A 101,336-nucleotide genomic window follows, 5' to 3' on the forward strand; every position below is an offset into this window, starting at 1 on the left:
ATCATATATTTCAGAATCATCTAAACGTGCATAGGCTATTACATTCTAGATAACAGAATATACCATTATTCTTGGTTATTCATCAAAAAGGCAAAATGTGGCTTCAGGCCAATAACAATACATATAATGTATGTACTATACAATCACAGTTGACACCTGTCTAGAATCAAAAGAAGAAAGTTGTCACTGGACTTAGATCTCATTCTTGTAAGGCAACCTGGCATAGTTATGCAACAGGATAGGCTTATATAGTCTATCACACACCCATTTGTTTGCACCTTTAGTCATGTGATAATAGATTCCTAACTCCTTTGTGTCCGTGACAATACATGGAACATTTTGTATTTCATAAGGTGTGAAATTATACACTGAGTGTACAAAACATTAGGAAAACCTGGTCTTTCCATGACATAGACTGACCAGGTGAATACAGGTCAAATCTAGGATCCCTTATTGATATCACTTGTTAAATCCACTTCAATCAGTGTAGATGAAGGGGAAGGATGTTTAAGCTTTGAGACAATTCAGACATGGATTGTGTATGTGTGCCATTCAGAGGGTGAATGGGCAAGACAAAAGATGTAAGTGCCTTTGAACTGGGTATGGTAGTAGGTGCCAGGCACACCGGTTTGAGTGTGTCAAGAACTGCAATGCTGCTGGGTTTTTCATGCCCAACAGTTTCCTGTGTGTATCGTGTGTATCAAGAATGGTCCACCACCCAAAGGACAACCAGCCAACTGTGAGAATCATTGGAGTCAACATGGACCAGCATCCATCTGGAACACTTTTGACACCTTGTAGTCCATGCCCCAACTAATTGAGGCTGTTCTGAGGGCAAAAGGGGTTGCAACTCAATATTAGGAAGGTGTTCCTAATATTTTGTACACTGCAACCTGAGGAGAAGACTACAAACAATATATAGTATCAGGTTAAATCAAAAGAGGGTTAGATTGATTTGATGGAGTTCATAGCATAATTATTTCCTGAACAATATTGAAACAAATCTGTCAGATGTTTTGTTTATTTCTAATAATCATCAGAGCTAACAGAGATCTTTGGCTTTCATACATATATTGTCAAAACAACTGAGTGACTTATCAACTGACAAGAAAACATGTCATCGTGCTGCGTGTCTCAAAGTCAGGTGCTCACAGTTCATCGCCTTTCTGGAAGTCCCATACAAAGGGCTTTGAAAATATTAAAACAGCAGGTACACTACAGTGTGTTTTCATATTGGACATTCCACCCTGGGGCCAGGGAGAGTCACCTATGCATATGTGTGTGTGTGTGTGTGTGTGTCTGTCTGTGTGTGTCTGTCTGTGTGTGTCTGTATGGGTGTGCACTGCCCTCTGAGGTCCTTTGTTCAGGAGATTGGTGTCAATCAAAGGCTGTTAATCAAATGGACTTCCACTTTGTCCATTCAATGACTCACCCTGCAAAACCAAACAAAAATAGGCTACATTGTGAAGCATATTGTTTTGGACATATTTGTCATTACATTGGGGTATGGTTTTCATTGGGTATAGCACACCACTTTTCATTGGTTCAGGCACAGTAAGCTATGGCAGAGGCATAATTCTGAAATCTCAATGTTCTTCACTCACCTGTTGAGCAATACTTTTGACAGAGGTGCTTTTTCCTCTGATCGTGGTCTGTCCTTCCACGGCAGCTTCACCTACATCACTTGGCCTGGACCTGCAGAACACTCCCAGTTTCACATGCATTATTTCAGACACAAACACGGTGAAAAATATGCATCTGTTCTTCAGAGTAGACCAACCATTTAGGATAATAGCAGGGATCATATTTTCCTCTATTTCCTTATTGTGCCAAGTTATGGTCACATTCAAAACAGCAGGGGAGGTTTCTATAATTTTGTCCCATTTTTTCTCATAGTTCCTACGAGTAATGCCATTTTAAAATTCTTTCAGATTGGGTAATTTTTCATTTTGGGCATTTGGCATATTCAAGGAGCACGGGACCCCTGGCGCACAAATTCTTGGCTCCGAAATCTTTGCTTGACAAGTATAATTTACCGACTCATAATCTCTCGTCTTGGTGTTCGACTCATGTTTATATTCCAAGAACACTCAATTTCCAAACTCAAGTCGTTCTTGAAAAAAATACTTCCATATTGAGGGAGTTCGTTTTGGCCGCACGGGGTCGCATACAGCTCCGCAAGCCAATCCGAGGTTGTATCCCGAGGTGGCAGGCCGCTTCTTGTTTGCTTGATTCCTGGCTAGGATCTTCCCTCGACACCGTAGAACATTGGACAAAGCAGAAGCAGAAGGGGTAGAAGCCATCGTTGCCGATATTCTAGTGGTGAATGTCCGCAATGTTAATTCTATTCAGTCACACATCTACCAATAATTTATGCAAGCACTGTAATTCAAGAGGAAAACATATCCATGTTTGACGACATAGTTATTCAACGGGGAACACTCACACGGTTAGGCCAATATCCAGTTTGCGTCAAGGGTCTTTCTGGACCGGGGTCTGGTTCACCTAAGCAGAAGCTCCGGCCGGGCCGGGGTCGTGAGTATACTTTGTCAACGAGGGTGGGTCAATGTCCATAGGCTACAAACTTTTTTGAGAGGAATGGTGAACGAGGTTTGGTCCCTGCACAAAGTTGAAATAGATTGCATAAAACGGGTTTAAATTGATTAGAATAGAATGGCCTATGGGCAATTTATATAAAGTCACAATTTACAACACCTATAGCATTCTCTCTGGCTGACATAATGTCAAAGATTTGAAAATACATTAAAAGGATTGTTGTGTTATCTTTATGGGAAGATGTAAACAAGGCTAATCTGAAATAGTTGGCCCTATTGTATGTCCCTCCTATAAACACACACACACACACACAGAGAGAGAGAGAGAGAGAGAGAGAGAGACATCAATGCTATGTAATTACAATGTACCTGCCTACAGTATGTGTATAGAATTACTTGCTTTAGCATCACTAAATAGAACTATAAAGTGGGAACCTTATAATGAATATGTTTACCGTAATAATTACTTACCATGATGAATTTACCATAAGAACATTAAATTAAATATAGGTTGGACTGGTGAACAGTGGTTGAAATAGACTTATGTCAATGCCAACACCTGCTTGTAAAATAGGCAAAGACATACTAGGTGCACGGTAGGAAGGTTCACGGTAGGAGGTTTGTCTGTCACACTGACAACCATAGAAATGAAAACATAGCTACTACAACTAGAACTAGTCATGAGTGACACTGTTTCACTGATACATACACTGAGTATACCAAACATTAGGAACACCTTCCTAATATCCCCTTTTGCCCTCAAAACAGCCTAAATTCGTCAGGGCATGGACTCTACAAGGTGTTGAAAGTGTTCCACAGGGATGCTGGCCCATGTTGACACCAATGCTTCCCAAAGTTGTGTCAAGTTGGCTGGATGTCCTTTGGGTGGTGGACCATTCTTGATACACACAGGAAACTGTTGAGTGTGAAAAACCCAGCAGCATTGGAGTTCTTGACACAAACTGGTGCACCTGGCACCTACTACCATACCCAGTTCAAAGGCACTTACATCTTTTGTCTTGCCCATTCACCCTCTGAATGGCACACATACAAAATACATGTCTCAATTGTCTCAAGGCTTAAAAATCCTTCTTTAACCTGTCTCCACTTATCGAAACTGATTTAAGTGGATTTAACAAGTGGCATCAATAAGGAATCATATATTTCACCTGTATTCACCTGGTCAGTCTGTCATTGAAAGAGCAGGTGTTTTTAATGTTTTGTATACTCATAGCTTTCAGTAAAATGTTAAAACAGTACACACACACACACACGGAACCTGTCAGGAAATAGTATATTCAAGAAAAAGAAAACTAAAAGAAAATGATTCTCTAATGGGACTAAAAGAGGAAGGTGCGACCAAGGTGCACATGTCATGGAACGTTACGCCAGACAAAGATCTTATCAGAAATCAAATCAGCACATTTGGTTTTACTGTAAGGCAACGGCATGTAACATGGCACTGGGCCTATTGGAAATGTAATTGTTTTTTTCAGGGTGGTAGGATACCTCTGCTATGGCAAGAGAGACCTAATTCCATTGTTATTTTTATCTCTTTTTTTTTTACAAATGTATTATTTTTATTTGAACTCCATATGTATATTCATATTTTGTACTTAAACACACATTAGTTAGACATCAATGAATGTAAAACAAAATCATTAGAGGAACATTTTTACTTTGCGATGTAAAGAATAAGATAATGCTCAGTGTAATCAAATCCTCTCTAATTTGTAATAATTCTCCATGGAAGACTTCAGTGCAATTACATAATACACCACTTTTTAATTAATTACATTTCCCCAGACAACATCCATTGTCCACTCTCACTTCACTGCAATAGCTGTCCCGTTCACATTTGGGTAAATGTTCCTTGTTCATGATGTGCATACTGCAGGAAGGAAGACAAAATGGTGGATAAATAATAAGTCTTGATACACTTTTCCCATTTGTAGTTCTTGTGCATCAGTCCTTCATAAACAACATGGTCCTTGTTATGTGTTGACCCCAGTTGAGTGTGCTCTAGTGCTTTCAGGGTCACCTTTCTTTTCAGTTCATTCACATTTTCCTCACAACTGAGTATTAGTAAAGAAAATGAAATGGCAGATACTAGGATCCCTGACAATCTTTTTCTTCTCAAAACATCAGAGTGATTATCTCCTCTGGTCTTACTTCCATTCATCCCACCACCATCCCCTCTTTTCCTCAGAGTATTTGACCCCCTAGTTAACCCGCCTGTGGTTGGCTAGAATTCCCCTGCTGCGGTTTGCTGCCGTTGTGGAGGACCACATTGGGCATGACCATGAAGGCCAGGATCCCCATCAGCATCAGCGCCACGGCGATGGTGATGATGGACGCCATCACGGTGTAGTAGCACTGGTCCGAGCGGAACATCCTGCGCAGGCGACCTCTGACCCTGCTAGGGGGGCGACCCACATCCACGACAGTGGCGAGGCCCTGGTCCATGGTGCCCAGCTGGAGGTCGCTGGAGGCCTGTCGGTCCTGCTTCTTGAGAGTGGGCAGGGTGAGGCTGGACTTGGCCAGGCTAGTAGTACCAGGAGGGGGCTTCTTGAGGACCAGCTTGCCCTTGCTGCGCTTGAAGCGCACGGACAGCGCCCTCTGCATCTCAGGAGGGAGTTTGCGGAAGATGTCCTGGTTGTTGCCCAGCTGGGGCAGGTTGCGGCCATGGGGCAGCTTGGTGAGCTCTCGACACACAGGGCAGGAAAGAGACTTGAGCTCTAAGGAGGTCACGTTGATCCGGGCCAGGCATTCCAGACAGAACGTGTGCCCGCAGGAGAGCAGCTTGGGGGTTTTAAAGACGTTGTTGTATTCGCAGAAGCAAACCACGCACTCAGTGTCCTCCAAGTCATTTTCCTGGGGGTCAGACTCCTTCCGGTTGCTGTCATCTCCATCCCTGTCTTGCCTCCTGTTCTCCTCGCTTCTTCCACGCTCTCTCCTCGAACCTTTGTCTCTCTTTCGCTCCCTCCTTCTCCCAGATCCCCCTCCTCTCTCTGAGTCAGTGCTCATGGACCTACGCACCTTGGTGGATTTCTCCTTTTTCTCCTTCTTGATGCTGTCTTTGCTGTCAGGTTTGGGTTTGACGTTGGGCGGCTGTTTGGCCCCGCAGCCTCCATCGGCACCCTGTCCTTCCCTGTCGTCACTCATGGTGGACAGAGATATGCAGAGGTGCTGTGGTAGACGTAGCTGTGATGGCTTGAGTCAGATGGAGAGTGACAGGAAGTTCTGGTTTTTCACGTCTCTCCAGAGGAGCTGTGTGGGAATGTGAGATAAGGCAATTGGTTTGTCACAGAGCTAATTTAGTTCAGGCAACATAAAGAGCATAGGGAGTGCATTTCTAGCAAGGACGCAACAAAAAGTACCTCTTGTCTAGCTCAAATAGGTAAAGACAGGGAAATATAGTTTAGTCTGTGAATATACTGTAACTCATTACTTGCCATACAATCTATTGACTAGAATTCAATTTACACAAGCCAATGCTATTTTTGAGTTGTCATGCCCTCTGCTCGTTTGTGGATATGGATGAGCCATTGACAAACAAGACATAGCCAATGGTCTGTACAACTGTGTCAAATGTAAATTACATTTGAACTTATTTTTTTACCTTTATTTAACCAGGCAAGTCAGTTAAGAACAAATTCTTATTTTCAATGACAGCCTGGGAACAGTGGGTTAACTGCCTGTTCAAGGGCAGAACGACAGATTTGTACCTTGTCAGCTCAGGGGTTTGAACTCGCAACCTTCCTGTTACTAGTCCAACGCTCTAACCACTAGGCTACCCTGACCAGGAACATGCTGAGCTACTGAAATGCTAAATTCACATACTTTAACACATTATCTAGTAGAGGAAGTCACTATGGGATTTTGTATCAGTTACTCAACAAAAGTTGCATTAGTTGTAACAGTCATCAACAACATTGCAAACTATTAGCAAATAGTGATAAGCAAGAGTATGGGAGAGTATGGTACATTGAGTTCTCACAATGACAAGTTCATCATGATCAAGAACACTTACCTGTGGCGGTAGCATGTACCAGTCCGTCAGAGATGGTCCTTCATAGAGTACTTTCCCAGTGGAGAAAATCCCATTCAGTGAGTCCCTTGCATCTCCATTGAGACAATAACATTCCAAGTGGACCTTACTCCTCCAGTTTTCCCACTCTTCTCTTCGCTGTCTCTCCTTTCCCTTCTCTCTCGATCTGTAAATCTGTGTACGGTATCTCCTCTTTATATCCCTCCCTTTTCCATCTGCGACCTCTCACTCCCTCTCGTCTGACCAGTCGTACCAGTTTATTTGGCATTTAAACCACTGCCTCAAGTTTGTGTGCATCTCTGGAATGTGAGGGTAAAATCAATACTGTTATCGCATGATGTTTTTGTATCTCATTGTGTGTATTTGTACATAGTTTCTGGAACCTGTAGAACTGTAATGTGGGTAGTCTGGGTACCGCTGCAAGACATGTTTTCCATGTCTGTGTGTGTAAACATTTGAAGTTTTCACGACACGTCAATCTTTGCATAAACTGTCTTAACATGCCCTTAATGCTAAATTTATCTCCAATGGCCACTACAAGTTGTTTATCGTCTTACTTTAAATCCCCCATTCCAAATGAGCGTTTTGACATTCTACAGACTACAATGTGGAATGTGTTCGTTTCCTTGTCTGCTGTGGGGTCAGGGAAGTGTTCGGCTGCATGGAAAACTCCACTCGACTCTTGAAGCAGTGCACCTAACTGCCCACTGCACTGCAGCTCATGTCATGATGCTTACTTGTCATACCTAAAGTGTTTGTGGCATCAGACTAAAGCTTCACATGCAGGTTTACAATAATGACAAGACAAACAGGATCCACCCAAAAGCACTCAAGGCGATCTGCAATGGTTCAGCGACACCATTATGCGGTTTTATATGACAACATTGAGGTCCAATGAACCTCACCCAGAACTAAAAATGTGCAAATAATTTCATTCACAAAGCCCTTTTAGGTAAACTAATGTTGAAAGGGTTGAAAAATCAGCCATATAAGTGCATGTAATCTGGATTTCTCATTTCATTTAGCAAACTTAACAGAAAATAGAAACAACCCACTAACAGCAGCAGAGGAATTTTCTGTGGTTTCTATGACAGTAGGTTTAAAAGTCCAATGAACATCAGCCAGATTATTAGTGTGGAATTACTTGCTAATTTAATTCAGTTGAAAACATTCTTGAAGCCACTATAGTCAAACTAATGATGTGCACATCATCCTGAGATCCCATCACGTTTCAGTTGTTTGAAATGTGTTGTATCCATTGGCTGATCCCAGAAAATCCTAACAACCCATAAAACACACACTGCAACTAACAAACCCTGATCCCAGGATTTACATGATACTGGTAAAAAAAAAACATTACCCTGTGCCATTCAAACAGGCAAAGCAGCAACCTAAATATAGCCCTGATACTCTGAACTTCCTCATACAGGGAAATCAAAGACTAGAAGTAGCTAATTCTATGTATGGGCTATCATACGGTTAATGAATAATGGGGAGAGGCAACTATGTAAACTGTCAGTCACTCCCATGTTAACAAAAACAAACACTTAGCGCCTAAGCAGGACAAAGCAAGTGCCTGTAAAAAAGTTTATTCCAATAGAAAATGAAAGAGATAGTGGAACCATACTGGAGTCAAATACACACAGCATTGTTGGCTGTCCATCTGTTAGGTGTAATTGGGACAAGAAAATACATTTACAACCCCAACAACATCCAGACATTGGGCAAACAAAGTGAACTATTTAGGGAAAGTAAATATGCTAACTCTCTGCTGGTCATTGGCCATTACATACAAAGCAGTAGCCATTTGTTTTCATCTGTCTTGCTGCTTGTTTCTGCATCATGGAGCAGGGTGAAGTTACACCTAGACGCTGATAATTGGGTCAGTTTTGCATCTCCCCCCTAATGGTTAGGACATGGGGAGGGGAAGCTGATTCTAGATCTGTACTTTGGGGAAACTTCACCCTGGACCCTGCATCATACCAGACACAGGAAACTGACAGTCCAAGTGCATAACATTTCATTACATTTACATTTAAGTCATTTAGCAGACGCTCTTATCCAGAGCGACTTACAAATTTCCTTATCATCAAGCTCGTCTAGCTCCGATAGGTGGTTTATGATGAATGAGCCCACAACCATGCAAGTTTTCATCCAGTACCTTTTTTTTGGCTCTAGGGCCTCAAAGTTGTTTTTTTTTTAAATCTCCGTTCCTTATGGAAGCCCTGCTTGGCTGTCTTATCTCTGAGGGGAGAAAGTCTTTTCTAGTTCCTGTCCTTAGCCCAGCTCTTCCTTGGCCTTGCCCTGTTTGCGAGGCATCTTCTTACTGCTGCTGTCCTCCAGCTCCTTGTTCTTGTAGTAGTGGGGAGCCACCTCCAGCAGCTGTCTATCTCAATCACCTTGAGAGGCAGAGAAAGAAGTTAAAATAAAGGGGGAAAATATATTAACATTCATTCAAAGTAATGTAAGAATAACAGCACAGCCCCTTCAATCGTATTCCGTCTGCCATTCTGTCCCAGTGCCTTCAGAAAGTATTCAGAACCATTGACTTTTTACACATTGTTTTACTTTACAGCCTTAATCTAAAATGTATTCAAATGTTGTATTTTTTTTAACCTTTAATCTACACACAACACACCACAATGATAAAACAAAACCAAGTTTAGAACTTTATGCTCATTTACAGTACCAGTCAAAGGTTTGGACACACCTACTCATTCCAGGGTTTTTCCTTTTTTCCCCTTCTTTTAAAAAAAACTAGTTTCTACATTGTAGAATAATATTGAATACATAAAAACTATGAAATAACATATGGAATCATGTAGTAAACAAAATAAGTGTTAAACAAATCAAAATATATTTAATATTTGGCAATCTTCAAAGTAGCCACCCTTTGACTTGATTACAGCTTTGCACACAGCTTGGCATTCTCTCAACCAGCTTCATGAGGTAGTCACCTGGAATGCATTTCAATTAACAGGTGTGCCTTGTTAAAAGTTTGTGGGAGTTCTTTCCATCTGAATGCGTTTGAGCCAATAAGTTGTGTTGTGACAACGTAGGGGTGGTATACAGACGATGGCCCTATTTGGTAAAAGACCAAGTTCATGTTATAAAAAGAACAGCTCAAATAAGCAAAGAAAAACGACAGTCCATCATGACGGTCAGTCAATATGGAAAATGTAAAGAACTTTTAACGTTTCTTCAAGTGCAGTCGCAAAAACCATCAAGCGCTATGACGAAGCTGGCTCTCATGAGGACCACCACAAGAAAGGAAGACCCAGAGTTACCTCTGCTGCAGAGGATAAGGTCTTTAGAGTTAACAGCCTCAGAATTTGCAGCCCAAATAAATGCTTCACAGAATTCAAGTAACAGACACATCTCAACATCAACTGTTCAGAGGTGTGATTCAGGACTTCATGGTCAAATTGCTGCAAAGAAACCACTAATAAAGGACACCAATAAGAAAAAGAGACTTGCTTGGGCCAAAAAACACGAGCAATGGACATTAGACCGGTGGAAATCTGTCCTCAGGTTTGATGAGTCCAAATTTGAGGTTTTTGGTTCCAACCGCCATGTGAGATGCAGAGAAGGTGAACGGATGATCTCTGCATGTGTGGTTCCCACCATGAAGTATGGAGGTGGTGGTATGATGGTGCTTTGCTGGTGATTTATTGAAAATTCAAGGCACAATTAACCAGCATGGCTACCACAGCATTCTGCAGCGATACTCCATCACATCTGGTTTGTGCTTAGTGGGACTATCATTGGTTTTTCAACAAGACAATGACCCAACACACCTCCAGGCTGTGTAAGGGCTATTTTACCAAGAAAAAGAGTGATGGAGTACTGCATCAGATGACCTGGCCTCCACAATCACCTAACCTCAACCCAACTGAGAAGGTTTGAGATGAGTTGGACAACAGAATGAAGGAAAAGCAGATAAAAAGTGCTGAGCATGTGTGGGAACTACATGATTCCATATGTGTTATTTCATAGTTTTGATGTCTTCATTATTATTCTATAGTGTAAAAAATAGTACAAATAAAGAAAAACCCTTGAATGAGCAGGTGTCCAAACTTTTGATTGGTATTGAATAAATATTGTGTACTACCCCCTTCACAGAACAGAGCAAACTGGCGCTAACCAGAATAGAAAGAGGAGTGGGAGGCCCGGGTGCACAACTGAGCAAGAGAACAAGTACATTAGAGTGTCTAGTTTGAGAAACAGATGCCTCACAAGTCCTCAACTGGCAGCTTCATTAAATAGCACCCACAAAACACCACAAAACACCAGTCTCAACTTCAACAGTGAAGAGGCGACTCCAGAATGCCGGCCTCCTAGGCAGAGTTGCAAAGAAAAGGCCATATCTCAGACTCGCCAATAAAATAAAAGATTACATGGGTTAAAGAACACAGACACTGGACAGAGGAACTCTGCCTTGAAACCCAGCATCCCGGAGTCTCCTCTTCACTGTTGACATTGAGACTGGTGTTTTGCAGGTACTATTTTATGAAGCTGCCAGTTGAAGACTTGTGAGGCGAACTTTGGCGGCGATTACAGCATTGAGTCTTCTTGGGTATGATGCTACAAGCTTGGCACACCTGTATTTGGAGAGTTTCTTTCATTCATCTCTGCAGATCCTCCGGGTTGGATGGGGAGCGTTGCTGCACAGTTATTTTCAAGTCCTTCCAGAGATGTTCGATCAGGTTCAAGTCCGGGCACTGGTTGGGCCACTCAAGGACATTCAGAGACTTGTCCCGAAGCCACTCCTGTGTTGTCTTGGCTGTGTGCTTAGGGTCATTGTCCTGTTGGAAGATGAACCTTCACCCGAGTCTGAGGTCCTAAGCGCTCTGGAGTAGGTCTTCGTCAAGGATCTCTCTGTACTTTGCTCCTTTCATCTTTGTCTCGATCCCGACAAGTCTCTAGGAAGAGTCTTGGTGGTTCTAAACTTCTTCCATTTAAGAATGATGGAGGCCACTGTGTTCTTGGGGACCTTCAATGCTGCAGACCTTTTTTGGTACCCTTCTCCAGATCTGTGCCTCGACACAATCCTGTCTCGGAGCTCTAAGGACAATTCCTTCGACCTCATGGCTTGGTTTTTGCTCTGACATGCACTGTCAGTACTGTGCAGCCGTCTTCATCGACCTTGCCAAGGCTTTCGACTGTCAATCACCATATTCTTATCGGCAGACTCAGTAGCCTCGGTTTTTCTGATGACTGTCTTGCCTGGTTCACCAACTACTTTGCAGACAAAGTTCAGTGTGTCAAATCGGAGGGCATGCTGTCCGGTCCTCTGGCGGTCTCTATGGGGGTGCCACAGGGTTCAATTCTCAGGCCGACTCTTTTCTCTGTATATATCAATGATGTTGCTCTTGCTGCGGGCGATTCCCTGATCCACCATTCTATATACTTCCGGCCCATCCTTGGACACTGAGCTATCTAACCTCCAAACGGGCTTCAATGCCATACAACACTCCTTCCGTGGCCTCCAACTGCTCTTAAAAGCTAGTAAAACCAAATGCATGCTTTTCAACCGTTTGCTGCCTGCACCCGCATGCCTGACTAGTATCACCACCCTGGATGGTTCCGACCTTTAATATGTGGACATCTATAAGTACCTAGGTGTCTGGCTAGACTGTAAACTCTCCTTCCAGACTCATATCAAACATCTCCAATCGAAAATCAAATCTAGAGTCGGCTTTCTATTCCGCAACAAAGCCTCCTTCACTCACGCCGCCAAACTTACCCTAGTAAAACTGATTATCCTACCGATCCTCGACTTCGGCAACGTCATCTACAAAATAGCTTACAACACTCTACTCAGCAAACTGGATGCAGTTTATCACAATGCCATCCGTTTTGTCACTAAAGCACCTTATACCACCCACCACTGCGACCTGTATGATCTAGTCGGCTGGCCCTCGCTACATATTCGTCGCCAGACCCACTGGTTCCATGTCATCTACAAGTCCATGCTAGGTAAAGCTCCACCTTATCTCAATTCACTGGTCACGATGGCAACACCCACCCGTAGCACGCGCTCCAGCAGGTGTATCTCACTGATCATCCCTAAAGCCAACACCTCATTTGGCCGCCTTTGTTCCAGTTCTCTGTTGCCTGTGACTGGAACGAATTGCAAAAATCGCTGAAGTTGGAGACTTTTATCTCCCTCACCAACTTCAAACATCTGCTATCTGAGCAGCTAACCGATCGCTGCAGCTGTACATAGTCTTATCGGTAAATAGCCCACCCAATTTTACCTACCTCATCCCCATACTGTTTTTATTTATTTACCTTTCTGCTCTTTTGCACAGCAATATCTCTACCTGTACATGACCATCTGATCATTTATCACTCGTGTTAATCTGCAAAATTGTAATTATTTGCCTACCTCCTCATGCCTTTTGCACACAATGTATATAGACTCTCTTTTTTTCTACTGTGTTATTGACTTGTCCATGTGTAACTGTGTTGTCTGTTCACACTGCTATGCTTTATCTTGGCCAGGTCGCAGTTGCAAATGAGAACTTGTTCTCAACTAGCCTACCTGGTTAAATAAAGGTGGAAAAAAAACTGTGGGACCTTATATAGACAGGTGTGTGCCTTTCCAAATCATGTCCAATCAATTGAATTTACCACAGGTGGACTCCAATCAAGTTGTTGAAACATCTCAAGGATGATCAATGGAAACAGGATGCACCCAAGCTCAATTTCGGGTCTCATAGCAAAGGGTCCGAATACTTATGTAAGTAAGGTATTTCTGTTGGTTATTTTTTACATTTGCTATAATTTCTCAAAACTTGTTCTCGCTTTATCATTATGGGGTATTGTGTGTAGATTTCTGAGAATTTGTATTTATTTAATCAATTTTAGAATGAGGCTGTAACGTTAACAAAATGTGGAAAAAGTCAAGGGGTCTGAATACTTTTTGAAGGCATTGTATATAATACTGTATACAAAGACAATGCTACCTGGAGTCACTTGATAAAATAATAACAACAACAGTGGCAAGACAGCAACAACTCTCCCCTAAAGTTTTACTTCGTCCTTCACGGTGGTGGATTGATTCCATCTGACTCCAGATCTGTCTCACACGGAGAAGCATACACACAAACATGACCACAAGTCTACTAGTACTGATGAAAGACCTGTCTCGTGAACTCCTTGGTGGTGAAGACCAGCTCGTGGTAGATGAGCCAACGGGGCTGCTCCTCGAACAGGGAGCTGTTGGGGTGGACGTAGACTGTCTGCTGGTGCTTCACTGTCTTGTAGCTCCCCTTGCTAAGCCGCGCCGTGTGGTAGAAGTACCCCGCCGTCACTGCCTGAGAGAGATCATTTCTATTTATTTCTCCTTTATTTTACATGGTTGTCCATTTCAGGTCAAAATACATATTTTTAAATGAAGTATCAGTGAGAGGGACAAAGAGGATGTATGAGTGAATGTATGTGTGCATGCTGTGAGAGAGTGAGTGGTGATGGTGTTACTGAAATGGGGAAAGGGGTTAGCACAGGTGTCACACCCTGACCATAGTTTGCTTTGTATGTTTATATGTTTTGTTTGGTCAGGGTGTGATCTTAGTGGGCATTCTATGTTGTGTGTCTAGTTTGTCTGTTTCTGTGTTTGGCCTGATATGGTTCTCAATCAGAGGCAGGTGTTAGTCATTGTCTCTGATTGGGAACCATATTTAGGTAGCCTGTTTGGTGTTGGGTTTTGTGGGTGATTGTCCTTATGTCCTTTTTCTGTCGTGTGTTACTTAGCACCAGTGTTAGGCTGTTTCGGTTTTCGTATTACGTTTATTGTTTTTGATTCGTGTTCACTTTGTTTTCATTAAACATGGATCGCAATAGCCATGCCGCATTTTGGTCTGACTCTCCTTTGCCTACAGAAAACCGTGACAACAGGGGTCCCCAATTACATTCAGCCGTGGGCCAATTTTTCTTTGAGTGGATGGTGTGGTGGTGGTGGGGGAAACATAGTTATAAATAAATAAATCATGTTATTAAATAAATAATTTGTACACTGACAATTGACGGCAAAAATCCCAAACAGATTTAGTATTTGACAAAAACAGAGTCCTTTCAAACCTTGATTTCATACAATCTATTTATGCGTGGGAATACTTGGGAACAGATTTCCAGAATTAAAATCACTTTGAAATGATTTCCTGGTAATTTAATAGTCTTTTCAAAATTATTAAAACAATACATATATTTTTTTAAATTACTTGGGTTTCCAATTAAAATAACCCACGGACTGCCTTTTGGGGAGTCCTTGTGTAGCAGTTTCACTGGAGGATGGACTATGATGATGAAGTTGAGAATTGGGAAAGCAGAGTGTCCATTCAGATGCATATTAAGTGAACTCAACCTGCCTCTCCAACCGGCATGATTTAACAACCGGCATGATTTAACAACTGTTTTCATGAGCAGACAAAAACTAATCCCATCACCTATAAAAGGGTCCATTCAATCCCTCAGATCTGCTGCTAAATTTGCACAGTCACTGGTTTAAAGGGGCATGCACACAGATGTCGTGTGAAGCATATTCACACATTGGCTACACATGTAACAAAGAGCTTGGTGTCAGGTAACACAGCAAATTAGAAGTGGAACAAAGTGGTCTAGGCCAGTGTTTCCCAGCTCCGGTCCTCCAGTACCCCCAACAGCACACTTTTAGTTGTAGCACTAGACAAAAGCACCTGATTCAACATGGAGGGCTTGATGTTTAGTTGACAAGTTGAATCAGGTGTGCTGTTTGGGGGGGGAGAGGGTACCCAAGGACTGGGGTTGGGAAACACTGGTCTACGCTCTAGGAGGGTGTTTTTTAAAAATGAATGGTTTACAAGATAAAGCGATTTTATAGTGTGTTCATTGTCATGAGGTTAAGGTGCATTCAGTCACACCGACCTTGCGGATGGGCACAATGTCGCCGCCTGAGCTGCACACCTCCACCTCGATCCTGTCCATCAGGCCCTCCAGCTGCTCCCTGACATCCCGCGCCCGCTTCATGGAGCGGAACTGGATGAAGTTCTCATAGCGCCACTGGGTGGAGTAGCCACTCTCCAGCCACTGAGGGACAAATGAGGCAGTCAATATAGACTGACTGAAAACAAAACATAGAACAGCGTTTCCCAAACACGTTTAGTTTTTTTGCCCTAACCCTACACAGCTCATTCAAATGATCAAAGCTTGATGATTAGACATAGAACTTTGAGTTTTGCTCCAAAATCAGGACAAAACATTCAACTATTTAATGTTTTTTTAGGATTTTAGTTTTTGGTCAAAAAATACTAAAATCACCAGGGATTCAGAAAAAAATAGTTAAATATAGAAAATCTGTTCCCGAGTATTCCCAAAAAATAATTTTAAAAAGGAGTCATGTGATCGTGCCTCAATGTAATCAAGGTATGTAATTATTATTTTCAAATACATTCTCTTTTTGGGCTTACTTGTTTTCAATTTGCACTGTACAAATAATTATGTTCCGGCCCCCCGACCCACTGCTCCGACAGAAATAAGCCTGCTGCTGAACTTAGATGCCTTCTCCTGCATTAGGGCATTACCATGGTAAAATGGTTTCCAACAGAAAAACGAAAATGCAGTTCTTATTGGACACGTTCAGGTAGTCCCTCCATGTTTCAGTCCGTTTTTATTTGTTTTTTTTACAGTTGGTGCCAAATGAACATGACCCAGAACTGCTACCCTGAAACCTTATATGAAACAAGTGAAAACAACAAAGTGGGATAGTATCACATCTTTATCCTAACCCAATCCTCTTGACCTGTGTGTAGACGTTGAGCAGCACCATACGGTCTCCTCCGGGGACCACAAAGTTCTGCCTGGCGTTGTCAGCGTGAACCACCTTGTCTTTGGGCCGGTAGAAGATGGAGTTGTTCACAGACAGCATAGCAGCAATGGTCAACACCTCCTCAGAACACTTATACCTAGAGAGACAGAGGAAGATGGAAATGTTCAGTGAAAAACAAAAGGTATTTCATGTCCTGTTGAATAATTGGCACTCAATAGTATTGAGCGAGGGGGAAAGATAGAGAAAGGGGAAAGATGAGCAAGGTAACAGAACAATAAGAATAATGAATTCCAAGATGATCATTTGTTCCAGGCAAGTACCAGGATTGCCATAGAGACTCACTGTTCTGAGGCAGGATTGCCATAGAGACTCACTGTTCTGAGGCCAGGATCATCTTGCTCAGCATAGGGTCCACCGGCAGCTCAGCCATCCTGCGGCCCAACTGGAACACAACACACATTACATGACCTTTCACATCAAATAGTCACCTTTCTAAGGTATTAGAAGCCAATATGTTCATTCACCTGTCTAATGGTGATGGAATCTATTTGCCCTATTATATAGCCTTCCTTTATTCCCAGAGGTCATTTTCACTTTTTAGGTTATATTTATTCGCACCAAAGAATAAATGGAAAGACAAAACAGTACAGATAAAAACCACATCACAAAAACCAATACACAAATATAAGTACAAATAAAAATGTGTTCAATCAGTTAAAGTATACTAACTATAACTGTACATGATATACTCAGCATACAAGAAAAAACATGTTTGATTGTATGTGTACAGTGGGGCAAAAGGCACTTTAACTCAGTGCAAGAGGCCCTGGTTCAAATCCAGGCATTGTAAATAAGAATTTGTTCTTAACTGACTTGCCTAGTTAAATAAAAGGTTCAATTACAATTTTAAAACGATTGAAGGGTTTAGGTAAGTTGTCTGGGAGGTATGTATATTTGTAGACGACAGTGCACCATTTGAGTATATTAATGCTGAAGTAAATGATAATTGAAGTAAATGAGATACAGGTAAATGAAGCTATAGTATAGTGTTAGGAAGCAAGCTTGATGACCCAAATCACTTATCTTTCTGATGACACCAAAGGACTTCACCACTTTGCTGCACACAAAGTGAATATGATTTTTCCAGGACAACTTGTCATCAACTAGAACACCTAGGAATTTAGTCAATTAAACCTGGTCCATTTCATTCCCACCAATTGTGATTCTGGCTATTTTAAAAATATTTCTTATTCTTACCAGTAAATACAATGAAGCCCATTTTTTTATATATCATTTAAAGATAAACAAATTATCTGGAAATTCAGAAAATTTGCCCATGCCTGAGTTGGCTTCGTTGATTATTGAATCAAAATTCTTGTCTGATAAGTTGGTATCCTCAGCAAAAAGAATGGGAAGTACGGTAGATGCACAATCATTTGCATGTACAACTTGTTCTCTATCATATACGGAATTATATAGCCACATGTATAATCATGAAAACTATTTAGCAAGTGATATGTCATGATCAAATGTGTCAAATGCTTTGGATAAATCTACAAAGATGCTAAGAGCGTATTCATTGTTCTTCAGGGCTGTAGATATTTTATCCTCAAGTTATAAAAGAGCCAAATCAAGTATTTTTTTAATTATTTTTTTACAAAAAACATATTGGTGCTTATATATAATACAGTGTTGGTTTAACATTATTTTATACACCAGTTTCTCTAGGATTTTAGAAAATCATGGTAGTACAGATATTGTGCAATAATTTGCAAAAGATCTTGGATCTTATAGAGGGGGACAACTTTGGCAATTTTCAAATCTTTAGGAACAATACCAGTTTGCATTGATTTGGTGAAGTAAGATATACGTTAGAGGCTCAATAACGGAGGAAGACACTGATTTCACCAAAAAGGCACCTCATCATTAATTGCTGCTGATTTCTTTAAGTTACCAATCACCTCCATTACACCAGGTGGATCAAACTAACGCAGAGAAGGGAAATGTTCCTTAACTTATGTTTTTGATTTTCATTGACAGAGAGGAACCCACTTTCACAAAAAAGTTATTACATTCACATGAGATAACATCAGGATCACTATCGGTCTTATTTCCAACATGAAATTGAGATGGGATAGCCGTAGAAGCCTGTTTCTTATTCAACTGATTTAACAAGGAAAGGAGGAGGGAACGGTGACAATGCGATAGAAAAGTATTGGAATGGTGCCGTGGTTTTGATAGACAGTCCGGCGTTAGTTACCTTGGTGAGCTCTCTGAGGTGGTTGAGTGCACCCAGTGCGTACAGCTGCTCCAGAGCTAGCACCAGGGTCTCGTGAGGGGGCGGGTCCATGAAGTCAAAGTGGATAAGGTCATTAATTCCTGTCAGGTAAAAATATATGCCACTCTAATGTAAAAAAAAAAAATCGACACCTGGGTTTAAGACATTCATAATGAGGCCCAGGACATTCGCTCCACTAGGAGCTCAAAATAATAAGTCAAGTAAGTCAAACTCATAATAGTGAACTACAGACTACACTTAAGTGGATTACTTCAAGAGGACTTCTGTGCTTTTTAAAACATGTTGTTTTCTGACTTATCACTGTAACATGATTTTGTTCCATAAAGCGTTTGTTCCATACCCAAGCTCTTGAGCAGCAGCACCACGTTGCCCAGGTTGGTTCGCTGGATCTCGGGCACGGTGGACTCCTCCATCTCGTGTTTAAACGCCCACGCAGTGTAGAGACGGAAACATTTCCCAGCAGCCACTCTGCCTGCACGACCTGCTCGCTGATTGGCTGAGGCCTGTGGTGAATCAAAACACAGATGGAGTCAGCAAAATGGTCAGAATGTTGTCCAGAAAACTAAAAACAAAATCTACAAAAAGACAGTCAAAGAAATGGGTGTTTGAAATACTGGCAAGAGGCACCTTCCACAACCACGGTACAATAACCCTGAAAAGAGCCACATGAATGATACTTTCTAGGACAATTACCATGTAATGGCTCGTTTAAAAACCAAAGCTAGTGTTACCCGTGAGCAAGGCGTGACAGAGACTCCATCCCAGTGCGGGCGTTATAGCTCTTCTGCTTGCAGAAGCCTGGATCTATGACGTATATGATCCCATCGATGGTTAGAGAGGTCTCTGCAATGTTAGTGGCCACCACCACCTAAGGAAACAGAGAGGACACTTTGTACATCAGATAATGTGTTTATACAGAACATCCACAAGAGAATGAGAAACACGGAGGCAGGAATCTGAAGAATGATGTCTTAAGTGATCAAATCAAATTATATTTGTCACATGCACCGAATACAACAGGTGTACACCTTAAAGTGAAATGCTTACTTACAGGCCCTTAACCAACGATGCTTTAAGTTAAGAAATCTTTTTTTAATAAAAAAAATGTGTTAAGTAGAAAACAGAAATAAAATGAACAAATAATTAAACAGCATCAGTAAAATAAAAAGTGAGGCTATATACAGGGGGTACCGGTACAGAGTCAATGTGCGGGGGCACCGGTTAGTCGAGGTAATTGTGGTAATATGCACATGTAGGTAGAGTTAAAGTGACTATGCATAGATTACAAAAAGAGTATCAGCAGCGTAAAAGAGTGGTCTGGGTTGCCCTTGGATTAGATGTTCAGGAGCCTTATGGCTTGGGGGTAGAAGCTGTTAAGAAGCTATTTGGACCTCGACTTGGCACTCCGGTACCGCTTGCCGAGAACAGTCTATGACTAGGGTGGCTGGAGTCTTTGACAATTTTTAGGGCCTTCCTGTGACACTGCCTGGCATAAAGGTCCTGGATGGCAGGAAGCTTGGCCCCAGTGATGTACTAGGCCATATGTACTACCCTCTGTAGTGCCTTGCGGTCGGAGGCCGAGCAGTTGCCATACCAGGCAGTGATGCAACCAGTCAGGATGCTCTCGATGGTGCAGCTGTAGAACCTTTTGAGGATCTGAGAACCCATGCCAAAACTTTTCAGTCTCCTGAGGGGAATCGGCTTTGTCGTGCCCTCTTCACGACTGTCTTAGTGTGTATGGACCATGATAGTTTGTTAGTGATGTGGACACCAAGGAACTTGAAGCTCTCCACCTGCTCCACTACAGCACCGTCGATGAGAATGGGGGTGTGCTCGGTCCTCCTTTTCCCGTAGTTTACAATCATATCCTTTGTCTTAATCACGTTGAGGTTGTTATCCTGGTACCACACGGCCAGGTCTCTGACCTCCCTATAGGCTGTCTCATCGTTGTCGGTGATCAAGCCTTCCACTATTGTGTCATCAAAGTTGATGATGGTGTTGGAGTCGTGCCTGGCCATGCACAGGGAGTACAGGAGGCAACTGAGCACGCACCCCTGAGGGGCCCCCGTCTTAAGGATCAGCGTGGCAGATGTGATGTTCCCTACCCTTACCACCTGGGGGCAGCCCATCAGGAAGTCCAGGATCCAGTTGCAGAGGGAGGTGTTTAGTCCCAGTGTACTTAGCTTAGTAATGAGCTTTGAGGGCACTATGGTGTTGAACGCTGAGCTGTAATCAATGAATAGCATACTCACACAGGTGTTCCTTTTGTCCAGGTGGGAAAGGGCAGTGTTGAGTACAATAGAGTTTGCATCATCTGTGGATCTGTTGGGGCGGTACGCAAATGGTGTTGATGTGAGCCATGACCAGCCTTTCAAAGCACTTCATGGATACTGACATGAATGCTATGGGTCGGTAGTCATTTAGGCAGGTTACCTTAGTGGTCTTGGGCACAGGGACTATGGTGGTCTGCTTGAAACATTTTGGTATTACAGATTCGGACAGGGAGTGGTTGAAAATGTCAGTAAAGACACTTTCCAGTTGGTCAGCGCATGATCGGAGTACACATTGTGGTAATCCATCTGGCCCTGCGGCCTTGTGAATGTTGACCTGTTTAAAGGTCTTACTCACATCGGCTACGGAGAGCGTGATCACACAGTCGTCTGGAACAGCTGGTGCTCTCACGCATGCTATCAGTGTTACTTGCCTCAAAGCGAGCATAGAAGTAATTTGGCTCGTCTGGTAGGTTTGTGTCAATGGTCAACTCTCGGCTGTGCTTCCCTTTGTAGTCTGTAATAGTTTGCAAGCCCTGCCACATCCGACGAGTGTCGGAGCCGGTGTCGTACGATTCAATCAGTCCTGTATTGACGAGTTGCCTGTTTGATGGTTCATTGGAGAGCATAGTGGGATTTCTTATAAGCTTCCGGGTTAGCGTCCCGCTCCTTGAAAGCGGCAGCTCTAGCCTTTGATGGTTCTATAATCCATGGGATTGGGGAGCACGGTCACTGTGGGGATGACATCATCGATGATTTTGACTGATGTGGTGTACTCCTCAATGCCATCGGAAGAATTCCAGAACGTATTCCAGTCTGTGCTAGCAAAACAGTCCTGTAGCTTAGCTTCTGCTTCATCTGACCACTTTCTTATTGACCGAGTCACTGGTGCTTCCTGCTTTAGTTTTTGCTTGTAAGCAGGAATCAAGAGGATAGAATTGTGGTCAGATTTGCCAAATGGAGGACGAGGGGGAGCTTTGTACGCGTCTGTATGTGTGGAGTAAAGGTGGTCTAGAGTTTTTTCCCCTCTGGTTGCACATTTAACATGCTAATAGAAATGAGGTAAAACTGATTTGAGTTTCCCTGCATTAAAGTCCACGGCCACTAGGAGCGCCGCCTCTGGATGTGCGTTCTCCTGTTTGCTTCTGGCCGTACACAGCTCATTGAGTGCAGTCTTAGTGTCAGTATCTGTCTGCGGTGGTATATAGACAGCAAAAAAAAAATATAGATGTAAACTCTCTTGGTAAATAGTGAGGTCTACAGCTTATCATGAGATACTCTACCTCAGGCGAGCAAAAACTTGAGACTTCCTTTGATTTCATGCACCAGCTGTTTACAAATATAGATAGACCGTTGTCCCTTGTCTTACCAGAGGCTGCTGTTCTATCCTGCCGAAAAAAAGTTTAAACCCTCCAGCTGTATGTTAATCATGTCGTCGTTCAGCCACGACTCGGTGAAACATAAGATATTACAGTTTTTAATGTACCTTTGGTAGGATATACGTGCTCGTAGTTTGTCTATTTTATTATCGATTGATTGTTCGTTCGTTGGCTAATAGGACCGATTGTAAAGGTCGATTACCATCTCGGCAACGGATCCTTACAAGGCACCCGCACCGTAGTCCACGATATCTCTGTTTTTCCTCCTGCGAATGACGGGGATGAGGGCTTTGTCGGGTGTCTGGAGTAAATCCTTCCCGTCTGACTTGAAGAAGAATTCCTCCAGTATGGGGTGAGTAATCGCTGCCCTGATATCTAGAAGCTCTTTTCGGTCATAAGACATGGTGGTAGAAACATTATGTACAAATTAAGTTACAAATAAAACACGTAAAAACACACATAATAAAAAAATACATTATGTACAAATTAAGTTACAAATAAAACACATAAAAACACACATAATAAAAAAATACATTATGTACAAATTAAGTTACAAATAAAAAGCGTAAAAACACACATAATAAAAAAAATTACATAATGTACAAATTAAGTCACAAATAAAATGCGGGAAAAAAACACACAATTGGTTACGGGATCAGTTGGGTTGGATTTCCATTTGGGTAAGGAAAATTATGCATACATATTTTCTAACATTATTTGATCACAGAGGATAAAACATATTTCCAAAGTGGTTCTTGAGCACCCCCTAGTGGCACAAGTTTAAATGGACAGAAGAGGTCCTCTCACCTTGCGTGAGCCAGGTGGTGTGGGGCTGAAGATCTTGGCCTGCATGTCGGAAGATAGGTTGGCGTAGATGGGAAGCACCAAAAGCTCAGATATCTTAGAGCCCAGACGCCTGCATCTCTCCTGCAGCAGCTCACAGCAAGTCTCAATCTCCTCCTGTGGAAATAGAGACGGGAGAGTGGTAAGGACAGACACCTTGGCAGAAATGTATGTGTCATGTATTTATTTTACCTGGTAAGTTGACTGAAAACACATTCTAATTTACAGCAATGACCTGGGGAAAAGTTACAGGGGAGGAGAGATTAATGAGCCAATTGGAAGCTGGGGATTATTAAGGTGGCCATGACGGTATGAGGGCTAGATCGGGAATTTAGCCAGGACACCAGGGTTACCACCCCTACTCTTACGATAAGTGCCAGGGGATCTTTTAGTGACCACAGAGAGTCAGGACACCCGTTTAACGTCCCATCTGAAAGACGGCACCCTACACATTAAAGAGTCACATACAGAATGAATAGACTTAAGATGGTTGCTGATGTAGTGTGATTTAGCAGATGTAGTGTGATTTAGTAGATGTAGTGTGATTTGTAGTAGGCCTAGCTAATGTGTAGTGACTGATGTAGGATCTGACGTTGAGTGAGAGCAGATGAAACGTGACGTAGTAGCTAATGTGTAGTGACCGATGTAGGATCTGACGTTGAGCGAGAGCAGATGCGACGTAATAGCTGACGTAATGTGAACAGCGTTGTATTTACATTATTCCATTTCTTGCCTCGTGCACTTATTCACTTCCTGTCACAGATTTAAAGGTCAAGGCGCGAGTGTGTCAGACCTGTCCAGTGAGGAAGACCAGGCAGTCTCCGGGGGGCTGTGTGACGTGGACCTGTAGCACCGACACAACACAGGCCTCCAGGTAGTCTGCCTCAGGAGCCTGAGAGAGAAACAAACAACAGAAGAACAGATAATTGGCCTACATCTTTCACATACATTAGCATCATCCAGCACTTTTCACAAGTGAAATTATTCACATTCTAAAGGTATTTACATTATTCCATTTCTTCCGCCTTGCCTCAAAGAGTGCACTTATTCACTTCCTGTCACAGATTTAAAGGCTCTAGATCGGTTTAAACATTGACCGGAGGGAGTTTCCATGTTAAATCCCCGGTGGGAAGTGCGCACTTTGGGAGAAGGTTGGAGAATGGGGATGCAATCTTTTGTCCTGAGGCTATTCCACTAAACAGATTGTCAGCAGCGGCACCTTAGTGTAAAAGATGTCCACAGGGAACCTCCTGCCGGGGATTCTGAAGACAGGGGCGTCATCGAAGAAGCAGGAGAAGCGCTCTGTGTCCAGGGTGGCGCTGGCCACCAGCACCTTCAGGTCCGGACGGAACCGGGCGATGTCCTTGATCAGGCCAAACAGGATGTCTGTGTGCAGCGTCCGCTCGTGAGCCTCATCAATGTTGACCACACGGAGAGAGAGGAAGGGATCGTTGGTCGTGTATTGTTATCCTGTCATACTGACTATAAACAATATGGCAGGGGATTATTTCATTTCTTAATACACCACTTTTAAACATACACCTCCACATATGGAAAACATGTCTAAAGAGAAGGACAGACGGGGCGGGGCATATAGTGGTACCTGTAGCTGGCCAGATCAGGCTCTGTGAGGAACTCTCTGAGCAACATTCCATCAGTCATGTATTTGAGTACTGTCCTCTCCGACGTACAGTCCTTAAAACGGATACTGTAGCCTACCTGGGGAAGAAAGGGTTGGTTGGACAAATAAGGTGAGTTTGTGTTTTCTACCATATACAGTAAGAATTACGCATGCTTCATCAGAGTGAGAGAGCGCGAGAGAGTGGTTGTGCCATATTCACCTCGTTGCCCAGCTTGACGCCCACTACTTGTGCCACCCTGGCTGCTACGGACATGGCTGCCACTCTACGGGGCTGGGTACACCCAATCTTCATGCCTCCATCATTGTAGCCCTAGGAGATGTAAAGCCAGACCACAGGTCAACAAAGCTAACATACACAGAAAAGCATAATGCCACAAATTGATCAGGGTGGAAGACTACAAAAAATTATTTTAAGTAAAAACAGTGACAAAACATTGAAGAGTCAAGATGACTTTGTCAAACATACACAAAATGTCCAATGGAAAATGTGTCTTCTGCTTTTCTCTGACCTCTTGGATATGTGCCCATAATAACGTTTATGGACATGGCCCCTTGAATCATGTGTACCCACCGACTCCATGAGGAACTGTGGGATCTGGGTGGTCTTGCCGGAGCCCGTCTCTCCCTCGATGACCAGGATCTGGTGCTGCTGGATGGCCAGGAGCAGGTCCTCTCTGTAGGGGAACACGGGCAGGCTGCGTCTCACCTCCTGGATGGACTGCTTCTGGACCTCTGCCTGGGACAGGGCTGCCTGCTCCTGCTCCTGGAGACACACAGCATACAGAGATAAAGGCAACATTACAATTGTACTTTATTGTTCATGGTGACACAGAAATGTGTCATTTGCACAGTTTGAAATGCTACAGAAGCTCAGGTGTGTATTGGTTGATTGCGACTGGTTATGCTTGGAATGTAAAATATTTTCTGAATTTGAATTATTGCATCATTTTGTTCAACTAGCCTTCAGACAAAATATCCATAATTATAGCTCCACTCCTTGCAATCTATCAGAGATAAACCCTTTAACGATAAAACTTAGTGTCAACCCACCTTCTCATCCTGGGTTCCCTTCATGATGACGGCACTGCTGACAAAGTTGATCATCTCGTCCTCCTCCAGGATCAACTGGTACTTCTCTCTGTCTGCCTTCAACCCTTTCTCCCTCTCCTTCTTGGCCCCGAAGCTGAGCGAGGCGGTCTTCAACCTCTCCTCCTCCCAGCGACCCTGCTCTCCTCCACCCTCCATGGGCATCTCCAACTCCAGCTCCATGTCCCTCTGAGGAATATCCTGGAGAGATGGAAAGAGAGAGAGAGGGTCGGAGATAGAGGGAGGGACAGAGGAAGAGGGAAATAGAGAGTGAGCGAGATATATATATAATCAAGCCCCGGATCCTAGTGTTTTACATATCTCCATTTCAACAAGAGTACTGGCTATCCATGGCAGGACCATTAGCAGCCAACTATCTCCTCCTTACTTTACTCCTCTTCTCCTCCGGCATGTAGTATCTGTTCTTCCTCTCCTCCTTCTCCTTGGCGCCGGCTTTCTTGTAGTCCTTGGCCAGGTCTCTGAGGTTGCGCTTGTACTCCAGCTCCTTCCGCTCCCTCTCCGTCAGCGCGTCCGTGGAGAACAGGTACTCCTCGTCGGCTATCTCCGCCTCCAGGTCCTCCAGCTTCTCAGTCTCTCTCTTGGACAGGTAGTTCCTGCGAGACTCCTTCCTCAACTCTGGAAGCTATAGAAAAGAGGAAAAGATAGGTGGTGACCATAGACATATAATGAGTCTCAGGGGCTTTCCCTGTTCTATGAATTATATTTCTACTGTGTTTTTTTTATATCCCTTTTTTATACCTAGACGATTATATGATAATAGTTACTGGGCATTTTAATAATGTGCTCACGATTTTCTTGTGATCCTCCTCTGCCATCTTTAGTCTTTTCTGAGCCTCCTCGTAGCCCTGGTGAAAAAGTCATGGAAAAATATTTAGCCAACAAACAAAACACACCTACAACTGCAAGTACACTAGTAAGTCAAATAGACTGGGTTGGATTGCGTCATTGATAGTCAATCCCACCTTCTTGTCCGTTCTCTCCATGATGTTCCTCGTCTTTGTCCTTCAGTTTCATTCGTTTGGCAAAGGCATCCCTCTCTTCCAGATCCAGTACGCGTTCTCTCTCTTCCTTCTCCCATTCCTTCTCCTCCTCCTCTTCATCCTTCTTACTGGACTTCTGGTTGCCATGGCCCAGCTTACTACTGAGAAAGATGAATGGCCTTTTAGAAACTCCAACCACACAATCTAAGTGGAGGCTTGTTAAAGCAGACATTGAAGCCACAGAGGAGTAGCAGCTGAAAATTAGAGACTACACAGCATGAAAACAATCAAAATATTCTAGGGTAACTGGCTTCATTGTTGTAATGTATTTATGGTTGCAATTCAGTTCATGAGACCATAGACTCCAGAAGCTGCATCTTGTCTCCCTGAAGTCCATACAAGTCAAATACAGCTGTCAACATTTAGGTAAAAAGCAACAAGAGAGAGGAAAGCTGGTAGAACGTGTCACAAGCAAGCAACATGAAACCCCTTTCAAGGTTGATTACCTTTTACGGGTCTCCTCTTCACTAGATGATTGACTCCTCCCTTTTCCTGAGGCGCTTCCTCTTATCGCCCCGGTCTTTACATTTCTTCTTCTCTTTCTCCCTTCTCCGTCACTCTCGCTGTCCGACAGTAGGGTGTAATTTCGATTCTTCCTCTCAATCTCCGTGACACGTCGCTCTATCGCTCTGGCTGGCTTTTCAACGACTTGTTTACGAGGAATCTGAAACACATAGACGGAAAGTCATTACTAGATGGTCATAATAACCACGGTCAAAATAAGAAACAAGCATGCAGTTCAATACCAAGAAAGCAAATCATTTGACCTTTTCATATAGTTCCTGTGCAAAGGCGATCACTCTTTGATTAATGTCGATGGTGCCCGTCGACTTGAGGTGGGCCACAAAGTCTTGAGCGCTCAAGGATTTACGCGCAGAGCCGATCATGAACTGGGCGACATATCTGTCACTGAGGCCGAGGATGTCGTGCAGACTGTCGCTCACCCATTGCTCTAGGTTTGCCATTTTTACTAATAGGGAGACAAAATCAGTTAGCTACGGTATAGATGTACACAGAGAGTTGCATAGTACTAGGTATCACAGGAGACTGCTAAGGGGAAAATGGCTCATAATAATTGCTTATCCCACTCCAGTCATTACCACAAGCCCATTCTACCAAATTAAGGTGCCACCAACCTCCTGTGCTAGGTATATAAAATGTCATATAAATGGGGACCTTCTATAGCAATGGTGATGATGTAGCAGGTAATGGCTGCCACAGCAAGATTCCTATGCTACACAAGGGTATATTTAAGCAATTATGAAGGAGGGGGTGTGGTATATGGCAAATATATCATGGCTAAGGGCTGTTCTTATGGAACGAAGCAATGCAATGTGGCTGGATACAGCCCTTACCCATGGTATATTGGCCATACTCCACAAACCCCCAAGGTGCCTTAAAGGTATTATAAACTGGTTACCAATGTAATTAGAGCAGTAAAATACTTTTATTAGACCATATACCACAGGTATGACAAAACATTTATTTTTAATACTCTAATTACGTTGGTAACCAGTTTATAGCAATAAGGCATCTCGGGGGTTTTGTGGTATATGGTCAATATACCACGGCAAAGGGCTGTAAAGGCACTCCGCGTTGCGTCGTGGTGGTGAACAGCCCTTAACGGTGGGATATTGGCCAATACCACACCCCCTCGTGCGGTACTGCTTAATTGTAAAACGGAAAAGATCCGCTGGATGAGTATTAGTAGGAACTTTCCAAGTGAAAGCCCTGTAGCTTTTCTTTCCCCTTGACGATCTGATGAGGAAACTATTCATAACATCGATAGGTAGCCAGCGAGCCACATTACCTTGTTTTTAAACCGCCATGAACATGGGGTGATATATGAAACAGCACAACTCGCAACAGCTAGCAAGTTTAGCAAAAACTTTGTCAGTTTAGGTTAATTTGCTTCACGCCTGACTAATATGTGGACGTTTAACTAACGACTGAAGTTCAAATTAGCCCTCTCATTACTAACAACAATCCTGTTGGTTACAATGACACCTATTAAGCAAAACATATCCACAACTTCTTGCTAGCTAATTTCTCCATCCATGGTGCAACAACTGGAAGCGGAATTACGGAGTTTCAATAAGTATCTGGTAGGATTCTGCATTTTGCCCCCTGGTGGCTGGTGTACTGAAAAACCCAATCAGAACAGTGTGCAATTTGTTTGTCCATATGATGGCACATCTGCATCTGAATGAAGAGCCTGCATTATAAACATATTCTTCCCGCTATGTTCATCGTTAATACCATTAGTTGATGAGGCATTTTGCATTGCACTCAATGGTTAAAGACCTGTCTAATCTACATCCATTTACATTATTTCCCGTCAAATCCTTTTGTGAGTGGAATTTAGGCACAGACTGGAAAGTGTAAACATCCTTCCAAGTGCGTGTCGTGACCATTGAATTACAGTGAACTAAATTGATGGCACCAAACACTCAAAGTCAAGTGAGGCTAGCATGCGCCTGACAATTAAATAATATGATAGAGGAAAAAGGGGTGTGTTGTTCCGTGAACCCCACCACACAGATGTGTAATAATGAAAGTGGGTAAACATAGTAGACTGGAACTTACATTTCTCGGGTAATGCAATTCTGCTAGGGTTATGTGACCAATTATTATCTCCTGCACGCTGAAGGAATCAAACTTTATTTTTCGGTGGTTTAATTGAAAATGAGAGCATCGTTGGACATCAATGGACTTCTGCTGCTCTTATGTGGAGTTAACCTGGCCGACACGCTTGGGTACAAACCGGTCATCATTGTTCACGGCCTCTTTGACGGCCCTAAACAATTCCTTATACTTTATACAGTCTATGAGTGATAAAATATGTTTTTTGGGCCATCAAAACTCCAATAATAAATATAAATATTACAACATGTTTCCACAAATAAAAGCACTAAAAAGGCAAAAAAGTATTAAGAAACAGTTTCACATGAAGAGCGAATTTTATAAGATCCTGCTTTAGTGCACATGTGATACAAATGTAACATGAAAATAAAAGAGAGCCGCACACTCTTGGAGCTCAGATGCAAAAATTTAATACCAACGTTTCACAGCCAAGCTGTCTTCATCAGGGTATAAATAAATACAAATGTAACATAACACATTCCTCTAAAAACATGTGGCTATTGTGCTGTTAAACATCCTCCAGAGAGAAAAAAGTAATCCATCCATAATTTCCACCATGCCAGCAGCAAACACGTTTTCATCCTATAATATTGGCCCATCATATCATTATACTTTAGCAATAAGGCCCGAGAGGGTGTGGTATATGGTCAATATACCATGGCTAAGGGCTGTTCTCATGAACAACGCAGTGTGGAGTGCCTGGATACAGCAATGTGGAGTGCCTGGATACAGCCCTTACCTGTGGTATATTGGTAATATACCACAAACCCCTGAGGTGCCTTATTGCTATTATAAACTGGTTACCAATGTAATTAGAGCAGTAAAAATACATGTTTAATTCATAGCCGTGGTATAAGGTCTGATATACCATGGCTTATAGCCAATCAGCATTCAGGGCTCGAACCACCCAGTTTATAATGTATGTTATTATATGATAATATGTTTCAAGTACATCATTTTTTCTTGTATCTTATTTTGACAGGCCCATCCAGGTACCAATGTGTCAGTGATAAATCTGTATGATAACATGGCCAGCCCGACACCACTGTGGGTGCAGGTGCAGGGCTTCAAAAATACATTCTATCCAATCATGCAGGAGGCATAGCATGGCGTCTTATCTGCTTCTCACAAGATCTCTCTATCTCAGTTATTTAGCATTTTTGGAACAAGACATAGAGATATAGCTCTGTCTGTTTAATGTTGTCTCCCCCTGCTTCTCCTAGGTGGTTTGATATGTCGAGGACTTCTTTCTACACTTCCTGACCATGTCCAGTCCTTCATCTCCCTCTCATCACCACAGGCTGGCCAGTATGGAGGTCAGTGATGGTCACTTTCTTCTCATAAGTCATTTTCTATCAAGCAAGGCCTATGTATAGGTCTTTTATTTATTTATTATTTCCTCCAACAAATTCTAACACATTGAAGTTTTGCTTTTTGTCATACAACAAAGTAAAACTAAAATCTATTAATGTCTCACATTTCAAATAAAAAGTGAAACTTTGCCAGCCGAATGTAAACTTCAAACACATTATATGTTCCACACACCACACACATTTAACTAGCCTTTTCGTTGTGCTTCTCCCACAGACACAAAAATTCTGACATTGTTTTTTCCTCACTATCTAAAGGCCCGTGTTTTTCTTCTGTGCTAGTCTTCAGTGGGACAGAAATGGTCCATCTGAAATTTCTGGAATGGTAAGACAGAATTGGGTAGTTAAAGGGGAACTTCGGTGTCGAACAAATAGAGGACCAGAACTTTTGTTTGTAGATGTGTATCTGAGCACAGTAAATAGGCTCACAACTGTTCTTTTTTTTTTTTGCACCAAAATGTTTTGTCCTACCTGACAAACACCAAAGAGAACGCTTCCTGAAGAGCAGCAATTATCTGGCCCTGCTGAATGGAGAGAGACCACACAGGGAAATGACAGGTACTGAAATTCATTCCTACTGCAGATATCTCAATATCCAAAATTGAAAACCTAGATTCGATTAGTCATCATTGACTGATAAGGGAGAGACAAAATCTCCAGCAAAGTTCCTTACTTCTCCTTTCACACTGCCTTGTCTGCATAATGAACAGAACTACACATTTTCTAGCAACAAATTTAGTTTGGCTTAACATACTTTCCCAGAATATATATATTTGATAAAACTTCAGATTCAGTCTGGCCCTACTGACACTGTTGGCCTAAGTAGTTTTAAATTCAACAAAATGTGGAGAGACCTAGTTAGTCTCACTCTCAAAACAAATACATGTATCTCTCTCTCTAATCATCAAAGTGGAGGAAGAACTTCCTGCGTATCAACAAGCTGGTGTTGATTGGAGGACCAGATGATGGCGTGATTACACCATGGGAGTCCAGGTATCCAAGGTCACCATCACCACCATTATTTTACACTAAATTAATTGCCCCGTTGTATATCCTGCATTCTTACACACACATTGGTTGCATCTCTGAGACGTGGGCTAGTCACTAGTAACACTCTATACCTATTGGACTAACCATTTCTGTTCTCTTCAATCAGTCAGTTTGGATTTTATGACTTTAACGAGACCATTGTTGAGATGAGGAACCAGGAAGTAAGTTAGTTTAATGGTATCATCTACCATCATTGATAAAGTTCATGTCATAATGTGATGGGTAACTATGTGCTTCTTTGTCTCTCTCGTTTGAATAGTGGTACGTTAGGGATTCGTTTGGGCTGAAGACACTGCATGCTTGTGGAGACCTGGCTGTATATGTGCTCTCAGGAGTGAAGCACAGCTATTGGCATTCTAATGAGACGGTGTTCAGAGGCTGCATAGAGGAGTGGCTGACATGAACATGCACACATACACACTGAATATAATGTTCACAGAAACAGACATAAAAGGTTATACACATTGTCTTTGATTGACATATCATAGTTGTATGTAGTGCCTTTTTTTTAAATATACAGTATTGTTCGTCTGTGATTATGAAACAGCGAGATCAAGTGTTTTTTGTACAATAATAGGAAATACACTGAATTTAACTCAATTTCACATGGTGTGTGCTTGCACAATGCTTTCACTCTTCTCCTGGTGAATCAGACTTGTTTCTCTCTTTGAATAAATCTTTGTGATTGATGATAGTGTATAATCTTTATATTTGACTGAATCTTAAAAAGAATTACCAAACATTGGACTACCATGTTGGCACACAATCGCCCAAGCATGCAAATATCATAGTTCCATAGATTTCCATAGATTACATTATCTAAATGTTAAATGTCTAAAGGCTAAATGTTTTTTCCAGAGGGCTATATTATGGGAATGATTGCCACCAGAATGAAATGTAATGTATAATGTTGCATAAACTTGAATTACATTCCATAGTAGCTATTAGTTGAGGGAGGAGCTCTGGCGCGGTATATTACCAATGACAAGTGTGCCTATGAAAATAATCCAATCGACTGCTGATTTACGGCCATTCACTTCTCAAAACAGTGGTGTAATCATTAGTCCAAACAGATGTTCTATTGGACAAATTCAGGTGGGTCCCTCCCCGTTTCGTTCTGTTTACGAAACGTTTCGCAACAGAATTGGCGTAATGAATACACCCCAGGTATGACTAATGACGTCAGCAAGGTAGTGCACACTCACAGCTCCTTTCCGGTGTAGGCAACTGCTGTGCGCTCGAGTTCCTGGTTGACATTGTAAGACACTTTTTAAAAATTGTTATTGTATTTCTTTTTTTTTTTTACTATGTGGTCATTGGTAAAGTCATTCAAATGTAGATGGGACCCGGTTAACTTCACCGAGGAAGCCACCGGGATTAATGTTTGCGTTCAAGACTTCCCAACTTTATCGTGTTCAGAGCGCGAAACCAGATTTAATTGATCGAGAAAGATAAACCATACTTATCCAAACGTTTTATGCATGCAGATGGTCTAAACGTGGAGGCACAGAAAACAAATATGTGGTTTTGGCAATCTTTAAAGGAAGGATAATTAATTTGGTGAAGTCATACTGCTTAACTTGATATCAGACCGTGAACACAGCCTAGAACTTTCGTGGTTACGGACTCCGCGTTGTCGGAATGAAATGTATTTACACACCTCCGCCTCTTAAAATAGGACTGCATAGACAGGTCATTAGTTTTGGTTATAGGTTGTGTACCGCGGGCAACAGAAAGAGACGACAGCTGCTGGTGTAAGATATTCGATATTGTATAGGAATAGAATAGGCTGCTGTTGTCTGAAGTTCATTAACATAGGTACAAGCGAGCAGTGAAACGAATGGCGGGGAGATCGTGAAAGTTTGCGAGGCTTGTTTTTGTTGTTGCTTTGACAGTTTGCGAAATGTACTGACAGCGTGGTTCAAGGTCGACGTGTAGGCGGCTGTGGGTTGCAACTGTAAACACTCACAGCTCTGTGCTAAAAGAGCAAACATGTTGAGCAAAACGTCCACTATAATATTAAAGCGCACGGAGGCAAAGCAAAAATCGAGGCTCTACGCTGCAAGCTAGTGAGAGCAGATAACTGACTAAGGCTAAACAGCCTAGTATAATAATTGTTAATATATAAGTGGGCCAAAAGTGAAGCTAGCTTTTGAAAACCCAATTCTGACTTGGAAAAACCTATTTGAATGTCACTGCCAGCAAGTGCAATTATACAGAATGTAATTCTAAGATTAGATATCAAACCGTTATCTACACCATGATCAAAAAGTTTAGAATACATTTAGTTAAGGCTGCAGCGAAGAATCTTTTCTGCTTTATTCCAACAGAATATTGAAGATCATTCTGTGGACATCAGGGGATTTTCTAGCCCCTCCATCTACTATGTCCTCCAGAGGCAAAGGTGAGGCGTGTCTGGTGTGTGGGGGTGACCTGCACGGTAACCAACGGCGATGGCTCTTTGGGCGTCAGAACAAGAAAGATGGTCAGCCTCAGACCCCATCAGACTCGCTGGGCAGGGGAAGTCTCTCCAGGTCTTCTCAAAGCAGCCCCTGGGGTGAGGTGTGTGTGTGTGTGTGTGCACTTCTCTGCGTATATGTGCGTGTGTCTGTTCTAATGTTTTCTTTCCCCACTTTGCAGGTAGCACCATGTCTCTTGGCTCCACGGTCTCTCTCTCGTCCCTTTCCTCACCTTCTAAAGCAATGGACCTTCTCTCTGTGCTGACACACATACTAGGCCAGGCCGTACCACGGGGCAGTGGGCGGGGGGAGTTCTTGTGTGGCAAATGTGTTTCAGTTCTAGAGCGGGTTTTCAAGTTTGACTCTGTCATTTCCAGGGTGAGGGTCTTATCCTCTGAGAGGCTTCAGAAGTTGACCCAGGAGAGGGACAAGGTCAGGCAGTGGGTACGCAGCGCTTACCGCCAGCGATGCCCTCAGGATTTCCGGATGAGGAGCAGCACTAGTGAGGAGGATGGGGAGGGAATGGGAAACCGAGAGGGTTACATTGAAATGTTGAAGGAGAACATGGCCCTGTCAGAGTATGAGTGCTGGTCTGAGAAATGGGACGCATGTCCATACTTCAGGAGAACGGGGAAACGATGCACGATGGGGAAAAATTGTGAGGGATGTGATTCTCTGAGGGTGTCCGACTCCGCCTATGAGTCAGTTTGTGGGGTTCCCCGCCGCCTACCCTTCCAACCCTTTTCCCCCTTGGCTCTATCGCGGGATAAGTCGCAGAGCATGCCTCTTCACTGGTCGAGAGTGCCGTCGCTAAGCTCTAGCCCAGCGTCATTGACTGGATCCGCTCTCTCCTTACGAGCGTCCTCTCGCACTGAGTCCATCCAATCGCTGGACTCGCTGGGTTGCCGTGATCCATTTGATTTTCCGGATGATTTGTCACTCCTGGTCCTCAGAGAGTTGAAAGGTATTGAAGGAAAGCCTGTCAGTTCACCTTCAGGGAGTAAGATTCCCGTTTTGGGTAAGAGGGAAGGGCGATATTCAGGAGTGGTAGGTGAGACATCCTCCCCTGAGGTAACAAGGGTGCTGAATTTTGGAGAGCGGGAGAATGGAGGAGAGGAAGTGGATGGAGAGACAAATGACGTTCTGACTGAATTGAGGGACGAGTTTATTCCACTACACAGAGAAGTGAGTTTTTTTCTTATATTCTATCAAAATCCAGCATGCCAAATAATGATAGGAAGTGATTATAAGTAGGGCTAGGATTGTTTTCTGATGACAACACTTTGGATTCCCATAGCCTATAAATGGGCCCTTTCCCTGGTCAGGAAAATATCTCTGCCCTAAATGAGGATTTTCCGACTGGTTGCCTTGCCTGTGGTCTGTGGATCACACCGTCTATCACTGAGTGTAAATATTTACTTAGTGGTCTGTAATATGCCATCTAGTATCTAATGTCTGGAGCCAGTGCAAAAGTCCAACTAAATATTCTCTTACTTATAAATACAGGAGTTGGACTTCAACAGAATTAAGTGACAACTTATGTCTTTCACGAAATGCCGTTTTATTATTTCATTTCAGAGTAATACAGGTCGAGTGCACCTTGCAGTCAGACAGTTGAGAGGACAGCTTGATCAAGCCATGACACGCATCAAGACCCTAGAAACTGAGCTTAAACACGGGACCAAAACCAAACCAGAAGCTAATGTCAGTGGACCAGAGGATTGGCTTAAGGTAAGCACTGAGTAGTTTATTGATTTGACATTGATTCCCCCCGAGTTTAGACATTTTCAGCTGGATTCCTAGACACAAATGAAGCCTACTCATAGACTAAAAAACATTCTCAATGGAGATTCTCCAATGGAAGCATTTATATATTTTTTATACCAGGACTAGGCTGTGTCTGGGAAACCGGTCCATAGTATTTATAGTAACTCAATTGAGAAAGAAAACAGTATAAATTGGTGAGCGGGAATTGAAGGGTCATGATAATTTGGTTGCGCGCACACACACACAAGTACAACTGAGGTTGACACTCCCTATCATGGTAATTGACTGCTGACATTTTATACAAGATAAACAGGTATATGCCTCGTCAGCAGGTGCACAGCAATATAATGGCCTGAACATAGTGTCCCTAACATGCTTCCTCTTCATGTACTTGCGTGCGCACGCACATCTGCAGAATCACTTGGATAGCAATGTCTTTAAGCCACGTTTGTGTTGACTAAGCACAAATAAAGCATTATGCATGGAATGATGGGTGTGTTAGAGTTTGGTTTCTGGACTGGGGGGGTGGCGTCTCTTTAATGCAGGTGCACTCATATAACCACACACACACACATCTCCCTGGAATCTTCCCCAACTAGTGGAGTTTGCCCTGCAGCTCAGGATGGCTTTTAATAAAGAGATCATTAACATGCTACTCAGCTGCTGAGTGGCATCGCTTGTCCTTACCTCCTTACAGTAGACTCAAGTTATCCAACCATGCATCTACCTATGGTTCTAGCATGTCTAGGCCTCACCCCCAGCTGTTAAGGCATCTTACCTAAACTGATTCTCATTTCATGAGATTCGCGTCTGAGATTCCGGTCTAGCTTGAGTTCCAGTTTTTGGGATATTTTTAGCAAGCCCTATTAGCAAGTCCAGTCTGGGAATGGGAGCTGTAAATCCACGAAGAGCTTTGACGATTAAGAGCACCACAGAAAGCTATTTTTTTGCCTGGAATCTGGCAAACTCCACCCGATCCTAGAAAAATTCAAATAAGTCAATCATTGGGATTATTTGTGTGCTCTGTGTGAGGTTTCACAGTATATCAAGCTTTTGTGGTGGGGAACCTTCACACTTGGCACTTGCGGGGCAAATTTATAGGCTTATAATATATGTTCTAAATGTATTACAATAATGCAAACTGATTGCCTGCATTCTATGAAAGCATCAACTGTATTATAGTGGCATATATCACCCACAAGACACTGGCTTCAAAATGGACAGGTCTGCTGCTCTAGCCTGGTCCCAAATATGTTTGTGCGGTCTTGGCAATGCCTGTGGTCATTGTCATCAGTTTGGAAAAAAACACACACTGATCTAGTACCAGGCTAGTCTGCTCTTCTATCGCTGCAACAATGCCAACCCCGTGTTGACTTAACATCCTTCATCTAAGTCCTGTGTATGTTGTGATTTATGGCTTTTTCAGTTTCCGCAGAAGGACGAGGGAAACTTGCTACTGCAGAGTTTGGGGCATTCGTTGCTCAGCAGAGACAGAGTTATCCGGGTGAGTGATTCATACTGATTCTATGAGGGGAGACAATGCAGTCATGCCTAAAACACAGGGATCCACTTCACTCACGAATGAGACAGTGGCTGAGCTAGTGGAATGTTACCATCACAACATGGACACCCCAAGCTCTTAAACTCCCAGACCTAACTTAAGATGTGGTGGTTTTAGCAGATAGGAATCCATTTTCATCACAAAACCCAAACAAAGCGTCTAACTCTATTAAAGTTTGTATGGGTGAGCAAACTTCCTCAGCTTAACATATACTGACTGTTAGACAAATGGATACATCAAATCGGTTTAATATAGAGTACCAGTCAAACGTTTGAACACACCTACTCATTCCAGGGTTTTTAGTTAGTTTTACTATTTTCTACATTGTTGAATAGTAGTGAAGACATCAAAACTATGAAGTAACACATGGAATCATGTAGTAACCAAAAAAGTGTAGCCATCCTTTGCCTTGATGACGGCTTCATGGTGTCAGTACACTTCAGTACACTCTTGGAATCCTTCAACCAGCTTCATGGTGTAGTCACCTGGAATGCATTTAAATTAATAGGTGTGCCTTGTTAAATTTCAAGAACTTTAAGTTTCTTCAAGTGCAGTCACAAAACCCATCAAGCGTTATGATGAAACTGGCTCTCATGAGGACCGTCACAGGAAAGGAAGACCCAGAGTTACCTCTGCTGCAGAGGATAAGTTCATTAGAATTTCCACCCTCAGAAATAGGAAATTAGCTGCACCTCAGATTGCAGCCCAAATAAATGCTTCAGAGTTCGAGTAAGACACATCTCAACATCAACTGTTCAGAGGAGACTGTGTAAATCAGGCCTTCATGGTCGAATTGCTGCAAAGAAACCAATACTAATGGACATTAATAATACGAAGACTTGCCTGGGCCAAGAAACACGGGCAATTGATATTTGACTGGTGCAAATCTGTCCTTTGGACTGATCAGTCCATATTTTAGATTTTTGGTTCCAACCGCTGTATCTTTGTGAGATGCAATTGTCATACTTGAGTAAAAGTATAGATACCTTAATAGAAAGTTACTCAAGTGAATGTTACCCAGTAAAATTGTACTTGAGTTAAAGCCTAAAAGTATTTGGTTTTAAATATACAGTTTAAGTCGAATTTTACATACACCTCAGCCAAATACATTTAAACTCTGTTTTTCACAATTCCTGACATTCAATCCTAGACAAAAATCCTTGTCTTAAGCCATTTTGCAACAACTTTGGAGGTATGCTTTGGGTCATTGTCCATTTGGAAGGCCCATTTGCGACCAAGCGTTAACTTTCTGACTGATGTTTTGAGATGTTGCTTCAATATATCCACATAAATTTCCTCATGATGCAATCTATTTTGTGAAGTGCACCAGTCCCTCCTGCAGTAAAGCACCCCCACAACATGATGCTGCACCCCCATGCTTCACGGTTGGGATGGTATTCTACAGCTTGCAAGCCTCCCCCTTTTTCCTCCAAACAGAACGATGGTCATTATGGCCAAACGGTTCTATTTTTGTTTCATCAGACCAGAGAACCAGAGGGTTCTCCAAAAAGTACGATCTTTGTCCCCATGTGCAGTTGCAAACCGTAGTCTGGCTTTTTTTTATGCCGGTTTTGGAGCAGTGGCTTCTTCCTTACTGAGCGGCCTTTCAGGTTATATCGATATAGAACTCGTTTTACTATGGATATAGATACTGTTTCCTCCAGCATCTTCACAAGGTCATTTGCTGTTGTTCTGGGATTGATTTGCACTTTTCGCACCAAAGTACGTTCATCTCTAGGAGACTGAACGTGTCTCCTTCCTGAGCGGTATGACGGCTGCGTGGTTCCATGGTGTTTATACTTGCTTACTATTGTTTGTACAGATGAACGTGGTACCTTCAGGCATTTGGAAATTGCTCCCAAGGATGAACCAGACTTGTGGAGGTGTAAAAAAAATATTCTGAGGTCTTGGCTGATTTTTGATTTTCCCATGATGTCAAGCAAAGAAGCACTGAGTTTGAAGGTAGGCCTTGAAATACATCCACCGGTACACCTCGAATTGACTCAAATGATGGCAATTAGGCTATCAGAAGCTTCTAAAGCCATGACATAATTTTCTGGAATTTTCCAAGCTGTTTAAAGGCACAGTCAACTTCGTGTATGTAAACTTCTGACCCACTGGAATTGGGATACAGTGAAATAATCTCTCTGTAAACAATTGTTGGAAAAATGACTTGTCATGCGTGAAGTAGATGTCCTAACCGACTTGCCAAAACTATAGTTTGTTAGCGAGAAATGTGTGGAGTTGTTGAAAAACGAGTTTTAATGACTCCAACATAAGTGTATTTAAACTTCTGACTTCAACTGTACTTAGGTCTCAAAGTATGTTATTGCTAAAATATACTTAAGAATCTAAAGTAAAAGTATAAATCATTTAAAATTCCTTATAGTAAGCAAATTTACAGATAGCCAGGGGCACACTCCCAACACTCAGACTTTTACAAAAGATGCATTTGTGTTTAGTGAGTCCACTTGACCATAGGCAGTAAGGACGGCCACATTCTATCTTGATAAGTGCATGAATTCACAATTTGAAATTGAAATTTAACGAGCACTTTGGGTTGTCAGGGAAAATATATGGCGTAAAAAGTAACATTTTCTTTAGGAATGTAGTGAAGTAAAATTGTCAAGAATATAAATAAAGTACAGATACCCCAATTTCAAGTAGTACTTGAAATAATTGTTTACTTAAGTTCTTTACAACACTGTGTGTGGTTCCCACCGTGAAGCATGGAGGAGGTGGTGTGGGGTGCTTGCTGGTGACACTGTCTGTGATTTATTTAGAATTCAAGGGACTCTTAACCAGCATGGCTACCACAGCATTCTGCAGCAATACTCCATCCCATCTGGTTTGCGCTTAGTGGGACAATCATTTGTTTTTCAACAGGACAATGAGCCAAAACACCTCCAGGCTGTGTAAGAGGTATTTGACCAAGAAGGAGAGTGATGGAGTGCTGCATCCACAATCACCTGACTTCAACCCAATTCAGGTGGTTAGGGATGAGTTGGCCCACAGAGTGAAAGAAAAGCAACCAACAAGTTCTCAGCATATGTACTAAACTTCAAGACCTTTGGAAAATAATTCCAGGTGGCTACCTCATGAAGCTGGTTGAGTGTAAAGTTGTCATCAAGGCAAACGGTGGCTACTTTGAAGAACCTCAAATATAAAATATTTTGATTTAACACTTTTTTGGTTACTACATGACTCCATATGTTATTTCATAGTTTTGATGTCTTCACTATTACTCTACAATGTAGAACATGGTCAAAATAAACAACTGTTGAATGAGTAGGTGTGTTCAAACGTTTTGACTGGTTCTATGTGTATTTTTGTCACATTTATTGGTCGTGTACACAGTTTAGCAGATGTTATAGCGGGTGCAATGAAATGCTTCTATTACTAGCTCCTAACAATGCAGTAAAATGTCAAGCAGGTACACACATAATCCATCAAAAATAAAATAATAACAATAATCAAGAAATCCAATTATCAACCCAAATTGTCCCAACCGTGAGTGGTTGGGGCAAACCCTGTTTTCTTAACTATCATTGTTGCAATATTTATCATTGAGACATTTGTTTAAATGCAGTTTTTGTATTCTGGTGTAATTGATGTCATTTAAATGTGGGTTTTTTTCTTACCACATCAAGTCCTTTTCTGATGCCATCTCTGGGACAAGCCATGTGTTATTCCATGATCAGACATGAATTTCCTGTCTTCCTGTCTGTCTCAGGAGTGCATGTGTCTGATCAGGAAGATGTGCGTTGAGGTGGGGACAGGGACAGACGTGGCTGACAGACTAACACAGGCACTCACTGACAATCTGAAACAAACTCTCTCCGACAATAAGGTGAGGGTTAAGATTGATCCCATTTGATTATGATTTGAATAAGCTATTGGTTTACAATAAAATCACACAAACTTGTGTATACTGTCAAAGCATGGACAATAAAATGTGTGAATATTTCCTTTTTAAATTACATTACTTAAGTGATAATGCCAGAGAAGCCGGTGTTTGGAGGATATATTGGCATGGGTGTTGTTGGGCCCGAGACTACGTTTGTTCTGTATCCAGTCTTTCGTTCTAAATGTTCCATTACCATACTGGCTGGCAACGTTCTTATCCCTTGCTTGCTAACTAGCCAACTACGGCTAACTTAGTTGCGTTAAAAAGTGCAGCCAGAATAACAGCAAAGTATTTGCATTTGTTTCCTCTGTTTTCTAGTGACATTTATTTTGATACATCCCAAACAATGAGCTAATGAGGTGTGATTTCTCTTAGCATAGAAAATGTGCACACTTGTCAGGAGCTAGCCAACAACACAGCAAAATGTTAGTCTAAAAGAAATCTGAGAATGTCTAGATACTTTTAATAATGGAAATCAGGTTCATAAATTGCTTGACTGGGCTGATGACAGTGGATTGTGCAGTCAGATGGAACAGAGTAAATAGGCATTTTAACGTCATAGATTTAGCCGGTGGCAACTTGTGGAATAGACACAGGCTGGAATGTGGTTTTATCCAATCAGCTTTCGGATTAGACCCACCTGTTGTATGGGATATAGAACATTTCTGTACAAGGTTATTTTGCTGATGTCTTGCGTTCTACCACTTCATTAGCTAGCCCTGGAGGCTCTGCTCTCTGAGGTGAGTGAGAGGGAGAAGAGGATGGAGAGCGAGCTGGAGGCACTGAAGAAGGCTGGGAGAGACCGGGAGAAAGACCTCTCCACACTCAACGCTGTGCTCCAATGTAACCAGGACATCATCAATGTGAGTCTAATGTTGAAAGCCCACACGTGTGATTGCTGTGCTACCAGTGTACGGCAGCTGCTGTAGGACACACACCCTCACGCGATGTATTAACTCAAATTCATTAACAAAATTAACATATTGTGCTGGTTACACTATAGTCATTCAGTCAAAGGTGTTACTGGTCATTTCTCCCATAAGGGCCCTGTTTTTCTTCTAACCCCCAGGAACTGAGAGTGGAGCTGGTTGAGAAGGAGCGAGTGCAGCGGGAGGTGCAGAAGGAGAGGGAAGTGTGGAGACAGCGGGACCAGGCCCTCACAGCAGTCCTACAGGAGAAAGAGTCACTTCTCCTCTGCCTGAAGGAGGCACTAAAGAGCTCTCAGAAAGACATGCAGGTGAGGGGGATCACCTCAACCTACAGTGTCTCCATAGGTTGAATTAAATTAGGTGTGCTGTGGGACTCCTACTCTGAGAGGCTTTGTGAATACAGACCCAGATGTCTTGAAAGATGGTGTTTTGATTGATTTGATTATCTATTTGTTTGACCATTCCTGATCTAAATAGAATTGATTCCAGATATCTCTTTTTAGTGTGCCCACAATTGTTTGTGTCAGGTTCAGTAACCAGTGCTGCATGCACTGACCTCTGTTATTCAAGTTAAAGGTGCTACATGTCCATTCTCACCCATGTGGAAGCAAGGTGAATTACGACAACTCTTTATTTTATTTTTTAAAACAACACTTTTCCACTCCCACGCATCCCATTTCCCTGCAATACGGTGGAGAGGTTAGTGCTATCTGTCATCCAAGGATCCCGGGTAGCATGGACCATGATGGAGGCTATTTTGCGTTCAGTTTCATCGACCAACTTCAAGCAGTCGGAGATATTTCACTGCGATTTAGATGGTACAATGATTCCTTACACTATTCAGTGCATGTTTTCTCACATAAACTGAAATAGTTTTAAGGGTGTAGATTTTATGCAACTAGGAAATGACAGGGCGATTTCTACTTTGGCTGCTTGCCACAGTTTGCCGTTGTTCCTTGTGCTTGAGTAGGAGATGACCACGCCTTTTATTGATACCGACGTTAGAGAGGAGGGGTGCAGTTTCTAGAGATGGGCAATATGGATAAAAATCCATAACACGATAAATGTTTTATCAAATGTGATAAATCGGCAATAAATATTTTGGGGGAGTAGGTACTAGAGCTGGGCAATATGGACAAAGTCACATTGAGATTAATAACTATTTTGCTTGATAACAACAAATAGATTACAATGCAATGTTCCCTCTAAGCTGCGAGTGTGTGCAGCCACACAGAGACACAAGAAATTGAACTTCACCGAGTTCTCCCCTTTAGTTTGCACTATATAGATCAACGCTTTTTTTCTGTGATTGAATCAACATTATATCAGCCCCTTTTCAATGCAACAAATGAAAACAAATCGGACTTTGCAAAATTGAGTCTGATTTTGTTGTAGACGGAGTGCAACAGAGTAAAATTCTATTGGAGGGTGTAGCCCATCGGTGGTCTTGAGCTTTTCAGTTCAGATCAGACTGCAGAGCCCTGCATCTGCACATTTGTTGATATTCTTTGCTCATTAGCAAGTTATTAGCCCAGTTATAGATAAGTACAGGTCAGCAATGGGGAGTTAGTGCTTCCTACAAGAACACAAAACAAGTAGGCTACATTTCAAGCTGTCTTGGTAAAAAAGCTTATCTAAAGGGGTGTTGTTTTTTGAGACGGGCTTGAATATGCAAATAAGCCAATAGAGGGGTAGCCTACATGGTCTAATTCTCTGCGTGGTAATAATACATTTTATTTTCTAAAGTGGTTTCTTGCATCATACAACACAATAAAATGTCACTTATTTGGCCCATGTTACAGACCCGGTAAAAAAAATCATGAATTAATGTCAAGCCCTTCATAAAGTTTTAAAAGTCTTATGCAATGTAGGCCTGCATTGAACACCACATATAGGCTGCTGTAGGCTATATCATTGAAATCATAAGCTATTTCCATGTGAAAATGTTATGGGATTCACACTGTTTTGTTGGTAGGCCAACATTATGCTGAAATAGCCACAATAGCCTATTGGCTACTATCTAACACTGTAAGGGTACAGCCTCAGTGTTCACTGTAGACACACACCAGAAGTTGCACGAAGTTCAAGTTACCGTGCCCCAACATTAGAGTGAATGTTGCTTCAACAATAAAACGGTTTTAATGGACAGTTACTTTGCATTAGTGTCAGGACTCTTGCCACATTTTTACAGTGCCATGAAAGTCAACTGAGTAGAATGGTAGACTAATATTTCAAAAGTAAGCTATTTATCTAACATATCCAGGGAATGCATGATTGATAATTTGATGTGAAATCCGTCAAAATAGGATCCAGAATTATCAGATTTATTTTTGGCTCTTTGTGCATCTACAGTACCAGTCAAAAGTTTGGACACACTTACTCATTCCAGGATTATTTATTTTTTACTATTTTCTACATTGCAGAATAATAGTGAAGACATCAAAACTATGAAATAACACATATGGAATCATGTAGTACCCAAATAAGTGTTAAACAAATCACAATATATTGTAAATTCTGCAAGGTAGCCACCCTTTTCCTTGACTGCTTTGCACACTCTTGGTATTCTCTCAACCAGCTTTACCTGGAATGCTTATCCAACAGTCTTGAAGGAGTTCCCACTGCTTTTCCTTCACTCTGCAGTCCAACTTATCCCTAACCATCTCAATTGCGTTGAGGTCCGGTGATTGTGGAGGCCAGATCATCTGATGCAACACTCCATCACTCTCCTTGGTCAAATAGCCCTGTCACAGCTCGAAGGTGTGTTTGGTCATTGTCCTGTTGAAAAACAAATGATAGTCCCACTAAGCGTGAACCAGATGTGATGGCGTATCACTGCAGAATGCTGTGGTGGCCATGCTGGTAAAAATCTTCCTTGAATTCCAAATAAATCACTGTCAGTGTCACCAGCAAAGCACCATTACACCACCATGCTTCATGGTGGGAACCACACACATGTGGAGATCATCCGTTCACCTTCTCTGCATCTCACAAAGACACTGTGGTTGGAACCAAAAAATCTCCCATTTGGACTCATCAGACCAAAGGACATATTTCCACCAGTCTAATGTCCATTGCTCGTTTCTTGGAGCAAGCAAGTTATTGGTGTCCTTTAGTAGTGGTTTCTTTGCAGCAATTCGACCATGAAGGCCTGATTCACACAGTCTCCACTGAACATTTGATGTTGAGATGTCTGTTATTTGAACTCTGACGCATTCATTTAGGCTGCATTTATGAGGCTGGTAACTCTAATGAACGTATCCTCTGCAGCAGAGGTATGTCTGGGTCTTCATAAGAGCCAGTTTCATCATACCACTTGATGGTTTTGCGACTGTTACTTGAAGAAACTTTAAAAGTTCTTGAAATGTTCCACAATGACTGATCTTCATGTCTTAAAGTAATGATGGACTGTAGATTCTCTTTGCTTATTTGAGTTGTTCTTACCATAATATGGACTTGTTTTTTTGCCAAATAGGGCTATCTTCTGTATACCATCCCTATGTTGTCACAACACACCTGATTGGCTCAAAGGCATTAAGAAGGAAAGAAATTCCACAAATGATATTTTAACAGGGCACACCTGTTAATTGAAAGGCATTTCAGGTGACTACCTCATGGAGCTGTTTGAGAGAATGCCAAGCGTGTGCAAACCTGTCATCAAGGCAAAGGGTGGCTACTTTGAAGAATCTTGATTTGTTTCACTTTTTTGGTTACAACATAATTATTCAACAATGTAGAAATAGTAAAAATAAAGAAAAACCATTGTAGGTATGTCAACTTTTGACTGGTAATGTATATCTATATCTCACGGTCAACTGCATTTATTTTCAGCAAACTTAACATGTGTAAATATTTGTATAAACATATAAGATTTAACAACTGAGACATAAACTGAACAAGTTCCACAGACATGTGACTGACAGAATTGGAATGATGTGTCCCTGAACAGGGGGGGGGGGGGGTCAAAATCAAAAGTAACAGTTGATATCTGGGGTGGCCACCAGCTGCATTAAGCACTGCAGTGCATCTCCTCATAGACTGCACCATATTTGCCAGTTCTTGCTGTCAGATGTTACCCCACTCTTCCACCAAGGCACCTGCGAGTTCCCAGACATTTCTGGGGGGAATGGCCCTTGCCCTCACCCTCCGATCCAACAGGTCCCAGATGTGCTCAATGGGATTGAGATCTGTGCTCTTCGCTGGCCATGGCAGAGCACTGACATTTCTGTCTTGCAGGAAATTATGCACAGAACGAGCAGCATGGCTGGTGGCATTGTCACGCTGGAGGGTCATGTCAGGATGAGCCTGAAGGAAGGGTACCACATGAGGGAGAAGGATGTCTTCCCTGCAATGCACAGCATTGAGATTGCCTGCAATGACAACAAGCTCAGTCCGATGATGCTGTGACACACCGCCCCAGACCATGACGGACCCTCCACCTCCAAATCAATCCCGCTCCAGAGTACAGGCCTTGTTGTAACACTCATTCCTTCGACGATAAACGCAAATCCGAACATCACCCCTGGTGAGACAACCGTGACTCGTCAGTGAAGAACACTTTTTGCCATTCCTGTCTGGTCCAGCGACGGTGGCTTTGTGCCCATACGCAAAGTTGTTGATGCCTGGTGAGGACCTGCCTTACAACAGGCCTACAAGCCCTCAGTCCAGCCTCTCCCAGCCTATTGCAGACAGTCTGAGCACTGATGGATGGGTTGTGCATTCCTGGTGTAACTCTGGCAGTTATTGTTGCCATCCTGTACCTGTCCCGCAAGTGTGATGTTTGGATGTACCAATCCTGTGCAGGTGTTGTTACACGTGGTCTGCCACTGTGAGGACGATCAGCTGTCCGTCCTGTCTCCATGTAGCGCTGTCTTAGGAGTCTCACAGTACGGACATTGCAATTTATTGCCCTGGCCACATCTGCAGTCCTCTTGCCTCCCTTGCAGCATGCCTAAGGCACGTTCACGCAGATGAGCAGGGACCCTGGGCATCTTTCTTTTGGTGTTTTTCAGAGTCAGTAGAAAGGCCTCTGGTGTTCTAAGTTTTCATAACTGTGACCTTAATTGCCTACCGTCTGTAAGCTGTTAGTGTCTTAACGACCGTTCCACAGGTGCATGTTCACTAATTGTTTATGCTTCTTTGAACAAGCATGGGAAAAAGTGTTTAAACCGTTTACAATGATCTGTGAAGTTATTTGGATTTTTACAAATTATTAAGACCGGGTCCTGAAAAGGGGACGTTTTTATTTTTTTGCCAGCATATTGGCCTATAGGCTATATTATTCACTACCTGTGAAGTCGGAACTCAAAACACTTAGCTAGACTGCTAACTCTAAATATGATATTGTTGCTATATAGCCATGTGGGCTAATTGATGGGCCTCTGCTATTTTATGTATACTCAACAAAAATATAAATGCAGCAATGTCAAAGATTAATAAATTCATTAGGCTTAATCTATGGATTTCACATGACTAGGAATACAGATGCCTTTTAAAAAAGGTAGGGGCGTGGATCAGACAAAGTCCGTATCTAGTGTGACCACCATTAACCTCATGCAGAGTGACACATCTCCTATGCATAGAGCTGATCAGGCTGTTTATTGTGGCCTGTGGAATGTTGTCCCACTCCTCTTCAATGGCTGTGCGACGTTGCTGGCGGGAACTGGAACACGCTGTTGTACATGTTACTCCAGAGCATCCCAAACATGCTCAATGGATGACATGTCTGAGTACACAGGCCATTGAAGAACTGAGACATTTGCTGCTTCCAGGAATTGTGTAAAGATCCTTGTCACCTGAGCCCGGGCGGTATCATGTTGAAATATGTGGTGATGGCGGCAGATAAATGGCACGACAATGGCCCTCAGGATCTCATCACGATATCTCTGTGCATTCAATTTGCCATTGATAAAATGCAGTTGTGTTTATTGTCCATAGCTTATTCCTGCCCATACCATAACCCCACCGCCACCATGGGGCACTGTGTTCACAATGTTGACATTAGCAAACCGCTCGCCAACACGTCGCCTAACAGGTGGTGTGCGGTTGTGAGGCCAGTTGAACGTACTGCAAAATTCCCTAAAACGACAGAGGCGGCTTATGGTAGAGTGATTAAATATTAAATTCTCTGGCAACAGTTCTGGTGCAGTCAGCATGCCAATTGCACACTCCCTCAACTTGAGACATCTGTGGCATTGTGTTGTGACAACTGCACATTTTAGTGTGGCCTTTAATTGTCTCCAATTAAAGGCCACATTTTTGTTCATTGTACAACAAGATCTCAGTTTTACCAATTTTGACATCAGATTCTGACGTTTATCCACGTTTCTCCAAATGTCAAAGGTGCTCCAAATGTGAAATTTCTGTATTATTCCATTTGTCCTTGCACAATGTGGGGAGAGGGAGTGAGCGGCTCACTCACACAGACTGCGAAACAGGGACAGGCAGATACTTTTAAAGTGGGAATCAACATAATATATAGGCTATTACTGTTAACCAAATAATAGTTTTAGAACAATCTACAGGAATGTTGTATAGCAAAACCATAGAGAATTAGCGACGTACGCTTTTGTTGTCAAATAGGTCTGCATTTTAGAATGCGATTTTTGTATTGGCCCAAAATATTTTTGGGGTGAAAAAATATTGTGAAACACTATCATTCCACTACTACTGCAGCTATTATATGGACTTTTTTTGAAATTACAATGCAAAAATTCTACATGTAGCTCTTTTGACTGGCTTCAGGGAGACTTTCCTCCTCATAACTTGTTTTCTTTCCCCCCAGGCACTGTCTGACTCTGTGATTAGCCAAGGGGTGTCAGGAGGCGGGGCTGAGGGGGCTCTGGCCTCTCAGCTGAAGGAGAAGGAGAGCCTAGTGATAGTCTGGTTACAGGACAGGGAGGAGCACAGCGCCACCATGTGCCGGGAGTTCTCCAAGCTCACCACCGCCCTGCAGGACTATCAGGGTATAGTGCAGGTGAGTACAAACGAGGGATGGGAGAGTGGATGCTTTCACCAATCCCTGTCTTTCATATCAGTGAATGGGAAGCCATGTAAGACTAGTAAGAGGCTCCCTCTATATACTGAGATGTGCTGTGTCTTCCATTGTTTCTTACACAATTCAGGTCATCTTCAGTGAGGTATCTAAAATACCAAGCCTGTAATATAGTTTGGTCATTAGAACCCATACCTTACCTCTCTTCCCATCTTTTCCCCTGCCTTCTCAAGGAGCAAGAGCAGAATCATAGTCAGACGGTGTCTTCGCTGTCAAAGCAACTCAACGACACACTCAACGACCTGAGGGAGAGCGGGAAGGAGAACAAGGAGGCACAGCGAGCCTGGCGGAGCGAAATGGATGACAAAGAGAGGGAGGAGAGGAAATTGAGGGAGAGCCTGGAGAAGAGAGACAAACTCATTGAGGTATGTCCATACATGAGCGAGGTATGCCCATACATGACTTTAGAACAGCACTAAAGGTCGGACCAAATTAACTGACTATTTTGATTTGTAAACTTGTTTTATTTAGCAAGTTCTCCTGGATTCCGAAGAACGGGATCATCTACTCAAAGAACTTCAACAGAACCTGCTGAACAAATTTGAACCCATGATTGCTGTCAAACACACATTATGAAAGAGACGAACAAGATAGTGAAAGAGCAAAAAACATAGAACCACGAAGGTACAATGCCCATTTTATATAGATGAGTTGCGTGAACCAACATTTGCTCCACAGGTAGTTTACTACTAATTACAATTGTATGTAGGCCCATTGAAAAGGTTGTGTTTTGCACATAGTGATGTTATTTCTCCGTTTTGGCATCATTCATATTTGTATATTCATATTGATGAAGTATGCTAGTAGTTAATGTCTGACATGGACCAAAGTATATTTTTGAAATAATTTCATTTCCCGAGAGTTCTATTTATGCTTATTCAAAATACATTTTGGTCCATGTCAGACATTGATTAACGAGTAGAATGGGACATGGGGAAATGTATGATGAGATTTGTTAATGTGTCCTTCAGGGCATAGTGTAGTGCAGCCTTCTTGATACGCGCTATCAGAAGGGGGATTATTATTGTGTTGAATCTGGACAGTTTGATGTTGCAGTTTCCCAAGAGCTTTCTTTATTGGTGTCATACAGTAAGTTCTGTGATTTTATTTTTTTTCTGTGCCTTTTTGTCGGACTGGGCTATTTCTGTTCACACTGCCAATTTCTTTACAAATTAGCTACATCATTCTGCTTGGTATTGTGATAGTCATAAAGGGGTTTACATTTTTTACCCCAAAATATTTTGTTACTTTTTGGCAGGTTTAATTTTACTACACAATGGTTTGATACATTTATTTTGGGAAAAGGTTTAATTTGATGTCTGCCATGTTTTAATTTTTTTAAGTCGTTGTGAGATTGAGAAAATACAACTCTCTACATGATCGAAATGATTGAATCTAGTCTGTTTTCATTGCATGTACTTTGCTGCTTATGTCATGGATGATCAAAGGGACTTTAATGACCCGCGGGTGTCTCTTGCTCTGTACTTCACACTTGGAATATGATCCCCAGTAAACGGTCATGGCGAGAAGGGATCCAGCGTTTGCAGCATTTGCCAGAAATTACTTTTTGTAGGCGGTTTAGGAGAACTTAGGCAGCCGGTTAGGAGAATTTACGTGGCAGTTAGTGTTAGCAATAAATAATTTTGGGGACATAAGTTTGACAAAAGCTGGATCCTATCACAAGCAGGACCATGGTTTCTGGTTACCTGGGAACTGTTGTTTTGGAGATAATATTTCAACACTAGTTTATTTGACCCTCGGAGGTTGAGGTGAACTTGTTAATTTAGTAACCTAATCTAAAGAGACCTGGTAATTAATAAATACAAAAGAAACGTCCCTTTTTCAGGACCCTGTCTTTCAAAGATAATTCATTAAAATCCAAATAACTTCACAATCTTCATTGTAAACGGTTTAAACAGTTTCCCATGCTTGTTCAATTAACTAACAATTAATGAACATGCAACTGTGGAACGGTCGTTAAGACACAGACGGTAGGCAATTAAGGTCACAGTTATGAAAACTTAGAACACCAGAGGCCTTTCTACTGACTCTGGAAAAACACCAAAAGAAAGATGCCCAGGGTCCCTGCTCATCTGCGTGAACGTGCCTTAGGCATGCTGCAAGGGAGGCATGAGGAATGCAGATGTGGCCAGGGCAATAAATTGCTATGTCTGTACTGAGATGCCTAAGACAGTGCTACAGGACGGACAGCTGATCGTCCTCACAGTGGCAGACCATGTGTAACAACACCTGCACAGGATCGGTACATCCGAACATCACACCTGCGGGACAGGTACAGGATGGCAAAAATAACTGCCAGAGTTACACCAGGAACGCACAATCCCTCCATTAGTGCTCAGACTGTCTGCAATAGGCTGGGAGAGGCTGGACAGAGGGCTTGTTGGCCTGTTGTAAAGCAGGTCCTCACCAGACATCACCGGCAACAACGTCGCCTATGGGCACAAACCCACCGTCGCTGGAGCAGACAGGACTGGCAAAAAGTGTTCTTCACTGACGAGTCGCGGTTGTCTCACCAGGGGTGATGGTCGGATTTGCGTTTATCGTCGAAGGAACGAGTGTTACAACAAGGCCTGTACTCTGGAGTGGGATAAATTTGGAGGTGGAGGGTCCGTCATGGTCTGGGGCGGTGTGTCACAGCATCATCGGACTGAGCTTTTTGTCATTGCCTGCAATCTCAATGCTGTATGTTACAGGGAAGACATCCTCCTCCCTCATGTGGTATCCTTCCTGCAGGCTCATCCTGACATGACCCTGCAGCATGACAATGCCACCAGCCATACTGCTCGTTCTGTGCGTAATTTCTTGCAAGACAGGAATGTCAGTGTTCCGGGCTCTTCGCTGGCCATGGCGGATCTCATGTCTGGGACCAGAAATGTCCGGGAACTCGCAGGTGCCTTGGTGGAAGAGTGGGGTAACATCTCACAGCAAAAACTGACATCTGGTGCAGTCCACGAGGAGGAGATGCACTGCAGTGCTTAATGCAGCTGGTGGCCACACCAGATACTGACTGTTACTTTTGATTTTGACCCCCCCCCTTTGTTCAGGGACACATTATTCCAATTCTGTTAGTCACATGTCTGTGGAACTTGTTCAGTTTATGTATCAGTTGTTAAATGTTATGTTTATACAAAGATTTAATAAACGCAGTTGACAGTGAGAGGACGTTTATTTTTGTTGCTGAGTTTAAATGTAAAAAAAAAGAAGCCTTAAGTAAATAAATGTCTGTTCAGTCAGTTCCCCTCGCCTCTGTGGCGATAGGACCACAGTCTGGCGAGATGATACGGTGCACTCTATGCGACGAGCGGAACACTTGGTGTGGCAAACCGACGCAGGACGGTCAGGGTCTGTCAGACGTACGCGCAGCAGTAGCGCGTTTACCCCGAGGTGCACAGACACAATTGAAGTGGTGGTGCTCATGATGCTTTGTGTAAGAACAAACTCAGATCTCAAACCACCGGGAAAATGGTAAGTTTAATATTTTAAAGTTATGATGAATTAAATTAATAGTGAAGGAATGTGCACTATGTTCAATCTGGTTGGCTATACAGTTAAAGTTGGAAGTTTACATACACTTAGGTTGGAGTCATTGAAACTCGTTTTTCAACCTCCACACATTTCTTGTTAACAAACTATAGTATTGGCAAGTCGGTTTGGACATCTACTTTGTGCATGACTCAAGTAATTTTCCAACAATTGTTTACAGATTATTTAACGTATAATTCACTATCTCAATTCCAGTGGGTCAGAAGCTTACAAAAACAAAGTTGACTGTGCCTTTTAAACAGCTTGGAAAATTCCAGAAAATTATGCCATAGCTTTAGAAGCTACTGATAGGCTAATTGACATCATTTGAGTCAATTGGAGGTGTACCTGTGGATGTATTTCAAGGCCTACCTTCAAGCTCAGTGCTTCTTTGCTTGACAAAATGCAGACCTCCACAAGTCTGATTCATCCTTGGGAGCAATTTCCAAACTCCTGAAGGTACCACGTTCATCTGTACAAACAATAGTACACAAATATAAACACCATGGGACCACGCAGCTGTCATACCGCTCAGGAAGGAGACGGGTTCGGTCTCCTTGAGATGAACGTACTTTGGTGTGAAATGTGCAAATCAATCCCAGACCAACAGTAAATGACTTTGTGAAGATGCTGGAGGAAACAAGTACAAAAGTATCTATATCCACAGTAAAACGAGTCCTATATCGACTTAACCTGAAAGGCCGCTCAGCAAGGAAGAAGCCACTGCTCCAAAACCGCCATAAAAAAGCCAAACTACGGTCTGAAACTGCATATGGGGACAAAGATGGTACTTTTTGGAGAAATGTCCTCTGTTCTGATGTAAAAAAAAAAAGTAGAACTGTTTGGCCATTGTTCTGTTTGAAGGAAAAAAGGGGAGGCTTACAAGCTCAAGAACACCATCCCAACTGTGAAGCACGGGGGTGGCAGCATCATGTTGTGGGGGTGCTTTGCTGCAGGAGGGACTGGTGTACTTCAAAATAGATGGCATCATGCAGAAGGAAAATGATGTGGATATATTGAAGCAACATCTCAAGACATCAGTCAGGAAGTTAAAGTTTGGTTGCAAATGGGTCTTCCAAATGGACAATGACACCAAGCAATACTTCCAAAGTTGTGGCAAAATGGCTTAAGGAAAACAAAGTCAAGGTATTGGAGTGGCCATCACAAAGCCCTGACATCAATCCTATAGAAAATTAGTGGGCAGAACTTAAAAAGCATGTGCGAGCAAGGAGGCCTACAAACCTGACTCAGTTACACCAGCTCTGTCAGGAAGAATGGGCCAAAATTCACCCAACATATTGTGGGAAGCTTGTGGAAGGCTACCCAAAACATTTGACCCAAGTTAAACAATTTAAAGGCAATGCTACCAAATACTAATTGAGTGTATGTAAACTTCTGATCCACTGGGAATGTGATGAAAGAAATAAAAGCTGAAATAAATCACTACTATTATTCTGACATTTCACATTCTTAAAATAAAGTGGTGATCCTAACTGTCCTAAAACAGGGATTTTTTACTAGGATTAAATGTCAGGAATTGTGAAAAACTGAGTTGAAATGTATTTGGCTAAGGTGTATGTAAACTTCTGACTTCAACTGTAAATGCTTTAGCCTAAATAAAATGTATGTTGGCGCTATTTGCTGTTTTGCAAAATAATGCAATAGAAATTTAAATTTAGTTACAACAATATATATCTGTAGACTTGAATGTCATTCTCTCGCATGTCATGTTTAGTTCCCATATGCTACCACCACCACATTTGTGGTCTCGTTTCCCCTTCCTTGCTTCCGAGAGCAGTGTGCAGAGGCCAGTGTTGGGGTAGCAGGGGAGTACATGCGAAGTGGAGGGTGAGATACAAGCTGGCCAGGTAGCACAGGAATGCATTCAACTGGAAAGGGAGAGGGGGCTCTTGGAGAGGATGCTGAGGAGCCTGAGGTGTGAAATGCTGATCAACAAGAAGAGTGTGGAGGGAGGACAATAATACCAGCTACTACTGAGACTGTGAGTTCAGTGTGTTTGCGTGTGTCACAACTGAATTTGAGTTAATTTCATATATCCACCTGACCCCAATTTATTCTGCCCGGTACTGCTTTGCTGGACTACATTAGGCCTATATGTATTCTAATCTACTGTAATAACTATTAGAAAAAAACACATTGTTCTCTGTTTCCAGGGCAGAGACGGAGCAGACCATTTGCTGGAGTCTGAAAAGAGAACTCACTGAGCTGAAACAGGAGATGGAGAGCACTCCGAGGAGCACACTACGGGTGATGACATCTAACTGCTAGAGGCCAGGTTACTGTAAAAGCCTACGGCAAATGCTAATGTACGCAGGGCTTTATAAAATAAATGTGATTGGGTGCTTTCTCTTTTTATGGTTTTCAATAGATACAGGTGCCTAGAGTTATGCTAATGCCTATTCAAGAAAGTTGTCAAGATGACCCTTGATTTGCTATTGATATACCTGTAAAAAAAAGCCCTTATTTCTCTCTCTCTCTTGCCATGTATAGACCCTGGGTCAGTGCAGTAGGCAGCTGTTGGACTGTGCCAGTGAGAACGCTTGTGTTCTGGAGCTTCTACCTCTCTCACTCTCCCGCTCTCTGCAGGGAGACAGGGAACTCCCTCCCAAGGCCTCATAAAACTACCAGAGCCTTTTGGCCCCTTCACTCCATGTGTTATGTCAATAGCATACTGTACTAATGTAACACAGTTTACGGCACTGCATTGACGTCACCTTGTCCCATATAGTGCCTATTGTGGTTGCACTTTGTTTTGTCAGTGATTCACCTAGTTTTTGTCTTAAACACTACATGGTGACAGTGTAGTTACATAATAGCCATTCATTTATTTATTTGAACCAGCAGCTGTAGGCTTAACATTTGCTTGTTAGTCCCACAAATTGCCCATTTCTACTATACACTCTTAGCGGATACTATGCAAATATCATCTGAAACAGGTCTGTAAAATAAAGAATTACCCACATCTTTCCCTTCTCTCAGAATGTAAGTAGGTTCTGGAGTCTACCACTCTGGCTGTGAACCAATCACAGCTGCTACGAGAGAACATCAGGCAGATGTCAGTGAAGCTCTGGTGAAGAAAATAGCTGAGACAGTCACTCTGAAGGTACAGCATGGGACATACGATAGTATTTAACATTTAAAAGTCAAAATAGTAAAACTCATTCTCTCGCACAGCAAAATCTCACAATTCTGTCTGCAGCCTCCAGGCTGGCCATTTTCTGCTAACAGAGGCAGCTGAACTGCATTCATCACAGCCATGACAGAGCACTGGTCAGTATGTGAGTGGAACCATCTGTAGGCTTTGTCATGGATAAGAGTGTGCATTGGAGATGGTGTCTGTATCTGTGCTTATTTGGTCAAGAAAGAGCCACTAATGTTGGTGTAATAATGTTGTAGTGGGTGACTTCACTACTCCACCCCTAACTTCTTATGTTGTCATGTGTTTTCCAGGGCCCTGAGTACAGCGGGGATATGCTTTCCAGAGAGAAACTGAACAGGCCTATAGTAAATGTTTACCACAGACACCCTGGGACCCAGTTACCTGAGGCTGCTCATCTCATACAGGTAACCAATGGTCTTCCTCTAAAACCGAACATGATTGACACTTTCTCTTATATTATGTACTTAGCCATTTTACTGCAGTAGACTCAAATTTCTGTGCAAGTCTTCCATTGACATCAATGCCTGATTTATGCAATTGTCGAGTTAAGTGCTTGTTCTCATGTTAGAATTCAGCCCTCTGAGTCTTGTTTTTCTCTCAGGGTAGTTCTGTGTTGAGACACTGCCTGCTGTCCTCTAAAGAGGAGCTCGTCAGGCTACAGGGCACATGTCTGGAGCGGGTGGACAACCTGCACAGCAAGAGGGCCGCAGAGCAGGTGGACTCTTCCGTGGTCAGGCTGCGGCGGCAGCTGGTCGATAGACGAGCAATGCCCACTTTCCTCCAACAGGGGTTGTACTAAACTCATTATGTAGTGCATGACTCAATTCATCTTTCTTCATTGTTTCCTCTCTCCTTGGTTCCTTCTCAAAAATGCATTGGAGAAGATCAGAGGGAAGAAAGATAAGGTTCCTCCCCTCTGATCTTCTCCTCCAATGCATTTTGAGAAGTAGATGAGGAGAGGAATCAAGGAAAGAGAAGAGTCCCTATCTATAGTTGTATACAAGCGTATGTGTGTGTTTTATCCTGGATGAAGTGAAAGAGGGACCAATGTGCTGAAAAGGGACCATTTAAACAAGATGATTAGGAAGGTATGTTTAACCTAGTCATGTGTGGCATCCCAACTCTCAATTAACCACATTTCTGCATTACACCATTAACGTGTACTTGAAATAAACATAAACAGTATTTCTCTGCAACCTCAGCCCCATTTGCTTATTGTATGAGAGTCCCTTAGAGCATAAATGTGCATGTTTCATTTGCCTGTACTTGATCTCCTTGTCATACTGCCATTTTGTACAGCTTGGCATCTATAATGCGAATTGAATATGTTCAGCATAGACTGCATTAGAATCACAAACAGTGTACTGTTTATGTTCAACTTCACCTCTGAATAAATGTATACCGTTATAAAGTCCAGTCTCCATCGCCCCCCTCCTCTTCAGTCCGAGTCATAAGACTGCAAGTCACTTGACAGTCCTCCCTCTAAACTTCATGTGTTTCATTAAGAAATAAGGGATGATTCAATAAGCCTCTTCTTTATTAAGTGGTTACAGAATCACTGTATAAAGGCCCTCGATACACGGCAAAGCAGTACTGTAGATACCAGCAATATATTTGTGTATCTTCCTTGCAATACACACTATTTAACTGAATACTCAAATAGTTTGTTTCGACTTGAGTGTTTATACAGACTCCAGTGCAAACTTCACAATCTGCCGTGGCGGAGGAGTGACATCAGTCTTATCACTGGGCGGCTAATGTCCTAATTGAATCAGATGTGTTGGGGTGGGGAGATGTTTGGAGATATTTAAGGTAGCCTCTCGTTTTCCTTGATACTATCTTCAGATCTGTGCAGATGATGCATGAAGAGAGGGAAGACTAAAAGCACTGGCATAATACCATTAGTTTGTACAGACGCATCCCCAGAAAGGACGATATCAACACATTTTACTGGATAAGAGAAGGTTGCAACAAGTAATTGTTTTTTAGATGATCATTTATCTAGACTAACTAGATAACGAGAAGACAAAGGTTGTGAGGAGCTGGGAAAGCAGTCAAATCAAAAGGAAAACAGGATAGTGTCTGTTTGGAGAGAGACAAAAAAAACAAGTGATGTCGCAGCTTCTATGCCATCTGCTTTTACTATGTCTGGTACCATCTGTGGGTAAGTGGAAGAGAAAGGAGTTAGAAAGGGAATGCTTATATTGCAATGTATCATATACTGTGTTTGTGTGTGCGTGTGTGTGTTTATGGGAGAAGCTAATTGCTTAATTGGTGTTTAGCTTTGTACATTGACTTGTGCATTATTACATTAACAGCATTGTTTAAGCCCCTCCCACCCATTTCCCTCAACTGTCCATCATAACACTTCACCTTCTTCCTCTGATAATCTTCACTGGCAATATTACCTATTAAAAATCTCTATCCTTCAGTCCCTGCGCCAAACTTTTAGTTTTAATTTCTTCTTAGTGTAATCAATACCTTTCTCTTTCAGTTCCTCTGTTTTGCTTCACCTGTGTCTTCCCTGCCATCTCCCCACTGGACTGTATCAAGTTCCCTCAGAAGTGTCCTCCAGGTCAGCAATGTCTGTCCAGCAAAGCTGTGGGGAAGCGCGGTGAGAGCTCCTTAAGTTACATACATGTGTGTGTGTGTGCCCGCACGTTTGTGATTGAGTGTGTACAAATAACACCATTAATGTAACGCTAACTCGGTCATAAAACACCTTTCATCTACAGGAGAGTTCAGTGTGACGCTGTATGAGAAGAGCTGTGTCCTCTCCGCCCTGTGTGGCCTGACTGGTGAGAAGTACGCCATGGGCCTCAATTTCACCTTTACCAATGACTGCTGTTCCACCCACCTGTGTAATGGAGCTGCAGCCCCCTCTGCCCTCTACTGGATTGGCTCTGCTCTTTCTCTCCTCTCGTTCACTCTCTCACTGTGATTTACCCACCTTTAAAGATAATGCTACTGTTGCTAAATTCATAAGGAAAACATGACCACATTCAGATGCCTAGCATTGGTCGAAACCTTTCAGATATAAATGTGATGAACAGAGCTGGCATGATTCCTTGTTGTAATTGTTGGAGGCATGTTTGTTATAATGTACATAGAAATACGCTATCTGTCAGTTCCAAAACTTTCTATCAGTTCCAAAACGTTGTATTCTGCTGAACGTGGCCCAGGTGTTTAACACAGTAAATGTGTGCTTTCTGTACATGAAATATGGACAGCTGAGATCATTTCCATTGAACTGACCATTTCTTAGAGATGAGCAAAGTACACACATGGTTTTCCTCAAGTAATATAAAATAATGTGCTTAACACTTTTACATCTAGGCATAATAGCATTAACAATATCCCACCTTTTTATCTGTCATCAAAGTTGAAAATGAGAGCTAACAACGCAAAGCATCCACTGTATGGATAATACATTGTCTGGATATCATCTATAATTGTCTATTTGTATTTTCTATATTTGGGTATGTCTTAATTTTTATAGGCTCTGACCATTTTTGTCTAGCCTATCAAAACTTATAGGTAGGCATAATCATATTATAATATTTGAATATTTCCAATTGATCTAATATTTTTTCCTGCAGTTCAAATGGCCTCGGTGGCACGAGCGTTGTGCGCACCAATAGTCGACTAGGTCCCCCAAGAGGTGCTTTTGATTCTGGCGCATACTGCCGCGTTCACGCTCTCGTTGGAACTAGGATACTCTGAAATATTCGAATTGCCAACTGGTTGTCAACGAATCTGCAAGTCGGACATTTCCAAGCTTCCCAGTTCCGACTCGTATTTGAACGCGGCATACCTATGGAGATTAATTGACGCAGGGCCTGATTTTGCTCGATTTATTATATTTTGGTACAGGAATATAGATGTTTTATATTTTCAACTTGACCTTTTGCATTGTCTAAGAGCAGAGGGAGGCTCAAATGAACGCAAGTCATTTATAAAACCTTTTGTGAAGGTATTACTCGCCGAAGATTCACCATTTTACCTCGAACGGCGTGTGTTCCTGAACTCAAGGGTGCCGCTGGTAGACAAGGAACATTTCTCTCCGGTCCGTGGAACTGGACACGAACAATTACCGGATAGCGTCAGGAGAATACTGACCCCGGTGTACCCAAGTCAGGAAAATACTGACCCCGGTGTACCCAACACAGAAGCTATCTGGTCCAAAAAGTAAAGCCCGCGAAATGATAACACTTTGTAACATCAACAAGATGTTCGTGCAGGTAAAAACAACATGTTAGGCTCAGGGGGTTTACCGTTGTAACTGACGCTCGGAACATGCCCCGCCAATACATCTACAAAAGATACCGTGTTCGAATACGACACCGAGCGCTTTCTCCCACAAGGCCGAGAAGGTTTTCCAGCGAGTGTGTTTGTTAACATTCATATGCCTACATTTCTCAGAAATACCCTCTTGTTGATATTGACATAGGCATACTTATCAGCAATAGAACCGCTAGTAAATGATCGTGTGTTCTACTCCAACACACTTCGATATGACCCTCCGAAGCTCCAAGAGTCTATCAAGCGTGCTGCACCATTCACCCTGCGAGTTGTCTGTCACGTCAACAGGTGGCCTACACTATTTACACTATTTTATGATGGATTGATGTGTACCTTGAGTTCATGTCACTGGAGGAGTTATCATTGCATACACAAGAAGTACATAAATTAGTCAGGTTGGCACAACATTTAAACGTTGAGTTATGGTCAGTTGCTCTTTTAGATTTGTTTAGTTCTTTCCAGATATCATTACTCTTATAAAATAGGCTACATGCTGAACATGGTACACAAGGTCTCCAAACCAATAAAGAACAGAACTTGTTCCATGCTCACTGCACGTAATGGTAGGGTATAGATGAGTCATTGATCTACATTAAATGAGTATAGTCCTCATGTTATAGAATACTTCAATGAGCCCTCAGGTAATTGAAAGATCTGACTACTCATTGTCTCGCCCTCAGCTCAATGGGAGAGACTTGCCCAAACCGACGTGTACTCTGGGAAAGTCCATGTACTTTCAGGCTGAAGCGCCTTCCATGTCTAAAGATGGACGTCTCTATTTCCTCTCGTGTAATGTGACCATTAAGCAGTCACACTCCTCTACGCCTCACTTTATGGTAAATTTTGGGTAATATAGACATGCAGTATGTCAGATCACTTCTATCAGTATCATTTGCACAGTACTTTGCTTTTAAAGAGGCAATCTGTAGCTGAAACAATAACAAAACAAATCCCTGCTCATGTTTTGGCGGAAATCTGAGGGATGGGGCTGGAGAAATGGAACCACACTCAAATTAATAGACCGAGCAATAGATGCAAGTACTGACCATCTATGATATTCAAATGATAGTTTTGGCTTCTGATGTTGTATGACAGCTGAATTAGACCCGTGCAGCATTTATAAGTTATGTTCTTGAAGTATCAATGGGTCCATTTTGTAAGTCCAAAAATGAATGTAGCAATTGCAGATTGACCCTTTTTAAGGAACTTCTTGGATTTAACAGTAATCTATTTTCTGCTCAGGTGCATAGTTGAGAGCAGAAATGACAGTGGCTACAGATTCATCCCATCTAAAATGGATGTTGTGAGGTTTACCATGGATGCTTTTCTGTTTCAGGGAATGACAGCAGGGCAGGTATGTTAAGGATGCACATACTGAAGATGCGCTCCATTCATAATATGCAACAGTTAAACTACTGGTCAGTTGACTATGGTTAACTTGAGTGCTATGGCGTCATTAGATTTCCTATGCAAACATGGCCTTCATAAAGCATTATAACTACTGAGCTTGAATATCTTTTCCTTTCCCTTGTCTGTGCAATTGATTTACTGAGGTCTGCTGACTCTACATTGCATTGGAAGTAGTATGTACATAAGTATGGAAACTGTAGAAAAATTAATCCATGCTTTTGTTACTTCTAGGTTAGACTACTGCAATGCTCTACTTTCCGGCTACCCGCATAAAGCACTAAATACATTTTCAGTTAGTGCTAAATACAGCTGATAGAATCCTGATTACAACCAAAAGATTTGATCATATTACTCCAGTGCTAGCCTCCCTACACTGGCTTCCTGTGAAGGCAAGGGCTGATTTCAAGATTTACTGCTAACCTACAAAGCATTACATGGGCTTGCTCCTACCTATCTCTCTGATTTGGTCCTGCCGTACATACCTACACGTATGCTACGGTCACAAGACGCAGGCCTCCTAATTGTCCCTAGAATTTCTAAGCAAACAGCTGGAGGCAGGGCTTTCTCCTATAGAGCTCCATTTTTATGGAATGGTCTGTCTACCCGTGTGAGAGATGCAGACTCGGTCTCAACCTTCAAGTCTTTACTGAAGACTCATCTCTTCAGTGGGTCATATGATTGAGTGCAGTCTGGCCCAGGAGTGTGAAGGTGAACAGAAAGGCTCTGGAGCTACAAATCGCCCTTGCTGTCTCTGCCTGGCCGGTTCCCCTCTTTCCACTGGGATTCTCTGCCTCGAACCCTATTATAGGGGCTGAGTCACTGGCTTACTGGTGCTCTTTCATGCCGTACCTAGGAGGGGTGCGTCACTTGAGTGGGTTGAGTCACTGATGTGATCTTCCTGCCTGTTAATATTTTTTGTCGGTTAAAATGATCAATGGTTTGAAGAAAAGAGAGGAGACCAACTCAAATATACAATTTTCTTTTATTAGCATTACTACAGGGGTAAATGTTTTATTGCTACAATTGTATGAAACATTCTGTACAATTATACTTTTACAAATGTTAGATTTAATGAATATAGTAATTGAGATAAAGACCTCAACAGTTTTACCACTTCCCACTCAGTGACTTTCCCCTTAAATCCTTCAATGACCTCAATTACATATTAAACAAAATACTTACATAATTGAAAAACTTGGTTTTTCAAAAAACTGAATCACAGGAAATGAACATTCTCAACCTCCATAATTGAGAAATTAAAAAACTTGCATAGCGTTACAATGTAATTTTGACATTAAAGACCAGATACATTGTGGACGGTATCTTGGATATGTCTGTTTCAGAAAGCTCTGCCAGCCCATCCAGTCTAGTGCAAGACACCCAGGCCTCAATAGTATGAGCTCAGGTGGGAGTGAGTCCCCGGGTGCCTTGGCATGGGAGAGCCCGGATACATTGGGCTGGTTGTTGAGTTCCAGTAAGTTGTAGGCGGCCCGAAAAAGTTCCCAGGGGACACGGGCATAGGGGTGGCATGTGTGTTCATGAAGTTCATTTTTGGCTGGTGGCTGTGGTAGGGCTGGGCATAAGATACCTCAGTCTGATACTTAACAATGCCCCCCTCTCCGCCGTGGCCCTGGTGGGCCTGTGAGATGCCCTGGAAGTCAAACTTGTAGGCGTAGCGCTTGCCGTGCACCTTGGTCATGATGTTCTTGTCGTAATAGTAGCGCAGGGCTCGGCTCAGCTTGTCGTAGTTCATGTTGGGCTTGCTCTTGCGCTCGCCCCAACGCTTGGCCACCTCGTCCGGGTCGGTCATCTTGAACTCGCCGTTGGTGCCCTCCCAGGTGATGATGCTGGAGTTGTTGCTGTCCGACAGCAACTCCAGCAGGAACTGCCACAGCTGGATCTGTCCAGAGCCTAGGAAGAGAAACAGGACGGGGGTGAGGGGAATGGATGCATCAAAGGGCTGGGTTCTGTTAAAGCGAGCAAGATCTGTTTCTGAAATGCTTCTCTTACGAGTAGGATTGTTTGTAGATTAAGTGTAGTTTTATCCATATACACATTAACATTTTTCTGTATTTGTATAGATTTTTAAGATGTTTTTTTGCTTGAATATACTTATCTACTATTATGTATTGATTTCCATTTCATTCTTTATGCGATTTGCACTGCACAGAACACCGTAAGAATTTTCACTGTGAATCATTGTCATTTTTGTTTGTGTCAATTAATCCTGTAAGGGATGGATTGCCAACTGTCAATTTGACACGAAAATACAATTTAAATCATTCACATGCAGTTTCATTTATGCACCATTGATGTCTCCTTCTCGTGAACTATTTTGCTATTAAAACATCTGTCATGTCATATCAATGTCCCGATGGGTGTCTTTGTGTCTGAGAATATAACTTGTATAAGAGAACACCAGGATTCTAAATATACTTTGAAGTTTGAACTACTCCTGCAAATGTGACCTTTTTCACTGTGTGTCATCGAGAGAGAGAGAACGTGGGTGGACCAGGCAGAAACCTACCCACAGGCCTGTGAGCGCTGGGGTCAGGCAGCCTGTATGAACTGTGTTTGCTTGTTCGGTTCTTGGAGTGGAGGGCCTGCCCTTCTGTGAGGAGATACAGAATTAATTCTGTCAAACAGGGTCATTCGGGTCAACGGGAGACAATAATTAAAATATTTTAGCCTAGTTTCGCTGAGGGTGAATGTACAATGCTTTCATCTCGGTGGAGGTTTTTGTCAATGTGCCATCCCAGACAGGGAATGTATGACCATTAATTGTTCTCTCTTTAAGGAATACCTCGGCCCTCCTCTTTTCTCCTATTCAATCTCTTTTGGAGTGTTACAGTTCATGACACCAAAGCAGACAGTGTAAAGGCCACATTTGTCACCACCTTTTTGGTTCACCAGTTTAACATGGTGCATTATGGGATATGCTCTCACCTGGGTTGGCTAGACGACTGCTGATGGGACCTAATGCTTGGTATGGGTCTGCAAGGAAATTAAGGGTTTGAAAAGTTAGATTGTTTTATGAAGACATTGTTGGCTTGACTATGATACAAAGGTTACACCAGTGTTTCAACAAACTAGGATCAGGAAACGAGAAAGCAGTACAGATGCACACCTTGCACACTTCTCGGTGGAGGCTCTGTGACTCTGGTGCTGTGTTGGTGCTCCATGGGAGAACCTAAATCATAAACAACATGATGTATTTATCAGCATAATGCAAACATGTCAACAAAGTTCCTCTGTTTACTCTTAGTTTTCTTTATCAGTATTATTCCATCTAGAACTACAAAATGCTTCACTTAATGAATTTATTCTCTCCACTGTGAAACACTGTAGTAATAATTTTTAGAACTAATATCTTGATACAACTATTAGTATGAATCTGCCTTAGTGCTCACAATAAATGTAAAGCACTGAGAATGAGATGTGATGTCGGTTATTATACCTTTGGGTACTGGAGGTGGCATGGGGTTCGATGGCCAGCTGTTCCTTCTGCCTATCTCCTCATAACTGTTCTCTGCTCGAAAACAACGGAGGGTGAGACGAGGCATCCACAGGAAGAAAGTTCAAAGAGGGCTTTTAAGCATAGAGGACAGACAGGGTAGCAGGGTAAATCCATCACTTTTTGACAGCTTCCCTTCTGATTTAAACAAAACTTTCCATAACATTTTTGTACATGGAAGAAGTAGTCAGAAAGTGACTTTTTGGACCAGAATGCCAAAACATTTAGGAGATAAATGTGCTCAAAGTTGACTCATTTTGCATACTCCACCATGAGACATCCTTGTCTTCATCACTGGAAAGGATAAACAGTTGAGTATGATATCAGTTAAAAGCTTATAAAAAGGTTTTTCAAACTGTTTTCAAATCAATCAACGTTAATTATCTAAAAACACGCAAACTCTTATTTTCTTCATATATGCATATCTTGTAGCATAGACCCTACTTTACATAATCTTAGGTTTTTGTGTTGTGCCTGCCATTGGTTGAGACATAACATGCTCTTTAATACAGGGTGGGTCTCATTTCAATCGTAGAAATAGAATGGACATCTATTACAACATGAAACAAATTGGAGTTTCAGCGTTTTTTGATCATTTATGTTTAAGGTTGAATTACATTTTTATTTTCAAGAAAGTATCAAATAGTTTGACAACACTATTTGTAAGCTTGTAAATGAGAGCAATCTCAACCGTTTATCTGTTCCATTGATTAAGACATGGCTGTCTCATGGTATGGTGGGGTATGCAAAATAGATCAACTTCGAGCACCTTTATCTCTTGAATGTTTTTGCATTTGGGTCCAAAAAGTAACTTTCTGGGCACTTATATACAATGTGCAAATGTGTATGGAATGTTTCATTCAAATCAAAAGGGGGGGCTGTCAAAAAGTGATTGAATTCAAATGGATTTACCCAGCAGCCATAGAAGGAAGGAAGCATTTTTCCCCCAACACAATCGTGGTATCAATAATTGCTTCTATTTCACCAGATGCATGTCTGATTACTTCGACAGACGAAGTTATAAGGATCATTTAGTTGCTAATGTTAGCCTGTGGTACCCCAGAGGGCCTTCAACTTGAAATACTACATGAGAGGGGTCAACACAGCTAGCCTGCAACTTTTATTTTTTATTTTACCAGGTAAATTGACTGAGAACACATTCTCATTTTCAGAAACAACATGGGGAATAGTTACAGGGGAAAGGAGGGGGGATGAATGAGCCAATTGTAAACTGGGGATGATTAGGTGGCCATGATGGTATGAAGGCCAGATTGGGAATTTAGCCAGGACACCGGGGTTAACACCCCTACACTCTTTTGTAAGTGCCATGAGATCTTTAGTGACCACAGAGAGTCAGGACACCCGTTTCAATGTCTCATCCAAAAGACAGCACCCTACACTGGGAAATGTCCCCAATCACTGCCCTGGAGAATTGGGATATTTTTGTAGACCAGAGGAAAGAGTGCCTCCTACTGGCCCTTCAAGCAGCATCTGGTCTCCCATCCAGGGACTGACCAGGACCAACCCTGCTTAGCTTCAGAAGCAAGCCATCAGTGGGATGCATTGTCACTTCCCAGAGTAGCTCAAACTGCACATGCATTGTTTTCAAAAATTCCTCCATGTAGCAAGATGGTGACACTGAAATGATACTTCCTGATCATCAACTGCGCCATTGAGCATTCCTATAGGAAACAATGGGGTATCGTCATCGATGGCTTCGTCCATATTTTTTTTACAGTCTATGGAAGGAAGCACATAGATGGAGCCTCAAAAAAAGTGATTTGAAGCAGCCAGAAGAAAACAGACAAAGGAGAGCTGAAGATGGTCCAGTATTCCTTGGGGTGAGTGTTCTTTTCTTCCGGGCCACCTCTGCTGCCATTAGATTGTCAATTGTGTCCCAAAGTGGGGCCCATACTCCCCCATTTTCCTCTGCTGGTGCAGCTGTTTCCTGTCTGAAACTGACTGTTGAGTCGTGGAGTCATCAACTCAGGGAAATGTTAAAGCACTCTGACCTATGTAATCTGAAATGGCAACTCAAAACTTCATTTTGAATCCATTAAATGAGTGAAGTATTTGATCTGCCTCTGAGAGAGGTTTGAATAGATGCCACAAAACCCTCCATTTTACTCCCCTTCTCATTTTAAGGCAGTTTATCTCAATGCTTGCTAGAGCTCCAGGTTCTTTATGCATGCAGTTTAAGGATTTTGCACTAAGTCACTATGTTGTTGGTAATGAGTTGTGAAGTTAATTGTCTTACCTGATTTAACCTGTAGTCTGGGTTGTTGTTGTGTGTTGTTGGTTGGAGTTGTGGGGTAGGAGAAAGTAGGGCTGCCTAAAAAGAGATTCAAAGAAGGTTACAAAATGGATACATAGATCAGTTATGTCCTCATGTAGTATGAAAATAGTCAAATGAAAATGTTCTACGAGTCCCAGGCCGTAACCCTTACTCTGCCGGAGGTAATTGAGGTGGCCGAGCAGGATGTCTGTGTTGTAGGCGGACGTGAGGCGCATCATATCCTCCTTGGTCATCTTGCAGAGTGCCTTGCCCTCCAGTGTGTGGAAGTGCATGATGTCCACCTCCTCCAGGCTGTACTCCTTGATGGCCCAGTCCAGCCACTGGCGCACATGGTCCTGGGTCCACACCTCAGGGTCTGGGACCAGGAGGAAGAGGAGAAGGAAGAGAGATCGGTAAGTCGGGGTAACAGGAGGTTGTTGTAACTCACACAGACCCAGCATCTCATAAAGTTGAGGAGTTACTCTTTTGTTTTCTTCTCAAATGAAACTAAAGGTATTTTAAAATGTACAGTAAGAGCCCAAAGATTACGTATGGACCTCATGAATACCCCAAAATATCAGACAGTAGTTTGGAGACGCCTAGCCTCTGTCTGTACCCTAGGGCAGGGGTTCCCAAACTGTTTTGCTTTGTGACCCACCAATTGAGGTGTCTTTTGAGTCACGACCCACCAAAAGGGGTGAGCAGTGGAAAAAAAAGACACAAACCAAATAAGAAGTAAAGCAGATTATCTTAGCAGTGGAGAGAGAATGTTGCAGTTTCAAAGCTAATCTACATTTCCTACAATTCTATGCATTTTGACATGGCTTATGCTGTGTTCTTATGCTCAAACATTACAAAATCAATGGGGGCTGATGGTCTAGCTGTTATTCAAATTTTCAAAGGTTATAGGCCGCTATTGAAAAATAAATAGGTCCTTTATATTTTCTGCATACTTTCTATTTGGTTTTAGTCGTTTAAGTTTACACTGAAAGGAAGTGGGTCCTGACCCAGAGTATGGGAAACACTGCCCTAGGGCAGGGATCATCAACTAGATTATCAACTTTTTTTCTTGAGTGGATGGTCAGGGGGCTGGAACATAATTACAAATCATTTGTAGACTGCAAATTGACAAGATGCCCAAACAGATATATTTGATTAAAAAACCTTGCTTACATTTTTACATGATTTTTATATGATCACTTATCACTTATATTATGTTTGGGAATACTTTTTTAACAAATTTCCAAAATGTAAATAACTTGTAGCTGATTTACTGGTGTAAAAAAAATGCCCTGGAATAAAAAATACAGTTAAAAATGGGGGGGGGCAGCCCTAGGGTCTTCATTGTCCTTGTTTAACACAGCTGTGATGTAATATCCGTGTATTATCATGGCCACTAGAATAACTTGGCCTGTGTGACTCAGGGTAAGAATCAAACCTTGTAGTCTTGTCTATTAATTGTAAGGATGTATTACGCCTAATGATGTCTAATGTTTGGAATATCATCTTAGTTGGAATCTCCCAACAATGACTCATTGGCTGGATTCCATTCCAAAAATGTGCTCCCTTCCCAGTTCCTAAAATCTGCTCTTAATGGCTAACTCACAAATGATGGAAGATCATTTAACAGGTGAAGGCAATATGATGGGAACACCATCCCAGCCTATTCTCTTCGCAAATCCTTTTTGTGCCACAGGATCTGGTCACCCCTCCGCTGAGTGTGTTGGCACCTCACCTGCGGGCACTATGACTCTCTTCTCCTCTGTGGCGCTGTTGGGCGGGGTGGTGGTCTGGGGGCTGGCGCGGGGCTCAGGGTATGAGGCCTGGTAGGCCAGCTGACCCCCATCGTTGTTGCTCATGTGTCGGGAGCGTTTGGTCACACTGCAGTCCACAGGGGACTCACGACTGTCGAGAGAGGGAGAGAGTAGGGAGATGAGTAATATTCTCGTATGATTCTGTGTGATCCTGTTGCAGTATTTATTATGGTGATGGTCAACTCTCTTGAATGTAAAAAATATAACACTAAATAAGTGGGAATGTGAAAAATACAACACTAAATGAGTGGGAATGTGGTAAATATAACACTAAATAAGTGGGAATGTGAAAAATACAACACTAAATGAGTGGGAATGTGGTAAATATAACACTAAATGAGTGGGAATGTGGTAAATATAACACTAAATGAGCGGGAATGTGGTACATATAACACTAAATGAGTGGGAATGTGGTAAATATAACACTAAATAAGTGGGAATGTGGTAAATATAACACAAAATAAGTGGGAATGTGGTAAATATAACACTAAATGAGTGGGAATGTGAAAAAAACAACACTAAATGAGTGGGAATGTGGTAAATATAACACTAAATGAGTGAGAATGTGATAAATATAACACTAAATGAGTGGGAATGTGATAAATATAACACTAAATGAGTGGGAATGTGAAAAATACAACACTAAATGAGTGGGAATGTGGTAAATATAACACTAAATAAGTGGGAATGTGGTAAATATAACACTAAATAAGTGGGAATGTGGTAAATATAACACTAAATAAGTGGAAATGTGGTAAATATAACATTAAATAACTCTTCTCTCAAAGACTGCTAATACTGATGCGCCCTCCTTCACCTGGTTCCGTTGATGTGCTCTCCTCTCTTCCCAGGGTTCTGTGCTCCCGGGCCGGCCCACTCCGGCTCGGTGGGTTCTTGGCTCTCTTCAGAGGCCTGGCTGAAGCTTCCCGGTGACGTCATCTCGCCCTTCATGTGCATGGTCGTGGCGGCAGGGAAGGGCGACTCGAAAATGGACTGGTCCTCGCTCACCACGGACAGTGCTTCCTGCCGGCACGGACAAACAGTGGAGTCAGCGGTTACGGTAAGTATGGGCCACAACTAGTCATGTAGTGACGGTATCCAGGAAACTGCCCACACCTCTGTGAGGTTTTTCCACACTAGGTTGAATGGAACATGCATGATGAGATTCCACACCCCAATGAGTCTTGTTCTATTGATGAAGGATTTATTAACTCCTGTTTCTAACTTTGTCATAGTCCAGATGTCTTTAGAATTTGTGATTGGTGACTTGAGGAACATTACTTGGAAAATAGAAGATTGTGGCATGAAGCTTATAAATCACTGTCTTTATTTGATAAATGTAGCTGTACCATAATGTTTGATTGCAGTTACATGCTGTACACTGGCATCAATGTTTTGAGAAAGGAGAGCTTCTGTGATCTTTGTCACAGTTTTAATTCGTTGGGATTCGGGTGATGGGAGGGAGCTTGGTGGAGTCAGATCAAGATTTGAGACGCTTTCTTTGTGCTGCTTCCTGTGTTTAACGCTGACAAAGGCCCCCAAACTCCAAACCATTCTTCAAGATGGCACTCTTCTGTGTGTGTGTGTGTGTGTGTGTGTGTGTGTGTGTGTGTGTGTGTGTGTGTGTGTGTGTGTGTGTGTGTGTGTGTGTGTGTGTGTGTGTGTGTGTGTGTGTGTGTGTGTGTGTGTGTGTGTGTGTGTGTGTGTGTGTGTGTCTGCGAGGGCGTGTTGTGTCTATACAGTGGGTAAGGATAGGCCTTGTTTTTGAGGCTTTGTGTGGGTAAGTATATATGTGTAGGTCTAAGTGGGTGTAAGTGCGTGTGTGTTTAGAGGACTTCACTATTGTCTTTGCGGCTTGTACGTCAGTGCTGGGCTTTTTTGGTGGCCCACAGGAAATCTGGCCCCCATGTGCAGAGAAACCTTTTGGCACAGGCCAAGGGAAAGGAAACATAGGGGGGCCACAGTGTAAAGATTTGGCTCATTTAAAGCTGGAAAACAACCTAGGTTTGATGAAGGTAGGGAAGGATTGGGTACTTTGGACAGCAAGAATACACAGCCTTGATTGAAGTTCAAAGTCCCGCTCTTCCATTGTGTTACCTGAGCAGGGTAAAGTGTTTTATGCATGGTACACATTTAGTGGCATTTCCTTATTCAGGCTAACAGTGACAGGACTGTTAGCCAAAGCAACATTGTAGCTTAAATAAATGACATTAATATATCAAATGGACATAATATTATTTCAGTTCTGATACTGAAATGTTAGCACACGTGATACGTTTGTTTTCAGTGGTAGAGGAACAACACATCACAGGTCCACCACACTTTCCTCCCTGACCGTTACCCTCTCTCTCCTCTCTTTCTGTCTCTTTCCTCTCGCTCTCACTTCAACGCTCTTTCTTCTCCCTGTCTGTCTCCCTCCTCCTCTCATGTTGTGCAGAGACCCTGACAGCAGAAGTGAAACTAAGGGCTGAGCTGAGAAGAGGTTGAGGCTGAGCAGCAGCGATTCATGGAAAGGGTCATGAGCGCCATTCTCATATTGTAATGTTATGCATTGGAGTGATTTGATATAATTGTTCAACTTCTAATCTTTCATTAAGTTCATTCATTGTTTCAATGGCGTGTTTGTGCATTCACAGCCACAAGCTCGTACACCTGCTCTTTCTCTCCCCCCCTCCCTCTCCCTCTACAGCTTGCAAACTGACACAAATATACCGAATGTGGCCTGACCGCCAATGCCACAACTGACTTCCTGTTCAATGAGTTTCGTAGAAGCTGGGCCCTGTTGCTGAGGAACACAAAATAGTTTCGAAAACAATTTTGTCTGCACACACACATAGCATACACACTACAAACACACATTTTAAAGTCCTGTCAGTTCTGCTGTCCAAGTTCAAGCATACACAGTACAAACGCACATGATCAATTTCCTGTCAGTTCTGCTGTCAAAATTCAAATCGTTATTTTCAGCATATTTGTGCGTTATCACACTTAGGCCATTTTTTATCTATTGAAAGGTTTGTACTGAATCCACTAGGCCCACCCAAGGCTAATACTAGATGCTGCCATAAAAAGGTTCAACAAAATACAAAAGCCACCTAAACCATACACAGGAAGAACATGTCGGACTGTAAGTTAGAAGTCTGTTGTCTCACGTTCATCTGCTTAATGGTTGATGGTTAACAGCACATCAGATAATCATCTTATGAATCAGCCGCAAAGGGTGGTGCTCACACAGTTCACCAATAGTGACACATCCTTGTACCACAACCATGTACTACCAACTGTTGTGAAACACCCTCGCATTCACAACAGAGCTCTAGCTTAATAACCTCTACTGGAACTCAAACGCAGTGCAAAAGCAAACAAACATTTACTTGTCCAACACCTGCTTCCCACCTGCTCCCTCTTAGTTCCTAGATATATCCTTGATTCACAAGTGAGACTGATTACTAGACTAAACCAAATGCATTGCAGTCTACATGCTTAACTATCATGGTTAGATGAACTTTTGTTCCATATCGTTGCTGAAGTTGATTTACAGTTGAAGTCGGGAGTTTACATACACTTAGATTGGAGTCATTAAAACTTGTTTTTCAACCACTCCACAAATTTCTTGTTAACAAACTATATTTTTTGGCAAGTCGATTAGGGCATCTACTTTGTGCATGACACAAGTAATTCTTCCAACAACTGTTTACAGACAGATTATTTCACTTATAATTCACTGTATCACAATTCCAGTGGGTCAGAAGTTTACATATACTAAGTTGACTGTGCCTTTAAACAGCTTGGAAAATGTTCTCATGGCTTTAGAAGCTTCTGATAGTCTAATTGACATCATTTGAGTCAATTGGATGTGTACCTGTGGATGTAGTTCAAGGCCTACCTTCAAACTCAGTGCCTCTTTGCTTGACATCATGGGAAAATCAAAAGAAATCAGCCAAGACCTAAGAAAATAAATTGTAGATCTCCACAAGTCGTTCATCCTTGGGTGCAATTTCCAAATGCCTGAAGGAACCACATTCATCTGTACAAACAATAGTACACAAGTATAAATGTAACAGTATAACTTTAGACCGTCCCCTCGCCCATACCCGGGCGCAAACCAGGGACCCTCTGCACACATCAACAACAGTCACCCACGAAGCATCATTACCCATCGCTCCACTTCAAGGTCTCAGAGCAAGTGGCGTCACTGATTGAAATGCTATTTAGCGCGCACCACCGCTAACTAAGCTAGCCATTTCACATCCGTTACACTCACCCCCCTTTTGACCTCCTTTTCCGCAGCAACCAGTGATCTGGGTCAACAGCATCAATGTAACAGTATAACTTTACACCGTCCCCTCGCCCATACCGGGCGCGAACCAGGGACCCTCTGCACACCTCAACAACAGTCACCCACGAAGCATCGTTACACAAAAGCCGTGGCCCTTGCAGAGCAAGGGGATCTACTACTTCAAGGTCTCAGAGAAAGTGACGTCACCGATTGAACCGCTATTTAGCGCGCACCACTGCTAACTAAGCTAGCCGTTTCACATCCGTTACATAAACATCATGGGACCACGCAGCCATCATACCGTTCTGGAAGGAGACGCGTTCTGTCTCCTAGAGATGACTGCACTTTGGTGCGAAAAGTGCAAATCGATCCCAGAACAACAGCAAAGGACCTTGTGAAGATGCTGGAGTCAACAGGTACAAAAGTATCTATATCCACAGTAAAACTAGTCCTATAATGACTTAACCTGAAAGGCCGCTCAGCAAGGAAGAAGCCACTGCTCCAAAACCGCCATAAAAAAGCCAGACTACGGTTTGCAACTGCACATGGGGATAAAGATCGTACTTTTTGGAGAAATGTCCTCTGGTCTGATGAAACAAAATTAGAACTGTTTGGCCATAATGACCATCGTTATGTTTGGAGGAAAAAGGGGGAGGCTTGCAAGCAGAAGAACACCATCCCAACCGTGAAGCACGGGGGTGGCAGCATCATGTTGTGGGGGTGCTTTGCTGCAGGAGGGACTGGTGTACATCATGCAGATGACATCATGCAGAAGGAACATGATGTGGATATATTGAAGCAACATCTCAAGACATCAGTCAGGAAGTTAAGGCTTGGTCGCAAATGGGTCTTCCAAATGGACAATGACCCCAAGCATACTTCCAAAGTTGTGGCAAAATGGATTAAGGACAACAAAGTCAAGGTATTGGAGTGGCCATCACAAAGCCCTGACCTCAATCCAGAATTTAAAAAGCATGTGCGAGCAAGGAGGCCTACAAACCTGAGTTACACCAGCTCTGTCAGGAGGAATGGGCCAAAATTCACCCAACTTATTGTGGGAAGCCTGTGGAAGGCTACCCAAAATGTTTGACCCCAAGTTAAACAATTTAAAGGCAATACACTCAATTAGTATTTGGTAGCATGTAAACTTCTGACCCACTGGGAATGTGATGAAAGAAATAAAAGCTAAAATAAATAATTCTCTCTACTATTATTCTGAAAATAAAGTGGTGATCCTAACTGACCTACAACAAGGAATTTTTACTCGGATTAATGGTCAGGAATTGTGAAACTGAGTTTAAATGTATTTGGCTAAGGTGTATGTAAACTTCCGACTTCAACTGTATGTAGTGAATTTATTTTAGCTTTGATCTGTGCTGATGGTGCCTTTCGACTGAGGCCTCAAATTGCAGAGTTTGTCTACGAAGGGGAATGTTCATTGCCAAACAAGAAGATTGACTCCGCTAAATATTCAATTGTCTATTATTTAAAAAGTTAATGGATAAAAAGTGTACATCTAAAAAAAAGTTAATTATGCTGTTGTTTATCACAATTGAAATGAATAAATATATGCCTATTGAAACCAGAGCCATATATCAAGAAACTGCTTGTTTTGCTTATTGCATGCAGTTGATCCCTAATTCACTATGGTGATCCATGTAACATGTGATCGACTCTGTCCTCAATATGGTGTAGAGGCCAAGAAAGCAGAAGTAGAGGTTGTGTTGAGCTGATTTTGCAAAGGCCTGCAGCAGCTGCTCCTTCAACATGCAAAAACATGTGGTTTTCACAACTTTTGATATGGCTTTTTTTTACATGGCTTTTAGACAGTAGAAACATAACGCATGTACTGCCAATAATAAAGGATACACATGGAGTATGAGCACCGTCGCCTTGGTTATATTCACAGTTAATTTATTCACATATAAAACAATGCACTGCCTCGACACATCCAGTGACTTGATACTGTTTTGCAAAGGCTCTGTTGCCTTTTTTCGTGTGGAGGGAGCGGAAATGTGTGCGGAAAGAGGTTTGAGACAGGAAGCCTGCAGAGTTCAGATAACGACACCTGACAGGCGCTCCTGTTTGCAGTTTAGGCCACTATATTCTTTAAATAACTTTGACAAAAACAACTGACTTTATCTGGATGTTTTAGTAAATATCCATGTTTCAGTAGAAGGGCCTTCATATCTAAGTTTTGAACGTGTGTGTGTGTGTGCGCGCTCATAAATTACGCTCTCTATGTCACTGTAATAACATAAATTTTCACGAACCAGAAGTAGCCTACCCCCCCCGCTCAGGTTATCCAAATAATAGCCTAAGTACGTTGGGCCTATATGTTGTAATAGCTGTAGGGTATGAAGAAAAGTAATGATAATTTCGTTATACGTTTCTGGAAGTGATTTGACTTCAGTGGACGAGAAACAGGATGGACACCTGCAATGCGTGAAAGTAGGCTAAAGCTGTTGGTCCAAAACATATACATTTCAATCAATTGAATCAAGTTTAATAACATTTTAATGTAAGTGGTTTATCCCAATGCCTTAGCTACTTCAAAATATAATCAACATGGTGTTTCAACCAATTTCAAAACCTGTTAAATCGTTTATTTCGTTTCGTTATTAGCCTCTAAATTGATATGTTTCATTCTGCAAATAGACTGAATTGATCGTGCGATGTATAACCTTGGCAGAAAATCCATTCGTTGTTTTAGTGCATTTTTCCCTCAAAATTGAAGGTCCTTGTTGTTTTATAGGACAAGCTATTTAATCCGGTTCTACATATTTTTTTTGTCGAACTATTCGTTAACTGTTTGGTTAAATTCACCCTATTTTGTGAAAATAATAATCAGTATTGCTATAACAAGGAATACCTCAATGCGTTATATTTGTAATTGATGCTGTTATGTTGTCTTGGTCAGCGTTTGTGCCGCACTTCATGAGAAAAATGCGTTTCAGAACAATTCGATAAGTCAATATTTGATCTATTCCAATAACAGTTAGGCTACATCTAGTAGCCTAGTTATTCTCACCAATTTAGCTTTAGATCGTCTTTACATTACCCCATTTTAATAATTCGATTAAAGAATAATAATTTACTGAAGTCCAGTTTTGTTAATTGGATAAAATAATCCTAACAGTTATTCATATGTTGTGGTTATGATGATTTAATGTTGAAAGAAATGTAAAATATGAAATACCAGTCATCTCATGGATTTCGATCCTCCAACTCTATGGAAAGTGGCCTTATACTCCAAATACATTCCATGGCGCCAAGACACCTGCCACGAGCGCGCTCCAATAAACTGATCAAGATTGCTTATATGCTGTGTAATGTGCCTCAAAGGTGTCGTCTTTATCATAAATTGTGACAGGTGCATCACTTCTTTAAATTACCTTTAACTTTCGACTAGACTAGCATTTAGACTAGCATATGTGCTTTTAAACCAGGGACGTCTGCATAAAACTTGATTAAATGAAACAATTAAAATCGCGAGTTTTGCGCTCCCCTTTTTACGCGTACAGTGCTGGACACCATTTCGTTTTTTATCGGTGTGTAAAGATGTAGTGGTTACTTGTGTTATTAAAGAGCCGACATACAACCACGAACGGGAAGGAAGAGGAAATTTTGTACAAGAAGGAAAGAGTGGGGACCTCGCATCACCGCTTTGCCTCTCTCACTCAGCAGAGACGAGCTAACCGACTCAGTGGGTGGCTGCATATCGTTTTCACAAGCGACATTAAAACCAGTTCAATCGCCTACCTTTATCGTACAGTCCATTGTAGCAGTCACTCAATCGTTGATTCTCATTTAGTCATTTAAACACGTTATAACTAGTCTGGATAGCCTGACTCAATCGCATCAACCCATACACACGCGCATTTACCCTTTGGCGCAAACCATTGCAGCAACAATTCTTGCTTAGTCCATAACCGGATGGCAGCTTTTTTTCTCTCTCTCGCTCTAAATTGGGAAGTGAAGTCACTCTAACAACGCATTAGGGTTGGGTCCCTACTGGTGAAACGAAGTCCTTTTTAATTTCTTACAACATTGCACACAGAAAACTGCTGATTAGCCTACAAACCAACGATGACAATCGTCCTAATCTGACTGCGTACAAGTTGATCAGGCTGATGATTGGACATAGAGCAATTAAGGTGCAGAGCTGTTGGGCTTCTTCTGTAGGCTTTGCTCGAGTGTTGTTATCGTCCAGCAATGTTTTGAGAAGTATGTATTGCCATCATGCATTTTGAGGTGCACAAACACATTGCATCATGTGTGTTTCAAGCAACATGTAATTTGCAAATGAATGTAGGCCCATTTCTAATTTGTTATTGGACATTGTCGAGATAAATAAATTCGTTTGTCATTCAAAAGCCTGTTGCTTGCAATATTCTAAACTTGAATAGCCACATCCTAATAACCATAGTGGTGATGAACATTGTAGAGCCTTCCTGTAGTTTTTCTAAATATGACTCCGGAAATTGCAATTGATGTGAAAAAAAACTCTGACCGCAAATTTGCGCACTGTGATAAAAAGAACCTCCTTCCAAAGTAGGTTACAAAGTAAGACCATGTTCCCCTTAGCAAACGGATCATTAAATGTTCTCTTACAAATAACCATCTATCCACGATGTAGGAAAGTGCATATTTTAAGGCCTTTACGTTTTTAGTCTGCAAGTAGGTCTATAGATGGAGACTATAGATATGGCTAATAATATGATAGGCCCAATGCACTTCCTTGAGGTTAAATGTAAAATATGACTTTAAACAAATTCACAATACATTGTTTTATGATTTAATAGCGTGCAAAGTTAGACAGTAGAAAATGTGAGTTTCTGTATTTTCATAGAAAAGATTTGCCTTTAATTATCAATTTCAATGGGTTTATCAGGAAAGCTATCACACATTGCTTATGCCTCAATCTGGCTTTAAGGCACGCATGGAGTAGCCCAAAGCTACTTACGTTTGTCTATCATCATAATGTGTTCAGAAAATCGAAACTTTCTTTTGCCTTTTAGGTAAAAAATAAAAAATACAAAAATAAATAGCCTAGATGAGATGAACCCAAGCCCGATAACAAGGCACAGCATTAATAGCCTATTAGTATACTTAGATTTATTATGCATTTTTTGTCTTATACATGTAAAGGTTTCCTCATTTGTGAAAAAAAATAACGAAAAATAATTGAACTGTCCCTTCAGTCCACTGAACAATGTTTAGGCCTATTTTTATTAAGATAATCTATGATATATTGTGATTGAGGTTCTGGCATTGTTCAGCTTTGTGATATTCTGGAGTTTTTCATTGTGTCACTCGGTTGGTAAATCAGTTGAGTTGATGATGGACTCGTCATCATTAGGCCGGCCAGGAGGTTGTGTAACTAGAACCCCCATGTGTCCTTGTCTGGAGACAGGGGGGGGGGGGGGGGGGTCCCAATCACGACTCGTGTCTCCCACACCATACACGACTTGGCAGCTTACTTTTCCAGATGTATTTTTTCTCTGCTGGGGAAAATTGCGGTGTTTGTTTATACAAGGCGCTTGTGTCGGCCTTATCTGCTCAGGCCACTCACACCGTGATTTCAGAGCTTCAGCATGTAGTTTACGGGCTATTGTTCTGTCGAATGGCTTCTATAGATATGCTCATGGCCTCCCACCTCATTATAACCAACTTGCAAGTTCTGATTTTTAAAACACCCTATCTGTCCCCCGCCCTGTCTCGCATGGGTTTGTGCTTAGTCGACGTTGCCAAGCATAGAAAAAGGTTATGATTTCCATAGATTTTTTAATGACTAAGTCAATAGCCTATTGATAGGCATACATGCGTTTTGGTGTAGCCTATTGGGTATTCGCTATTGACCTAATATGGGAAAACATTTTCTCAATACATAGGCTATTTTTAAACTGGCCTAATTGAAATAAAATAATTTGTAGATCAAGTTGTATTCCTATAAAATAATATATACATTTACATTTACATTTAAGTCATTTAGCAGACGCTCTTATCCAGAGCGACTTACAAATTGGTGAATTCACCTTCTGACATCCAGTGGAACAGCTAGCTAGGATTACACTAATAAACTTTCCATTCATTATCTGATCATGAATGGGTTATCAATTTATCATGGGAGTATGATAGCCAAATGGGCATGCAATGTTAATTAGATTTTGGGCGCTCAATTGACCATTTTATGATACATTTTTGTGAATGGGTGGGTGTGTGCGGCTGCCAAATCTGTGTTCGTGGGTCGTGGCTGACGTCACGGCCAGTTAAACCGCAGTGTTTTGGGACAGGGGAACGGGGAGTCACGAAGCAAGATGACACATTCCTTTGCGCCGGGGAGCAGGCACGCCCCTCCAAGCTCCGCTGCTTTATAACGGGACTGGGCCGGGCAGAGGGAGACTACACAATTGTAACTCTGAACTCCAAGTGGAAGCAACTGTTCCAGTCAAAGATGTACTGGGATACCATCCTGAAATCCAACGAGAGAAACATAGATACCAGAGACTCTAAAATAAAGGTAGGATTTAGCCTCATGCGATTTTGAGTGTGATCATGTATTCAACCTGTACGAACACTTAAAATGATTAAGAATGCAATATATATTTACATTTTCAGAGACCATTCGATTATACATATCAACCAAAGCTGTAAAATTGTATCAAAAAGATGTTCTACAATAAAATTGATATGTATTCCACTTTTTCCACACAGATGGAGATATACCAAGCTGGATATTATATGGAAGACTTCAGAACACAGGAAGTCCCTGCTGGTTTGGACTTTGCATCATATGGTAAGTCATGTTCTCATTGGATCACTTATTGATGAACACGGATCAATGTATCAGTTCAGATTGAACTACACCCCAAACCAAATAACTGCCACCAACGCCACTAGAATTATGATTAATCATCAACTTTAATAGTTATCATTTTACACTCTGAAACTAACTTTCGGAGTATCCACATTTTTCTACGATAAGATTTTGAGCTATGTTTCCTGTAGCCCTGTGTGGTAGTTGAAGGACAAAGGAAATGTTTTTTGCAGAGTTGGTATCTCATCAGCCTTGTCAGAAACTCAAAATGAGACCTTGACATCTGCTTCTTCTACCCAAAAGAGGGCTGCGTCAGGAAAAGGGGTGCTGGGGTGTGTGTCCATGCACTGTTTGTAGGAATGTCAGTCTGACTGAGGGAGGTAGAGCCGAGACGGGGTGGTCGGGTTAAAGACCCTCCCTCTCTCTTTCCCTAATCCTTTCCTCCAGACTTCCTTCTCCAACAGATTTAGAGCCCCCCTCCTCCCCCTTCATCACTACTCTGTCACACTCCCTTCACTGGCGTTTCCTCCTCTTTCCCTCTGTTTCCCCTTCTCCCGCCATTCAACTCAAATGGGTATGGTTGAGATTTTGTTCTGGGTGCTGCAGAATAGTTGTTGAATAGATATATTAATTAGTATTAGTAAGAATGATGAGTAATAGTAGTAGACCATAACATATTATAGCTTGTAGAATAGCAGTTGGACAGTCTTTAGAGATACGCTTGTAACCCCTTGGGTAGCATTATAACCTATTACATTCTAAATCAATTCTATTTCTATTCCATTTTGAGTTCTGTTCAGATCTTCATGCCTTTTGACTCATCCCAATCCTTCTCTTCTATCTCCGTGACCTCCAGACTACAGTGATGAAGACCTGTCTTTTCTATTAGACAGTAAAGGACCAGGGCAGCAGCAACAGTATCCAGAGAGTTATGGAGAGCTGCAGAAGAATCCACGTCCGTACGACAACAAAGGTACACCTACAGAGACTCTTTAACAACCACTTTATTAGACCACTCTGATAAGCATTCTGGGGGGGAATCACTAGATCGGCCTGTCAATGACCGTTGACTAACTTCCAGTGTTGCTCACGTGTTTTTATTTTTGACGTCTTTCATTCTTTTTTTCAGTAACCTCAAGTGACTCTGTCCTGTTCAACCTGGATTCATACCCAGAGTTTAACTGTTGGGCGTCATACCCAAGTGGTGAGTGTCAGTCCCCTATTCTCCAATCCATATGTTTCTATCATTTTGAGAATGATTATCAACACCTGTTGTAGTTTTAGAAATGAACAAATATTGATCATGATTGTTCATTCCTTTTTTCTATCTATTCATTATTAGATGGGCTGACTTTGGGCCAGTCTCAAGCGGGGTTCCAGGATTCCACCCAGACGTACCACAGCCTTGTGCCCCTGTGTTCCCCAGCCCAGAGTGGACAGTTCAGCCCGGGCATGGAGGATGCCAGCACCAGCAACTCTTTCCTCCCTGGAAAAGGAACGAGCCACAGAGGGACCCCCAGCACTGTCAGCCTGGACCACCTCAGTAAGAAAGACCACACATTTTGAGACATAATGCAACAAAAAAATGTATTAACCAATGCATGACCATGAGGCCTATTTGTGTTTCAAAACATATTGCCTGTTTTTCTTTGTAGGCTGTGTAATATCTAATTCATATCATTTTTTAAGCTGTTTGTTATAACCAGCTCTTCTTTGTTTATTTAACTTATAAAAATAACCACACAGAGAAATCCATAGGCTATGATTACTTGGATAATATTTATAATGTCTACCTCCTCCTCCTCTTCCATAGATGAATCTGAGCAAAGCTACACCCGTCACTCAGGTGAAAAACTGTATGACTCAGAAGCACAGAAGACCTCCTTCTGGCCGGACTACCCCTCTCCCAGCTATAGCGCATCCGTGCCGCCCCCTCACCACCCTCCATCTTGTTCCTCAATCCCTAGACCACAGCAGCCCTCAGAGCTGTACTGCCCCCGTGTGGCCAAACGCAAAAGTGCACACTCCCAAAGACCCGAGAGGGAAGGAGGACAAGTGATGGGAATGTCAGTTTATCCAGGTAAAACTAGTCTCTTATCATGACGTATCATTACTGCTGTTATACACGTGTGTGTGAGCATGGGTAGTATGTGTATATTGGAGCCTGATTGTGTGTTTGCTCTAGAATGTGCCTCTGTCATTACTGTGTCTTCTTTTAAATATAAACAAATTCATAGTATATCTTAAGAGTAGCAGGCAAATAAACTACTTTTGTATCCAGTCTCTTGTATCCAGTCCAGAGTCCAATCAGAATTTGTTAATGTGTATTTTCTCTCTATTCAGGATCAGGGCCCATCCAATTGTGGCAGTTCTTACTGGAGCTGCTTCTAGACTCCGCCTGCTGTACCTTCATCTGCTGGACAGGAGACGGTTGGGAGTTCAAGATGTCCGACCCAGCAGAGGTGAGTTTCTCTACTGATTGTGAGAGATTTTAACCACTCGTAGTAGGAGTTGGAAACCAGCACAGGATTGAGCAGTGGGAATATGTTATCAGGCGTTTGTGGTTATTTTTTAACAACCACCCCTTTTGTGTTTCATCCAGGTGGCCAAGCGCTGGGGTCAGTGTAAGAACAAGCCCAAGATGAACTATGAGAAGCTGAGCCGCGGCCTGCGCTACTACTACCACAAGAACATTATCCACAAAACGACGGGCAAGCGATACGTCTACCGCTTCGTCTGCGACGTGCAGGGGATGCTGGGAAAGACGGCACAGGAGGTCCTAGCCAGCCTGAACATTTTACCCACGGGTACAGAATCATCCTGGCAAGGCCAGGGGGCACCAGTATTATCGCCAGAGTCCAGCGAAGCATGGGTGTCGCAGTAGGGGGAGTGTACCAGCAGCTACATCACTAGAAATATGCTATGTAGAACAAACATGCCTATTAGACATGTAGAAAATGAATCACATTGGCTCTATTTGTGGCATTTCTATCTGCAACATTAGACAATGTTTGGTGTAAGACTTTTATTACCAAGTGATACAGTAGTAGCCATAGCTGTGGGAAGTAGGGGTGCTAAAGTAGGGGTGCAGCACCCCCTGAAAATCAGAATAAACAAATTCTGTAGTAGCCTTCAATTTGATTTCATTTTAGTGTATGACTTACCTCCTATTAACATCAGCAGAATAAGAGCTCAATGAAACTGTAAGCCCAGCTGTCTCCAATACTGATGCTCTTTATGTTAATTACATGGTTAGTTAACAACCCCCCTCATCCTCAAGTACTTCTTGCCCCCTCTAAAATAATGGGTGCATGACACCACTGCTTACCACCCATGCTGTTGAACAATGTTCAACATTAACTTTGACTGTGAGGATCTATTTTTATACCCTAACATATCTACCTCTTTTATTGCTGACAAAATAAAGCTAAGAGGGACCATGTTTGTTCTGTTGAATATAATGTGTGCGATTTACATGCTTTAGGGAACAATATTGTTTGTAAAATGATTGTAAATAAACTGTACATAACTTGAAAATACGATTTAAAATGTTGTGTATTATTTCGAAAGGTATAAAGGCCTATATTTAAAATAAAATAAACAACTCAAATGAGCAGGCAAAGATATATACAAATAATATAATAAATAATACATTCGTTAGATAAATGCTAAATTATTAATAATGGATTAGGCTATTTTGTTTCTTCTGGAGTGTGCTGATGGACCGCCCCTTGGCCTATGACGTCAGACGGTGCGAAGATGTACAGTATCTTGAAGAGAAGCCTATTAGACTACATAGAACAGAAGACACATAGCCCAATCTCACAAAACCTGGTTTAAATTACAGGTTGGCATAAAATAGGCCAAAAACTGTTGGCGACATATTAATCGGTGTCTTTGAAGACTTGGGAGAGGCTGAATTGAAGAAGTTCAGACGTAAACTCTGTGACCGCAAGCAGGAGCCAAAAGTTCACAAGAGCATTGTTGTGAAAGCGGGCCCAGTGGACTTGGTAGAGCTTCTGACCCGTACATTCACTGAATACGGGGCTGTGAATGTGGATATATAGGTCTTGGGCGCAATTAACTTCCAGGGTGCAGCAGGGAACTGACGGATTTCAAGAAATGTAAGTCGAATAAAGTAGGAGACACGTACATCGGACATATAAAAAATATATATTTAATTTCATATCTTTGAAATGTTTAGAAACCACTTCAGTTAACACAAAAGCAGGTTAGAACAAACCTTTATTAGACCTAGATCCTAAATAAATTGCAGTGAAATGTCCATAACGTATGGAAGGAAAACCATAAGGAAGTTGACAGTTTTACTTTCACTTATGTGAGCGTTCTATTTTGTCCTCTGGCCAGAATGATATCATACAGTAGCATATATTCAATTTGCAACTCAAAATAGGCCCAATACATTATACCATAAACACACATTTCGATTGCTTTCTGATTTCGATTTATCTTTAGGCCTACTATTCATATTTTTATTCGATTGGTAGTGTCTCATGAAGCCTATTTTACAGCTCACAGATCTTACGTAACATCGGGTGCTGCAATGGCTGGTGCACCTGGTACAAAGAACATGATCAAAGGTAAACACTAAACCCAGGTGTTATATAGCCTAATGTCTCAAATATGCCGACGTTATTAAAATGTATGTTTTACTGTAATTAGTGATGGTTAATGGGGAAACATTCAATACCTAAAGTATTCTACCTCGATGAGCAATCACAAAAGTCCTTCCATTTAATTTCTTCTTCAACATACTGTCGTTGCAACTGCTGCCCTCCTCTAGAATCCTCAACAGCATTTTTCACTCCCCATAGTTTATTTAATCCTGTCTGAATTAGAAAAAGTGCATCACCTCTATCCTCCAATTTGCACACCCTACACACCTTGCACGCACACAAACACAACATTAAAGGAGGCATGTAGAGATATAGGCACCTATCAAATATATTATGTATGCTTTGCATTCCATCACTGCCAAAAGTCCCAAGTCATGTCCTCTCTCTACCTCAGACAAACACTTTGTGGACCATCACCGGATGGCCCTGATCGACAGAGTGAGCCAGGTGGAATCCCTACTGGATAGACTCCTGGAGAGGGGAATCATCACCCAAAACGCCTACAGTGAAGTGAGGGCTAACAGAACCAATCAGAAAAAGATGAGGGTGCTTTTCGACGGCCCTCTGAAAGCATGTGGGCCCAAAGGCAAAGATATATTCTTAGATATCCTGATGGATTTGGAGCCATTCCTGATCAGTGACCTGAAGGGGGAATAATGTTGATAGGGGCCATTTTTCTTTTTTTTAAGGCAAGCCCAAAAATTATGATGATAACAATGCACTCTGTTTGACATTATATTCTTAAATTGGAAAAATGAATTGTCTCCAACATTTGCAATAAATGAAACATTTTATATTGACCGCTGTTTTTTTCTTTTCATTAGCAAATACTGTGTGGTAAATTCTAATCATCTAGCTTTTTTAAAACTCAACAACAGAAAACAAATGAACAAATCAAATCAAAACAAATGATCAAATGTTATTAGTCACATGGTGTAAAAGAGGGCAGAGGGTGGCAATGCAAATAGTCTGGGTTGCCATTTGATTAGATGTTCAGGAGCTTTATGGCTTGGGGGTAGAAGCTGTTAAGAAGCCTCTTGGACCTAGACTTGGTGCTCCGCTACCGCTTGCCCTGCGGTAGCAGAGAGAATAGTCTATGACTAGGGTGGCTGGAGTCTTTGACCATTTTTAGGGCCTTCCACTGACACTGCCTGGTATAAAGGTCCTGGATGGCAGGAAGCTTAGCCCCAGTGATGTACTGGACCGTTCACATTACTCTCTGTAGTGCTTTACGGTCGGAGGCCGAGCAGTTGCCATACCAGGCAGTGATGCAACCAGTCAGGAGGTTCTCGATGGTGCATCTGTAGAACCTTTTGAGAATCTAGGGACCAATGCCAAATCTTTTCCGTCTCCTAAGGGGGAATAGGCTTTGTCGTGACCTCTTCACGACTGTTGGTGTGCTTGGACCATGTTAGTTTGTTGGTGATGTGGACACTAAGGAACTTGAAGCTCTCAACCTGCTCCACTGCAACCCCGTTGATGAGACTGGGGGCGTGCTCGGTCCTCTTTTTCCTGTAGTCCACAATCATCTCCTTTGTCTTGGTCACGTTGTCCTGGCACCATTCGGCCAGGACTCTGACCTCCTCCCTATAGGCTGTCTCGTCGTTGTCGGTGATCAGGCCTACCACTGTTGTGTCATTGGCAAACGTAATGATGGTGTTGGTGTCGTGCCTGGCCGTGCAGTCATGAGTGAACAGGGAGTACAGGAGGGGACTGAGCATGCACCCTTGAGGTGTCCCTGTGTTGAGGATCAGCGTGGTGGATGTGTTGTTACCTACCCTTACCACCTGGGGGGCGGCCCGTAAGGAAGTCCAGGATCCAGTTGCAGAGGGAGGTGTTTAGTCCCAGGATCCTTAGCTTATTTTTGAACTTTGAGGGCACTCTGGTGTTGAACGCTGAGCTGTAGTCAATGAATATCATTCTCAAATAGGTCTTCCTTTTGTCCAGGTGGAATAGGGCAGTGTGGAGTGCAATAGAGATTGCATCATCTGTGGATCTGTTGGGGCAGTATGGAAATTGAAGTGGGTCTAGGGTTTCTGGAATAATGGTATTGATGTGAGCCATGATCAGCCTTTCAAAGCACTTCATGGCTACAGATGTGAGTGCTATGGGTCGGTAGTCATTTAGGCAGTTTACCTTAGTGTTCTTGGGCACAGGCACTATGGAGGTCTGCTTAAAACATGTTGGTATTACAGACTCGGACAGGGAGTGGTTGAAAATATTAGTGAAGACACTTGCCAGTTGGTCAGCGCATGCTCACAATACACGTCATGGTAATCCATCTGGCTCTGCAGCCTTGTGAATGTTGACCTATTTAAACGTCTTACTCACATCAGCTGCGGAGAGCGTGATCACACAGTCTTCCGGAACAGCTGGTGCTATTATGCATGTTTCAGCGTTATTTGCCTCGAAGCGAGCATAGAAGTAACTGAACTCATCTGGTAGGCTCGTGTCACTGGGCAGCTCTTGGCTGTGCTTCCCTTTGAAATCTGTAATGGTTTGCAAGCCCTGCCACATCTGACTTGCGTCAGAGCCGATGTAGTACGATTCAATCTTATTCCTGTGTTGCCGCTATGCCTGTTTGATGGTTTGTAGGAGGGCATAGTGGGATTTCATATAAGCTTCTGGGTTAGATTCCCGCTCCTTGAAAGTGGCAGCTCTAGCCTTTAGCTCAGTGCGGATGTTGCCTGTTTGGACGACATCATTGATGCACTTATTGATGAAGCCAATGGCTGTTGTGGTGTTCTCCTCAATGCCATCGGAGGAATCCTGGAACATATTCCAATCTGTGCTAGCAAAACAGTCCTGTATCTTAACATCTGCTTCATCTGAACACTTTTTTAAATTTATCTAGTCACTGGTGCTTCCTGCTTTAATTTTTGCTTGTAAGTAGGAATTAGGAGGATAGAATTATGGTCAGATTTGCCAAATGGAGGGCGAGGGAGAGCTTTGTTATGCGTCTGTGTGTGAAGTAAAGGTGGTCCAGAAATTTTTCCCCCTCTGGTTGCACATCTAACATGCTGATAGAAATTTGGTAAAACGGATTTAAGTTTCCCTGCATTAAAGTCCCCGGCTACTCGGAGTGCCGACTCTGGGTGAGCATTTTCTTGTTTGCTTATGGCGGAATACAGCTCATTCAATGTTGTCTTAGTGCCAGCCTCAGTCTGGGGTCGTATGTAAACAGCTACAAAAAATACAGATGAAAACTCTCGAGGTAGATAGTGTGGTCTACAGCTTATCATGAGATACTCTATCTGAGGCGAGCAATAGCACGAGACTTCCTTATATATCGTGCACCAGCAGTTATTTACAAAAATACATAGTCCGCCACCCCTTGTCTTACCAGACGCCGCTGTTCTATCCTGCCGGTACAGCGTATAACCAGCCAGCTGTATGTTGATAGTGTTGTCGTTCTGCCACGACTCCATGAAGAATAAGATATTACAGTTTTGAATGTCCCATTGGTAGTTTAGTCTTCCGCGTATGTCATCGATTTTATTCTCCAAATATTGCACGTTTGCTGGCAGAATGGAAGTGGGAGTTTATTTGACCGCTTACAAATTCTCAGAAGACATTATGTACAAAATAAGTAAAAATATAAGTTACAAACAATGCAAAGAAACGACAAAAAAAGCACAATTGGTTAGGGGATACTTAAAACATCAGCCTTCTTCTACGGTGCCATTGGATACATGTAGTAACATGGTTTTATGTAGTCTATAAAAATGAGATTACAATACATCTGTGCTGAGGCTATGTCGTTTCTTAAACATAAACAAGCATACGGCCATTTGAACGTAAACGTCTGCTTATCAGCCATTGATAGCCTGGTACTAGATCTGTTTGATTTCCGATTTACTAACTGGGTGAACTGCAGGGTAGCATAGTGGTTAGAGCGTTGGACTAGTAACTGGAGCTGTAACCCTGAGCTGATAAAGTACAAATCTGTCGTTCTGCCCCTGAACAAGGCAGTTAACCCACTGTTCCTAGGCCGTCATTGAAAATAAGAATTTGTTCTTAACTGACTTGCCTAGTTAAATAAAGGTAAAAAAAAAAAAAAATTTAACTAGGAAACTGACATTTCTGAACTGGTTTTAGTTATACTGGTGCTGCGTTCAGTCAGTTAGCAAGTCGGAAATGCTTTCTCCTAGTTCCGACTAACACATGAACGCACATTAGCCTGTTTTTACACATTCCAAGGAATTCTGCCTTTAGTTGCATGTTCAACACATTCACAGTGTCTTTAAAAAAAAAGTTATCTTTGTGGAGGACACATCATCTGTTTAAAAATGCAGGCTACTTGCACAAAAATGTTATCTTAGTAGGCTTGTGTGACAATGCTTTGTTTGAACAAAACAAATTTAATATTGAACTGTCCACTCTATTTTAAATAAAACGTAATAAAATGTATAAAATAAAATTCATACACTATGCTGCTAGCATAATCAAAAGCCACAGTTGTTCACGTTACGTTTCTGTCTTCAGTGTATCTGTAGTTTAAGAAAACACAGGATTAGGCAAAAACTGCAACTCCCTGCATTCATTGGGAGAGTTAGCTAACAGCACCAAACAAGCATATCCGACCTCTTCTAATTATACCAAAGTGATCCAACCTGATTGTTGTCTGGCGCTGAACCTATTGGGAAATAACACTGTCTGAAACTAATGAGAAGGACGACTGTATTTTAATAAGGTTAGTGTAATTAGTATCTTGTTAGCTAGATGCTTTGTTTACCTAAAACGCGCATAGAACGATGCAGTTAGCCATGGAGCTCAGCTAGCATGATTTAGCTTCTAGCTATGCGGGTAATAAAGATGACAGCTAGCTACTGGTGTTCTTTCATAACACGGGAATAGTTACAGTAGTCACCGATACATGTCTGTGAGGTTACATGCTGTAGCTTTAATGCATGTGACAGTAGGTGTCAAATTAACAAGTGCATAATTCCATTAAAAAATATTGGTATACTACCAGCGTGGGTACGACCAATTTGTTTCTACTATCATTCCACTCCTTACCAATCCCTGGCAATGACATGGAGTACAAGGAGGGGCATGTTAGCAAAAGTGGTTCTGTGTTTCAGACTCGACCACTACCAACAAAATGTAAACAATGGTTCAAAAGCATCCCATGACCTTTTCAAATGCATGATATGCATCCCTATGCTAACAATTAAGTATGGGAACAAATACAACAAGCAACATCATGTTTCTTGTCACTGTTGGGCAGGTGTGTGCTTCTGCGTTCCCCAGCAGGGATGAGTTACGCCATGCAGCTGTTGATTCACCGTGGGGATTTCTGTCATGGCCGCACGCTGCTCCCCCTGGGCCTCCGGTCCCTTCTCCGCACGCTGAGTTCTGGTCCCCATGTGAGCCGCAGCCTTCGGGAGAGCTACCAGCTGCTACAGCTTGAGCTTCCAGATGTGGGCGAGAGTAGCCCTGCGCAGGTGAAAGAAGCCTACCTACGCATGGCCAAGCTGTACCATCCAGACTCGGGCGCTGCTACGGCAGACGAGGCACTGTTTGCGCGGGTAGAGGAGGCATACCGCGCCGTGCTGGCGCACCAGTCCCGGCTTCAGAGCTGTGGTGGTTCGATGGAAGAAGAGGAGGAGAAGTTGAAAGGCATGGCTCCTCAACACCGCCACTACCTGAGCTACGAGGGCGTGGGCTCTGGGACGCCTAGCCAGCGCGAGCGCCAATACCGTCAATTCCGAGTGGATCGGGCGGTGGAGCAGGTCCTCGACTACCGCCAGAAGGAGCATGAGACGGCGGCTGCAGCCGAGGGGGCGCTGGTGGAGAGGGACGTCCGCCAGCGCAGCCGGCAGATCAAGGTCACACAGGCAGTGGAGAGGCTGGTGGAAGACCTCATTCAGGAATCCATGTCCCGGGGAGACTTCCGCAACCTGAGTGGCGCCGGGAAGCCCATCAACAAGTTTGAGCACAACCCTTATGCCGACCCCATGACCCACAACCTCAACCGCATCCTCATCGACAACGGCTACCAGCCACCCTGGATTGTCACGCAACGCGACATCCGAGAGGACATCGCGCAGATCCGAGAGAGACTGCTGCAGGGCCAGGCGCGGCTCGCCGACCCCATGAACCCCAGGGAGCATGCTCAGTGGCAGCAGTTGTGTGGGGTGGTGGCGGATGACCTTATGAAGCTCAATAAAATGGTGGATAACTTCAACCTGATTGCGCCCATGCTTACCATGCAAATGGTCCACTTCAGTTTGGAGCGTGAGATCGACCGCGCAGAGAAAGCAGCCTTTCAAGGCAGACAGGAGAGCAAGAGGGAAAGAGTGAGGGAGTGGGAGGAGCAGAGAAGAGAAAGAGAAAGTGAACGGGAGAAGAGAGAGAAGATTAAAACACATCAACACTCTTGGCAAGGTGGCCTGCTGGCATGGATGCAGAATTTACTAAAATGAGCAATGGACCTTGAAGGAAAAATTAGATAAAAAAGGATATTTCAAATCAAACTTTTATTTCTAATCCATTTACACAGGTGTCAACACACTTCGAGAGGATAAGACAGAGGTGTTGAATCATTTGTCTTTTATGTCATTTTCAGTGTTTTTGCTACATTGGGTTGATTACAGTAGCATGTTATAACACACAGAATAATACAACAAACCACTACTACAACACGGTTACTTGACCTTACTGTAACTCAACTGTGCTTTACAATAATGCTACATAGTGTCAGTGTCTGGACCTCAGGACACAATGGTAATGGTATCGGACTACAATAATCCATTTAATGAAATGCTTTTAATCTATGTTTATAAGCTAAGCAATTCTAATTACATTGATTTGTTTCTTTGCTGAATGAAGGAATGAATGAATAGAATACTCAATGTTCGTTATGAATAAGCAGTTGACTGAAACTGCTCTGAACTCAAATACGGGGAAACAGAAACCACTGAAGATTTTTCCGCACACTTCCAGTCAGATGAAAATCTCTTTAAATAGGAGGTAAGCTTTCAGTCAGTCGACTGACCGCTACTATGAGTGGAAGTGTGCTGTGACTTTTTCCAGTTTTGCATTTTGCCTCCCACAACTTCACTAATCGATAATGGGTGTGCGGTAGATTCTGCCTATGATTGCATTACAATAAAAGAGGTACGTACTGTAACTCAATCTCTCTCTCGCTTGTCATTGTGACTATAATATGTTATATTAGGATTGAGAACATCAACACTATTAACTCCTCACTATCCATCCCAATCTATCCTGGGAGCTGCTCCAATGCAGCAGGGTTGCAGATGACCATGGGGTTCTTCCCGTTGTCTCCAAAACGCGTGTCTGCCTCATGCAGTGCCTGTGTGACGGACCGTGGGAGGGTGAGTCCTTTGGTCCAGTCGTGGGCAATGTACTGGTGATACGGATCGTGGGAGCTCTCTAGCTTCTTGGAGCGGATGTAGCTCAGCATGATACCAAACGTGAAGAAACTAAACATACCTACCATCAGTAGAACATACACAAATCCCTGAGCTTGAGCCTTAGGTATAGCCCCGCCCACTGGGAGAACGGCCTGCTGGGTAGTGTAGTTCTGAGAGAGTACTGGGACCAGTAAACCTGTGCCGTTCAGACATTGCTGTAGGAAGGATAGCAGGAGAGTCTGCAGCTCTGTGCCGTTTAAGTGCAGCATTGCTGATCTCTGCTGGTTGTGGAAGGGAACTGCTGCTCTTGTCAACTGATAAGGGAGGAGAGCCTTGGTCAGTACACTCGCCCAATGAGACACAAACAAAAACACACATTGCAGAAAGTCTAACACAGACACGGCACAGCCAATTTGACAAACACACAAACTAATGCTGCGGAACTCACTTCTCTGTTCTCTTGCTGTGGATAAAATATTTTATCTTTAGTTGCTCCGATGGCTTCTGTCTCAGTTTCTGTTGACCTGCCTGAGAAAACTTAGTATTACACATCTAAGATACAAGTGTAGGACAAATTATCAATCACAGAAGAAATATGTCAAATGTAGAGTGCAAATACCTTTGGAAGCTCTCCGTATTGTTGCTCACAAAGGTGCTAGTAGAAGATGGTGACCTTTTTAAATAGAGTATTCCGTTGATTTCGAGGGGAAAGACTAAGGTTATCTGGTTCCACCTACACTTTCACTCCAAGACTTCTCTTTATCTCGCTCTCTCTCTCACTCTGTCTCTCTCTCTCCCTCACACACATACACACACACACACTGACGGACACAAAGAGTTTAACCACGTCAACACGTTTAATGAGCCATAGATGTCATGTCAGAGGTCAAGGTCAGAACCTCCGCATGGTATGGTAGTGGGGCCGTGTGATTTACTCGTATGACCGCAGGACACTGGTTCAGTTACGGACACTTCAGTACAGTTAAACCTGTGTGGTAATAACTCTGTTATAGTTGTCTCCATAGCTATGATCACCTGGTCAACATGCTTCCGTGTTGTAAGGTGTATGATCAGTTTTGTGGTCACTTCTGGATTGTCATATCTGTATGTATGGTCAGTCTTATGTTCATGTGTGGTTGTGATGGAGCTAGGCTGTAGAACAAAGCGGCATTCAGACTGGAGGGAGAGTGGCGAGATTAAGTTACAACAGGAGCAAATCACAAATCACCTCCAAACGTCCTAGCTATCCCACTGCTTTTCCGTGTGTGTGTGTGTGTGCGTGCATGCGTGTGTTACCTAGAGACTCACCTTCAGGGGCCTAAGACAGAATGAACAACATATAATTGTGTCAATAGTCAATTCTGCATGATAAACATGTCCCAGTGACTAGACCCTAGGCATTCTGTACCTAAGGAGTCCTTGGGACAATCTCATAATTTGCAGATAAAATATTATTTGACTATGCCTTTAGATGTTTGGTGTAAGCCTATACAAAACAAATATCCTATAATCCCATTGTATCTTTTTCTGTGACCTCTGGAATAATTGTATAACTTATCATTATTGATCATATCTTACTATTGCTGACTGCGATGAATATTAAGGTTGCGTGGTCTAAATTCTCATCCGTTAGCAGTTTGCCACCAGCTGGCCATTTTGGATTAGTTTGTGACAGGACTGCTGGCTCTGTTGCAAATGTTCCATTCAAGACGGATACATCCTTCAAACACAAAAGGAAAAGTCCCGAGTTTGTGAGCACATTCGATTTGATTTTCCTTGCTCCATATATGACAGTTAACATTCTGCCTATCAAACACTATAAAGAAATATACAGGGCGGATCTAAACGATCACACTCAACATTCATTACATTCCTATAGGTTAATCATGTCAAATGCAGTTTTTTATCTTCATCGCTTTGGTACTATTTTCACAAGTGTGTGATGAAATTTCACAACTCAAAACAGATCATCGAAAAGGCTGTTTTTTTCCCCTCAAAACATTAAGCACATTTTCAATTGACTAAGTAAAACAATCTTACAGTGACCTTTTCACCAAACCTAAATCAATGCTTCATCTAGAAATACCTTTCATATAAAGTAATTGCCTTTCACAATGCAATGCTCACAATACTTTTAATATGACCCTCTTCTCATTTGTGTAATGAATACGATGGGAGACAGAGCGCTGGTTTAAAGCGCAGAGCGCAGCAGGTGTTTAATTGTAAAGGACCACAGGAAGAGGCAGGTAGCTGGGTCCAGGGGCAGGCAGAAGGTCATACACAGGGGCTCCAAAAAGGTAACAGTACCAGCAGGGAAAGGCTAATAACGTAGTCCAGGATCAGGCAAGAGGTTGATGACAGGAAATCCGATAGGCAAAAGGTCAGGCAGGGAATAGGTAAATAGGCGTCGTTAGTGAGGATGGCCAAAAAACATATTGGGATTAAATGGAGTCGGGAGTTTAGAAGACTGCGCGATGAAGAATGAATGAGTGTCCGGTATTAGCTAGGGAGGCAATGCTTCTAAAATGCCTTTGCACAAGATTTGAGGTTTTATCAATTTTGAAAATCTGAAATGATGTATGCGCTGCAAAGAAATACGATAGGTACCTTTACATAGACTGAAACGCAGGACTCTTCTAGCGAACTGTGCTCAGATTCCCTTTGCGGAAGGTTTAAGCTTTGTGTATGTAGCCGGTTTGCGGGAGAAAGAGAACCCTAATTAATCCCGTGTTACATCTCCAATTTGCCGCGGGCGTCTGGCACTCTAAAAGGTTGGACAGGGTTGGCAGGTCTGAAATACAGTTGACCATCACTTAATCCAACTGCGTTTAATGGTTAATCACTTAACCGTTTGGTACCCTATAGATTTTAAGATTTTGTCAACTATATATGGATTTTGAGAACTACAGAAATAAAATGTCTGTTTGTAAAGTATAAACATCTAAATGACATGTATCGTACATGATAACTATACATAATGACTACTCATTATTGCTAATTGATTTCACATAGTGTTAACCACAATTGGTCACCATATAAAAGGGTGGGTGTCAACACTTGCAATTTCTTTCAACGGTGGAGCAGGATAGACAGCAAGGGAGAGGAAGAAATCAGAGAGGTCAAAGAAGCAAAAAAGCAGGCTATTTAGGAGAATGATGACACCTTTGCCAATGTGGCATCCATCAGCCTACCAACAATCGCCCGCCTTTTGAAACACATTTAACTGGGAACTTTTGAGAGAGAAAAAACGACCGTGGGCAACAACTGCAGCCGAGTATGCTCAGGTACAGCACGATGTACTGTTTTACTGTTACTATTAGATGCACATGCTACTTAACAATATCATATTGGTGGGTATGGGCCCCATCAAAGAGGTCAAAGAGGTGGGTATGGGCCCCATCAAAGAGGTCAAAGAGGTGGGTATGGGCCCCATCAAAGAGGTGGACATCAGAGAGAGGGTGGCAGATGGCAGGGAACTGTTGTGTCTAGTGAAATCTGGGCCATCGTCGTTGACCATGTGGTAAACAGAGGCCTTACTATGGCAGAGGCTGCCAGATTAGTTCACCCTAATCTGAAAAGATCAACTGTCAATTTGATCATGAGAACATTTTGCCAAGAAAACCGGTAAGTTTGTAGGATATATACCATTACATTTACAGTAAACGACATATTGTCATGTATGTAAATTCACAAAACATGTTACAGTATTCTTACAGTATGATCTATTGACAGTAGACACTGTTCTACCCTCAGAATTGACAGAAGACCCCATGGTGGTGGCTGTGGCCGTGTGCTGACAGACGAGCAGGAGTGCGCAGTGGTGGAAATGATGAGGGCCAGGAATGACATACAGTTGTCTGAAAAAAAGCAGGCTATTGAGGAGAATGATGACACCTTTGCCAATGTGGCATCCATCAGCCTACCAACAATCGCCCGCCTTTTGAAACACATTTAACTGGGAACTTTTGAGAGAAAGAAACGACCGGGGGCAACAACTGCAGCCGAGTATGCTCAGGTACAGCACTATGTACTGTTTTACTGTTACTATTTGATGCACATGCTACGTAACAATATCATATTGGAAATATACTGTAAAAATAACTAACCAAAATATATTTTTAGCGGGTGATGGTGCTTGATGCTGCTGGGAACCATCACTCCCCCGCAACTGCCGCGCAGAAATAACAGCCCACAGACAGAAGCACAAGATTGAACTTCTCTCAATTTTCAAGAGCAGTGGTCACCAACGGTTGATCTCCAAACATCTCAGGGTGCTGGCGGTAGGTGCACCCGATTTGCGAGGTGGGTAGGTGAACTGTTGCCATTTTGAACCATTTCATGTGTCTGAAGGTACAAACTCTGCCTTTCTGGCGGGCCCAGAGAGCAAATCAATTGCGCTATAGGTCTACCGCTGGCCAATCAGATGGCCGCGTCTGTAGTAACATAGCAGGCATAAAAGAAAGCTACAGCAAAATTGACAGCAAAGTTGATACTGTGAGATTTTAAAACATATAAACCATGACTAGAGAGAGACTGTCAACGAACACAGCAAAGATATGCTGTTTATGTTCTTATTAATTACTCTCAACACTTTGTATTCAACACTTTTATAAGGAATAAAATGCTAATTCTTCCTATTTCTACTCAGCACTACAACAAGCATTACAGCAGTAATGAATGAGTAGGAAAGTGTATCTATAGGCTTGCATTGTTATTATTAGCGGCTTGGGCTTTTTTTAATATAACAGAATATTTCACTTTCTCTGTTCATAGGAGTAACAGCATGAATTTTTGCATAAGGCAGTGTAACGCTACCAAGGACTACGGGCCCCCCTCTCCTTCTCCGTGGCCAACGTGAGTAAGACATTTAAACGTGTTAACCCTTGCAAGGCTGCCGGCCCAGACGGCATCCCTAGCTGCGTCCTCAGAGCATGCGCAGACCAGCTGGCTGCTGTGTTTACGGACTTATTCAATCTCTTCCTGTCCCTGTCTGCTGTCCCCACATGCTTCAAGATGGCCAACATTGTTCCTGAACCCAAGAAGTCAAAGGTAACTGAACTAAATGAGTATCGCCAGTAGCACTCACTTCTGTCATCATGAAGTGCTTTGAGAGACTAGTCAAGGATCATATCACCTCCACCTTACCTGTCACCCTAGACCCACTTCAATTTGCATACCGCCCCAATGGGTCCACAGACGATGCAATCACCATCAAACTGCACACTGCCCTATCCCATCTGGCCAAAAAGAATATCTATGTAAGAATGCTGTTCGTCGACTACAGCTCAGCATTCAACACCATAGTACCCTCCAAGTTCATCATTAAGCTTGAGGCCCTGGGTCTCAACCCCACCCTGTGCAATTGGGTCCTGGACTTTCTGACAGGCCGCCAAAGGTGGTGAAGGTAGGAAACAACATCTCTACAAGGCTACGTGCTCAGCTCCGTCCTGTACTCCCTGTTCACCATGACTGCGTGGTCATGCACGCCTCCAACTCAATCATCAAGTTTGCAGACAACACAACAGCAGTGGGCTGGATTACCAACAACGATAAGACAGCCTACAGGGAGGGGGCGAGGGCTCTCGGAGTGTGGTGTCAGGAAAACAACCTCTCACTCAACGTCAACAAAACAAAGGAGATGATTGTGGACTTCAGGAAACAGCAGAGGGAGCACCCGCAAATCCACATTGACAGGACAGCAGTGGAGAAGGTGGAAAGTTTTATGTTCCTCTGCGTACACGTCAGGGACAGACTGAAATGGTCCACCATCACAGACAGTGTGGTGAAGGCGCAACCGTCCTCACAAACATTTACAGATGCACAATTGAGAGCATCCTGTTGGGATGCATCACCGCCTGGTATGGCAACTGCACCGCCCACAACCGCAGGGCTCTCCAGAGGGTGGTGTGGTCTGCACAACGCATCCCCGGGGGCAAACTACCTTCCCCCCAGGACACCTACAGCACCCGATGTCCCAGGAAGACCATAAAGATCATCAGGGACAACAACCATCTGAGCCACTGCCTGTTCACCCTGCTACCATCCAGAAGGTGAGGTCAGTACAGGTGCATCAAAGCTGGTACCGAGAGACTGGAAAAACAGCTTCTATCTCAAGGCATTCAGACTGTTAAACAGCCAGCACAGAGAGGCTGCTGCCTACATACAGACTCAAAATCATTGTACACTTTAATAAACGGATCACAAGTCACTTTAATAATGCCACTTTAGTAATGTTTACATATCTTGCATTACTCATTTCATATGTACAGTTGAAGTTGGAAGTTTACATACACCTTAGCCAAATACATTTAAACTCAGTTTTTTACAATTCCTGACAATTAATCCTAGTACAAATTCCCTGTCTTAGGTCAGTTAGGATCACCACTTTATTTGAAGAATGTGAAATGTCAGAATAATAGTAGAGAATTATTTATTTCAGCTTTTATTTCATTCATCACACTCCCAGTGGGTCAGAAGTTTACATACACTCAATTGTTATTTGGTAGCATTGTTTAACTTGGGTCAATTGTTTCAGGTAGCCTTCCACAAGCTTTCCACAATAAGTTGGGTGAATTTTGGCCCATTCCTCCTGACAGAGCTGGTGTAACTGAGTCAGGTTTGTAGGCCTCCTCCTTCTGCCCACAAGTCTTCTATAGGATTGAGGTCAGGGCCTTGTGATGGCCACTCCAATACCTTGACTTTGTTGTCCTTAAGCCATTTTGACACAACTTTGGAAGTATGCTTGGGGTCATTGTCCATTTGGAAGACCCATTTGTGACCAATCTTTAACTTCCTGACTGATGTCTTGAGATGTTGCTTCAATATATCCACGTAATTTCCCTTCCTCATGATGCCATCTATTTTGTTTAGTGCACCAGTCCCTCCTGCAGCAAAGCACCCCCACAACATGATGCTGCCACCCCCGTGCTTCACGGTTGGGATGGTGTTCTTCGGCTTGCAAGCCTCCCCCTTTTTCTCCAAAGATAACGATGGTCATTATGGCCAAACAGTTCTATTTTTTTTCATCAGACCAGAGGACATTTCTCCAAAAAGTACGATCTTTGTCCCCATGTGCAGTTGGAAACCGTAGTCTGGCTTTTTTTATGGAGGTTTTGGAGCAGTGGCTTCTTCCTTGCTGAGCGGCCTTTCAGGTTATGTCGATATAGGACTCGTTTTACTGTGGATATAGACACTTTTGTATGTGTTTCCTCCAGCATCTTCACAAGGTTGATTTGCACTTTTCGCACCAAAATACGTTCATCTCTAGGAGACAGAATGCATCTCCTTCCTGAGCGGTATGATCGCTGCGTGGTCCCATGGTGTTTATACTTGCGTACTATTGTTTGTACAGATGAACGTGGTACCTTCAGGCATTTGGAAATTGCTCCCAAGGATGAACCAGACTTTTACAATTATTTTTTCTGAGGTCGTGGCTGATTTCTTTTGATTTTCCCATGATGTCAAGCAAAGAGTTTGAATGTAGGCCTTGAAATACATTCACAGGTACACCTCCATTTGACTCAAATGATGTCAATTATCCAGAAGCTTCTAAAGCCCTGACATAATTTTCTCAAATTTTCCAAGCTGTTTAAAGGCACAATCAATTTAGTGTATGTTAACTTCTGACCCACTGGAATTGTGATCCAGAAATAATCTGTCTGTAAACAATTGTTGGAAAAATGACTTGTTATGCACAAAGTAGATGTCCTAACCGACTTGCCAAAACAATAGTTTGTTAACAAGACATTTGTGGAGTGGTTGAAAAACAAGTTTTAATGACTCCAATCTAAGTGTATGTAAACTTCCGACTTTAACTGTATATACTGTATTCTATACCAGCCAGTGCATCTTGCCTATGCCGCTCGGTCATCACTCATCCATATATTTATATGTACATATTCTTATTGCATCCCTTTACTTAGATTTGTGTGTATTAGGTAGTTGTTGTGGAATTGTTAGATTACTTGTTAGATATTACTGCACTGTTGGAACTAGAAGCACAAGCATTTAACTACACTCGCATTAACATCTGCTAACCATGCGGTATGTGGCCAATACAGTTTGATTTGATTTGTGACCCTATACCTGCTCCCATACTCTCCTTTCCTCAACCCTATTGAGGAATTATTTTCAGCATGGTGGTAGAAGGTGTACGATCGCTTTCCCCAGGAGCGTGCCACCCTCCTTCTGGCCATGGATGAGGCATGTGACAACATCATTTCAGACCAATATCAAGCTTGGATTTGCCTTACCAAAATGTTTTTACCTCAATGCATGAACAATGACATTCACTGTGATGTGGATGAGAATTTTTGGCCAAATGTACAAGACAGGCTTGATGCAAATTAATGCATGCTAAATGTTGTTTTATTTTAATTTAACCGATGTTGCAATTATATATATATCTTTTAATGTGCATGAATGATTGTAGAGGATGTTTTCATT

The 101,336-nt window shown here is 42.4% G+C and overlaps 7 protein-coding genes, 1 long non-coding RNA gene and 2 pseudogenes across 16 annotated transcripts; 7 read left to right on the plus strand and 3 right to left on the minus strand.

Moving 5' to 3' along the window:
* Positions 1-2,674: 2,674 nt before the first annotated feature.
* Positions 2,675-6,790, minus strand: LOC135522328 (E3 ubiquitin-protein ligase RNF183-like). The gene is made up of 2 exons (XM_064948473.1): positions 6,589-6,790; positions 2,675-5,825 (listed from the first exon to the last, which is right to left on the minus strand). Exon 2 carries the CDS (start codon positions 5,718-5,720, stop codon positions 4,782-4,784), a length of 939 nt encoding a protein of 312 aa, XP_064804545.1. The 5' UTR covers positions 5,721-5,825; positions 6,589-6,790; the 3' UTR covers positions 2,675-4,781.
* Positions 6,791-8,179: 1,389 nt separating this feature from the next.
* LOC135522329 (pre-mRNA-splicing factor ATP-dependent RNA helicase DHX16-like) lies at positions 8,180-29,067 on the minus strand (annotated as a pseudogene).
* Positions 29,068-29,679: 612 nt separating this feature from the next.
* LOC135523119 (lysosomal thioesterase PPT2-A-like) lies at positions 29,680-32,602 on the plus strand (annotated as a pseudogene).
* A 638-nt stretch (positions 32,603-33,240) lies between these two features.
* On the plus strand, positions 33,241-52,912 carry LOC135522330 (golgin subfamily A member 6-like protein 22). 2 transcript variants are annotated; one of them, XM_064948474.1, is made up of 11 exons: positions 33,241-33,315; positions 34,388-34,614; positions 34,698-35,701; positions 36,095-36,247; positions 37,710-37,787; positions 41,578-41,694; positions 42,465-42,614; positions 42,821-42,988; positions 49,465-49,656; positions 49,908-50,099; positions 50,206-52,912. In XM_064948474.1, the coding sequence occupies exons 2-11, from the start codon at positions 34,443-34,445 to the stop codon at positions 50,308-50,310; spliced, it is 2,331 nt and encodes a 776-aa protein (XP_064804546.1). In that variant the 5' UTR covers positions 33,241-33,315; positions 34,388-34,442; the 3' UTR covers positions 50,311-52,912. The 2 variants fall into 2 exon arrangements, with proteins under 2 accessions (XP_064804546.1, XP_064804547.1); XM_064948475.1 differs by lacking the exon at positions 33,241-33,315 and having other exon boundaries at positions 34,535-34,619.
* Positions 52,913-52,953: 41 nt separating this feature from the next.
* Positions 52,954-57,852, plus strand: LOC135522331 (uncharacterized). Of its 3 annotated transcripts, none has more exons than XR_010452673.1 (6): positions 52,954-55,279; positions 55,452-55,604; positions 55,789-56,401; positions 56,498-56,576; positions 56,749-56,862; positions 57,060-57,852. It is a non-coding gene; the product is annotated as an uncharacterized LOC135522331 (long non-coding RNA). The 3 variants fall into 3 exon arrangements; XR_010452672.1 differs by having other exon boundaries at positions 56,498-56,568; XR_010452674.1 differs by having other exon boundaries at positions 55,452-55,545; positions 56,498-56,568.
* Positions 57,853-58,070: 218 nt separating this feature from the next.
* On the plus strand, positions 58,071-59,866 carry lypc (ly6 domain containing, pigment cell). The gene is made up of 3 exons (XM_064949847.1): positions 58,071-58,622; positions 58,953-59,072; positions 59,194-59,866. Exons 1-3 carry the CDS (start codon positions 58,571-58,573, stop codon positions 59,397-59,399), a joined length of 378 nt encoding a protein of 125 aa, XP_064805919.1. The 5' UTR covers positions 58,071-58,570; the 3' UTR covers positions 59,400-59,866.
* Positions 59,867-63,133: 3,267 nt separating this feature from the next.
* On the minus strand, positions 63,134-78,010 carry LOC135522333 (retroviral integration site protein Fli-1 homolog). 4 transcript variants are annotated; one of them, XM_064948478.1, is made up of 10 exons: positions 77,939-78,010; positions 70,591-70,796; positions 69,695-69,864; positions 68,132-68,335; positions 67,942-68,016; positions 65,628-65,699; positions 65,298-65,360; positions 65,117-65,164; positions 64,698-64,781; positions 63,134-64,081 (listed from the first exon to the last, which is right to left on the minus strand). In XM_064948478.1, the coding sequence occupies exons 2-10, from the start codon at positions 70,728-70,730 to the stop codon at positions 63,558-63,560; spliced, it is 1,380 nt and encodes a 459-aa protein (XP_064804550.1). In that variant the 5' UTR covers positions 70,731-70,796; positions 77,939-78,010; the 3' UTR covers positions 63,134-63,557. The 4 variants fall into 4 exon arrangements, with proteins under 4 accessions (XP_064804550.1, XP_064804548.1, XP_064804549.1 ...); XM_064948476.1 differs by having other exon boundaries at positions 77,815-77,991; XM_064948477.1 differs by lacking the exon at positions 77,939-78,010 and adding an exon at positions 77,252-77,742.
* On the plus strand, positions 76,379-84,405 carry LOC135522334 (protein C-ets-2-like). 3 transcript variants are annotated; one of them, XM_064948483.1, is made up of 9 exons: positions 76,379-76,503; positions 80,349-80,575; positions 80,770-80,851; positions 81,729-81,845; positions 82,002-82,076; positions 82,215-82,415; positions 82,686-82,952; positions 83,216-83,334; positions 83,475-84,405. In XM_064948483.1, exons 1-9 carry the CDS (start codon positions 76,494-76,496, stop codon positions 83,754-83,756), a joined length of 1,380 nt encoding a protein of 459 aa, XP_064804555.1. In that variant the 5' UTR covers positions 76,379-76,493; the 3' UTR covers positions 83,757-84,405. The 3 variants fall into 3 exon arrangements, with proteins under 3 accessions (XP_064804555.1, XP_064804554.1, XP_064804553.1); XM_064948482.1 differs by having other exon boundaries at positions 76,380-76,503; positions 80,336-80,575; positions 81,762-81,845; XM_064948481.1 differs by having other exon boundaries at positions 76,381-76,503; positions 80,336-80,575.
* A 208-nt stretch (positions 84,406-84,613) lies between these two features.
* Positions 84,614-86,309, plus strand: LOC135522335 (apoptosis-associated speck-like protein containing a CARD). Its single transcript, XM_064948484.1, has 3 exons — positions 84,614-84,996; positions 85,405-85,473; positions 85,904-86,309. Exons 2-3 carry the CDS (start codon positions 85,437-85,439, stop codon positions 86,164-86,166), a joined length of 300 nt encoding a protein of 99 aa, XP_064804556.1. The 5' UTR covers positions 84,614-84,996; positions 85,405-85,436; the 3' UTR covers positions 86,167-86,309.
* A 3,757-nt stretch (positions 86,310-90,066) lies between these two features.
* dnajc28 (DnaJ (Hsp40) homolog, subfamily C, member 28) lies at positions 90,067-92,643 on the plus strand. The gene is made up of 2 exons (XM_064948485.1): positions 90,067-90,202; positions 90,740-92,643. The coding sequence occupies exon 2, from the start codon at positions 90,768-90,770 to the stop codon at positions 91,935-91,937; it is 1,170 nt and encodes a 389-aa protein (XP_064804557.1). The 5' UTR covers positions 90,067-90,202; positions 90,740-90,767; the 3' UTR covers positions 91,938-92,643.
* Positions 92,644-101,336: the final 8,693 nt, after the last annotated feature.

Source organism: Oncorhynchus masou, chromosome 30 (genome assembly GCF_036934945.1).
Source record: "Oncorhynchus masou masou isolate Uvic2021 chromosome 30, UVic_Omas_1.1, whole genome shotgun sequence".
Lineage (NCBI taxonomy): Eukaryota > Metazoa > Chordata > Actinopteri > Salmoniformes > Salmonidae > Oncorhynchus > Oncorhynchus masou.

Bases quoted from the DNA above. Each gene is read 5' to 3' on its own strand.
- LOC135522328 (XM_064948473.1), bottom strand. From the start codon at position 5,720: ATGAGTGACGACAGGGAAGGACAGGGTGCCGATGGAGGCTGCGGGGCC.
- LOC135522330 (XM_064948474.1), top strand. From the start codon at position 34,443: ATGTCCTCCAGAGGCAAAGGTGAGGCGTGTCTGGTGTGTGGGGGTGAC. The intron at 36,248-37,709 runs GTAAGCACTGAG...TGGCTTTTTCAG, and splicing joins GACCAGAGGATTGGCTTAAG to TTTCCGCAGAAGGACGAGGG. The intron at 41,695-42,464 runs GTGAGGGTTAAG...CCACTTCATTAG, and splicing joins AAACTCTCTCCGACAATAAG to CTAGCCCTGGAGGCTCTGCT.
- lypc (XM_064949847.1), top strand. From the start codon at position 58,571: ATGTCGCAGCTTCTATGCCATCTGCTTTTACTATGTCTGGTACCATCT. The intron at 58,623-58,952 runs GTAAGTGGAAGA...TTTCTCTTTCAG, and splicing joins ATGTCTGGTACCATCTGTGG to TTCCTCTGTTTTGCTTCACC. The intron at 59,073-59,193 runs GTGAGAGCTCCT...TTTCATCTACAG, and splicing joins CAAAGCTGTGGGGAAGCGCG to GAGAGTTCAGTGTGACGCTG.
- LOC135522334 (XM_064948481.1), top strand. From the start codon at position 76,423: ATGATAATTTCGTTATACGTTTCTGGAAGTGATTTGACTTCAGTGGAC. The intron at 82,416-82,685 runs GTAAGAAAGACC...CCTCTTCCATAG, and splicing joins TGTCAGCCTGGACCACCTCA to ATGAATCTGAGCAAAGCTAC. The intron at 82,953-83,215 runs GTAAAACTAGTC...CTCTCTATTCAG, and splicing joins GGGAATGTCAGTTTATCCAG to GATCAGGGCCCATCCAATTG.
- LOC135522333 (XM_064948476.1), bottom strand. The intron at 68,017-68,131 runs GTAAGGGTTACG...ATCTCTTTTTAG, and splicing joins CCTCAATTACCTCCGGCAGA to GCAGCCCTACTTTCTCCTAC. The intron at 65,700-67,941 runs GTAAGACAATTA...GTTTTCGAGCAG, and splicing joins CAGACTACAGGTTAAATCAG to AGAACAGTTATGAGGAGATA.
- LOC135522335 (XM_064948484.1), top strand. From the start codon at position 85,437: ATGGCTGGTGCACCTGGTACAAAGAACATGATCAAAG. The intron at 85,474-85,903 runs GTAAACACTAAA...TCTCTACCTCAG, and splicing joins TACAAAGAACATGATCAAAG to ACAAACACTTTGTGGACCAT.
- dnajc28 (XM_064948485.1), top strand. From the start codon at position 90,768: ATGAGTTACGCCATGCAGCTGTTGATTCACCGTGGGGATTTCTGTCAT.